At 46.4% G+C, this 144,179-nt stretch overlaps 2 protein-coding genes across 2 annotated transcripts; one reads left to right on the forward strand and one right to left on the reverse strand.

Annotated features, from left to right (window-relative positions):
• Positions 1-24,586: 24,586 nt before the first annotated feature.
• Positions 24,587-59,510, reverse strand: LOC307142983 (NACHT, LRR and PYD domains-containing protein 1 homolog). The gene is made up of 13 exons (XM_079844221.1): positions 59,466-59,510; positions 59,111-59,198; positions 50,550-50,575; positions 50,145-50,255; positions 48,754-48,789; positions 47,002-48,637; positions 46,175-46,252; positions 46,040-46,081; positions 38,280-38,360; positions 37,692-37,979; positions 31,622-31,708; positions 30,232-30,312; positions 24,587-24,732 (listed from the first exon to the last, which is right to left on the reverse strand). Exons 3-13 carry the CDS (start codon positions 50,572-50,574, stop codon positions 24,696-24,698), a joined length of 2,502 nt encoding a protein of 833 aa, XP_079700347.1. The 5' UTR covers position 50,575; positions 59,111-59,198; positions 59,466-59,510; the 3' UTR covers positions 24,587-24,695.
• Positions 59,511-60,275: 765 nt separating this feature from the next.
• Positions 60,276-109,614, forward strand: LOC307142746 (NACHT, LRR and PYD domains-containing protein 1 homolog). Its single transcript, XM_079843818.1, has 13 exons — positions 60,276-60,315; positions 60,475-60,603; positions 68,635-68,660; positions 68,947-69,057; positions 69,625-69,660; positions 69,779-71,411; positions 90,507-90,584; positions 90,678-90,719; positions 91,251-91,322; positions 97,716-97,985; positions 98,257-98,343; positions 98,741-98,809; positions 108,692-109,614. The coding sequence occupies exons 3-12, from the start codon at positions 68,636-68,638 to the stop codon at positions 98,805-98,807; spliced, it is 2,421 nt and encodes an 806-aa protein (XP_079699944.1). The 5' UTR covers positions 60,276-60,315; positions 60,475-60,603; position 68,635; the 3' UTR covers positions 98,808-98,809; positions 108,692-109,614.
• Positions 109,615-144,179: the final 34,565 nt, after the last annotated feature.

Below are 144,179 nucleotides of genomic sequence, written 5' to 3' on the forward strand. Positions count from 1 at the left end.
GAGTTTAGAGACCGCAGTAGACGTGATGGAGTATAATATGTTAAGAGCTCCCTCAAGTATTGGGGAGCTAAACCATTTAGTGCTTTGTAAGTAATAAGTAAGATTTAAAAATGTATGCGATGTTTAATAGGCAGCCAGTGCAGTGTTGACAGAACTGGGCTAATGTGGTCATACTTCCTGGTTCTAGTAAGAACTCGAGCTGCTGCGTTTTGGACCAGCTGGAGTTTATTTATTAAGCGAGCAGGGCAACCACCCAGTAGAGCATTACAATAATCTAGCCTTGAGGTCATGAACGCATGAACTAACTGTTCAGCATTTTGCATTGAGAGCATGTGCCGTAATTTAGATATATTTTTAAGATGGTAGAAAGCAGTTTTGGAGATGCTAGAAACGTGGCTTTCAAACGAAAGATTGGTATCAAAGACCACACCCAGGTTCCTCACTGACGACGAGGACTTGACAGAACAGCCATCAAGTGTTAGACAGTATTCTAGGCTACTACTTGTGGAGCTTTTTTGTCCAATAATTAAAAATTCAGTTTTTTCTGAATTGAGTTGCAGGAAATTACCAGTCATCCAATGTTTTATATCAGCTATGCATTCCGTTAATCTTGTGAATTGGTAAGTTTCTTCAGGGCGTGAAGAAATATAGAGCTGAGTATAGTCAGCATAACAATGAAAACTTACGCCATGCTTCCTAATGATATCTCCCAGTGGTAGCATGTACAGGGTGAAGAGTAGCGGTCCTAGCACTGAGCCTTGTGGTACTTCATACTGAACTTGCGATCGGTGTGACATATCTTCATTTACTGCTACAAACTGATAACGGTCGCATAGGTATGATTTAAACCATGATAAAGCAATTCCACTAATACCTACATTATTTTTGAGTCTATTCAAAAGAATGTTGTGGTCGATAGTATCAAATGCAGCGCTAAGATCGAGTAACACTAATAGAGAGATACAGCCACGATCGGATGATAAGAGTAAATCATTTGTAACTCTGATGAGAGCAGTCTCAGTGCTATGATACGGTCTAAATCCTGACTGGAAATCCTCACAGATACCATTTCTTTCTAAAAAGGAACATAATTGTGAAGACACTGCCTTTTCAAGTATTTTTGACAGGAAGGGTAGATTTGAGATTGGTCTATAATTGACTAATTCTTTTGGATCAAGTTGCGTTTTTTTAATAAGTGGTTTAATAATAGCCAACTTAAAAGTTTTCGGTACATATCCTAATGACAAAGATGAATTAATTATATTAAGAAGAGGATCTATGACCTCTGGTAGCATCTCTTTTAATAGCCTAGTCAGTATAGGGTCGAGCATACATGTTGTCGATTTTGATGATTTAACGAGTTTAGCCAATTCTTCTCCTATAGCAGTGAATGAGTGTAATTTTTCCTCAGTGACACTACAATGCTCTGTCTGATGTGATACTGTAGTAGACGGCTGCATGGTTAAAAAATTTTTCCTAATATTATCAATCTTACATGTGAAGAAGTTCATAAAGTCATTACTGCTGTGCTGTTTACGATCATCAGAAGTTGAAGCTTTATTTTTGGTTAATTTAGCCACTGTATCGAATAAATACCTTGGGTTGTGTTTGTTTTCTTCCAAGAGAGTTGAGAAATAAGCAGATCTAGCAGTTTTTACGGCCTTTCTGTATGTGATCATGTGCTCTTTCCACGAATTACGAAATACCTCTAATTTTGTTTTCTTCCAGCTGCGCTCCATTTTTCTGGCTGCTGTTTTAAGGGCCAGAGATTGTGAGTGTGTGTGTGTGTGTGTGTGTGTGTGTGTGTGTGTGTGTGTGTGTGTGTGTGTGTGTGTGTGTGTGTGTGTGTGTGTGTGTGTGAGTGTGTGAGTGCGAGTGTGCTCGTTGTACCACGGCGTTGGACTATTTTCTTTAATCTTCTTTAAGCGCAGAGGAGCAACTGTGTCTAAAGTACTGGAAAAGAGAGAGTCAATAGTTTCTGTTGCAACATCGAGTTCTTCTATACTATCTGGGATGCTGAGCAGATGAAACTGATGAGAAAGATTATTTAAAAAGCAATCTTTAGTAGCGGCAGTGATTGTCCTGCCATTTTTGAAGCGAGGGGGCGGCTTTGCAACCTTAGCTAAATTAAGTATACATGATACTAAGTAATGATCTGAGATGTCATCGCTCTGCTGCAGAATTTCAACGGTATCAACATTTATTCCATGTGACAATATTAGGTCTAAAGTATGATTATGGCGATGAGTGGCTCCTGACACGTGTTGCCTAACTCCAATAGAGTTTAGTGTGTCTTTAAATGCTAATCCCAATACGTCTTTTCCGTTGTCTACATGGATATTAAAATCACCAACAATTAGTACTTTATCTACGGCCAGTACTAACTCTGATAGAAAATCAGCAAATTCTTTGATAAAGTCTGTATTATGCCCTGGTGGCCTGTATACAGTAGCTAACACAAATGTTGAACGGGTTTTATCATGTACACTACATAGCGTTACATAAAGCACCAAAACTTCGAAGGAATTATATTTGAAACTAGACTTCTGAGTAATACTGAAGATATTATAATAAATTACAGCAACCCCTCCCCCTTTACCTTTCAGACGCGGCTCATGTTTATAACAATAATCTTGGGGGGTGGACTCATTTAAGGTAATGTAGTCGTCAGGTTTTAGCCAGGTTTCTGTCAAACAGAGCACATCTAGATTATTATCTGTAATAATATCATTAACAATAAGCGCTTTTGTAGTCGGGGAGCCAAAGTCTCAAAAGCTCAATAAAATGGGTTGAACCTGACATGGTCTGCCATACTTTTTATTTGTGTTTTTTCTGTTAACTTTGACCCTAAGAACAAATAATTGGAGGGTCTGCTCTGCCGGAAATATCGCGAAAAAAAATTGTCACCATTTTCATGTATGCACCCTTTATTTTTATCAGAAAAATGTGAAAAATTATTTTTTTCCTCAAATCCTCAGTGGGTTGGGTAGGCTGTCAATAAATGAATTCCAGATACACAGAACACATGTGCTGACAACATCCACTGAAAAAATAACTCTTAAAACACATTTCTACATGATTTTGCATCAATTTAATGCAAAAAATAGGCGTTTTCTCACTTTTTTTCTAATATTTCGATCTTTACTTTATTGGCAATCAACTATTCCCTCAAGTTATGACATCAGTCAATATGCCATTCTTTTCACCAAATAGTATACTCATTCCACAGAAACATTTATAACAATCCAACCAAAATCAATGGATCTGTGATGATTTCGCTACTAGTTGGCGATCAACAAGCTCAGAACCTCAATAGAATTTTAAGCTACTCTCAAAATTATGAAAAATATGCTGGATATTTAGCATCATGGCACACTTATGATCTTAGTAATTTGAATGAGTTTGGAACAGCCAACAAACGGTAACCAACGGTTACCAACGGACTTCGAAGCTGTTCATCATTGTCTGTGGTATGTGACAGGTCTGCCCCAGCATTTTGGGAAAAGAACGGTAGGCCTAATATGGATATTGTATTGGTAATTAACTGAAAGGACCACGCCAGTCTTCAAACAAGTATATTTCTGTTGATTCCTCATCCCAAATGTATCCCTGTAGCAGCAGCAGAATTCATTCTCTACTAGTTTACTTAGCTAGCTTTAGCCGTTTTAGCTCATTTTGGTGGTTTCTTTAAACGGCCATAGGGAATGGGGTATTTTTTTTAAAAAAAGTACGTCTACGACTGCTCCCTGCCGGTCAGCCGCTTCAGGGGGTCGGGAACGAGGCTCGGTTGACACCCGAGGCCAACCTCTAGAGGCTGGTTCCCTTAGCAGATTATCTCGGTGCATGGTTATGCCTTCCGAATATATCTTATATTACCCTCTCCTGAAGTTCAACAGGTTGGTCTGGACTGCAGTGGTCCCAGAGCAGGTTCGGGTAAGGGAACAGAAAGTTCACTCTCTGTTGGTAAAGGAGGCCATAGAACGTGTTCCTCCGCCAGACAGGGAGTCCGGGTTCTACAGCCGGTACTTCATAGTTCCCAAGAAGGATGGGGGGGGGGGGGGGGTTGCATCCAATTTTAGATCTGAGGTACTTGAATCGTTCTCTGAGGAGATTCAGATTTGAGATGCTCACAATTCCAACCATCGTGAGTCAGATCCACGATACTTCCATGTATCCATCCTTCAGGAAGTTCCTGAGGTTTGTTTTCGGGGGCGAAGCATACCATTATCGGGTTCTTTAGTTTGGCCTGGCTTTTCCCCCTCGCATCTTCACCAAGTGCATGGATGCAGCTCTGGCTCCAACTGAGTCTCAGAAGCATCAGTGTACTGAACTACATTGATCGTCCTTGGCCATCTTGGCACATAAATTGCCTTAAAATGCTGGCGGTCTACAAAGCTCTGAGGAGCTTTTTCCCGGACGTCCGCGGCCACCATGTCCTGATATGTCAGTAGTCTCATATCTAATTCATCAAGGGGGTCTGAGGTTGCAGTGGTCAGCCCTTTATGCAGACTGGCACACCAGATCCTCCTGTGGTCCCAAGGGAGACTGTCGAGCGATATATGTCCCCGGGGACCAAAATCAGGGAACAGACATCCTGTCAAGGCAGGGGCTGAGGCCTGGGGAGTAGCGACTTTACCCAGAGGTGGTGAAAGCCATGTGCGTGAGGTTCGGCCCAGTGGAAGTGGATCTGTTCGCGTCTCGAGAGACATCCCACTGCCCTCTGTGGTTTTCTCTCAAGTGCAGACGTGGCTGCTGCGTCTATGCATTTCCCCCGTTCACTCTGCTCCCGGGAGTCTTTGAGCGGGTCTGCCAAGGAGTGATCAGCCTACTTTTAATAGCACCCTGCTGGTCGACCCAGGTATGGTTCTTGAACATCGTAGCACTGCTAGCAGGCCTCCCGTCTCAGGCAGGGGGCACAATATTTCACCCCCGGCCAGAGCTGTGGAACCTTTGGGTCTGGGCCCTGAGGGGTCTGGTCCCTAGAGGCGGGCCTATCGGCAGGTGTAGTTGAGACCTTACTCAGCTCCAGGGCTCCTTCCACGAGGAGATAGTGCAGCATGAAGTGGAATGTGTTTTCCACTTGGTGTAGAGAGTGATAGGTGGACCCAGTCAACTGCCCAGTGGCTTCAGTGCTGGAGTTCGTCCAAGATGGTTTCTCCGCTGGTCTTACCCCATCCACACTTAAGGTGTACGTGGCTTCCATTGCAGCTTTCCACTCGTCTGTAGGTGATGGGCCTCTGGGTAAGCACCATTTGGTTGTACGTTTCCTCCATGGAGCTCGGAGGATGAGGACTGCGACTCAGTCCAGAGTCCCATCATGGGATCTGGCAGTGGTTCTGGAAGGGCCTCTCTGTCAAAGATGTTCATTCAGATAGTCTTCAGAAAATGACCTCTAGCTTATTGAATACTTGTCTGACAAACATGAGCCATAAGTCTAAAGAAACGCTGAAATGTCAGGTTTTAAACACTGTAAACCAAATCAAAAACAAATATTCTGTGTTTATGTAATCCGTTTGAAAGCAGATCGATGTTAGTTGTTCCTGAGCGGCTCATTATAGACTAATGCGACCACGGCCACGAAGCACGCGCTCTATTGAGATTCAAATACTGAGGTGACGCCCACACACACATCAGCTCAAACACATTGTGCACGAGGGCACACTGAAGCTTTCTTTGTTTAAATTAGCTCAAGATTACTGTCAGATGTAAGTAATTACCTTGACAAACTATACATCATTTAAAAGGTCTAAGACTCAAGCTTCCATTTTTGACCTCTGTTTTATTCTCAAAGTCATATAGTGACTGTAATTTGTTAATATGTGTCAGGAGTTATGAATATGAAAACCGTCGGTACCTTCTAATGATTGTAATACGAGCGTCAGCTGCTCTCATTCATAAAAAAAACTCTTCATTCTTCATACTGGCAGCCGGAGGGCGCTCCATGCACATGTAGTCCATATATAGCACGCATGAAGAAGATATCTTCTTCATGCATGATATAAATGGACTACAGGTGCACGAAGCGATCAAGCAGACGCTCCATGCAGCTCATGTCAATAATTCCATGGTGACAATGCGGGCAGATCAGTAGAGCATGCGTGACCAGGGGGAATAGATCCCTCATTTTGATCGCCACTTATGACAGACAGAATGCAGTTTGGGAAAAAGCAAACAAACTTGAAGATGAAGAGATACTACACAAGATTTGTGGTCCTGATGGAAACAAGTGTACTGATGTGATTGCTGAGGTCTTCCGGTACCACAAGGAATGCATGACCAACTACCTGCCAAAGGGTCTTCATTCACAGGGAAGGACTAGTACTGCCACCACTCCATATGATGCTGCACTGAACCAACTCATATCTCAGATAGATCAGCCCTTTTTCAAAGAGCCATATTCTTAGTTACAGCTTTGAGGGATGAATTCTGTAAATACTTGGAAAGCCTTGGAGTTCAGAATGTTACCTCATACAGATGTCAGTCCTTGATTGCCCGCCTTAGAAGGCACAATGAAGTAGGTGGACATTGTAAAATAATGGTTGTTCCACAGAAAGTATGTTCCAGCCTGAATGTTCCAGCAGAAATTAACGTTAGCTCCATGCTCTCAAATTTGAAGGAACTTTAAGGGTTACTTCAGTGATTTAGCATTAAGCTTTGTATCAGTAGAAACCCGGTAGTATATTCAAATTATGGTACTTCCCCCCTCATATCCCCCTGAGACGAGAGAATTATGGATTTTATTTCTGGAAAAAATCCTCAGATGATGCAAATATCTGAGTTGACACCAGATGATACCATAGTCTCTTCCTACAACACTGCAAAGAGAATATGGAAGGACCTCCAGAACCAACGTAAGCAGATCCTGAAGGAAGCAAGAGAAGCCAGAACAGCTCAAGCCAGTGGAAGTCAGCAGATGCCTGGAAGTATGACTGAAGACCCGTCACTGCAGCTAGAGATATCATACCTGGACGCATCCCGAAGAGTGAGCTCTAACCTGTATAACCAACTGGCATGGATGATAACAGATGCAACTCCACAGTTAAGTGAGGACGACCGGGTGAAAGTCAGTCCTAAGCAGCAAGAACAAGTTCTCAACCTTGCCCAAGATGTCTGCCAAGCAGTTGCCAAGATCCCAACACTCTTCCATTGGGAGAACAGGGTTATGTTGAAATTAAAAAGATGCCTAGGCCATGATGTTTAATAATGTGGACATTAACAACCATGTTAAATATCCAGTATGTCTTTCGGAATTTTGAGAGTAGCCTAAAATGCTATTGAGGTTCTGAGCTTGTTGATCGCCAACTAGTAGTGAAATCATCACAGATCCATTGATTTTGGTTGGATTTTTAAAAAAAATTCTGTGGAATGAGTATACTATTAGGTGAAAAGAATGGCATATTGACTGATGTCATAACTTGGGGGAATTGTTTATTGCCAATGAAGTAAAGATGAAAATACTGGAAAAAAATTGAGAAAACGCCTATTTTTTGCATTAAATTGATGCAAAATCATCTAGAAATGTGTTTTAAAAGTTATTTTTTCAGTGGATGTTGTCAGCACATGTGTTCTGTGTATCTGGAATACATTTATTGACAGCCTACCCAACCCACTGAGGATTTGAGGAAAAAAATCATTTTTCAAATTTTTCTGATAAAAAATAAAGGGTGCATACACTAAAATGGCCACAAAAAATATTTGCGATATTCCCGGCAGAGCAGACCCTCCAATTATTGGTTCTTAGGGTCAACGTTAACAGAAAAAACACAAATAAAAAGTATGGCAGACCATGTCAGGTTCAACCCATTTTTGAGACTTTGGCTCCCCGACTATTGGGGAAAGGAATCTAATATTCAGCAACCCAAGCTTTATCAATTTTTCATCTGTATTATATCTTTTGTTTATTTGTTGGACATCAATTAAATTTTTACTGTTGAATGGTTTTGATGTTTTTTTGTATTTACTAATTCGGGGAACAGACACAGTCTCTATATGATAATATCTAGGTGAAAGAGTCTCTATGTGCTGGGATTTATCTGACTCCGGTAACGTGAGACAGCTAGCAGACGGTCGGTTTAGCCAGTTTGTCTGCTTCCTGACCTGGGCCCTAGTGAGTCAAGGTTTAGCTCTAAGACTATGTGCCAAATTACTAGAGAGAAGAGCGGCACCACCCCAAGAGGGATGGATGCCATCCTTCTTCAACAGGTCAGGTCTGCCCCAAAAACTTTTCCAATTGTCTATGAACCCTATGTTATTTTGCAGACACCACTTAGACAACCAGCCATTGAGTGATGATAGTCTGCTAACTATCTCATCACTCCTTTTTACAGGGAGCGGTCCAGAACAAAAAACAGCCTCGGACATCGTACTAGCGAGTTCACACACCTCTTTAATGTTAATTTTGATGATCTCCGACTGGCGAAGTCGAACATCATTAGTGCCGACGTGAATAATAATCTTAGAGAATTTACGATTAGCTTTATCCAGCACTTTTAAATTTGCTTTGATGTCAGGTGCTCTGGCTCCCAGTAAACAAGTGACTATGGTGGCTGGTGTCTCTATCTTCACGTTCCGTGTAATAGAATCGCCAATGACTAGGGCACTTTCAACAGGATACTCAGTGGGTGCTTCACTGAGAGGGGAGAACCTGTTTAATGTTCTAACCGGAACGGAAAAGCGGTTCTTTGGTCTGCGACTATGCTGCCTCACTGTTACCCAGTTTCCCTGCTGTGAGGGCCCTGCAGCCGGAACCGAAGAATGTACAGAGTTCACTAAGCTATTCACATCCAAATCAGTGTCTAAAGCTGTTACATCCTCACTACTCTCAGATAAAGTATGGATGCGTGTTTCTAATTCTGAAATCTTCTCCATCAGCCTAACTATCTCCTTACATTTATCACATGTGAAGCCCTGTTCGCCAGCGGAGAAGCCTATACTGAACATGCGACATGCGGTGCAAGTGATAATGACAGGAGAAGACATGACTTACCGTGTTTGTTGATTAATCCAACTTACCACTTACCACAATTGTTTGCTGGACACAGTTTACTAATCCAAGTTATGGACTCAGAAAAAGGGAAAAGGGAGACCCGGGTGCAGAGATAACAAGCTAACAGGCTAGCGAAATGCTAACGTGTGATGGTGATTTAGATTAAAAGCTAGCGATGTCAAATTTAACGTGATAGGCAATTTTTAAACAATGTATGGTGATGAGTAAGTTATATTTAGCAGTAGAAGAAAGAGGAAATCTCAAAATAAAGATTCAAATTTAAGCAAGGCTCTACAGAGCTACAGACTTGAGCTACAGAGCAACAGACACAGCAGGCAGACAGGAGCAATCGATCAGGCAGGAGCAATGAGCAGGTGTTACTTGTCACTCCACTAGGGCAGTCTCGTCGTCTTGGGCTGCTTTTCGGGGAGTTTCCTTGGCAGATGTATGCGAGGCTGCTACCTGGTCTTCTCCATGTACCTTCGCAAGGTTCTACAAGTTTAATGTTGCTGCTTCCCATGATGTGAGCTCTGCAGTCCTTCTGGAGCAACCCTGATGTTGCAGGTGGGTGGCATTCCTCATGACTGTGTTGATATGTGTCATCCACTAGTGCTTAGCACCGCCTCTGGCGGTCAGGAGGAATGAAACAGAACGCTAGTTACGTCTGTAACTGTGGTTCTGTGAATTCCGGATGACCGCCAGAGTTCCTTGTCATTCGGAATGCGCGAGAAAGCATTCCGAGGCTGGGCACCGAGCTGCTGGGGATTATATCCTCGCGTCTCGGTCTGCGTCATGACGTGACTTTGTTGTTATAATTTTCTCGACCTATCGAGCTGGCGCAGCGATTATCCACTAGTGCTTAGCACCGCCTCTGGCGGTCATCCAGAATTCACAGAACCACAGTTACATACGTAACTAGCGTTTTATGTGGTAAAACCCACTGTTCACCACACAAGGTAAACAGTACAACACAATGATGTACATTTGAGCTATTAATTATGCATCTTTAGCCTAAATTTAGAAGCTGGGGACAGTGGTGTTAGAAGGGGCCCTTGGGGAGCTCTCGAAACCCAGAGTTTGGAGCTCAAAGTCGGCTTGACTCCCGAGATACACCCGGTTATACATATGGGACTTTTGGACAAAACGGTCTATATCTCGGGGAGGGCGGGTCTCAGCGGATCATCGTTGGGGGTGATGAGGGGTCCCTAGGGGCCCTCTTAGACCCCGGAGTCCCGAGCCTCTGGGACCCTTCCTTCCAAAGTGCACCCTTTTCTGTTGGAGAGGGCTCCTCAAGACCGTACTTTGATCCAAGTTTGGTGCCTCTAGGCAGCTTGTTCGTGGAGTTACAGCCATTCAAAGTTCGGAGCCTGGGATATGGGGTGAAATAGGCTGAAAGGGGACAAATGCTGTGGCTGGAAGCGGATGAATTCTCTGAAACTGTTTTTCTGATTTTTAGGAAACATCACATATGGTAAAGTACATCTGCAACTTATTTGACAGGGTCCCTGTACGCAGTCCGTGTACAATGCATTAATGGGTCATATTTCATATTTACAGTGGTTTTATGAGGTAAAAACAACTGTACACCACACAGGGGACACAGTACAACAAACTGATGTGCATTACAGCTATTAATTAACATCTATTAACTATGCATCATAGTGGGACGAAATAGGCCGAAAGGGGACAAATGCGCACTGTGTGGTTGTGCACATTTTAGGCCGAAAGGGGACAAAAACGCATTCCGTGGCTGGAAGCGGATGAATTCTCGGAAACCTTTTGTTTGCTCTTTAGCAAACATCATCACAAATGGTAAAGTACACCTGCAACTTATTCGACAGCGTCCCTGTACGCAGTCTGTGTACAATGCATTAATGGGTCATATTTCATATTTACATATTTTAACAAATACGCACTACGTGGACGTCCCCGCCCACCACGCAACGTCGGCCAATGGCTGGGGTTTGGAGGCAGGACATGGGGCCAAATAGGCCGAAAGGGGACAAATGCGCACTCTGTGTACCAGTCACAACCTATTCTACTTCCTGCTTCGCTACTGTTCGGACGCTCTTCCTTACTGCTCCGCGCTTTGCTCTATCGCTTCTATATTTTACAACTTCAGCAAATCAGCACATTGCTCAAACGACAAAGCTTGACTCCAATGATAAAATTAGAAACTCTGGTGACTGAATTTCTAAACAAAAAGCGGAATATTTCAACCGACCAGCCTCCCACTGCCTTCAGCTTACATTCCGGAGAAGGGAAAACACAGCTGCCTACATTCAAAAGGATAAGAAAATGCCTCTTCTAGAATCTACTTGCTGCACAAACTGCCACAGACTTTTACAAAGGATTGCAGTTCTTGAAACAAAGTTATTTGCGGAACCATCCAACCAGACGAATCACACAGCAGAGCTTCATCATGATCGCCCTCTGCACACTGCCGGTGAGTCCCATAAATGTAGTGCTACTCAACATGTAGAGAAACAAGTAACTGATCAACACACTAATCAATGGAACAAACAGGGAGCAAGACCAAAAGGCACTCGAGACATCAGATTGTCACGAGCATCACATATTGCCGCAGTAGCATGCTCTACCCCAGACACAAGGATTGCAAACACTAGTTTTCTACCACCAAATATACATCTTGAAAACAGATTTGAAGTGCTAATGAATGTGGGTGAGGAATCCCCAAACGTGATAAATGTGACGAACACAGATTGAATCAGCCCGCAGCTAACACTGATGCTAACAGGCGCTCAAGGTCGAGCAGACAGCGGCCCTCAGCTCAGAGCGCAGCCGAGCCCAGGACTCTGATAGTGGGGGACTCAACAATCAGAAACATTAGCAGCAGGGATACAACTACATGCTGCTTTCCACAAGCAACAGTTTCTGATATCAACAGGGAACTTAAGAACATTCTGATGAAACACAAGACTGCAAATCGACTTATCATTCATGTGGGAAAGAACGATATTCAGAGAGAGGAGTCAGAACTTCTAAAGAGGGATTTTAATGAACTTTTTGAAACACTTAGAAAACTGAAAGTTCAGCCGTTCATCAGTGGACCACTTCCAGCAAGAGGAACAAATAGGTTCTCACGGCTACTTGGGCTTAATACATGGCTGCAAAAAACCTGCAACATGAAGTGAGTGAACTTTATCGACAATTTTAATCTCTTCTGGAGTCAGAGACAACTGTTTACATCAAATGGCCTCCACCCAAACAAACTCGGTGCAAGAGTGCTAAAGGACAATATTTATTTTTCCCTTCATCATCCTTCAGCTGTGTGTGCTAACCCACTCAACCTGGATGGCACACACACACCAGTACAGAGTATGGACGATCACAGGACTTCATTTCAGCATCTGAATGAACATGCGGTTGATACACCCCACAAGGACAGTGATAACACCACGCAGCCACAACAACCACTTCTCATGGACACACTCCCAGCTGAACCCCGCCCTCAGAGCTCACCACAGATAGACTGTGACGAATTAGAACTGCTCCAAATGACACAGATCGAGGCACTAAACAGTAACATCTCAGCCCATACTGTGGAGTCTGTGGAGGCACTGGTAAAAATGGGGACCATCAGGGGTGAGACTGGTGAACTTTTACAACTTATATGTGGTATAAGCAATAGGCTGGAAGAAATGTCTATATCACGCCTTGAACCGGACGATAACATATTGCAGTTTCCGGTAACACCAGAGAAACAGCCCCCCTCACCAGACATGTTATTCCGCTCTACAGCATCCCCGCCTCTGAGCTTCACAGAGAAAATGGATTTTGTTTATACTGGAAACAGACAATCATACTCGATCGCTGCGAGCCCCCAGATATCAACCAAAAAGCGTCAAGGCCCACAACCACCAAAGACTGTGGGCCCAGCTCGCTCTGCCCCTCCTCCTGTGAGATTTCTTCGGTCACAATGCCATGGCACACACCCTCCTCCATCTGCACCAAAAACAACTGATACCAGCTCTCAGTGACGTGTTCTGGGTCCTCGCAACGTCAACAGCAATCTTATCAAATGTTTACAAAACAAGCGTGAGCCCAGTGTGCCTTTATCTTTCTCTATTTCTGTTCTGTTACGTGATAGAAAGTCCAAGGCTTTCTCAGGCCGTATGGCAAACCCATCTAATCTGCTGCCTGTTACTTGTCAAACTAAGATTACTATGGGGGAAAAAATTAAAATTAATACTGTTAAGTTAGCACTCTTAAACATCCGTTCACTTAAAAACAAATCATTTCTAGTCAACGACTTAATATCCACAAACAACCTAGATTTTTTGCTTCTAAATGAAACGTGGCTAGAAGACAGCTGCAGTGGCAACAGTCCTCAATGAAACAGCCCCTCCTAACTTTACTTTTATGAGTGTCTGCAGACCAGTCAGAAGGGGTGGGGGGGTTGCAGCTCTATTTAAAGATGTTTATCAATGTAAGCAAGTATCATTTGGTGACTATTTGTCTCTAGAATATCTGGGCATTGTGCTAAAAGGTGCACCACGCATCCTGCTTATCATTATTTATAGGCCTCCGAAATATTCTCCGGCCTTTATTGATGACTTTACAGAGCTGTTATCAGCAATCTCATCTGAGTATGACTGTTTTGCTATTGCTGGGGATTTTAACATTCACATTGACAATGCTGAATCCAGTACAACAAAAGATCTCATGACTGTTCTTAACACTTTTGATTTGACACAACATGTTCACGGACCCACACATGATCGTGGACACACTCTAGATTTACTTATCAGTAAGGGACTAAACATTTCATCAATAGTTATTAAGGATGTAGCACTGTCTGATCATTTCTGTATTTTCTTTGATATATCAATCTCTCCTGCCATTGAAACTAGATCTGTCTCTATCAAAAAGAGATGCTTAAATGAGATCACTAGTGTGCTGTTTATGAAGGCTATATCTCTAACACCAAGCATATCTGCAGACTCTGTTGATTTTCTCCTTGACTCTTTTAACTCAAAAGTTAAGGGTGTAATTGATGATATTGCTCCTGTAAAAGCCAGGAAAAAGAGTGGCAAACAAAAAGCCCCCTGGAGAAACTCAACAGAAGTGCAATTAATGAAAAGACAATGCAGGAAATCGGAACGCATGTGGCGAAAGACAAAACTTGTAGTCCATTATAAGATCTATAAAGACTGTCTTCGTGCTTTCAATGTGGAGCTAGGCAAAGCTAGACAGACCTTCTTTTCAAATATTATAAACAGAAACATAAACAACACACGCACTCTTTTTGCTACTGTAGAGAGACTAACAAACCCCCCGAGTCACATTCCCAGTGAAATGCTCTCAGACAGCAAATGTAGTGAGTTTGCTCTCTTCTTCTCAGAGAAAATCATTAATATCAGAAATGCGATCAGCACATCCTTGAGTTTCTCTGGTGTGAATCAGATCAGACCACAGCCTCAGAAAGTTACTATGACTGATTTCGAAGCAATTGATGGTAAAATTTTAGAAGAAACAGTACAGCACCTTAAAACATCAACCTGCGCCCTTGACACACTCCCCACTTCTTTTTTCAAAAGTGTGTTTAACTGTTTAGAAGCAGATCTCCTAGAAGTGGTAAACGCCTCACTTCTTTCTGGGACTTTTCCAAACTCCCTAAAAACCGCAGTAGTTAAGCCTCTCCTTAAAAAGAGAAATCTGGATAACTCCATACTGAGCAACTACAGACCAATCTCAAATCTCCCCTTCATAGGCAAGATCATTGAAAAAGTTGTTTTCAGTCAGCTGAACAAATTCTTAAGCTCAAACGGATACTTTGACAATTTTCAATCTGGTTTCCGACCGCATCACAGCACAGAGACGGCCCTCATTAAGATAATAAATGATATTCGTATGGAGTCAAAATAGGGCCACATATATCTGCAAAATAACACAATGTTTTGCAAACAAAAAATATGTTTTGCAACAAAAAAAAAGTTTTGCAAAAAAATAATAATAATTTTGCAAAAAAAAATAGAATATTGAGAAAAAAATGCTTTTTTGCAAGTAAAAAAATAGTAATTGCAAAAGAAAAGTTACCACTGAGAGGAAAAATAAAGTTTAGCAAAGTAAAACTTGCAGCATTGACTTTGCAACACCTTTGCGCCGCTCCTTTAAATCCGCGTTTCCGTCATCCGTGCCTCTGCGGCGCAAGCTTTCCTTTGCGCTTCATTTTTCTTTGCGCCTCGCTTTGTGTCCCTGATTTGACGTGGGGGAGGGGTCAAGAGGTTGGGGTGTGTACATGGGTGTGTACAAGGGACGAAGGCGCGTCCTTCTCGTTACGTCAATCAATACAATCTGACTTAAATTTGGCCACTCGCCCTTGAGGCTGAGCAACTGTGCTGATCTCTCGCTGTCTCAATTAATTTGCCCAATCTCATTCACTTTCTATGCAGAGGATGATCCATCGATGTCTAGCATTCTGGTGTAAGGGTTATAAATACCCATGTTGCATGCATGCAGCTCTCAGCTATGTTAACTAACCAAACTACATCAGGAATCATTTCTTGAATCTGTCTGACACATCATCAGTGTTGGGGTAAAGTGTTACAAGTAGAGCTGTCAATTTAACTCATTAATGAAAAAAAAACACATGATTAAAAAAATGTATGCAATTAATCATGCCCAATATATTCTTGTGTTCAAAGACAGTTAGATGATATGCAGCAGAATGACACACAGAGGTCTCGAGATCCATACGGTCTGGGGCTCGCGCTGATGACGTAACGAGAAGGACGCGCCTTCGTCCCTTGTACACACCCATGTACACACCCCAACCTCTTGACCCCTCCCCCACGTCAAATCAGGGACACAAAGCGAGGCGCAAAGAAAAATGAAGCGCAAAGGAAAGCTTGCGCCGCAGAGGCACGGATGACGGAAACGCGGATTTAAAGGAGCGGCGCAAAGGTGTTGCAAAGTCAATGCTGCAAGTTTTACTTTGCTAAACTTTATTTTTCCTCTCAGTGGTAACTTTTCTTTTGCAATTACTATTTTTTTACTTGCAAAAAAGCATTTTTTTCTCAATATTCTATTTTTTTTTGCAAAATTTTTTTTTTTTTTTTGCAAAACTTTTTTTTTTTTTGCAAAACATATTTTTTGTTTGCAAAACATTGTGTTATTTTGCAGATATATGTGGCCCTATTTTGACTCCATATATTCGCCTCAATACAGATACAGGCAAAACATACATTTTGGTACTACTGGACCTCAGTTCTGCATTCGACACTGTTGACCACAAAATACTTCTTGACAGGCTAGAAAATTGGGTTGGGCTTTCTGGAATGGTCCTCAAATGGTTCAGGTCATACTTAGAAGGGAGAGGTTATTATGTGAGTATAGGTGACCATAAGTCTGAGTGGACATCCATGACATGCGGAGTCCCACAAGGGTCAATTCTTGCACCACTCCTATTCAACCTGTACATGCTGCCACTGAGCCAAATAATGAAAAATAACAAAATGGCTTACCACAGCTATGCTGACGACACCCAGATCTACTTAGCCCTATCACCTAATGACTACAGCCCCATTGACTCTCTATGTAAATGCATTGATGAAGTTAACAGTTGGATGTGCCAAAACTTTCTTCAGTTAAACAAAGACAAAACTGAAATTACTACATTTGGAAACAAAGATGAAATTCTCAAGGTGAATGCATATCTTGAGGCTAAAGGCCTGAAATCAAAAAATCAAGTCAGGAATCTTGGTGTGATTTTGGAGTCAGACCTGAGTTTCAATAGTTATGTCAAAGCAATAACTAAATCCGCTAACTATCATCTCAAAAATATATCAAGAATTAGATGCTTTGTTTCCAGGCAAGACTTAGAGAAACTCGTTCATGCTTTTATTACCAGTAGGGTGGACTATTGTAATGGTCTCCTCACCGGCCTTCCCAAAAAGACCATTAGACAGCTGCAGCTCATACAGAACGCTGCTGCCAGGATGCTGAGCAGAACCAGAAAATATGACCATATCACACCAGTCCTCAGGTCTTTACACTGGCTTCCAGTTACATTTAGGATAGATTTTAAAGTGCTATTACTTGTATATAAATCACTCAATGACCTAGGACCTCAATACATTGCAGATATGCTGATTAAATACAAACCCAACAGATCACTCAGATCATCAGGATCAAGTCAATTAGAAATACCAAGGGTTCACTCAAAGCAAGGAGAGTCTGCTTTTAGCTATTATGCCAGCCGTAGCTGGAACCAGCTTCCTGAACAGATCAGATGTGCTCCAACAGTAGCCACTTTCAAATCCAGACTCAAAACACATTTGTTCAGCTGTGCATTTACTGAATGAGCTGTGCCACTGTACGTGCTTTGTCCGAACTGCTTGCATTTTAATTTATATGCTTAAATTTAACCCTGTTTTTATTTTTATTTTTAATTATACTCTTTATTTTTATCTTTCAATATTTTCTTTATTTTTTATTTCTTTTAATTCCTATTATAACTGTAATATTTTTATTTCATTTCTGTGTAAAGCACTTTGAATTGCCACTGTGTATGAAATGTGCTATACAAATAAACTTGCCTTGCCTTGCCTTGCCTTGCCTTGCCTTGCCTTGCCTATTATGCACCCGTCAAATAGGCAGGCGATGGGACTTGGTGCTGCCAGCCCGTGGCCGCAGCCCTAATTGCGCCGGGGGGCAGGGGACCTTTGGGTCAGAGGCCCGGGACCTCCTCCCCTGGGGTCTCTAGGGCGGCCTGGTGGGATGGGGTGCGTCACCCTGCCCCTAAAGAATAATCTAGGGGGGCGGTGCGCAGCGTACACGAACTGCATCCCACCCCGCGTCAGTTATGCAGCTCGTGTACCCAGGTGTAACGGGCCTTCCCTAAAGGGCGCTATCCTGTGGCATGCAGAGGGAATTTGAAAGACAACTGTTTGTCCCGCCCCTCAGATTGAGCCCTGCCAATGGTGAGTTCCCAGACCCAACATCTTGATGTGGGTCTGGCTTGTCAGGCTATCTGTACCCCAACAACCAATCAGAAATGAGACCACTTTGTATTGAAAATAGTAAGTTTACAAATAAGTTTATCAGAAATATGTTATCCAAACAATATTATCCTTGCCAAATGAAAAGAAAATATGTTCTTAAAGATTTCACGGAGGAAGAGGCAAAAAACATAAGGAAGCGATTTTTAGCCTACCCAATCTTTCCTAAGGCCAAAGAAGTGACATTTAAAATATTGAATGACATTTATCCATCAAATTGCTTTTTACATGAGATATTTAATTGGGAAAACAATTCATGTGGATTTTGTGAGAAAGAAATTGAAACAGTAGAACATATTTTCTTTCAATGTGAATTTGTGAATGAGTTTTGGCTTTCATTTCAGAGTTGGATTCAATCTAAAGATATATCGCTACACCCTTTAAATGTGATTTCCATTAAAGTTGGAGTGTTTCTGAGTGATAAAAACTTAGAATTTTTTGATAAACAATATGATGGTCTTAGGTAAATATTTTATCCATAGATGTACATTTTTAAAGATTAAACCCCATTTCATTGGATGGAAGAATGATTTGAAGCTATTTACAAAATCTCTTCAGTGTATAACAGACAGAAATGCCCAGAAAATTATCTCTGCTCTTGACTTGTTTAGATTACTAGAATAAGACCCTCACCCCCTTTTTTATTTTCTATTATTTTTTATTTATTTTCTTTTGTTTGTTTATTTAAATTTAAAAATGCTGTATCAACACGGAATATATATGTATGTCTATTGAAGTATGCCATAAATGTTTGTACTTTAAATCTGTCAAATAAAAAATAAAAATAAAAACTTCTGCTGAGCCCGCACTGGTGTTACACGGCGGACTTCTTCCCAGCAGTCAAAGCGGCATTACGTTGTGAAAGTGCGGACTCAGAGGAAGACCGTGAGGGTTTAGGGTGCCATTTGAGACAGGGCCTTAATAGGGGGAGATTTCGGATTCAGACCCTTGTTCTGATGACGCAGGAGTTGTAACTATGGCATCTGAGAAGGACATTCTTTGTGTTCTTTTAGAGGAATTCTCGGATCCTGATAAAATCAATATAAATACATGTTTATACTCATGGGCGTCGGAAGCAAAAAAAAATGTGGGTGGGTCCTCAGAAATTTTTTACTGGAGTAGATGCCAATTACATTAAGTACAAATATACAGCTTTACTTGGTAAACGTATAGGTCGGAAAGAGACAATTACGTAAATCAATCGCTATTTCATTGAGAGCGATAGTAGTGTAGGGGTAAGACGCACGGCATCTAGTTTTGACACAAATCGACCCGCGGTTCGAGTCCGGCTTTCGCCGAAATCAATCTTCTCCGTTTTCCCATCACATATCAAATCGGAAAGGCATTTATTTTCAATACAAATTAAGAAAATATTAGAAAAGTGGAAATAAAGCGTCTAATATGTGTTTAATAATAAGTGTTTATCGATTAGGATTAGGTAAACAGACATGTGCTGAATGTTAGAGACGATAAAAGTGAGTGGGTCCATTGATCGTAAAAAGTGGGTGGGTCTTGTCCCACCTACATACAATGGTTCCGACGCCCATGTTTATACTGTAAAACACGCTCAATGTTACAGTCACTGCTCCTGCTGTCCAGAATAAAAGAGAACATCCCCATCCCATTTAATTCACTTTTCTATCTCTTGGTAATCAATTTTAATTTAAATCATTTCATTTTTAGTTCTTACTTTTTTAATACCTTGTATGTAAAGCACTTAATTACCATTCTGTCAGGATCACTATCGTCAAAGTGATAGACAATTAGCATATAGTTTAGATTGGCGGTATGGTTCTGTTCTGGGCAAGAACTCCCTGCGCATCCATGCAGTCTAGCATAAGAGCAGAGAGAGCAGTGATAAACCCCCTAAGGGTAAACAGAACTGAAGCACGATGTATTGCAGATAGCATTAATGTCAATATTAAAATGTACAACCTAATTTGGAAATTTCGTCTGGTGCCATCAGATGCCAAATCCTGACTGACGAGTGGAGGAGCTGGTGATGGAGGAGGGTAATTAGCTCCGGAGAGCACGATAACAGCTGATAGTACTGAAGGCGCTTATATGCATGCTGTGATAGGCATCGTATTCCTATAGACTTGGTCGGCATTACAGGGAATGCCCACAAAACGTCATATCCGCCATATGCCGTGGGGCAAAACAATTCATTAGAATGAACGCGTGTAAACCTTGTTATACGCTTTATCTTTACTCTTTGTAATGATTACGATTGATTTTTGCTTGATGCAGTCCCGAAAAGTTGCCATGTGACGTTCTGCACTTCTAGTAGTTAAAAACCCCTGATCTGAAGTTTTATACTGCAAAATAAACAGACGGAGCCATTCATCAATTCTGAAAGCCTGTGCAGTACGTCCATTACAATTAAACATCTGCACTACATGATGATGTATTATTGTAATGATTAAAAAAAGACATTTCATTAATTCCAATGGCAAAAGTTTGTTGAACAAAGCGGCAATAAAGTCATAGTTGTCACAGACTCAATTTATTGTTAAAGCAGTTTTCCACAATGAGCGATCACATATCCACATAAAGCGTGAGGTTATTAATGTACAACACATTCAGAAGTCTTCTTTATTTCATGATGGGAAGGGCTGGGCTGATAGTAACATTATATGTACGACACTTGTACATTTTCTCGTCTAAATGCAGCTGCTCCCTCAAATATTATCTTTTTGATGAAGAGAGTTGCTATAAAAAGTAAATAAAAAACGTTGCTATTGTCAGTAATTCTAATAATATTGTGACACTGACATGTTAACTCCAAATATCAATTACATAGCACAAGACACGTTTAATGATCATTTTAAAACGTTACATGTAATACATACTTTTAATCCATCCAGACTGGATGATTTATGAAGTAGGCATGTCATACCCATATGGGGGTCGGCGGAGCAGGCCGGAGTGTTTTGATGAGAAAATGACACCTAGCCATTGATTCCGTTGGGTTGTTTATCAGTCACAGATACTGTACAGACAATCTGACCCAATATGGCTCAGTTTTTCTATACATCTTATTCTGTCGAGCGGCAAAAGTGATTCTACACAGGCTAAACTGGGTTAACCCCATGCATTTACATTGTGGGCGAATGGACTGTTTTGAACTGCCAGAACTAACGCTACACACTGAAATTTGGTATATTAATAAACTGCAATGAAGATATACACCAATCAGGCATAACATTATGACTAATTTTGCCACTGTTGGTGCTTTGGGCGGTGGACAGGGGTCAGCATGGGCACTGGTCAGCGGCTGTGCCGCCCCATACACAACAAACTGAGATGCTCTGTGTATTCTGGCACCTTTATATCAGAACCAGCATTAACTTCTTGAGCAGTTTGAGCTCCAGTAGCTCGTCTGTTTGATCGGACCACACGGGCATCAATGAGCCTCGGCCGCCCATGACCCTGTGGCCGGTTCTCCACTGGTCCTTCATGACCCTGTGGCCGGTTCTCCACTGGTCCTTCATGACCCTGTGGCTGGTTCTCCACTGGTCCTTCATGACCCTGTGGCCGGTTCTCCACTGGTCCTTCATGACCCTGTGGCCGGTTCTCCACTGGTCCTTCATGACCCTGTGGCCGGTTCTCCACTGGTCCTTCATGACCCTGTGGCCGGTTCTCCACTGGTCCTTCATGACCCTGTGGCCGGTTCTCCACTGGTCCTCCATGACCCTGTGGCCGGTTCTCCACTGGTCCTCCATGACCCTGTGGCCGGTTCTCCACTGGTCCTCCATGACCCTGTGGCCGGTTCTCCACTGGTCCTTCATGACCCTGTGGCCGGTTCTCCACTGGTCCTCCATGACCCTGTGGCCGGTTCTCCACTGGTCCTTCATGACCCTGTGGCCGGTTCTCCACTGGTCCTTCATGACCCTGTGGCCGGTTCTCCACTGGTCCTTCATGACCCTGTGGCCGGTTCTCCACTGGTCCTCCATGACCCTGTGGCCGGTTCTCCACTGGTCCTTCATGACCCTGTGGCCGGTTCTCCACTGGTCCTTCATGACCCTGTGGCCGGTTCTCCACTGGTCCTTCATGACCCTGTGGCCGGTTCTCCACTGTTCCTCCATGACCCTGTGGCCAGTTCTCCACTGGTCCTTCATGACCCTGTGGCCGGTTCTCCACTGGTCCTTCATGACCCTGTGGCCGGTTCTCCACTGGTCCTCCATGACCCTGTGGCCGGTTCTCCACTGGTCCTTCATGACCCTGTGGCCGGTTCTCCACTGGTCCTTCATGACCCTGTGGCCGGTTCTCCACTGGTCCTCCATGACCCTGTGGCCGGTTCTCCACTGGTCCTCCATGACCCTGTGGCCGGTTCTCCACTGGTCCTTCATGACCCTGTGGCCGGTTCTCCACTGGTCCTTCATGACCCTGTGGCCGGTTCTCCACTGGTCCTTCATGACCCTGTGGCCGGTTCTCCACTGGTCCTTCATGACCCTGTGGTCGGTTCTCCACTGGTCCTCCATGACCCTGTGGCCGGTTCTCCACTGGTCCTTCATGACCCTGTGGCCGGTTCTCCACTGGTCCTTCATGACCCTGTGGCCGGTTCTCCACTGGTCCTTCATGACCCTGTGGCCGGTTCTCCACTGGTCCTTCATGACCCTGTGGCCGGTTCTCCACTGGTCCTTCATGACCCTGTGGCCGGTTCTCCACTGGTCCTTCACTTTTGATAGAGACTGGCCACTGTAGACCGGGAACACCCCACAAGAGCTGCAGTTTTGGAGATGCTCTGACCCAGTCGTCTAGCCGTCACAATCTTGTTAAACTCGCTCAAATCCTTACGCTTGCCCATTTTTCCTGCTTCTAACACATCAACTTTGAGGACAAAATGTTCACTTGCTGCCTAATATATCCCACCCACTAACAGGAGCCGTGATGAAGAGATCATCAGTGTTACTCACTGGTCATAATGTTATGCCTGATTGGTGTAAATGGCCGATCACTTAAAAACTTTAGGTTTTTTATTTTAGTACATCAAGTTAAACTAAATAAAAATTAAACATTTTGCCTTAAATAAATAAAGTAAAATACATTATATTTTATGTAAATTAACCTTTAATTTATTTCAAGTAATGAAAATGTCTTAGTTAGTTTAATAACCCTGATCTACATTAAATTATACGGGACTTTTAACAAACATGTATAAAATAATAGTAAATAATGAATGGAGCGCGTGAGACTGACTTATTTTGGGTAGAATCCTTTTAGAAAAATGTAAAAAAAATTATACAAAAGTTGTAACGACCATTTTCGCTCTCAATACATATTTTATAGTGTAAAAGTCTTGGTTAAAACTGATGATTTCTCTGGATTTAAACATTCTAGGAAACATTTGGGATAATGTACACAAGTCAACAAAATATATAACATTAATTTGCACACTTTTTTATTTTCTCCCCTGTAGAGTGGCTCTGATATAATTATAATATATATAATTAAATTTACATAGTTTGACATTACAGTTTATTCTCTTTTCTAAATATTCACTTCTAATCATGAGATTAATGACTGTTCATTTGTTATATTTTATGTTTCTCTTCAGGTTTATACATACAATACATTAATGGGAAACAGATATGAACATTTTGTACACATTTGTAATCATGTTTTACTGTATAAATGGTTCTTTAAACATGATATATCATGGGGGTATTATATATATATATATATATATATATATATATATATATATATATATATATATATATATATATATATATATATATATATATATATATATATATATATATATATATATATATATATATATATATATATACATACACATACACATACACATACACATTAGTGAGCAAACAAAGAGTTAAAATCAGGATATAGGAAAAATGCTTTTATTTCAAAATAATTTTTATGTAAAAATCACATTATAAAACAATACAACAGTTCATGACCCCTTTAAGATAAACTTAACCTCTTAAAATCCCTGTAAAAGTTTCCTAAACGCCTAGAAAAAGTAAATTGATGCTGTTCTTGAAGCGTTTGGAGTGTGTGCAGGTTTTGGGCTCTTCTGAAAGCTGACACTCTAAGGTTTGTTCCTGAACAGTCAGAATCACTGTAAGTCACACTGGTGTTGAGGAACAGAACTCTGAACACACTGAAAAAAAAAGAATACGATCCCGCCAACATTAGTTTAGTAAAGCGACGCCTGCAGATGAATATAGCCGGAGATATTAGCTGGAAAACACAATGGGGTCACAGCAGGAAGCCTTACCAAGTCCAGTTTCACATTTGATAACAGTACCTTTAGAAAATGAGAGTTTTACACGTTTATCTAAGTTTATGTCTAGGCGCTTCCCAACTTGGAGACTTGGAGTCTCCAAATGACCCTTTGTAACCTTTGACACATAAAATGCTGCTGTTCTTGAATGCTTTAATGTACAGTTATAATGTTGGGCTCTAATGAAAGGTCACACTCAGATTTACAAACATTGGTCAATAATTGCTGACACACAGTAACTGAAACATGTACATTATAGTGTATAACAAGTGCTATGGTATTAAAACTCACACTGATATATAATAATAATAATAATATAATATCAAATATATTTGTCTCCGTCCTCCTCTGGCTCTGGGAAGGTGTGGATGGAGCTTCTCTTCAGGGGTCGGTCAGGGCTCTGAGTATACGGCTCTCTGCTGACCGGCTCTCAGTCTTCATCTGATTCAGTGAGGCAAGAGTATAGTCTGGGATATAAAACAACAAAATAAATACAATTACAAAACTTTACACACACACACACACATTTTATATACTTTATTTGATTCCACATTAGAAGTCTATTTCATTAGGAATAAAAAAAAAATTATGATCCAACAGATTAAAACACATCAGCACATTGTTACGGATTACGCAGTTCTAAGGGTACAGGAAACATCGCCTCTTCCAGATGAACATGCTTCCTGTAGTGGCTGAGATTGAGCAGGACTTGGCCAACTGTTTGGCCTGTTTTAGAAATCCCCCCAATGCAAAGTCCACGGATCGCCAGCCTGTGTACACCAGCACAATGAGCTGGCATCTGTACCCAAGGTTCTCAATGGTAGATATCAGTATTTTAGAGCAGTAAGAGTCCTCCATTAACAGGTCAAATGCACAGGACACTTCAAATAGTTTGACTGTTTTGCCATTCTGAGAAATGTTAACAATATCTGGTGTATTAGCAATTCCTAAAAAAGTGTTTGAAGGTGAGTTGAACCATTCAGACTGTTTAATTAATAAAAAGGCGATTTTATATTTAGTTTTCTCTCCCCTGCTGTACCGAACTGTCAGTTTTGTGAACCGTTACACCCCTACAAAGAACACCATTGCAAAGAAATCCAAAGTCACAGGACTGAATGACCAGAGATCTGTTGTTTTATTGCTTAATCCAGATGCTAATGGGTAGATTGCATTGGTCATGATGGAAATGATCCGGACTCAGGTTGAGTCATGCCCTCATTCCATACTGTTTGTGGGCCGAAGAATGTGGAAGATGTGGGCCGCAACTGGGCCAGATGTCATTTGCTCTCTTTAGAATGGGACGTGATTTGTTTTAAAGGTCCCATGACATGGATTTTTTATTATTATTTTATAATGTGTCCTGAGGTGTACTTATATTGTTAGTATGATTTTTACATCATAAAATTTCATAATTTAGAAATAAAAGGCATTTTTTTCTATCTTGATATTAGTCCTCTGCCTGACTGCTCTGATTCAAGGGGCGTGTCTGCAGTGAGACTTCAGTGAAAACTCCCACTGTTGTGATTGGCTGACATCTTTGCATTCGAAATGAGTATTAGATTTTGTGGCGGAGGGGGCGTGGTTTAGCAAGATCTGCACGGAGAGAGAGACGGACTAGGCGCTCATAGACCGGAGAGAGGGAGAGCTGGAGAAAGATTGTTGAGAGTTTTATTGTACTGAGTTGTTGGAGCGCTGTGAGTTTATTTAGTTTGTATCTGAGAGTTCAGAATAAACACGAGTCCCAGTCACCGACCCCTGTCTTCTTCCTCCTCCTTATTCGACCAACTTTGTAACACACGTGGAACCCGTCTTGAATACTTTTTTTACTTTTACAGCTGTCGAGATGAACGAATCATGAAAGTGTGGATTATAGCACTATTTTTAGATCTTTTCCCATCACATGAAAGGCAGTGGTGATGAGCATTGAGTACACAGACAGTCTGGTGATCGCGTGAATGCAGAGATCTCGTCATTGCAACACATTCTCACACAAAATGCTTTCACCACAGCAAACAGCAAACACAGCATCGACAGGAATACAGTCAGAGCTTCGCTGTGCAGCATAACAGCCTCATTCATTATGACGGCAGTTTGGGCAAGAATACACTCGCCACGTGTGATTGACAGCTCCTAACATTATAAAGACAGTGTTCTTTGATCCCTAATCTAGCAGCTAACGTTAATCACAATTTAAATAACACATTTGTTTCGTGCTACTAAGAGAAACAATGTGAAGTTGATCGTTTAGTCACTGGCTTGATTCACTAATGTCACAGCCACATTCTACGTGTATCAAGCTAGCCATAAACAGTAAACAACACACTTATATGCTGACTTGCTTGTCCAAGGTGTGTAGCTGAGCCAAAGAGAGTTGGTACTGATCCAGACTCTGTATTGACCCAAGTTGAGGAAACAGTCGGCTGGGGCTTCGCTGTTCATTTGTACATCCACTGATTCGCTCAAAAGCCATGATGTCTCTCGTGGACACACTAAAATGGCGTGCCCGCGTTCCTACTTCCTAGCTCAGTTTCTCATGGCCGGGAAATATTCTCTGGGCGGGCAAAGCAGAGAAAGGGGAGTTAACATTTTACGTAATAAGGAGGGTGACGTAATAAGGAGAGGGATTCAAGATCAGCCGCTTGAGCTTCCATTTTCTCAAAGGCAGAGAAAGATCGCAAAAGCTCGAATTACACCGACTGAAATTTCTAGAAACTTGGGGACCATATACAGGCTATGGGAACTCATATTAATGTTAAAAAACCTCAGAAAATGAAAATTTCATGTCATGGGACCTTTAACAATATAGATGTGTATTAATTGAATGTTGACTGTAAATGTGAAAGTATTATAGCCTATTGTTTGCCTTTCCATTGCTAATAATATAAAAGCAGACACTATACCTTTTCGCAAACCGACTTTCTTTGTTTAGTAATAATGTGTTAGATATGATAGTTTAACAGAGGCCATGAACTAATGAAGACGGAGAACAACATGAGCGCTGTGTGATCAGGCACTGGCGTTTTCAGCGCCAGCCGTCAAAATAAAAGTCACATCGGCCAATTAGAAAAACTAATTTAACTAGTGCTGGGCAATCGATTCATCACAACCAAAATAAAAGTTCATGTTTGCATAATATATGTGTGTGTACTGTGTATAATTATTATGTATATATAAATACTATGTATAACTACTACTATATATAATACTAGGGATGCAACAATACAGTTAGTCCACGGTTCAATACATACCTCGGTTTTTAACCACGGTTTCGGTTCGGTTCTAATGGCTTGTCACATAAATTTTTGGTTATTTTATTCTTAATCGACAGGAACAGCAAGAGGTTAAGGAGAAAAAAATACTATTTTTTATTGCAATACTCTTTCTTTATTTTACTTAAAAGAATTGAAAAACCTACCTTAAACTTAAAACTTTACTTTAAAAAAAACTTGTATTCCTAGTGTATTGGATAATATAAAATAAATAAATATATATATATAAAGATTTACACTGGCAGCTCAGAGCTGTACAGCAGCATTAAAGTATGAAATTGAATGAATGAATGTCAAAAAATAAAACACTACATAGACTTCACTATAAAATATACATTGATTCTTGGCTACTGTATTAGTTTTTCAGTCAAGAGCAGTGAGTGATTTTCTCTGTCTTTTGTTGTTGTATTAACATTAAAGGGATAGTTCGTTTAAAAATGAAAATTCTGTCATCGAGAAATGAATACAGGTTTGAAACAATATTAGAGTGAGTAAATAATGACATCATTTTAGAGGTGAACTGTCCCTTTAAGGACCGTGTGTTCACTATAGGATGCGCTGCTGTCAATTTAAGACCTCCGTGCATCTAATATACCGACACACGCGATTTTACTTTCACTTTACACATAACCGACTGTGTTTATGTTAACCTTGTGTGTATTTGACAGTATTAGTGCAGTAAGATGACTATTTAGTCCTGTAATCACGTGTTTGACAGCCGTTTAGTGCGCGCGCTTGTAAAAGCGCATGTTAAAACAGTGCACGCGAATGAAACCGGCAAAGCTTTAAAACGCATGCAAATAATGAATTTTTGTGATTCTGAGTAACTACAGTGTTCCGTGAGTATAACTCTACCACTAACGTGATGTGAATGTATGTCGCGTTGTTCAGTATATTGGGATGGAGGCAAATTATAGAATTTGTACATTTGAAAAATAATTAATTAAATGCAAATTGAATAAAACGCAATTCACAAGCGTGTATTGAACCGTGAATGCCGTACAGAACGGTTCAATATTATATTGAGAATTGTGGCATCCCTAATATATATGTATATGTATAAATATAAAAATGTTCTTAAATATATACATGCATGTGTGTGTATTCATATATACATAATCATGGGAGTCGGAAGCAAAAAAAATGTGGGTGGGTCCTCTCCCAGAAACATTTTACTGGAGTAGATGACATTTACATTAAGTACAAATATATCGCCTTGTTCACTAAACGTCTGCTTGGGCCAGCCAAAATTAGGGAAAACAAAGTCCTTTACAGCGGCAGTAGTGTAGTCAAGTTTTGATGCAAAACGACCCGAGGTTCGAATCCGCCTTTTGCCGAACTCACTCTACTCCCTTTTCCCATCACATATCAGAATGGAAAGGCATTTATTTTCAATAAAATAAAAAAAAGACCTGTGGCTTAGCCTCTACGTCGTGGGCTACGCGACGATTTTCATTTATACTTCTGCGTTGTTGTCCGCGTCAATGTGCAATTACACATGCAGACCGCTAGAGGCAGTGTCCAAGGGCATGATGATGGTAACCCACAGTATCAAGGCAAAAGCCGAAGAAGACGCAGCTTGTTTGTGTACATTGTCAGAGTAGCAGCAGCGACCGTTCTTGCAGCTTTAGTTGTGTGATACAAATGAAGCATCTCTAGTTGATTAGTAGAGTTAAATAAGAGGCGATCTGGCGCTGGAACGCGTTTGTGAAATCATGCAGAGCTTGTGGCGCTGTTTTCAGTATCTGTGGCTCGTGCACAGACCAGCGCTTCAATCGATTGCTGTTGCGGAGACTTTATTCATGAAATGCACCCAAATATGTCCCTGTTCTTGATATACAATCACTGATTAAAATCTTTGGTTTTAATGAGAAAATAAATAAAATATGCAATGGTGGATCAGAACCCAGATCCACTGGCACGCTTAACAAATATCCACTACTACCATCAAGAGCTCACACACACTCACAGCGGATCTGTGTATTTATTCACTAACATAAAGAATCTCTGGACTACAAAATAGTGTGTTATAGCAGATGTAAGGATGAAACTATCCTCCCATTTCTGGACACACACTCCTAGCGCAGATTTTTTTTTAAATTTATTGACCTGAGGGAGGGGTTCTGGCAGACCAATCACGGCGCTTGCGGTCCACAGAGAATTGACTCATTGTTACATTTTTGGAGAGGTGCGCGTCAGGGTACGTCATAGGCTACACGCGCAACACACAGCCTATGATGTAGCTACGGCATACACTCAACGCAGAAGTATAAATTGGGCTTTAGTGGTAGGTAAACAGACGTGCTGAATTAGAGACGATAAAAGTGAGTGGGTCCAATATCATTAGTCATAAAAAGATATACATACAATGGTTCCGACGTCCATGTATATAATAATTATACACAGCACACACACATATATTATATTAACACAAACTTTTATTTTGGATGCGATAAATTGTGATGAATCGATTTACAGCCCTAATTAAAATCTAACTAAACACATGCTTTTAAAAGATTGCCATATACACACAAACCTATTCATTCAAATATAACATGTTTCTTTATGCTCATAGAATGGCTCATGAAAGGCCTGTGTGAACACATGCACAAGACTTCACTGAATCTTTACACAAGTGTTTCTGAGGAAATGGACTGCAAGAAAATCAGCAGGTGTGTGTGGAGACGGTCAACTTACGGCAACTCCTCCATGGAAAAGCCCCCGGCATTCAGAGAGATTTTAAGACCAGCTCTCCAACGTTCAGTGTAGTATATACTCCTGTTTGTAGCAAATAACACAGAGATGTGCTGATGTACTTTATGAGGAGTATATTTTACAGTACAGTGTATATATAAATATATATATGTCTCTATAATCATCTTGGATGAGATGGGGTGAGTAAATTATCAGGACATTTTCATTTTGAAGTGAACTAATCCTTAAACTGTTTCATTAAAAGGCACCAGAATACAGGAAATTATGGAAGCTTGTTTTCCGCCACAAAATATATAAAAAAAAGAAAAGATAATGGCAACTTTTTACTCAGAATTACCTTTTTATTTTTTTATTCTGTGGCAGAAACAAGCTTCCATAGGAAATAGCATCTACTCCGGTAAAAACATTTTTGGGGGAGGACACACACACAGACACACACACACAGAGACACACACAGACACACACTCACAGACACACACACACAGACACACACTCACAGACACACACACACACACACACACACACACACACACACACACACAGAGACACACACTCACAGACAGACATACACACACACACACACACACACACTCACTCACAGACACACACACACACACACGCACACACACACACACACACACACACACAGAGACAGACACACACACACACACACACACACACACACACACACACACACACACACACACACACACACACACACACACACACACACACACACACACACACACACACACACACTCACACACACTCACAGTCCCCACATTTTTGTGAAATGTGGGGACATTCCATAGGCGTAATGGTTTTTATACCGTACAAACCGTATTTTCTATCCCCTTACACTGCCCCTGCCCCTAAACCTACCCATCACACACACACACACACTGCCCCTGCCCCTAAACCTACCCATCACACACACACACACACACACTGCCCCTGCCCCTAAACCTACCCATCACAGGAGACTGTGCAGTTTACTTTCTGTGAAAAAAAACTCATTCTGTGATTTATAAGCATTTTTAAAAGTGAGGACATGGGGAACGTCCTCATATTTCACCCTCTTTTTGTAATACCCATGTCATTATACACATTTGTGTCCTGATATTTCACAAAAACATGCCCACACACACACACACACTTTTGTTTTTTGCTTCTGCTTCTGATGCCCATGGACTAAATGATGTTTCACAGATGCTTTTATATCTTCTGCTTTTGTATGTCAGTGGGAAATCAAACAATATCAAATATATTAATATTACATCATGATTAACTGATCGCTGTTCCTCTAAATTATGAGCAAACATATCAAATAAAACTGAGATGAGATATTTATAAACCTTAAAGCAATACTAACCCTTCAATTGTCAGTTCACAGTCTGGCCTTGTGTGTGACTTCTGCAAAAGCCCAAGTCCATCCTCTGGTACATCTTCACACTCTATCCTACAGTATGAACATATTCACACATTTATACAGTCAACTCATGTTTGCATTGTTTACACTGTATTAACATTTACAGTGCATTCTGTGCAATATCTTGTGTGACAGAATTCTGTTCCACTGTGTAATATTGCACTTATGAATGGACATAAATCTGATGAGGGCCCATGTATTTCTGACCAGTCCTTTGTTTAGTTAAAGTCATTTCTTCTTTGTTCCCTTTCGTTCAGTCACTACGACGTAACGTTAGTGACTAACGAATGGGGGTTTCGCTTAGAAGCCTATCAACTTCGAGTTTAGAGAAAACGCCCAATGGCGTGCCAATGCCATGGGGCATGCGGAATTTGCATACGTAACTCCGCCTCACCGCGTGAGTATATAAGGAAGTACGTGGCAATATCGCATTATGTTCTGCTTTCAGAGCCAAGAGTACCTACCTCTTCACTCCTACAGCCTTCTGAGACTCTGTCAGCTTCTTCGAGACGAGCAGCTTTCCAGTCGGTGTTGGTGTAACGGCGCGTTCCAGTGATCGCATACTTCCTGCCTGCTGATCTGCGCAGTGGTCCGTTTGACAGCTGGTGTGTGTTTCCCTGGGCGCTTTCGGCATCGACTGCGAGGCTTTCCTCTCACAAAAAGAGCTTTTTCAAGACGGCTCGCCCGTGCACTTCCGGGTGCGATCGATTTTCCGCTGCTGTCTATGGACGCATTCACTGCTCGAGCGTGTTTGGGCTTCAGCACGTTCGGGCAGTGTTTGCGGATGTGTCCCGTTTCCATTGCGGGGGCGTGACCATCGCGATGTCGCGGTCGAGACTCAATGATCTCCGTGAGGAGAGAGAGTCCCCTCTGCCACACCCCAATCTACCGTCCCCGAGTGAGATGGTACTTTGGCTGGTGGCCAGGGTGACCTGAGGGCGGTGCTGTGGTATTAAGAACCCCGACGTTCATTCCTCGGGCCACGCCCCCCTCTTATACATCGCTCCCGCGAGTGTTGGATTGAATCTACGGCCCGTCTTTGACGCCCCGTTCGTTCAGTTCACGCTCCGGATAGCAGTGAGATGTCGATCGCCGCATCCCAAGGTGGGCTGGAGTCCTTTGGGGATGACGATTAGGTTGTGCTCCGCCTCCGGGTGTGTCAGCACTGCCTGATCTGACCTAAAGTTGACAGCCATGTTATCTCGGGCAGCCGCGAGTCTCGCGCTGGTGTGGAACTCCGCCCAGTCGCGGGTGCTCGTGGTTGCGCGATTGGTTTTTGGGGGCGGCACCCGACAGTTGTTGGGCCCTGCCCCCAATGCCTTTCGCTCCCGGGGTGCATGAGGAGATCACGCGGTCCCGGAAGTCCCCGTGCTTCCCGCGACCGTTTGGTGGCCTCCTCCGCCTTCTCTGCCCTTGATGGGGCCGCGGCCTAGGGTACACTGGGGCCCCCTCCCCCCCACTGTTGAACTCTCTGTTGCGCACTACGGTGTCCACAGAGGGCTTTGACGTGGCGTGGTGTGGCTGTCCTAAGCACCCTCCCAAAGCCTGTTGGCTCGTCTACTTCGGTGGCGTGGTCCCGCAGAGCTACGGGCAGGCCGCCGCCCCTTTGCACATGCACAAGGGTGGAGCCGACCCAGGGCTCTTCATTGAGCTGCGTGCCGCAACTGACCCCGCCCCCGGGCGGTGAAGGTGGCCACACGCTCCCTGGGTCGGGCGATGTCCACAGCTGTGGTCCGGGAGAACACCTGGCCTTACCTGGTGATGTGGAGAACGTTGAGCGGGCCCGCCTCCTCAACTCACCCATATCCCAGGCTGGCCTCTTCGGCGACGCGGCTGAGAACTGCGCCCAACAGTTCTCGGCCGCCCCAGATCAGACTGAGGCTGTAACACGTACTGGGATGGTAGCAGGGCCTCTCCTTCCCCCGGTGGAGGGCCGGGGGAAAATCCTTCCGCTGCTGGCCCCCGGGCTAGCAGCGCTTGGGAAGAACTCATGTTCCTGTCTCTGAGGACCCAGAGACCGGTGATGACAGTGCGCTCCACCCTCGGGTCTCGCCACTCGCATCCCTCTCTGTCGCCAGCCCCCTGGCAGAGCAGACCCCAGTGGAACGTGCGTCCTTCCCTGGTCTCCTCTGTCAGGACGCAGCCGTTAACCGACCCCGGGACGCCCAACAGCCTCCCTTATCCGGGCCGGTAACGCTGCCTCGCTGCCCCACCCTGGGTACGTCTGCCGTCCGTATGACCCCGTTGGTGCAGTCTCTGGAAGCATGGCTTCAGCTTCCGGGGCTGTCCCGCTGGGTTGCGCGGACCGTCAGGCTCGGCTACGCGATTCAGTTCGCGCAGGCTCCTCCCCGTTACAGGGGAGTCCGCTATACCGTGACCGGGGCCATGCCCCCGTCATGCGTGCGGAGATTGCCACCCTACTGGCGAAGGGTGCGATCGAGCCTGTCCCTCCGGCCGAAATGAAGTCGGGGTTCTACAGCCCCTACTTCGTTGTACCCAGGAAAACCGGTGGGTTACGACCAATCCTGGACCTTCGCATCTTGAACCGATCCCTTCACCGGCTTCCGTTCAAGATGTTGACTGCGAAACGCCTTTCGAATGCGTTCGTCCTCACGATTGGTTTGCAGCGATCGACCTGAAGGACGCCTACTTCCATGTCTCCATCCTTCCTCGACACAGACCGTTCCTACGGTTTACTTTCGAGGGGCGGGCATATCAGTACGCGGTTCTCCCATTCGGGCTATCTCTGTCCCCTCGCGTCTTCACGAAGATTGCCGAGGCAGCCCTTGCGCCCCTTCGGCAGCACGGGGTCCGCATCCTGAACTACCTCGACGACTGGCTCATACTGGGCCACTCTCGAGAGCAGGTTTGCGGACACAGAGATCTGGTTCTCCACCACTTAGCCCGTCTGGGCCTTCGGGTCAACTGGGAAAAGAGCATACTTTGCCCCGTGCAGAGGATCTCTTTTTTCGGTATGGAGATAGACTCGGTCGCCATGTAGGCGCAGCTTACGAGCGAGCGCGCGCAGTCTCTGCTGGCTTGCCTCCGTCAAATCGAGAGCAAGAGTGCGGTTCCACTGAAACTATTTCAGAGGCTCCTGGGGCATATGGCATCTGCAGCCGCGGTAACGCCGCTCGGATTGCTTCATATGAGACCGCTTCAGCACTGGCTTTGCGATCGAGTCCCGAGATGGGCATGGCTGTCTGGCACGCCCCGGATCCAAGTGACTCGGGCCTGCTTACAGACGCTCACCCCGTGGTCGAACCTCAGTTTTCTACGGGCCGGTGTGCCCTTAGAACGAGTTTCCAGGCATGTTGTCGTATCGACGGATGCCTCTGCCACGGGCTGGGGTGCCATGTGCAATGGACAAGCAGCCGCGGGCTCCTGGACAGGACCCCAGCGCCTCCTGCATGTCAATTGCCTCGAGTTGCTGGCAGTACGGTTCGCCCTGCACCGCTTCCGAGCGCTGCTGAAGGGTCAACATGTGCTTGTCCGGTCAGACAACACGGCCGTAGTAGCGTACATCAACCACCAGGGCGGTCTACGCTCCCGCCGTATGTCTCAACCCGCCCGCCATCTCGTTTTATGGAGTCAGAAGCGCCTGAGGTCCCTTCGTGCTGTCCATATTCCGGGGGTCCTGAACCACGCAGCCGACGAGCTCTCGCGGTTTCAGCCTCTCCCGGGAGAATGGAGACTCCATCCCCAGACGGTCCAGCTGATTTGGGAACAGTTCGGCGACGCACAGGTAGATCTGTTTGCCTCCCACGACTCTTCCCACTGCACCCTGTTCTTTTCCCTGACCGAGGGCACGCTCGGCACGGATGCACTGGCGCACAGCTGGCCGCGGGGCCTACGCAAATATGCGTTCCCCCCAGTGAGCCTACTCGCACAGCTCCTGTGCAAGATCAGGGAGGACAAGGAGCAGGTCCTTTTGGTCGCCCCGTACTGGCACGGCCGGACCTGGTTCCCCGAACTCATACTCCTTGCGACAGCCCCTCCCTGGCCTATTCCTCTGAGACCGGACCTCCTTACTCAGAGACGGGGCACCCTATGGCACCCGCGTCCCGACCTCTGGAACCTCCACGTGTGGCTCCTAGACGGGACGCGGCAGGTTTGAGTGGCCTGCCACCTACGGTGGTCGCCACCATCACTTCCGCTAGGGCAGAGTCCACTCGGCATGCCTATGCGTTGAAGTGGAACCTCTTCGTCACCTGGTGCTCTTCCCGCCAGAAGACCCCTGGAAATGCCCGATCGGGTCCGTGCTTGAGTTTCTCCAAGAGGGGTTGGAGCGTGGGCTGTCTCCCTCCACCCTCAAAGTTTATGTGGCCGCTATATCTGCCCGCCACGATCTCTTGGAGAACAAAAAGGTAAGTCAGCACGACCTGATCATCAGGTTCCTGAGGGGGGCGAGGAGACTGAATCCTCCTCGCTCTCCTCTCGTACCCTCTTGGGATCTCTCAGTAGTTTTAAGTGCTCTGCAGAGGCCTCCCTTTGAGCCTTTGCGGTCGGTTGATATTAAGTTCCTGTCGATGAAGACGGCTCTGCTGACCGCGTTGGCCTCTCTTAAGAGGGTCGGGGACCTGCAGGCTTTTTCGGTTGACGAAGCGTGCCTGGAATTCGGGCCGGCTAACTCTCACGTGATCCTGAGACCCCGGCCTGGATACGTGCCCAAGGTTCCCACCACTCCCTTCAGAGATCAGGTAGTGAACCTGCAAGCGCTGCCTTGGAGGAGGCAGACCCAGCCTTGGCATTGCTCTGTCCAGTACGCGCCCTCCGCGCCTACGTAGACATGACGCAGTGTTTCAGGACCTCAGACCAGCTCTTTGTCTGTTATGGTGGAGAGCGGAAGGGAAGTGCTCTCTCAAAGCAAAGGTTGTCTCACTGGATAGTGGACACCATTGTTTTGGCTTACCAGCAGCAAGGTCGACCATGTCCCCTTGGTGTGAGGGCACACTTCACTCGGAGTGTGGCCTCCTCTTGGGCTCTAGCGCATGGCGCCTCGCTGACAGACATCTGCAGAGCTGCAGGCTGGGCGACACCCAACTCATTCGGGTGTCTTCGCTTGCTCGCCACTCCCCTCCTCGGACTGGATACGTGCGATGTTTCCTCAGGTGAGCTCCCCCGAGAGCCCTGAGCTCCTCCAGCACTGCTTACGCCGATACCTGTGTCTGCCCTCTAGCGAGCCCAGACCCTCGTCTCCGGCCAGGTGCCCCGTGTGCATGGTTCCCCTCCGGCGACCCCCACACGAGTATTTCACCGTAAGTCTCCGCAGTGAGCGGGTTTCTTCCCTTGGCGTGTACCCGCCAACCCTAGGGTTAAAAATCCACCTTAGGCTGGTACCCTAGAGATCTCCATATGCAGCCCCTAGCCGGCTCATATATGTCTCTTAAGTCCTCCCCACGGGTAGGCATCCTTGGCATTCCCTCACTGGGATATGCTTCCCAGTGTACCTTGGTATTCCTGTGATAACTGGGAGTCCTTCGTCCGTACTAGTCTTACGACAGGGTACTCACACTTACGCAGGGCACTGGAAGACAGCTGAGTGGCGGGATTATATTGGGACCCCCATTCGTTAGTCACTTATGTTACGTCGTAGTGACTGAACGAAAGGGAACGTCTCGGTTACGGATGTAACCCTCGTTCCCTGAGGAGGGAACGGAGACGTAACGTCCCGTTGCCACATCAGCTGTGCTACCTGGAACGCAGGAGTTCAGTCTTGGCTCCTCAAGCAGGTAACATAATGCGATATTGCCACGTACTTCCTTATATACTCACGCGGTGAGGCGGAGTTACGTATGCAAATTCCGCATGCCCCATGGCATTGGCACGCCATTAGGCGTTTTCTCTAAACTCGAAGTTGATAGGCTTCTAAGCGAAACCCCCATTCGTTAGTCACTAACGTTACGTCTCCGTTCCCTCCTCAGGGAACGAGGGTTACATCCGTAACCGAGACGTTACCTTAGCATGAGATAATATGTGCATGCACGAGTGATTTCATGAGATCATGTCGTACCTGAGTTCTCTTAGACTGGGGCAGTTTTCACTGAAACAGATCATTTGAGTAACACAACGTTCAGTCAGAGTCAACCCACTCAGCTCCATCATCTTCAGTCCAGGCACAGATTGGAGGGAAAATATTGGCATATCTCCGTCCTCATCATCAATTCCTCCGTCCTCCTCATTATCTTTCCAAGCTTCAATTTCTTGAAAGATGTTTGTCCAGTCAAAGTGATTTATACTGGACTGTGGAAAGGTGACAGTGACTTCCCTCATATTGGTTTCACCTGTATCTATATGGACGCTAAAAAGCAATTAAGGACAGAGTTAGTAGTTTATATCACAATTCTCTGGAAGCAGCTATTATTGCATCATTTCCAGTAAAAAAAAAAATAGCAAGATTAATTGAGCAACTTAATACATAATTTATATGCATTTAATTACATATAATATTATATGATATATGATATATAATAATAATAATAATAATAATAATAATAATAATAATAATAATAATATAATATAGGCCTGATATTTGTAATTTATATTTAAATGTAGAATCATGAAAGTTTAAATTATGCTTGAAAAGGGGATTTCTCTTTACCTGGACAGATCTTCACTGATTGACAGATAAACTGATGTATTATTGCTTCTCAATCCCTGTTCTCTAAATCTCACATACCTTCTGCAAAGACAAACACAGAAAAGCTAAAATATAAAAGTCGAAAACAAACATTGAAGGGTTTTGTGCATGTGAGTCTGGTATAATAAAGACATGACCTCTATGAGTTAGTGTTCATTTAATCTTCTTTTGTTTATTTATTTTAGTTTAGTTATAGTCAATGAAAACTGCAAAATGGTTAAACTGATAATCAGAATGTATTGATCTTATAGTCATGATTACTGATAATGACTGCTGTCCTTTGAGAGATTTTTGTTTACACTGAATCAGAATTATTGCACTTTTACCCGAGCACCAATCAAGAGAATGGCATTATTTTACCCTATAGTTTCCTGATTTATAATATATCTCTACAATAAAACACACCTCAAATGTTAGCCTTCATTTATATTTTGAACAAAACCTCATTTACAGCTTGAGAGAGAAAAAAATTGGGGTTACTTGACTGTAACCCTGTCCCCTGATAAAGCGGAACAAGATGCTGCATAAGCTTATGCAAATGGGAAGTGTCTCGACACGACCAGCTGTGAAAATAGTGTGAAATCACGTCAATGAAATTGACCCGGAGGTATTTATAGCCTCGGCCGGAGACGTCACAGGTGAAAGGAACCTTAGGCAGGTAGTCAGGGTGGGGATGCAAAATCACTTTCACCAAGCCTGGGGCAAAGTCTAAGCAGGATGGCGATATTGACAGAACCTGCATATCCCCAATTATCTTAAGAGAAGTTATAGCCATAAGAAAAAACATCTTTAGAGTCAGAAGTTTGTCAGACGCTGATTCTAGAGGTTCAAAGGGGGTCTTGACCAGACCCTCAAGGACTATAGCTAAGTCCCATGAAGGGATCTTGGTTCTTAAAGGTGGCCTCAACCGCCTCACCACACTAATGAAGCGAGCGAGCAGAGGATGCCTCCTGAGCATGCCACCCCATCCACCAGGGCGTGGCAAGCCGAAAGAGCGGCCACATAAACCCTTAGAGTGGAGGGACAGGTGCCTGATGACAATTTTTCTTGCAGAAATCCAGAACTGAAGCAACCTGGCAGTTGACTGAATCTACATTATGTGTCGCACACCACTTTTCAAAGACACCCCATTTATTGGCATAAACTTGAGTGGAGGAAGCCTTAGCACTTAGGATGGTCTCAATAACTGCAGGCGAAAGCCCAGTGTCCCTCAGTTGGTGCCTTTCAGGGGCCAAATATGAAGGTTCCACAGGTCGGGCCTGGGATGGAATATCGTGCCCTCTGCCTGAGACATATGGTCCCTCCTCGCCAGAATCGCCTAAGGCGAGCCTGTTCGGCCAACACGGTGCTATCAATAAGAGGCAAGACCCTTGTTGGCGAACCCTGGCTATAACTCCTGGGAGCAGAGCAACTGGAGGGAAGGCATACAGGCGCATCTTGGGCCATGTATGAGCCATCGCATCCAGACCCAGAGGAGCTGGGTCACTCTGAGAGAAGTACGGGTGACATTGCGCTGTCTGATAAGAGGCAAAGAGGATCACTTCCACTCTGTAAAATCTGGTCCAGATCTGCTTGACTACTTCTGGGTGGAGTTTCCATTCCCCCGTCTGTAATTTCTGTCTGGACAATAAATCTGCTCCCACATTCAGCTGCCCCGGAATGTACAACCCCAAATCAGAAAAAGTTGGGACAGTATGAAAAACGCAAAAAAAAAAAAAAAGAAGTGATTTCTAAATTTACTCATTTCATTGCAGACAATATGAACACAAAATATTTCATGTTTTGTCTAGTCAACTTCATGTCATTTGTAAATATGCATCCTTTCCTGTCATTCAGACCTGCAACACAATTAAAAAAACGTTGGGACAATAAAGCATTTACCACTTTGTAATGTTGCCATTCCTTTTCACAACACTTAAAAGACGTTTAGGGACTGAAGACACCAAGTGATGAAGTGTTTCAGGTGTAATTTTGTCCCATTCTTCCTGCAAACAAGTCTTAAGGTGGGCAACAGTTCGGGGTCTTCGTTGTCGCATTTTGCGCTTCAAAATGCGCCACACATTCTCTATTGGAGACAGGTCGGGACTGCAGGCAGGCCAGTCAAGTACCCGTACCCTCTTCGTCCGCAGCCAGGACTTTGTAATGTGTGCAGAATGTGGTTTTGCATTGTCTTGTTGAAATATGCATGGACGTCCCTGGAAAAGATGTTTTCTTGAAGGCAGCATATAATGCTCCAAAATCTCTATGTACTTTTCAGCATTAATGGTGCCTTCACAGAAGTGGAAGTTACCTTTGCCAAGGGCACTGACACAACCACATACCATGACAGACCCTGGCTTTTGGACTTGTTGCTGGAAACAGTCTGGATGATCCTTTTCTTCTTTGGTCCGGAGCACATGGCGTCCATTCCTCCCAAAAAATACCTGAAATACTGATTAATCTGACCACAGTACACATTTCCACTGTGTGATGGTCCATCCCAGATGCCTCCAAGCCCAGAGAAGTCGACGGCACTTCCGGACACTGTTAACATAGGGCTTCCTTTTGGCACAGTACAGTTTTAACTGGCATTTGTGGATGTAACTACGTATTGTGGTACTTGACAAAGGTTTGCCAAAGTAGTTCTGAGCCCATGTGGTGATATCGCTTATAGATGAATGACGATTCTTGATGCAGTGCCGCCTGAGGGATCGGAGATCACGGTTGTTCAGCTTAGGCTTGCGCCCTTGTCCTTTATGCACTGAAATTCCTCCAGATTCGTTGAATCTTTTAATTATGTTATGCACTGTTGAATGTGAAATATCCAAATCTCTTCCTATCTTTCTTTGAGGAACATAGTTTTTAAACATTTCAATAATTTTCTCACGTATTTGTTGGCAAACTGGCGATCCTCGGCCCATCTATGATCCTAAAGGATTAGACCTTTCTTGGATGCTGCTTTTGTACCAAATCATAATTACAATCACCTGTTGACATCACCTGTTTCAAATCACATCATTATTTAACCATTTTACCTCATTACTAGCCCTAAATTGCTCCTGTCCCAACTTTTTTTTTAAATGTGTTGCAGGTCTGAATGACAGGAAAGGATGCATATTTACAAATGACATGAAGTTGACCAGACAAAACATGAAATATTTTGTGTTCATATTGTCTGCAATGAAATACAAGTCAAAGTAAATTTAGAAATCACTTCTTTTTTTTTATTTGCGTTTTCCATACTGTCCCAACTTTTTCTGATTTGGGGTTATACACTGCTCTGAGTGAAAGGAGCTTGTCCTGGGACAAGAGAAAAATCTGTCTCGCTATCCTGTTCAGATCGCGTGAGCGCAGACCTCCCTAATGATTTATATATGAGACTGTTGTTGTGTTGTCCACCCACACTAGGACATTACAGCCCCTCAATTGGGGTAGAAAGTATTTCAGGGCCCGAAATACAGCCATCAACTCGAGGCAGTTGATGTGCCAATCGAGCTGATGACCTTCCCATTCCCCTTGGGCTGGACGGCACCCCAGCCCGTCAGGGAAGCATCCGCCGTTAGCAGTTTGTGACGACAAGGTACGCCTAGAGTTGGACCCAAGGCAAGGAACTGGGGTCTGAGCCACATAGTTAGTGTACGAAGCCCACGGCGCGTCACTTTTATTAGCCTCTGGGGGTTGGCCCTTGGATGAAACCCCCTGGCTCTGAGCCACAACTGAAACGGTCTCATGTGCAACAGCCCCATAGGGATCACCGTGGATGCTGATGCCATGAAACCTAACAATCTTTGACACCAATGAAACGTGAGATTCTGACCTAGCCTGACTTTTCCCAGGGTATATAGAATGGTCCCAACCCGAGAGGGAGACAGTTGTGCCCGCATCGCAATCAAATCCCAAACCACCCCTAAATAAGTCGTTTTCTGGACCGAAGAAAGAACGCTTTTCTTGGCCCGAGAGAAACCAGATGAGCTAGCACGTTGTCTCTGTGCTGAAGCGCCATCTCTCGCGTTTGAGCTAGTATTAGCCAATCGTCGATATAATTCAAAATGCGAATGCCCTGGAGTCGCAATGGAGCCAGTGCTGCATCCATGCATTTTGTGTATGTGCGGGGTGATAAAGCTAGGCCGAATGGAAGAACCCGAAATTGGTAGGCTTCGCCCCCGAAAGCGAACCTCAGGAACTTCCTGTGTTGTGGCAGTATTTCTATGTGAAAATACGCGTCCTTCAGATCGATAGTGACGAACCAATCGCGATGTTGGATTTGCGACACAACCATCTTTACGTTTAACATCTTGAACTTGAGTGCTTTGACTGAACGGTTTAAGCCTCGAAGATCTAGGATTGGACGCAACCCCCCATCCTTCTTGGGAACCAGGAAAAATCTGTTGTAATAGCCTGACTCTCTCTCTGGAAGAGGAACATATTCTATGGCCCCTTTGCTCAGAAGAGTTTGCAGATCTTGTGACAGTACGTGCGCTGATCCTGGTCTCACGGAAGTGGAGACCACGCCGTTGAAACCCGGAAGGCGCAGAATAAACTTGATTCTGTATCCGTTCTTTACTGTGTTTAACACCCATGCAGAAATGCCAGGCAGAAGTTTCCACGCTGCCAGGCTTTCTGATAGTGGTATTAATTTGAATACTTCCTGTTGAGGGGATGTTAGATGTCCCGTGTCCTGGATGGTAGCAGGATTTAGACACGGGACATTTAACATTTAGCTGGAAACCGATGCCCCCCGAATCGCGAGGTGGCGGAGGTGGAGAGGTTTCATGAGGGTAGCGAGACGGGGTGAGCAGGTGTTTTATGACGCGCCCCGTCCCGCAGGGGGCTACCCCACCAGACTGGGCGCAAGACCATCAGGACTTCTTCTTTTTATTAAAAATAGTCCTGAGGTCTGCCCTGGGAGGCTGCTTAATGCTGCGAGCCGGTCCCCAATCTTTACGAGGGGGAGCGTGGTTCGCAACACTTTGCTTTTTAGCCTCCCTTGAAGGACCTGGGAGAGGTTGGGTGGCTGACAACCCCTCCCCTTGAGTGCGGCGAGGAAGGAACTGCGTGAACGCTTCCTCATGTTTTTATGCTTCTCTAAATTTGGTGACAACAGAGTCAACTGCGCCACCAAATAAGCCTGTGGGGGAGATTGGAGAATCTAACAAAAACACTCTGTCTTTGTCTTTAATTCCTGATAGATTCAGCCACAGATGCCTCTCCGTGCTCACCAAAGCAGACATAGAACGGCCAATGGCACGGGCCGTTTGCTTGGTGGCACGAAGAGAGAGGTTTCTTTAACGAAGATGCCGAACCAGACGAGAGATAGCTCGCGAGCGTCTCTTCAACCTGCGGCATCTCCGTATACCTGCATGTATGCACCCATGATAGTCGAAAAAGTCGACGTCGAGGGCACAAAAACACGCGAAGTATATGGTTTACTCCATGACTTAGTTACAGGGTTCCCACTCTTTAATGAACACCAGATTCAAGGACTTTCATGGACTTTTTAAAGCATCTTTTATTTTAAATCAAGCACAATAAATACGCCAATATATCAAATACCTACTGTACCTGTGTCTATCATTAATGCAGTAACGCTAAGGCATATACTGACAACTAAAATACAATTTCTAATGAATAAAAATTTCCAATTTTACAAAATCCAATGAGGAAAGAGGCTGGTGTACAAGATGCAGTTTGCAGCTCTTATTCCTGCTTTTAACATTTATTTCACACTAGTTTTAGTTTTCTTTTTTATAAATCATTACTTAATTAAAACATCAAAATATAGAGATAATATTGTATACTTGAATTTTCCAATTAAATGAAAAGATATGGACAAGTTAATAGTTAGGCATTAAAAATATGCAAAATTATTAAAAAAAATATATGCAAAAATATATTTTAAAAATCAGTTTGAAGGCTTTTAAGACCTGCACATATATTATATTTAACGTATATAATCGCTGTCGTTATAATGGCCCATTTCAAATGTTTACGTGCTTTTCTTCTTTTTATTTTTTGAGCGGTGGTGAAATATTGCTCTTGTAAATACTTTCCAGCATTTCAGCAATGAAAGTCTAGATTTTTAAAATGCATCCAAATTACAGCAAAGCGCAACCGTACGGTGGCCTGCAGTGGTCAAAAAGGATATAAACAGTGAATTTTGAAGTGGTCTCATCTTGAAAACTCAGAGATGTGGATTCGGATGGCAATTAAATTACCACACGTCCTTGGTGTTTGTCTGAAACAGGAGGTAATTCGGCCGGGGATTTTTACGCGGGTGGTGGGAGAAAAACACTGACATTCTGGACTCAGGCGGCAATAAAATCACTGACTAGCCCCTGTGTTGAAAATATGAAAATACCTTACGACCCAATGAGAAACAATTACCATCCGAATAGGGCTTTTGACAGTAGATGGCGCTTATGGAACAGCAGAAATATATTGAAATAGCTTCCTCCAATAACGCTGTTTTGTTCTGGCTTTGGCTGCGCATGAAGGCCAATTTTTGTAATAGCACCATGCTACTCTAACAAAATGCAGTTCATGCTTAATTCAAGCACTTTCAAGGACCTGTTTGTTTTCAAGTACTTTCCAGGCCTTGAATCCATGTGTCTGAAATTCAAGAACTTTCAAGTACTTTCAAGAAGTGTGGGAACCCTGTAGTTAGTTCGTCATGGAGGTCCTCAAAGAAGGGGAGAGAACGCAACATCAGTCTCTCCCCTTCTCTGCCACCGGACAGAAACCGATCCTCAAGCTTTCTGCGTTTGCCGATCTCTTGTTCACGGGACCAGTCAATCTGCAACCTGGCCACCGCGCGAGTAACCACTTCCAATAATTTCTCAACGGATTTATTATTGTGCAAGGAACGCTCGGAAAGTGGCTGCTCGAAGTCCGCAGACCCAAGAGATAAATCATCCTCGTCCCGTGCGCGAGCCGAAGAGGCACCAGAGTGCGCTTGGGGATCGCAAGGGGAGAGATGTGGATCTGGTAAACGAGCAGTCGAAAGGGACAGACCCGTCTCCTGCTCGTCAGCCAAATCCATCCTAGAACCCCACGACTGTAATGTGGGTGCGGGCTGAAAGAAGCCAAGCCGAGCGCGGAGCATCTTCACTGTGAACAGTTCACAATGCTGGCACTCGCCTGACTCCAATGCAGCAACCGCGTGCTCTTCCCCCAAACACACAAAGCAGTAATCGTGTGTGTCCACATCTGCTATCGGGTGAGAGCATGGAGCCACACAACGCTTCTGCTCACTCCTTCTCTTTTAACTGATATTTCTTTTGGCTTGAACTCTTTTCACTTATTTCACCAGAGAGAAATTCTGCACTGTACCAGTTGAAAACTAACTCCTGACAAAAGATCTCGAGTTGAGTTTTTAAAGAGAAAGAGACATTTTTGAGAGAGATTTTTTTTTTTTTACTTCCAGAGACTTTGCAACACACCACACACAGAATTGGTCTGAAAACAAAGAGACCTGATGGCTCCAGCTGAAGCTCATCTATTTATAGCCTCGTGCAGCAGGTGCGCCAGTGACGTCACTGGCCGAGGCTATAAGTACCTCCGGGTCAATTTCATTGACGTGTTTTCACACTATTTTCACAGCTTATCGTGTCAAGACACTTCCCATTTGCATAAGCTTATGCAGCATTGAGTGTAGCTTTTGAAAGGGAACTGGTGCTTCATTCGTCACGGACACTGCAAATGATGAAAATCTCCAAAGATTAAATTATGCATTTTTTCTTTACCTGAGATATTCATGCTTATTCACAGGTCCCACGATTGTAACTCTGCAAAGGCATAAAGAGAAAAACAGTCTCTGAGATATAAAAGTGAGAGACAGAAACCAGTGAAAGAGTATTGTGTGTGTGAGCCTACATTACCTCTGTGAGCTCAGTGTCCGTCCTCTCAAGACAGCATGAATTACAGCAGCCATATCAGAATATGATTCTGCGTCCAGCCTTTAAAATCAAATATAACCAGTTATGAAGACTATATTTCATGTTGATTTATAGATCAGAGCAGGTGTGAGGCAGTCAGCTAGAGTTAAAGTATTCGTTCACTTCAAAATGAACATTTCCTGATAGTTTCCTCACTCCATCTCATCCAAGATGTTCATGTCTTTCTTTCTTAAGTGGAAAATAAATGAAGCAACCTTCAACCGTTGGTTCCCATTGAAGTCCATTATTTGCAGAAAAATTCTGGAATGTTTTCCTCAAAAATCTTCATTTCCTTTCCACTGAAGAAAGAAAGACATGAACATCTTGGATGAGATGGGATGAGGAAATTAATCATTAAACTCAGTTATTGGCACCTCTGGTAACAATTACATATTTGTTTTGTCAAAGCACTTAAAATCATGTCCTGAGAGCGGCCCATTCTCTCACTAATGTGTGTAGAAGCGTCTGCAGGCCTAGTGCTTGATTTATACACCTGTGGCCATGAAGGGATTGAACACCTGAACTCAGTGATTTGGAGGGGCGTCCCAATACTTTTGGCAATATAGTGTAGTAACACACTCCATTTTAAAATGTGAGCCTGTTTATGCAACCCCCCCCCCCCCCCTTAAGTTTCCTTTTATTGGTTTCAAGATCTGACATGATTTTACTTACTTGAACTTTTTTTTTTTTAAACTGCAATTTTTAAAGGGATTTGTTTACTTTTTATACCTTTTTTTTTAATTCACTGAGGGTTTGTTTTGGATACTTACTCTAATTTCTCAAACTTGTGGAGTACAGGCAGGATCATAGCCAGTTTTTCAGATGTTATATCGCATTCATGGAGACTCAGTTTTTTCATGCTCTGACAGCACTGACCGCAGTACAGCAGCGCCCAGCAGTCTATTCTTCTTAGAGGTGTAGACTTAACCGAAAATTCACTCTTTACGTTCAGAACTTCTTTCACAAATCTTTCTTCATGGAGCTCAAAGAGATGATGAAGAGTCTCGAGAGAATCCCTGCGTTTGGAGAGCCAGAATTTCAGAATGTTCTGTGCGTTTGGATGAACACACACACCGTGTTTCCTCTTAAGTGTGTGCCTAACGTCCTTATTAATTAGACCGAAAAGAAACTTCACCACAGCTGCAAATTGTGCCTTCAAACACACGTTTGTGAATTTCTCCTCAAACTCCATTTCATCCAGTGAGACGTAATACAGAGCAGTGAAGAACTCCTGAAAGCTGAGATGCATGAAACTGAACATCATCTCCTGGTGGACTCTCCTCTTAAAGAGGAACTTACTCAGGAACGGACTGCCAGCAGGGTCTGCAACCGTTCTATTAACCATCTCCTCATCCAACAAGACTTGCTGTTCCAGCATCCCTTTCTCTGCCAGCTGACCCAGACTCCTCAGCAGGGCCGGGACGGACTGACTCAAACCCTGGCAGTGATGCTCCAGTAGAGTGGACACAAAGTCAGCGTAGATGGAGGTCGTGGTTTCAAGGCCGCTTGTTAAATCTGAACCGTCATTGGATCTCTCTCGCATAACCGTGCAGATGATCCAGCAGATAACAGGGATGGAGCAGGCGGTGATGAGGGTTTCATTTGCCGTCACATACTCATAAGCCTTCCTGAAGAATTCCTCATTCCGGAAGAATCTCTGGAAGTACTTCTCAACCCCTTCACTTGAAAACCCCATGATCTCAGTGAATCTCTGAGGTGCTTTGAGCAGTTTACTCAGTGTGTCTGTAGCTGTAGATCTGGTGGTGACCAGCAGGAAGGACTCTGGCAGGATTCGACCCCTCAAAAGGGCACAAAGAGTGACCTCAGGTGGGGCTCTTTTATTCAGGTCAGTGTGTGGAGACTTGGGATGATCGTCCTGAGTGAGTCTCAGCTCGTCAAATCCGTCAACGATGAAAAGCATCTTCTCTGGCGTCTCCTGTAACACCTGTGAGATCTGATCTGATGTTAAACTGCAGCTGTAGCTCAAGATCTCCTCCAAACTCTTTTCTCCAGACATGCAATTTATTTCCTTACACTTTAAGTGGAACACGATATTGAACCGCTGTTTGTAGAGGTCACCAGATGCCCAGTCCATCATGATCTTCTGCACAGTGAAGGATTTCCCGTTCCCAGAGTTCCCCTGCAGTATAACAGCTCTAGGGCTGATGCTATCTGGATTATTTGGATCGAACAGACGGTTCAGATGGACAGATTGATCACTGCTCCTGGAGCTGGAGCGGATGTCTTCATCTCTCTCTGTCTGATCTTTGTGTTTCTGAATGATCAGCGGCTGTGTGAAGCGCTCAGACAGCAGCACCTGTTCACCAGGCAGTGAGTTATACTCTCTCACATACTGATACTCACTGCAGATCAGCTCCTTATATTTGTCAATCACTGAGCTGATATCTGTAGAAATTATCAATGCACAGAGTTAGTGGATTTTAGACATTCTGATGAGTAAGAAATGTCAGACCAGGAGGTAAATACTAAGGTAACATATTACTATAAAATCCATCATTCACCTGAGGTTTGTGTTTGTGTGCGATGCCCAGAAACACCTGGAGAACATTAGAGACACTTAATATTGGAAAATGCACACATTTCATATATGCATGTCCGGTCAACATTTTGAAAGAAGTCTCTCATGCTCACCAAGACTGCATTTGATCAAATATACAGAAAAAAAACTGTAATATTGTGAAATATTATTGAAATCTAAAGTAGTGGATTTCTATTTTAAAGGGTTAGTTTCTGCCAGTCTCATGTTAATCTTGAGTATCTAGAGTAGCATTGCACACACATATACACTATACGTTGGTGTGGTTCACATTATATGCACTTACGCGCCGATTGCCAACAAAACACACACATTTGATCAGTTTCACTCCCGCCTGCGGTTCCCACTCATGATCGGGAACAAACACACACACACTCGCAGAACTCCGGAAACACAAACTGCATCCCCTGTTCCCTTAACGCTGGGTTATTTGGGAAGCTGAACACGGTGATCTTTCCCTCCCTCACACACACACACACACACACTTCTTTAGTGACATTGTCGATCCCGTGTCTAAAAACACAACGCCAGCACCGCCGACGGCTCCCGTAACCCGAACGAAGCTCGATGAAGAAAAATGATGAATCGATGATCTGGCTTAAAAAAAAAAACTTTCCGGAACTTTGTATTTGACACAGAAATACTCCATCACACGTCCAACTTGTGTTTTGAAGCGTTGTCCATGTTTATCATGAATCAACTCTTTAACTGTAAATAAGGCAGAATGCAGGAAATAACATTTCAAATAACAGGACCCCCCCCTTAATATACTTATGTAATTAATTTAATGGCCCCACTTTATATTAGGTGGCCTTAAGTACTATGAACTTACATCAAAAAATAAGTACAATGTACTTACTGTGTTCAAATTGTATTGCAAAACACTTATATTGATATTGAGGTGGGATACGGGTAGGGTTAGGGTTACAAATGTATCTACAGAAATTAATTACAGATGTAATTACATGCAGGAATTTTTTAAAATGTAAATACATGTTTTTACATTGTACGTACACAATAAGTGCATTGTATCAAATTATTAATTAAAATGTTAGTACATAATAGTTAAGGCCACCTAATATAAAGTGGGTCTAATTTAATATACTTAAATATCATTATTATTAATTTATGATTTGTGAAGGATCATGTGACACTGAAGACTGGAATGATGATGACAAATTCATCTCAGGAATAAATTAGATTTCAAGGTATATTTATTTTATTTTAAATTGTAATTAAATTTCACAATATTACTGTTTTCTGTATTTTTGACTAAATAAATGTAGCCTTGGTGAGCAGAAGACACTTCTGAAAACATAAAAATAGTAATATTTCTAAACTTTTGAACTTTTTTACCAGGTGCATTATGTGTGATGTGGACATCGCCTGTTATTATATTGTTAGAGAGTACAGGTGCGGTCACATGACCTCCACTCTGAGCTGTGGCGCTGACATTTAGCCCAGCGTCTAAAAATGACAAGAGGAAGAAAAATTGACAATATAACACAATTTGATGGACCATGAATATGTTTCTGCTGTGTTTCTAGGCTAAAATATCATCAAATTCACCACTGACTTAGTATTCACAAATTATAGAAGCCTAACTTGCGGAGCAGAGAAAAACTTTACATAACAAAACTAAAACTTAACAAGGTGATGAAGAACATACTAACATACTGTAGGTTCATTAGCCATTGTCTGGTTAAGTCATGTTACAACTAAAATTTATAAGTTGTTATTAAAAAAACAAGTTTGACATACTGTCAAGACTTGGGTCCCGGCTCATTCTGTGCAAGAAAAGAAATACAACAGTTAGACAATAAAACAGGAATATTTACATGTTTACAATATTTACAATATTTACATGAACTAGAATGTCCTGAGCTCTTGATCACTTGGAATCCACTATGGAGTTGATTTATAGAAACAAATTCCCTTTACAAAATTGTTTAATGCAGCATTCTATATGTATATAGTTGTGTTTGGGTTGTTTTAATTTTTTTTAAGAATAATTAAAATATCATAGAGTGGTTTGTGGTGGTGTCAATTAAACGTGATATACAGTGACGTCACAATTGTGTTGCATTGTGGTATATGAAGCTGCCTGAAGTGTTCAAATGCAAAAGTGTTTCTGAAACTTTTGGCTTTCCATAGTATGGGCACCACCAGATTATTGTAACCGTGTGTACTTTGTACGAACAGATTGCACATGTGCATTTAAATTTTTGGCAATATTTACATGCACTGAAAAAAGATTTACGCATTTTTTGCATGCATATTTTTTAAGTAGATTTCACGTATAGAATAAAGAAAAACTCTACTTAACTAAGTTAAATAAAATGAACAAAGAAAATAAGTATCTGTAACTTAAAAGGTTGAGTAATTTCTACTTCTAGTTGAAGTTTCCTTTGCAATACATTTTAATCAAGAAATATAACATTGAATTAAACCACACTTTTAAAGTGCATGCTTTACATAGAAATATCTATGTAAATAACACACCAGATATTGTGTAGACATCATATCTACATAACAGAAGTAACGCGGCACCTGAACACAGAAACTCAATACTTGGCACACAACACACACACGATAACACTCGATAGAGCAGTTTTGAGTATGAATGTGTCATTTCGAGTAGAAAATTAGTTAGCAAGTTACTAAACCTAACAACAAAAGCAATGATAAAACAGTGTAAATACAGCTGGAAAACAGAGAACAATCATCCTCCTTAATTATTCAAACCCCAGTGCATGATGGGAACACCAGTATCAGAAAAGTTGAGTAGTCTTATTTCATTTTATAACGTTGATATTTACACTTTAATTTCTACAAGTAATAATACAGAATTTACTTTTTTAATTCTTGCCTGAACTAACTTTTTCATATAGAAATTACATTAGTTTTTTCTGTAGGATTAACTGTAGTATTAATAAAATCATTTTTATCAGTGTGGTTTGTGAGTCGAGGCGAGAGATTGCTCAAAACTGCACATGCGTCGAACGCTTGTGTGCGCGTACGAGTCAAAAGAAGTATAGTTCCCTTTCGTTCAGTCACTCCAAGTGACGTCAGTGACTGACGAATGGGGGTTTCGCTTCGAAGCCTATCAACTTCGAGATGTAAAAAAGCACCCAATGGCGATGAAATGCCATGGGCATGCGGAATTTGCATAGCGTAACTCCGCCCCACCTCGTGGGTATATAAGGAATGTTTTTGCTTCGGAGCCAAGAGCATCTCTTCACTCCTGCAAGCCTGAAGTCTGACTTCTCTCTTCAGTTCTTCGAGACGAGCGGTTCTCCAGGGTGTTGGTGTGACGGCACGTTCCAGCGTTCTCACATTGCCTGCCTGCTGATCTGTGCAGTGATCTGCAACAGCTGTGTTGCAGATCCCTGGGCGCTTCAGCACTGCAGAGTTTCCTCTCACAAAAAGAGATTGCGCTTGGCACGTCTTTTTAAAGACGGTTCGCCCGTGCACTTCCGGATGCGATCGATCTCCATTGCCGTCTTATGGGCACAATCACTGCTTGACATGTTTGGGCAACACCCTCAGGCAATGTTTGTAGATGTCTCATATTCCCTCCGCGGGAACGTGACTCAATGACCTCTGTAAAGGAGAGAGAGTCCCCTCTGTCACACCCTAACTTACCATCTCCGAGAGAGGTGGTACTTTGGCTGAAGATTAAAGAACCCCGAAGATCATTCCTCGGGCCACACCCCCCTCTCGCACACCGCTACCTGCGAGTGCTTGGACTGAAGCGGCGGGACCATCTGTTGACGCCCCGTTCGATTTGTTCACACTCCAGATACCAACTCGATCGCCACATCTCAAGGTGGGCTAGAGTCCTTTGGGGATGAAGATTCGACTGTGCTCCGCCTTCGGGCGTGCCAGCACTGCTCGGGTCCGACCCAGAGTTGACAGCCATGTTATCTCGGGCAGCCGTGAGCCTTGGGCTGGTGTGGAACTCTCCACCTTTCACGAGCGCTCGCGTTTGGACGATTGGATTTTGGGGGCGGCACCCGGCAGCTGTCGGGCCCCGCTCCCAATGCCTTTCGCTACCAAGATGCATGAGGAGTTCATGCGGTCCTGGAAGTCCTTGTGTCTTCCCGTAACCGTTCAGTGGCCTCCTCCGCCGTCTCTGCCCTCGATGAGTCCGCGGCCTAGGGGTACACTGGGGTCCCCCCTGTTGGACACTGTGGTGTCCACGGAGTGCTTCAATGTGGCGTGGCTATCCTAAGCACCCCTCCGAAGCCTGTGGGCTCTCGTCTGCTTCGGTGGCAAAGTCCTGCAGAGCTATGGGCCAGGCCGCCGCCCCTTTGCAAATGCACAAGGGTAGAGCCGACCCAGGGCTCTTCAATGAGCTGCGTGCCGCCACCGATCCCGCTCTCCAGGCAATGAAGGTGACCACACGCTACCTGGGTTGGGCGATGTCCATAGCTGTGGTCCGGGAGAGACATCTGGCCTTACCTGTTCAATGTCGGAAAGGCTGAGTGGGCCCGCCTCCTCAGCTCTCCCTCTTTGGCGGCGCGGTCGAGGACTGCGCCCAACAGTTCTCGGCCGCCCAGAAGCAGACTGAGGCCATTAAACACGTACTGCCCCGGCTCAGTCGCCTCAGCCTGTTCCCCACTGAGGCCGCCCTCCTGTGGCTCCACCCCTCCCGCCCGGCCCCAGCAGCAGCCTTCACCCGGGCCACGCCGTGGAGGTGGTTGCAGGAAGGCGTCCCAGCTCCAGCCCCGCAGCCTGCCTAACGTCAGGCAAAGCGGCGCTCTTGACGCAGACAACTCAGAGGTGGGTTCCAGTTCTTTCCAGGAGATGGTAGCAGGGATCTCTTTCTCTCAATCGCTTTTCTGGAAAGAACTCGTATCCCCATCTCTGAGCTCCCAGAGACCACGGATGGCAGTGTGCGACGCCCAAGGGCCTCACCACTCTCGTCCCGCTCTATCACCAGCCCCCCATCGGACGAGATCCCCGTGGAACGCTAGTCCTTCCCTGGTCTCCTCTGTCAGGGCGTGAAATTCAACCCCGCCCACACTTTGGGACACTCCCTCGCCTCCCTATGTCTGGGCCGGTCATCCCGCTTCGGTGCCCCATCGTGGGTACGTCTGTTGCTCGCACAGCCACTGGTTCAGTTTTGGGAGTCTAGCTTCAGCTTCCCAGACTGACCAGCTGGTTCTACCACAGGCTCGTCTATGCGATTCAGTTTGCACGATCTCCTCCCCGCTCTCGGGGAGTACGCTTACCATGGTGGGTGGCAACGCCCTGTCATATGCAGAGTTCGTCACCCTACTGGCGAAGGGTGCGGTCGAGGTACTCTCATTTGCCCGCTTTTCCCCGACCCAGACTGTCCCCGCGGTCTGCCTTCAGACAGCCGGCACTCCAGTACGCGGCTCTCCCATCCGGGTAGCCCTGTCACTTCGTGGCTTCACAGAAGCCGTCGAGGCAGCCCCTGCACCACCTAGGTGCATGGTGTTCATATCCTGGACTATCTTGGTGACTGGCTAATTAACTCACTCTTGAGACCAGGTTTGCGGACACAGGAACCTAGTGCTCCGGCACCTCACCTGTTTGGGCCTTCGGATCAATCGCCATGTACATGCAGTGCGAGCGCGTGCACTGTTGATGCTGACTTACCTCCGTCTAATCGAGGGTAAGCGTGCGGTTCCACTGAAGTAATTTCAGAGGCTCCTAGGGCATATGGCATCCGTAGCCACAGTAAAACCGCTCAGACTGCTTCATATGAGACCACTTCAGCACTGGCCTTGCGATCGAGTCCTGAGATGGGCATGGCAACAGGGCACGCTCCGGGTCCCATTGACTCAGGCCTGCCATCATTCCTTCACCACGTGTGAACCTCACTTTTCTATGGGAAGAGCTCCCTTAGAACGAGTTTCTGGGCATATTGTTGTTTTATAGAATGCCTCTGTCACGGGCTGAGGTGCCATGCACAATTGACTTGCTCTCGCGGGCTCCTGGCAAGGACCCCAGCACCTAGGGCTGTCGATTGCCTCGAGCTGCTGACCGTACGCCTTGCCCTGCACGGCTTCTAGCCCAGCTCTAGGTTGGACGTGCACTGGTCCATGCAGACAATACGGCCTCAGTAGCTTACATCAAACCGTCATGGTGACCTATGCTCCCGCCGTATGTCGCAACTCGCCCGCCATCTCCTCCTATGGAGTAAGAAGCATCTGAAGTCCCTTCATGCCATTCACGTCCTGGGAGGTCTGAACCGTGCAGCCGACGAGCTGTCTAAAGACTCCATCCCCAGATGGTTCAGCTGATTTGGGAACATCTCGGCGCAGGTTGACCTGTTGCCTCCCACAACTCTTCCTACTGCTGCCTGTTTTACTCCCTGTCCGAGGGCACCCTCGGCATGGACGCTCTGGCGCACAGCTGGCTGCGGGGCCTCCGCAAATATGCATTTTCCCCAGTGAGCCTTCTTGCACACACACTGTGCAAGATCAGGGAGGCCAAGGAGCGGGTCCTTTTTGGTCGCCCCCTCCCTGGTCGATCCCTCTGAGGAAGGCCTCCTTTCTCAGAGACAGGGCACCCATTGGCACCCACGTCCCGATCTCCAGATCCTCCACGTGTGGCTCCTGAACGGGTCCCGGCAGGTTTGAGTACCCTACCACCTCAGGTGGTGGCTTCCATCACTTCTGCTAGGGCCTTGTCTACCAGACACACCTATCGGGTCTATGCTCCCGTTTTTGCAGGAAGGGTTGGAACGAAGAATGTCTCCTTCCACCCTGAAAGTCTATGTGGCCACTATCTCATCCTACCACAAACTTGTTGAGACAAAGTGGTAAGTCAGCGCGACCTGGTCATCAGGTCCCCCCCCTCATACCCTCTTAGGATCTCGCAGTGATCTTATCTGCCCTGTGAGAGCTCCCTTTGAGCCTTTGCGATCAGTTGAGCTGTCAATGAAGACGGCGCTTCTGATCGTACTGGCCCCCGTCAAGAGGGTAGGGGACCTGCAGGTATTTTCGGTTGATGAAGCATGCCTGGAATTCGGGCCGGCCAATTCTCATGTCATCCTGAGACCCCGGCCTGGATGTGTGCCCAAGGTTCTCACCACTCCCTTCAGGGACTAGGTGATGAGCCTGCAAGCGATGCCTTGGAGAAGGCAGACCCAGCCTTGGCACTGCTCTGTCCAGAATGCGCCCTCCGCGCTTACGTAAGACAGGACGCAGTGTTTCAGGACCTCAGACCAGCTCTTTGTCTGTTATGGTGGGAAGCTGAAGGGAAGAGTAAGCCTCTTTCCACTGTAAGCCTCCTTGAGCATGTGTCTTTCCTCTGGCAAGCCATTGCCACTCCTGGGGTGTAAAAATCTTCCTCCTTCGGCGGGTTACCCCAGAGTTCTTCCATATACAGCCCCCTCGGGGGTCATATGTGTATCCTTAAGTCCCCCCTTAGGGCAGGCACGTGGAATATGCTTCCCAGTGTACCTTGGTATTCCTGTGTTAAGTTGGAGTCCTTCGTCCGTTCCCTCCTCAGGGAACGAGGGTTACATACGTAACCGAGACGTTTCGGCTTAAAGACGGGGCGAAGCCAAAACATGAATACTTCTGTACATGTGATTTTCTTTCGTTTTTTATTATTTAATACATTTGCAAATATTTCAAACAAACCTCTTTCACGTTGTCATTATGGTGTATTGTTTGTAGAATTGAGGAAAATAATTAATTGAATCCATTTGGGAATAAGGCTGTAACATAACAAAATGTGTAAGAAGTGAAGTGCTGAGTACTTCCCGGATGCTCTGTAGTGCAGGACTGATATACAGCAAACATTTGGGGTGTGTCTCATTCAGTTCCCTCGCTCCCGAATAAGTATATCGTGTACACAATTTCGGCCACTGGTAAGGGCAGTAAAAGACGCTGGCTCACTACACATCGGGACACTAATGACTCTATTCAGGACCGGTTCTACGGGGGTGCTAAGCACCCTCAAACACAAGCAAAAGCACCCTCAGTTGATACTGTAATAATATTGGCGAAACAGATTTGGCAGATTTGAAAATTTGTGTCCGAGCTCTGGAGAGCACCAAATGCATTTACAGCATGTTTTTGCAGCGGTGAGTAATGCGCCAATCACAGATATAATTGTTGATCTCTTGAACGCGATCAGAATCTCACCGCTCAAAACGGCAGAGTTTTATTCAGTTAATGCAGGCTCGCGAAACCTCTCATTAACAAACAAAGTCAAGACACGATGTAAGTAGGAGATTTATTGTTGACAACTTCATTTTTATAACTGAACTTTGTGAGACCGCAATGAACTGACAAAGCAACAGCATTTTAGTGATTGTAGCGATCTTGGCTAACTTTCGAGGCTACTGACAACTAAATATAAATGCCACTCTGCATGAGACAGAAATATCTTCCCGAGTCCCAGAATACAGGTTTGGCCTCTGTAGAGGAGTTTATATTTTAGAGAATTTCTCTGACAACATACACAGTTTTAAGTCTGCATAATCTTATGAAATATAAGACATTCTTATGAAAATATTACTTTTTACATCACACATTGTCCCAAAACACATTAATCTGCCAATTTGATACAGTGTATAGATGCATTGCCTAGAATGTGAATGGCATTTATGGCCATGTTTACACACATATTGCATAAAGTAAAATGGTATATATAATTATTCTGTATCTTTGATAACATTGAGAATCATCTTTGTACAAAGTTTGGATAAAAAAAAAACTTGAAGCATAAAAATGTACTGGTGAATGGAAAAAAAATCCCATTGTTTGTCTATTCATGTCTTTTAATTTTTCTCAACAAATGGGTTCTGGTGTCCTCTACAGAGCAGAGGATATAGCATATAACATAGGAATTAAAAAAATCTATTTGTTTTCTAAATTCACAAAACTTTATTTTCTGGTTCTCAGGAAGATGACATGTTAAAATACTAGTGACGCATTAAAGCAATGTAAAGGCAGTGTAAAGCGATGTAAAGATACTAATGGATTAATAGACAATTTGTAGCAAAATATTTCTAATTAAAGTGATGAGTTTTAATCTGCACTTTACTAGAGCACCCTCAGTGATTTGATTCTGGAACTGGGCCTGACTCTGTGTGTCGCTATCGGTCATTATGTGTAGTGAGTTGGCTCATGGGATTTGAGTTTCGCGCTTCAGAGCTTCTGTTAAGGGAGCATAGTGAGCATTGATGCACCCTGGGTTTTGCGGTGCATTGTGGGACTTTTTAGGGAGCAAACATTTCAGTGCACTGGAAGGATTCTGTGATTGAAACAGCCCTTAAAATGGCCGACTCCCTGATCAGTGCCCTGACTAGTGAACTAGGAGCTGATTGAGACGCACCCTTGTGTTATAGATATGGGAATCATTTAATATGTGTCAGAAGTGAAAGCAATGACACATCAGTAGGGGAGAACCGGGGCGAAAGTAACACGGGACAAAAGTAACAACGCGATTTTCTCCGAGCCCTGAATACATTTGCATTTCAAGCTATGACAGCACGTTCAGCATACAACCCTTGACGGATCTGCCAAATATCATGTGATTCCGCCATCGTTTCCCGCGGTTAGGTCCGAAATGCAGTTTTCAAGTACGGCAAGTAAATTAATGAAGCGGTACTTTTTTTTCTAATTACAAGTTGTGTTTCTTGTTTTATGTGTCACAGTAATGATCAATCTACGGGTTATTTAGTGCTGTTACACACCCTGAAGGTTTGTCTTTTCAGAGTTTTTCAGTATAAAAGTAAATCGTTTTTAAATGTCAGGGCTTCCTGTCGGGACGAAAGTAACACTTGTTGTAATTTAATTTTTATATTGTTCATACTGTTGAAGAAAAAACATATCAAATAGATTGACATTGCAAATAAAAAAGATTCTAAACAATTCAAGTTTGTACTGTCATATTACATTTGAAACATTTGATGAACTTTAACATATAAAATGAAAATGTAATTTAATATTTTTTTTGCAAAGATAAAGGACAAAATATGTTTACAGTTACATATTAACAAGGTCATAGTCAGGTATGTTTAATAAAAACAAGAGTAGCACCAAAAAATCTAGCTTGTATTGTTGTGTTACTTTTGACCCACCTGTGTGTTACTTTCGTCCCACCTGAAGTATGTGCAGCTTATGTTCAAAGTGAAATTATACTGTAGTCGTTCTACATTTGTACAAAATACCACCTGCTATTGATAGACCACACTTGTGAGTTATTGGCCACAGCAAAAATATATCTCGGTCTAAAACATTATCTTTTAAGATTACGATTTTCTGAAAAATGGTACTTTCGTCCCTGCTCTCCCCTACCATAAGCACATTTTAAGAGACATTTGTTCTGACCTTTATAGTGGTGTGACCGCTCTTAACTCTGTGTTGTGAGTGGAGGATGAGACACCGGGAACAGGAATCACTCATGTCAGGTTTTATTCTGCATCAAAAAAAAGAAACAAACAAGCTGGAATCTGTGGCCTTCTGTCACAATTTTAGCTGTCAGTGAAAGACATTATTTTAGCCACAAAATTAGCTCACTCAAGCTAATGAATCCTCTCTGAAAATACATCTTGTTTACATCACTCACACAAACTTCACACATGTTTTAATAACAATAAAGTGCATTTAGGAACGAAATGACATATTTTATTTAAAAAAAAAAACTCATATAAAACTGTTTACACGGAGCTTCAGCACAGCTCACCTCTTTCTCTCTCTCTCTCTTCAGTCGCTTTACCTGAGCCGAAGGAGAGCAGGCGAAACCGGAACACGAGTCTTAAAGGAGCCACGCACCTTATTTAACAAAACACCAAATCACTGAAAAATGAACATATAACTATAGAAACATGACATCCCAAATAAAATAAACCAATATTAAAAGAATAAATGACATTTTTAAAGAATAATTTTCAGAATACAAAACAATTATATAAATGTAAAATAATTGATAAATTGAGAGATTTTTATATATTTATTTAATTATTTATTTATTTTAACGAGAGAAAACGTATCTCAAACCACCGTTTCCAGGAACGTTCAACCCGGAAACCGTAACGAAACGTTGCGCACCTGTTTAAGCTTGAGCGTGACCAATGATTCTCTTGATTCGCATGTTTCATTTACAAAAGAGATCCAACATAAACCAAATATCCTGGACCTGCAGAACTCCACGTTTTAGGGAAGATCAGGTAACATTTGACCTTTGTTCTTATAAGTGCTACCACTGTACAGATGTAATGTTTTTCTTGTTTAGCGTCTGTAGCAGGTGTAATATTATATTTATTTAAGTTAACTCAAAATCTCTCCATTTATCAATTATTTTACATTATAATTGTTTTGTATTCTGAAAATTGTTCTTTTAATATTTAATTTAATTTATTCTTTTAATATTGGTTTATTTTATTTGGGATGTCATGTTTCTATTGTTATATGTTCATTTTTCAGTGATTTGGTGTTTTGTTAAATAAGGTGCGTGGCTCCTTTAAGACTCGTGTTCCGGTTTCGCTTGCTCTCCTCCTTCGGCTCCAGTAAAGCGACTGAAGAGAGAGAGAGAGGTGAGCTGTGCTGAAGCTCCGTATACAAAGTTTTATATGAGTTTAGTTTAACTAAAATATGCAATTTAGTTCTTAAATGCACTTTAATATTATTAAAACATGTATGAAGTTTGTGTGAGTGATGTAAAGTGTGGCTAAAATAATGTGTTTCACTGACAGGCAAAACTGTGAAATAAGGCCACAGATTCCAGCTGGTTTGTTTCTTCTTTTTATGATTCCTGTTGCCCGGTTGTCGTTCATCCTCCACTCACACAACACAGAGTTAAGAGCGGTCACACGTCTATAAAGGTAATAACAAATGTCTCTTAAATGGTACTGATGTTTCATTGCTTTCACTTCTAAAACATATGAAATGATTCCCATATCTTAAAAGGTTTGCATTTTTCATTGTATTTTCTAAATTCTCTAATTGTAGTTGTCGAGGTCTTTGCTGAATATCAGTCCTGCACATACAGAGCATCGGGAGATTCTTACAGCCTTATTCCAAAATTGATTAAATTCATTATTTTCCTCAATTGTAATAACAACACCCCATAATGACAGACTGAAAGAAGTTTGTTTGAAATATTTTCAAATTTATAAAAAATAAAAAACTCACATGTAGGGCCTACACAAGTATTCAGGTTTCTACTTCGCCCCGTCTTTAAAGGTGAACTATGTAGGATTTTTTCAGTAAAATATCCAAACACCACTAGGCCAGTGTTATATGTTTTGTTCAGTTGAGTACTTACAACCAAATGTTTCCAACTATTTGTAAATCGAGAGAAAATTGCTGTTTTATCCAAGTAACTGGGACGTGTGAGGGCGTGGCCTGTCGATGACATCATATCTGCGTTCCCCTCGGTTTGTGGTTTTATTCTGCAGAAGCGCTTTCCTCTCACTGCAGTGTGAACAAGTGTCATAGCAGCCGCTGAGAGAACGCACAGAGTAACGCCATCCCATCATCAACACACTCAGACGTGTCTAATATGATCAACAGAGCTGCGTTACCTCACACTCATGAGCGGAAGTGGCGCCGGCGACTGTGTCCCGTCCAGTGCTTGAAGAGGAAAAAATAAAGTACCGGTACTTACCAGAGGGGGCGGGGCTTTGTTGTGGGTGTGGTTATGGGGGATTGTTTAGTCAATAATTCAAGAAGGTCCATATTTTAAAGCTCTTTCTAACCTTAAAAGTAACATATACACTAACCTAAAGGATTATTAGGAACACCTGTTCAATTTCTCATTAATGCAATTATCTAATCAACCAATCACATGGCAGTTGCTTCAATGCATTTAGGGGTGTGGTCCTGGTCAAGACAATCTCCTGAACTCCAAACTGAATGTCAGAATGGGAAAGAAAGGTGATTTAAGCAATTTTGAGCGTGGCATGGTTGTAGGGATGAAACGATTACCGGTTTCACGATAAACCACGGTAAAATTTAGTGACGGTTAGTAATATCGTATAAAATTTAATTATCATTAAAACCGCATGTTATTATCATGATTTTAAAACTCGCGGTAAATCTTGTCCAGTCAGCCTCAGTCTGTTGCGCGCACTGCTGTTTTCTGAATGAGAAGAAATGGCAGAAGCAGTGACAGCGCCGGGAGATTTTTCAGACTTCTAAAAGGACCAAATCTGAGGCGTTGTCATATTTTGGCTTTTACAAAAGTCCTGAGGGAAACTTAATCTAAGATGGTCACCCTGTCTGCAGAACATGCCAGAATAAAGTCGCTGTAATAGAGGGAAACACTTCAAAACTACAAACGCAAGGCAAGTGGACTTTGACCTGAATACCAAAACTACGTCTGGGAAATAATAACGTGAAGCGAACGAACAAGTTCAGACAAGACTAAGGTGACATTTAAGGGATAATAATCAGGGCATGACATTAACAACCGCCATTTGCGGGTGTAAGTTAACGTTATTTCGGCTGCACACTAGCCACTCTGCTGTTGAACTTATTATAGTCTTCTCAAAAGCCATCTGTTATAATCGCGTTGCGCATTATAACCACTCACACTTTATATTGAGTTTATGAATGCAATGTCTCATAATCAGAGGCGTTCAGATTATCCGGAATTTTGTTCAGAGCGCGCGCCGCTCACACGCTGAAATCTACACTAAAAGCAGATGTGTGTGTGATGTACGCAAGAGATTCACTCATCATACAGAGGTTGACTGTTTTTGTTCTATTTCAGCAGCGAAAATAGTTTCAAACAAACACAGCAGAACCACAGCGCATTTGATGTGACTGGCATAAAGTTGGCGAATTTAGGGACCGTCTCTAAAGTTACACACAACATTGGTAACGTTATACACGTTTGAAACTTTAATAGCATTTGAAGAGAATGAAAGTCATAAAACTGGCTGTAAAGTGATCATCTAGGTGTCAGGTATGATGCAGTAATTTTGATATTTAATAAAATAAACTGTCAAATCATATGGAAATCAGAGGTGTCAAAAGTATTCGCTTTCATTACTCAAGTAGAAGTATAGATACTGGGGTTTAAAAAGACTTCTGTAGAAGTTGAAGTATCAACTCAAGCTTTTTACTCAAGTAAAAGTGTAAAAGTACTGGTTTCAAAACTACTTAAAGTATAAAAGTAAAAGTAATGTAAAGGGGAAAAAATTCCATTAAAGGGGTAGTTCACCCAAAAATGTTTGTAACCAAGCAGATTATATGCAACCATTGACTGCCATAGTATTTTCCCCTACTATGGCAGTCAATGGTTGCTCTATCTGCTTGGTTACAAACATTCTTCAAAATATCTTCAGAACAGAGAAACTCATACAGGTTTGGAACAACTTGAGGGTGAGTAAATGATGACAGAATTTTAATTTTTGGGTGAATTATCCCTTTAAGGACAAAAGACTAGGCCGCGCCACAGTGCATACCCCACCTCCTCAAAAAAAAAATTTTCTAAAGGCCATAATGACTATAATGTTATATTAAGAAGTTAAAGTTGAACATTTTTAGATGCACTTGGCTACGCATTTCAGCCACATATATTCCCATTAAAAATGAACGTATTTTAGGACAATGCAAATACATTAAAGAACCATATCCTACTGAGCATTAACGTGTTTCATGGAGCGGAAGATTTGATGACTAGTTGCCTATAAATATTGTAAAGGTGCAAAAGGTCAAAATTCAGAGGCATGTTATCAATAACCATTTTTTGAATGTGTGATCAGTGTGGCCAGATTGGGTCAAAGATTTCCAGCCCAAAAACCTCACCAAATGTACATTTATATTCAAAAAAATGGTTATTGATAACATGTCTGGTTATTGATAACAATTTTGACTTTTTGCACCTTTACAATGGGCTACTTATAGGCAACTAGTCACAAAAAAAACTTTAACTGCCAAAATAATGTATTATTTTATTGCCATACCAATCAATGTTGATAAGTAAGTTACCATTTTATCTCCTTAAAACATAACATTGATGATTAAAAAAATAAATCCCAGTAAAACGGATCAAATATGACTATATGTCCACGTAGAAACTGTCAAAACGGCTATCCGTCAGAAAAACACATACATAATTTAATTTTCAATGTCAACAGTAAGAAGCCAATTTACGTGCAAAAAGTGCCCAATATAGAGATTGGAAAAAGCAATGTAATAAACACGCATTTCACACGTTAATGGATACACCACTGCCAAAATGCGTAATTCATTGATACTGTGTACAATAATCTGCCAACAAAAAATTACAACAATGCGCTTACCTTTGTGTTGCACTTAACTTTGACAAAACTACAGTATATCTTTCGTGAAGTACATGGCACATGCACTTAGCACAGTTAAAACGGATTAATCGTTGATTTTAACATCTTTCATTTTCAGCAGCTGTCGGGGTTGCTAGTTGCAGATGTCCTGAGTGTATATATGATGATGAACAGGAGTCACGGTTATATTTATAAAGAGTCTTCGAGTCACAGGTGTAATTCACGTTTGAGAGTTGAGTCACTCTCCCACTTTTTACTGTAGATACAATTTACTGTATATTTATGCCACTGGCATAGCGATCACTGGAATATACAGCTACGAGTTATCGCGCTAAAACCTCGGCTAAAGTCATGAATGTGCACGTCTGCCTGCTGATCGCTGATTGGCTGAAAGTGCGTGCTCGTCGGCGAGAACCCGCCCTATCTGGCAACATGGTGTGTGATTTGTGCAGGTGCAGGCGTGATTGATTGCCTACAACCCAATAGGGTGTCGGAATGGTTTGTGTTTATCCTTCTCATCCAACCACAATCAAATTCACTCTGTCCGGATGGAGCGATTTATCTGGATAGTTTTTTTTTTTTATGACAAGCCGGAATGAAAACATGCCGATATGGAATAGGAGTAACGAGGCTATTTTTAAAATGTAAGGAGTAGAAAGTACAGATAATTGCTTGAAAATGTAAGGAGTAGAAGTAAAAAGTAGGCTGAAAAATAATTACTCCAGTAAAGTATAGATACTCAAAATTTCTACTTAAGTAAGGTAACAAAGTATTTGTACTTCGTTACTTGACACCTCTGATGGAAATATGGATATGCATTATTTCTCTAGGATACTGTTTGGGCTCTTACACAAAACATGCTAGATTTAAATGCATCATTGCTGAACACTGATGAGAATATTGCTTGAGAATATATTTACAGAGATAATATTAGAGATTATATTTACGAGAAATTATTATTATTTATGCGTTGCTATTGACGACGGCCATTATAAGGAAGAAAATCCCACAGAATCTTGCTTAAAAAAGTGCATAGAGCTGCTTTAGTTTGTTTGTTGATTTTCAAATATAAAACTTGAACAAAACCGTGATAATATTGATAACCGTGATAATTTGGGTCACTATAATCGTGATGTTAAATTTCCATACCGTTTCATCCCTACATGGTTGTTGGTGCCAGACGGGCTGGTCTGAGTATTTCACAATCTGCTCAGTTACTGGGATTTTCACGCACAACCATTTCTAGGGTTTACAAAGAATGGTGTGAAAAGGGAAAAGCATCCAGTATGCGGCAGTCATGAGGGTGAAAATGCCTTGTTGATGCTAGAGGTCAGAGGAGAATGGGCCGACTGATTCAAGCTGATAGAAGAGCAACTTTGACTGAAATAACCACTCGTTACAACCGAGGTCTGCAGCAAAGCATTTTTGAAGCCACAACACGCACAACCTTGAGGTGGATGGGCTACAACAGCAGAAGACCCCACCGGGTACCACTCATCTCCACTACAAATAGGAAAAAGAGGCTACAATTTGCACAAGCTCACCAAAACTGGACAGTTGAAGACTGGAAAAATGCTGCCTGGTCTGATGAGTCTGGATTTCTGTTGAGACATTCAGATGGTAGAGTCAGAATTTGGTGTAAACAGAATGAGAACATCGATCCATCATGCCTTGTTTCCACTGTGCAGGCTGGTGGTGGTGGTGTAATGGTGTGGGTGATGTTTTCTTGGCACACTTTAGGCCCCTTAGTGCCAATTGGGCATTGTTTAAATGCCACGGCCTACCTGAGCATTGTTTCTGACCATGTCCATCCCTTTATGAGCACCATGTCCCCATCCTCTGATGGCTACTTCCAGCAGGATAATGCACCATGTCATAAAGCTCCAATAATTTCAAATTGGTTTCTTGAACATGTCAATGAGTTCACTGGACTAAAACTGCCGCCACAGTCACCAGATCTCAACCCAATAGAGCATCTTTGGGATGTGGTGGAACGGGAGCTTCGTGCCCTGGATGTGCATCCCACAAATCTCCATCAACTGCAAGATGCAATCCTATCAATATGGGCCAACATTTCTAAAGAATGCTTTCAGCACCTTGTTGAATCAATGCCACATAGAATTAAGGCAGTTCTGAAGGAGAAAGAGGGTCAAACACAGAATTAGTGTGTGTTCCTAATAATCCTTTCGGTGAGTGTAGTTCTTGTAATTGTTTAACTATAGCATTTATTACAATAAGGGTTTATTTACAAAGCAAGACCATTGACAGCACCTCATTACCACGCAGGCCAATGTTAACTTTTTTTCTTTCTTTTTTCTTTTTTCTAATCAAATAACAACACAGTTAGAAACTATAGCTACAACATGCCACATGTTTAATATACATCTTTAGTGAAAAATCTATTCCCTTAACTGATTATCTATTATAAATTCTACAACATTGTTAAAAGCGCTATATAAATAAAGTTGACTTGACAACTAGTCAAAATTTACCATAGTAAATACAACAGAACGTGATAAACTTTAGTAAATCTGGCCATCAGGAGTTTAAAAAGATTGCAGGATGATGCTTCCCCTCTTCTCATCAGTCATTTTAGTGGCTGTTTTACAACCCCAAATCAGAAAAAGTTGGGACAGTATGGAAAACGCAAAAAAAAAAAAAAGAAGTGATTTCTAAATTTACTTTGACTTGTATTTCATTGCAGACAATATGAACAAAAAATATTTCATGTTTTGTCTGGTCAACTTCATGTCATTTGTAAATATGCATCCTTTCCTGTCATTCAGACCTGCAACACATTTCAAAAAAAGTTGGGACAGTAAAGCATTTACCACTTTGTAATGTTGTCATTCCTTTTCACAACACTTAAAAGACGTTTAGGGACTGAAGACACCAAGTGATGAAGTGTTTCAGCTGTAATTTTGTCCCATTCTTCCTGCAAACAAGTCTTAAGGTGGGCAACAGTACGGGGTCTTCGCTGTCAATATTCTATTGGAGACAGGTCGGGACTGCAGGCAGGCCAGTCAAGTATCCGTACCCTCTTCCTCCGCAGCCAGGACTTTGTAATGTGTGCAGAATGTGGTTTTGCATTGTCTTGTTGAAATATGCATGGACGTCCCTGGAAAAGATGTCTTCTTGAAGGCAGCATATTATGCTCCAAAATCTCTATGTACTTTTCAGCATTAATGGTGCCTTCACAGAAGTGCAAGTTACCTTTGCCAAGGGCACTGACACAACCCCATACCATGACAGACCCTGGCTTTTGGACTTGTTGCTGGTAACAGTCTGGATGATCCTTTTCTTCTTTGGTCCGGAGCACACAGCGTCCATTCCTCCCAAAAAATACCTCAAATACTGATTCATCTGACCACAGTACACGTTTCCACTGTGTGATGGTCCATCCCAGATGCCTCCGAGCCCAGAGAAGTCGACGGCGCTTCTGGACACTGTTAACATAGGGCTTCCTTTTGGCACAGTACAGTTTTAACTGGCATTTGTGGATGTAACTACGTATTGTGGTACTTGACAAAGGTTTGCCAAAGTAGTCCTGAGCCCATGTGGTGATATCGCTTATAGATGAATGACGATTCTTGATGCAGTGCCGCCTGAGGGATCGGAGATCACGGTTGTTCAGCTTAGGCTTGCGCCCTTGTTCTTTACGCACTGAAATTCCTCCAGATTCCTTGAATCTTTTAATTATGTTATGCACTGTTGAATGTGAAATATCCAAATCTCTTCCTATATTTCTTTGAGGAACATTGTTTTCAAACATTTCAATAATTTTCTCACGTATTTGTTGGCAAACTGGCGATCCTCGGCCCATCTTTGCTCCTAAAGGATTAGACCTTTCTTGGATGCTGCTTTTGTACCAAATCATAATTACAATCACCTGTTGACATCACCTGTTTCAAATCACATCATTATTTAACCATTTTACCTCATTACTAGCACTAATTTGCTCCTGTCCCAACTTTTTTTGAAATGTGTTGCAGGTCTGAATGACAGGAAAGGATGCATATTTACAAATGACATGAAGTTGACCAGACAAAACATGAAATATTTTGTGTTCATATTGTCTGCAATGAAATACAAGTCAAAGTAAATTTAGAAATCACTTCTTTTTTTTTTTTTTGCGTTTTCCAGACTGTCCCAACTTTTTCTGATTTGGGGTTGTGGCTTATGTTGGACTTTCTCCGTAGTGTTTTCAATAGAATTCTCAATAGAATTCAAATGGGACGCACATTTTATCATCAGCGTCACATAGGAACGGCTCGTGCAAATCTTTGTTTATTCTCGGCATGTCATCGCAGTCTTGCGTGTGAGAGCGAGACCCCATTTCGATTGGTGTTGTGCCAAGCGGATGAAGCGCGCGTGCAGTCAGCGGACGCTCGCACTGCGGAGCCAGGCGAAAGTATAAACAAGGCTTAACACTTTTGGAGCGCGATGGTGAATGCACTACAGTGATTCACGTGCCACTTAATTAAACATCTGGGCGTCCGTAATACAGGCGAGAAGTAGCGGTACACAAGAAAAGGTGCCCCCCCCCTCAATGTAAATATTCCTGTTTTATTGTCTAATTGTTGTATTTCTTTTCTTGCACAGAATGAGCCGGGACCCGAGTCGTGACAGTATGTCAAACTTGTTGTTTTAATAAAAAAATATAAATTTTAGTTGTAACATGACTTAACCAGACAATGGCTAATGAATCTACAGTATGTTAGTGTATTATTTATCACTTTCTTAAGTTTTAGTTTCGTTATGTAAAGTTTTTCTCTGCTCCTCAAGTTAGGCTTCTATCATTTGTGAATACTAAGTCAGTGGTGAATTTGATTATATTTTATCCTAGAAACACAGCAGAAACATATTTATGGTCAATCAAATTGTGTTATATTGTCTACATTTTTTCATTTTTAGACGCTGGACCGTATGTCAGAGCCACAGCTCAGAGTGGAGGTCATGTGATCACACCTGTATTCTCTAACAGTACAATAACAGGCGATGTCCACATCACACATAATGCACTTGGTAAGTAATATATTTTTATACACACACAGTAGCGGTCAAAATTTAAGAAATATTACTATTTTTAGTGTTTTTGAAGTGTCTTATGTTCACCAAGGTTGCATTTATTCAGTAAAAAATACAGAAAACTAGAAAACCATTGTGAAATATTATTACAATTGAACATTTATTCCTGTGATCAAAGCTGAATTTATTATAATTTTCCAGTCTTCAGTGTCACATGATCCTTCACAAATCATTCTCATATGAGGATTTATTATCAATATTGGAAACAATATTTTTTTTATAACCTGTTACATTTTTCAGGATTCTTTGATGAATGAAATATTAAAAAGAACAACATTTATTCAAAATATTTCATACTCAAGCAGAAACTAACAATTTAAAATAAAAAGCCACTATTATATATTGTAATCATATTTCACAATATTACAGTTTTTTTTCTGTATATTTGATCAAATGCAGTCTTGGTGAGCAGGATAGATTTCTTTTCAAAAATGTTGACCGGTACTGTATGCATATATGAAATGTGTAAATTTTTCAATATTAATTGTCTCTAATGTTCTCCAGGTGTTTCTGGGCATCGCACACAAACTCAAACCTCAGGTGACTGATGGATTTAATAGTAATATGTTACCTTAATATTTACCTCCTGGTCTGACATTTCTTACTAATCAGAATGTCTAAAATCAACCAACTCTTTGTGCATTGATCATTTCTACAGATATCAGCTCAGTGATTGACAAATATAAGGAGCTGATCTGCAGTGAGTATCAGTATGTGAGCGAGTATAACTCACTGCCTGGTGAACAGGTGCTGCTGTCTGAGCGCTTCACACAGCCGCTGATCATTCAGAGACACAGAGATCAGAAAGAGAGAGAAGAAGACATCCGCTCCAGCTCCAGGAGCAGTGATCAATCTGTCCATCTGAACCGTCTGTTCGATCCAGATAACCACAGAATCAGCCCTAGAGCTGTTATACTGCAGGGGAACTCTGGGAACGGGAAATCCTTCACTGTGCAGAAGATCATGATGGACTGGGCATCTGGTGACCTCTACAAACAGCGGTTCAATATCGTGTTCCACTTAAAGTGTAAGGAAATAAATCGCATGTCTGGAGAAAAGAGTTTGGAGGAGATCTTGAGCTACAGCTGCAGTTTAACATCAGATCAGATCTCACAGGTTTTACAGGAGACGCCAGAGAAGATGCTTTTCATCGTTGACGGATTTGACGAGCTCAGACTCCCTCAGGACGATCATCCCAAGTCTCCACACACTGACCTGAATAAAAGAGCCCCACCTGAGGTCAATCTTTGTGCCCTTTTGAGGGGTCGAATCCTGCCAGAGTCCTTCCTGCTGGTCACCACCAGATCTACAGCTACAGACACACTGAGTAAACTCCTCAAAGCACCTCAGAGATTCACTGAGATCATGGGGTTTTCAAGTGAAGGGGTTGAGAAGTACTTCCAGGGATTCTTCCGGAATGAGGAATTCTTCAGGAAGGCTTATGAGTATGTGAAGGCAAATGAAACCCTCATCACCGCCTGCTCCATCCCTGTTATCTGCTGGATCATCTGCACGGTTATGCGAGAGAGATTCAGTGATGGTTCAGATTTAACAAGCGGCCTTGAAACCACGACCTCCATCTACGCTGACTTTATGTCCACTCTACTGGAGCATCACTGCCAGGGTTTGAGTCAGTCCGTCCCGGCCCTGCTGAGGAGTCTGGGTCAGCTGGCAGAGAAAGGGATGCTGGAACAGCAAGTCTTGTTGGATGAGAAGATGGTTAATGAAACGGTTGCAGACCCTGCTGGCAGTCCGTTCCTGAGTAAGTTCCTCTTTAAGAGGAGAGTCCACCAGGAGATGATGTTCAGTTTCATGCATCTCAGCTTTCAGGAGTTCTTCACTGCTCTGTATTACGTCTCACTGGATGAAAAGGAGTTTAAGGAGAAATTCACAAACGTGTGTTTGAAGGGACATTTTGTAGCTGTGGTGAAATTTCTTTTCGGTCTAATGAATGAGGAAGCTAAACACACACTTAAGAGGAAACAGGGTGTGTGTGTTCATCCAAACACACAGAACATTCTGAAAGACTGGCTCTTCCAACGCAGGGATTCTCTCGAGACTCTTCATCATCTCTTTGAGCTCCATGAAGAAAGCTTTGTGAAAGAAGTTCTGAACGAAAAGAGTGAAGTTTCGTTTCGGTTTAGACCTTTAAGAAGAATAGACTGCTGGGCGCTGCTGTACTGCGGTCAGTGCTGTCAGAGCATGAAAAAACTGATTCTCTTTGGATGCGATTTAACATCTGAAAAACTGGCTATGATCCTGCCTGTACTCCACAAGTTTGAGGAATTAAAGTAAGTATCCTAAACAAACCCTCAGTGAACTCAAAAAGTATGTATAAAAAGTCGACAAATCTCTTTCTACAAAAAAAATTGCAGCTTTTTGAGATGTAAAAAAATTCACGCAAGTAAAATCATGTCAGCTCTTTTCCATCTTTAATTGTGATGTTGAAGTCGGGCCACTCAACATTTGCGTATACCCTCTTGTTTTGTTGCTTTGAAAGTCCATAATCTACTGTCATGTTAGCTTCCCCTTTAACTGTGTGTCCAATGCTGTTGGGTAAACTCGCGATTCTTTGTTGTAATTGGTGCATTAGCACTTCTATTATTCTACCTTTTCCCGCCCATCATCACAATGCATGTTCGCACTGCAGCGAGAGAACCATTCAATGAGGCTCTGTGTTTTTGAGTAGTGTATTGATCGCAGTTCTCTCACTACAGTGGACACAGCGTAAGAAATATGGTGGTGAGTGAATTAGGCTTTTAATTAATTATATGCATGATGTGGTCAGAGCTTTTAATTGTTTATTTAATTGTAGCGCTCTCCAAAATTGTGATAAGATTTCCATAAGCATTTCCTATCATGACGGATGATAAAATGTGCAACACATTTGAATTATATTAAGATTTTACCACTTTAAAATGCTATGGAGAAAATCAAACATGAACAGCCACGTGAACTAAAAAGGCAGAGAAAATGCTTCGGTTACTTACGTAACCTCGGTTCCCTGAGAAGAGGTAACGAGTATTGCGTTTGCTAAACGCTATGGGGGAATTTCCTTTCCTCGAGAATTTGAAGCAAATTTTTGCAGGAAGCGGCTGCGTGCTGATTAGCTGTGCTGCTGCAACTGCAGGAACCTATGGCGAGACCGCTGGGCGGGGAGGACCAATCAGGTCCCTCTAACATTCCCGCCTCAGGGGGCAGCAGAATTTGCATAGCCAGGGGTATAAAAGACCCTGTCTCGCCAGGTTAGTCAGGTTAATCGACTGAAGCGACTCCCTGAGCAAGCGTAAGCATGGCAAGCAACGCAATACTTGTTCCCTCTTCTCAGGGAACCGAAGTTACGCAAGTAACTGAAGCATTCCCTTTCGAGAGTACTCTCGTATTGCGTTTGCTAAATGCTATGGGGGACCAATGCAAAACGCTGTGCTCGCTTAACGGCTCTGATAGCCTAGAGACACCAAGCAACAGAGATAGCCAAACATACCCCAGGACCGACCTAAGTGGGCCCGTAGATACGGTATTCATGGGGAAGCCCCTAAACATTAAGCCAGACCTGAGTCGGTATGAAATATGTGTATATTTATCTATATAGACCAGGCAGAGTCGGGTTATAATTTGGTATAATGAAAAGACCAGACAAGTCAAATCATATAAGGAAGTGTATGCTTATGACCTTACACAAGTACTTTAACCCAGACCGGAATATTCAGGCCATAAGGAGTTAATATGTGTTTATATAGCGAGAAGCGCAGTCTGTAAGGCAGGGACATCCAAATTATAAAACCTGATAAAAGTGGACGGGGAGGCCCAGCCTGCCGCCACACAGATACCGTTCAGTGAAATGCCACTGGACCATGCCTATGAAGAAGGTCCTCTAGTAGAATGAGCTAAAAGCCTATAGGGCAGCTGAGATTTTTAGACTCGTAAGCCAGAGAGATAGCGTCCACTACCCATCGTGACAAAGTCTGCTTTGTGACCGCGCACCTGTAGGTGCGGCCGCCAAAGCACATAAAGAGCTGTTCAGATTGTCTGTAAGCGCCGGAACGCTCTACATACAGTCAGGTCCATAAATATTGGGACATCGACACAATTCTAATCTTTTTGGCTCTATACACCACCACAATGGATTTGAAATCAAACAAACAAGATGTGCTTTAACTGCAGACTGTTAGCTTTAATTTGAGGGTATTTACATCCAAATCAGGTGAACGATGTAGGAATTACAATAGTTTGTATATGTGCCTCCCATTTTTTATGGGACCAAAAGTAATGGGACAATTGCCTGCTCAGTTGTTCCATGGCCAGGTGTGTGTTATTCCCTCATTATCCCATATACAAGTAGCAGATAAAAGGTTCAGAGTTCATTTCAAGTGTGTTATTTGCATTTGGCAGTCCTTCCAGAAAAATGCTTCTTTTTTTTGTGATTGTTGCGGGCAAAAATCCTTGATTATGCGGCACGTTTTCTTAAAAAATGCGATGAAAAATGCGGGATATTTATGCAATTTTATGCGATAAAATTGTGGGAACTTGCAAAAACTGCGGTTTGATGAGAGAGAAAAAAAGCACTACATCACAGAAAGTGCTGGAATATTTAAGTTCTCATCTTGTTTTATTGAAGACCTTAATAATGGCTCAAATTTACAAAACATTTAGTCAATCAAGTTCTGTAGCTTTACAAAAGGAATATGCTACAACTTCTTAAAAAATTAATAAATAACTTCCTGTTTTACAGATGTCGCTATACAAAACAGACATTTGAGTGCTTCCAATGCACAAAGTGCAATCTCTTAAAGGGTTAGTTCACCTAAAAATGAAAATTCTGTCATTAATGACTTCCCTTTATGTTGTTGGACACAAATTAAGATATTTTAGTTGAATTCCGATGGCTCAGAAAGGCCTCCATTGGCACAATGTACACTCTCAAGACCCATAAAAGGAAGCCTACTAAAGACGTCGTTACAAAGTCCATCTCACTACAGTGGTTCTACAATAACTTTATGAAGCGACGATAATAGTTATTGTGTGCAAAAAAAACTAAATAACGACTTATATAGTGATGACTGATTTCAAAACACAGCATCATGATGCTATGAATCATCGAGTCGATTCATGATTCGGATCGCGTGTCAAACTGCTGAAATACGTGACTTTGGCGATCCAACCCGCTGAATCGACTCATTGATTCATAACGCTTCAAACCGCTGAATCAACTCATTGATTCATAACGCTTCAAACCGCTGAATCGACTCATTGATTCATAACGCTTCAAAGCTTCATACTGTGTTTTGAAATCAGTCAGCACACAGGGAAACTGCTTTGCTCTTTTGCTGTTATTTTTGTTGGCCAATGGGAGTTTGTGCTTCATCATGGTTTCACCGGTATCTATGGTTTCTCCACGGGGTTTGAAGCTTTTCGATGACGTTCGCGTCGGGTAATCACGTCACTTCAAAACGTACCCATGGCAATAGGCGGAAATGGCGGCTCTTGTGTGAAGTAAACGAAAAATTTTCAACTTTCTGCTAATATATATGAATTTTTTTGCAACGAAAATGCGGGGATTATGAAATCATGATAGCCCCGCATATTTTGCACGCGGAAATAGGCAATTTATGCGGCGAAAGTGCGGCGTATTTGAAAAAGACGCTGACGAGAGCTCGGGAGACTTGTCACACCCCCCCCCCCCCCTAAGCGTCGCTCTGGTCCTGTAACGATAATTAGACACATACATTGGAGAACATAGGGGTGGGCGGGGAGTGCGCCCTGACAGACCTGCGTAAGCCGACCACAGCCTGGAGAGTCCGTCTGCGTTGGAGTTGGCCGTCCCGGCCCGATGTACCACCGTAAAGTGGAAGTCCTGGAGCGCCAGGAACCACCGCGTCACCCTGGCGTTGGTGTCCTTGGCTCGGGCCATCCACTGCAGCGGGGCGTGGTCGGTCATCAGGGTGAAGCGGCGTCCCAGCAGGTAGTAGCGGAGCTCCAGGACTGCCCACTTTATGGCCAGGGCTTCCCTCTCCACCGCCGCATACCTGGTTTCGGCTGGGGTCAGCTTACGGCTGATGTACGTGACCGGATGCTCTTCACCTTCGCGGACCTGGGAAAGGACCGCCCCCAGGCCCGTGTCCGAGGCATCCGTCTGCAGCAGGAAGGGGCAGTTGAAGTCGGGCGCCCGCAAGACCGGCTCCGTGGTCAGGGCGGTCTTGATCCTCCGGAAGGTCCTGTCCAGGCTGCTGTCCCACTGCACCTTCTCCGGCTGCCCCTTCCTGGTCAGGTCTGTCAGGGGAGATGCTAGGGTGGAGAAGTCGGGGATAAAACAGCGATAGTACCCCGCCAACCCCAAAAAGGCTCGTACCTGGGTTTTGGTCTCCGGGCGGGGCGTCGACAGGATGGCGTCTATCTTCTTCTGCTGGGGCTGGATCAGTCCTCTACCCACCCGGAAACCCAGGTACTGAGCCTCGGCGAGGGCGAGATGGCATTTCCGGGGGTTGGCGGTTAGCCCAGCCCGCCGGAGTTCCAGGAGCACCCTCCGCAACCGCTCCAGGTGGTCCTGCCAGGTCTCGGAGTGGATGACTACGTCGTCGAGGTATGCTGCCGCGTACGCTTGGTGGGGACGTAGAAGAATGTCCATCATCCTCTGGAACGTAGCGGGGGCCCCGTGCAGGCCGAAGGGGAGGACTCGGTATTGCCAGTGCCCACTGGGTGAGGAGAACGCCGTCTTCTCCTTGGCGGAGTTGGTGAGGGGAACTTGCCAGTAGCCTTTTGTTAGGTCGAGCGTCGAAATATACCGAGCCCTCCCCAGGCGCTCCAGCAGCTCGTCCACTCGGGGCATCGGGTAGCCATCGAACTCCGAGACCTCGTTGAGCCGGCGAAAGTCATTACAGAAGCGGAGGGTGCCATCCGGCTTCGGGACCATGACGATGGGGCTGGACCAGGCGCTGTGTGATGGCTCGATTACCCCCGACTTCAGCATCTCACGACCTCGTCCTCGATGGCCTGTCTCCGAGCCTCGGGGACCCGGTAGGGCCGCTGCCCCACAATGACGCCAGGTGGTGTGCGGATGTCGTGCTGGATGACTTTGGTCTGCCCGGGACGTGTGGAGAACACATCAGAGAACTGACGGACCAGATGATCCAGCTCCGTCTTCTGGGGGGCCGACAGCTGTGTTCCCACGTCCACGACCGGGGGCTCGACAGAGGCCAGTGCGCTGAGTTGGTCTCTGGTCCCCACCCACCTCTTCAACAGGTTAATATGATATAGCTGCTCTTCACGCCTCCGGCCTGGCTGGCGCAGCCGGTAGTTGACAGGACCCACTCGCTCTATGACCGTGAATGGACCCTGCCAGGTCGCCAGAAATTTGCAGGCGGAGGTGGGGACCAACACCATGACCCTGTCGCCGGGCTGGAACTCGCGGGGTTGAGCCGCCCGGTCGTACAGCTGCCGTTGGCTCTGCTGGGCCTTCGTCAGGTGTTCCCGGACTAATGGCATGACCCTCTCGATCCGCTCACGCATTTCCCTCACGTGTTCGATGGCGGAGCGGAGAGGTGCCGGCTGCTGCTGTTCCCAGGCTTCCCGGGCCACATCCAGGAGCCCCCGTGGCTGGCGGCCGAAGAGTAGCTCGAAGGGGGTGAAACCCAAGGAGGCTTGGGGAACTTCGCGGACTCCGAAGAGGACGTATGGAAGCATCAGGTCCCAGTCTCGCTTATCTTCGGAGGCCACTCGCCGGAGCATCTGCTTGAGGGTTTGATTGAAGCGCTCTACTAAGCCGTCTGTCTGCGGATGGTACACTGTGGTCCGGATCTGCTTCACCTTCAGCAGCCGGCAGAGGTCAGCCATTAGCCGGGACATGAAGGGAGTTCCTTGGTCCGTCAGTATCTCCGCTGGGATGCCGACTCGGGTGCAGAGGAGGAAGAGTTCCTTGGCGATGTTTTTGGCCGTTGCTTTCCGTAGGGGAAGTGCCTCTGGATACCTGGTGGCGTAGTCGACAATCACCAGGATGTGTTCATGTCCACGGGCAGACTTCGGCAACGGCCCCACCAGGTCCATTCCAATTCGCTCGAAAGGTACCCCGATGATGGGCAGCGGTATGAGCGGACTGGGGGGAGGTGCTCGTGGCGCGGTCCTCTGGCAGGTGGGACAGGCTTGGCAGAACCGCTTCACTTCTCCATCCAAGCCCGGCCAGTGGAAACGGTCCCGGATGCGCTGGATGGTGTTGGCGGTTCCCAGGTGGCCGGCCATCGGATGGCTGTGGGCCAGCTCCATGACCATTTCCACGTTTGGTTTGGGAACCACGAGCAGTTCTTTTACCTCCCCCCTTCGCTGGGCGACACAGTACAACAGGCCGTTCCTGACGACGAAGTGCGGGAGAGGATGGGGTGCTGGTTGGTGCTCGTGGCCATCCACTGTCCGGACCTGCGACCAGCAATGCTTGAGCCGGTCATCTTCCAGCTGGGCCTTTGCGAACGAGCCCCCTCCCTGGACCTGTTGGAAGACATCAAAGAACACGTCAGTAACCGGGGAGGGGGACTCACCATCTCTCCCGCTGTCTGTCGCCAGGAGGGCGGTGTTGTGGCTCCTCTTCCGGCGGCGACGACTATGGGGGCGGCTCCCGGCCCGGCTGGCTGGCTGCGTGGTGGCCCGAAGAAGCTCCTCGAACCCCGGCCAGTCCCGCCCAAGAAGCACAGGAACCGGAAGATCTTTCAACACGCCAACCTCCACTGGCCAGGCGCCAGGGCCCGCTGATATTGTCACTCGGCGGGCCGGAACATGACGAGTGTCGCCGTGAACGCAGGTAATCGGGAGCTGTGCTTTGATGGCCTTCTGCGGTGGGAGGACGGTGGCTTGGACGAGACTGACCGAGCTCCCGGAATCCAAGAGGGCCAGGACCGACCGTCCATTCACTTTTACCTCCGCTCGCGGAGCCTCGCGGGGTGGGTCCTGATGCAGGCTGCAACCAGCCAACCATGCGCGTGCTGGCGGGGCCGGTTCCTCCGTGGGCATTGGTTCGTCCACGGGGCCGGGAGCCGCTGGCCTGTGTACTGGTCGCGGGGTACCTTCCGGCGTGCGTCGCTCCTGGACCACCCTCCGAGGGAAGGACGGCGCTCGCTCCCCAGGCTCGCGGTGCATCGCCGCCTCCGCCAACTCGATGGCTTCAACGAGCTCGGCGATGGTTGCCGGATTTGTCATTCCCACCGCCCGCCGACAGTTCTGCGGCTTGGGCGCGGGCTGGGCGTCGAGGCTTGAACTCCCACTCATGGAACAGCTGGGCTGCGGAGATGGCGGATAGCCCAAGACGTCCGAGGATTTCTTTCTTAAGTTCATCATAATTATCAGCCGACTCAGCGGGAAGAGAAAAGTACGCTCTTTGAGCCTCACCAGACAATAGGGGTCCCAGGACCCGCGCCCACTCACTTCGTTCCCAGCTTTCCCGAACTGCCGTGGTCTCGAACATCTGCAAATATAGTTCAACATCATCTTGTGAGGTCAGTTTTGGCAGTAGTTGGGTTGCTCGGACACGCGGATCAGGAAGCAGAACGTGATGGGCGGCGGAGAGGCGGAGGGCGGCGAATTCTTCTTCTATGGTGGCTTGACGGGCTACCAGGTGCTCAGTGATCTGCTGCTGACGTGCACTCACTTCCGTTAAGCGTTTGAGCAGGTCTTCCATGACGGGGAGAAGCGCCGCCCTACTTCCGGGTTCCGTGAGTGACTGGGGAAACAGAAAAAAAACAAAACAAAATGAAAGTCCGGGGATGGTTGGTGATTCTTCACACTCTTGCCCGCATTCTCCACCACTGTGGCAGGGTGAAGAATCACGCAACACAGTGCTAAGTGAAAAGCCCCCGGAGGGTGGGTTTATTGTGAGCAGGTGAACAAACAGTGAGGTGAAGTCTTTGGTGCGCGGTGCTTCCTTCTTCCCGGTGGTGCAGTGGTGACTCGCGGTGACGTCAGAGGGTCTGGGTGGCCGGAGTGTCACAGGCTGCTGTCTGAGAGAGAGAGAAAGGTTAGTGCGCTGCTTCATGGAGTGTTCGTGCTCAGACTGGTGTTCCCATGTGCGGTGCTTTATGTCGTGTGGTGATCGCCTGCAGCTGTGCCAATCCGGTCCGTGCTGAGTGCTGGCAGGTGATCGGTGTTTGTTGCCAGGGCGACGCTGACGAGAGCTCGGGAGACTTGTCACAATATCAAATTAAAGCTAAAAGTCTGCAGTTAAAGCAGATCTTGGTCGTTTCATTTCAAATCCATTGTGGTGGTGTATAGAGCCAAAAAGATGAGAATTGTGTCGATGTCCCAATATTTATGGATCTGACTGTATACTCTCAGCGCTCTAACGGGGCAGCAAATTTGCATCCTTCTCGTCTTGCGACGAAGGAAGTGCTGAAAGTGAATGACCTGTGCTCTGAACGGAGTAGAGAGCACTTGGGTACATATCCATGTCTTGGTTTGAGGACGACTTAAAAGTCGTTTGGCCCAAATTCCAGACAGGAAGCGTTCACAAGCGCATGCAGAACACCCACTCGCTTGACTGATGCGAGTGTCAGCAGAAAAGCGGTCTTGAGTGAAAAGAGCTTTATGCTCACAGAATGAAGAGGCTCGAATGAGGAGCCTTTCACGGCATCGAGGATCGTGGACAGGTCCCATATAGGGACTGAAAGGGGGCGAGGTGGGTGAAGCCTTCTAGCCCCTCTGAGAAAGCGCACAATCAGGTTCGCTTTTTTCCCAGTGATTGTCCAGTCACTTGAATGTGATATGCTGCTATGGCAGCCACATAAACTTTGAGCATGGAGGGGGAACGACCCGCGTCCAATAGCTCTTGTAAGAAGGTGAGCACCTCTGATATTTCACAAGTATGTGGGATCAGACTTCGTGCTTTACACCAGTCAGAAAAAAAAACTGACCATTTGCCTGAGTAGAGCCGCCTGGTCGCGGGAGCTCTAGCTTCAGAAATAGTGTTTAACACACTTTCAGAGAGGTTCTCTTGTACCCATTGATGGGGCAGATATGGAGTGCCCATATAGTGGGACGAGGATGCCAGATCTGCCTTTTTGCCTGCATGAGGAGGTCTCTCCTCAGCGGAATTGGCCATGGGACTGTGTCTGACATCTGACTCAGCTGTGAGAACCATAGCTGATTTCTCCAGAGCAGGGCTATTAAAAGCACAGCGCATTTGCTCTCCCTGATCCTCTCGATGACCTGGGGTAACATTGAGATAGGCTGGGCCAGTTGTGGGCCAGCAAGTCCTCATGCTTGGAGAAATATATTGGGCAATGAGCATTGTTTTCTGAGGCGAAAAAATCTATCTTTGCCTTGCCAAACATGCTCCCAATTATCTGAATCGTTTGTGGGTGCAGAGACCATTCCACTGGGGAAATGTTGCTTCTGGACAGCATGTCCGGACCCTGATTCAGAATGCCTGGCACATGAGCCGCTCTCAGCGAGCTCAGATTGCACTTTGCCCATATAAGGAGTTATTTCGCCATCGTGTGCAGACCGAGAGATCTCATGCTGCCTTAGCGATTTATATAGGCTACCACTGACATGTTGTCCGTTCGGATCAGGACGTGGTGGTGTTCATGTATGGAAGGAAAGCTCTCAGTGATAGTATGACCGCTTTCATCTCCAGACAGTTTGTGTGAAGGCTCTTTTCCGAGTCTGACCAGAGACCGGAGATTGGCCTGCCCTCGTGAAGGGCTCCACAACCTAGGTTGGATGCATCTGTCGAGATAACTTTCCACTTCGTAACAATGTCCAAACTCACGCCCGTCTGATACTAGATGGGACTTTTCCAAGGAGCCAGAGCTAATATGCAGCTGTGGTCGACCTTGATTCGTAATTGGCCCGAAAGCCATACGTGAGCTGGAATGCGGCAATTCAGCCAGCGCTGAAGGGGGCGCATTTGTAACAGACCCAGTCTGAGAACTGGTGCCGCCAAGGCCATGAGACCTAACATCCTCTGAAAACATTTGAGAGGAGTGTATACACCGGTCTTGAAAGAGGCTGCTCGACTCTGAACAGAGAGCGCGCGCTGTGACGCCAGTCATGCGCTCATCTGCAGTGAGTTTAACACTGTTCCCAGAACGGAACGTTCTGTGTGGGAGACAATGAGCTCCTTGCCACATTGATCCTGAGACCCAAGCATTTCAAATGGTTGAGAAGCCAAGATCTGTGGGTTAGCAACTGATCTCTGACTGCGCTACTATGAGCCAATCGTCAAGATAGTTGAGAATTTGCATTCCCCGTAGTCTCAGCGGGGTTAATGCTGCGTCCATGCACTTCGTAACCTTGCGGGGCGCCAGAGATAGGCCAAAGGGTAGCACTTTGTATTGTAAGGCTTTCCCCTTGAAGGCGAATCACAAGAATGGCCTGTGATGAGGGGCTATTTGGATATGGAAATAAGCATCCTCTCGATCTACAGTGAAAAACCAATCTCCCGGGCGAAAGTGCGCGAGGATTTGTTTCATTTTTTTAACATTCTGAACAGGCGCTTCATGAGGGCTTAGTTCAGATGTCTGATATCTAGAATGGGTCAGAGACCAAGTAGCGACTGTAAAAGCCTGACTCGCTCTGTGAGGGGTGCACGGTTTCCACCGCTCCCTTTATTAACAGTTTTGATATTTCGGTTTGAAGCACGTGACTCATGACGCTTCTCACTGTTGTCTCTACCACGGTGCGAAAGCACGGTGGTCTGCGAGCGAACTGTAGCGAGTAACCTTGTTTTATTATGTTCAACACCCATGTCGAAATGCCGGGAATACCTGTTAGCCCGGTTGCATTGTGCTAGTGGCACTGTGAGAGGCGGCGTGCACTGAATGGCGGTGGCGCGTTTATTTGAGTCGCCGTGGAAGTGGCGTTTACCAAGGAGATTGTGTTTGTGTACAGGAGAGCGCATTTGTTCACGGGCTCGTTGACTGTGGGAATAATGTTTCCAGTCGCCTGAGTGCAGGGGGGCCGGGGAACACAGAATAGCGGGCAAACGCTTTATTTGGGTCGCTGGGGAGATGGTGCTTGTGTACAGGCGAGCGCGTTTGTTTACGGGCTCGTTGACTGTGGGAATAATGTTTCCAGCTGCCTGAGTGCAGGGAGCTGGGGAACATAGGGAAATGCTTGAGTGTAGGGGTATAACTTTGATGTTGGCACACTGCCTACAGATGAACTCGTAACAATGTGAGGATAGTGTTTATGTTAGGCGGCGCCTCACCTTGCAGACTGTAAAGTGGACGCATTCCTTGCGTGTGTGTGGTGGCGCACACTGTGTAGTGGGTGCAACTTACATTAGAGTACTCACGGCGTAAGCCGGTGAGCGAGTCCACAGAGATAAACGTGTAACAGCGTTAGTGTGCAACCGAGCATGTTTGACCACAGGCTAGTTAATTGCAATATTACATCTCCAGTCACCTGAACTAAAGGAACTGGGAGAATTTAAGGAAGTCCAGGTGGTATGGAAGCCATTTCACATGCCGTTATGCTTTAGTCTAGACCGTGGCGGATTTATGAGTGATTTTGTGGCGCTGAATTAACAGTGCTTATGCAGGAGTGCACACTATGTAGTGGACACATTACCTACAGTGTTGAACCACTCCAGCCGCCTGAATAGAGGGGACTGGGAGAAGTGATATAGTGAAAAAGGGCGCAGGCTAGGCAGCCATATTACGACACCGTTAAGCTCTAGACAGAGAGCGCGTGCTATGACGTAGGTCGCGCTCTAGTCAGCGAACGCACTGCCATAACGCAGCCATTTTAAAACTCCCTTGGCAGCGAGAACGGCTGTGACGTAAGCCGCGTTCTCGATATATCCAGCAGCCTGAGTTCGCTCGTCTACTCTAGCATTCTCTGTCCACGGCTATTCTCAGAGCGGCGGGAGCGAGAGAAGAGGAAGAGTAGAAAAGAGGAAGAGTGAGGAGAGCTTAGGCTTGAGTTCGCTCGTCTTCTGTCCGCGGCGCTTCTTCAGCGCGGCAGGAGTATAGCTTTCTCTGTCCGTGGCCATTTTCAGAGCGGCGGGAGTGAGAAAAGAGGAAGAGTGAGGAGAGCTTATGCTTGAGTTCGCTCGTCTTCGCTGTCCGCGGTGCTTCATCAGCGCGGCGGAAGCAAGAGAAGAGGGAGAGTGAGGAGAGCTCCGTGCGGTGGGAGTATAGCATTCTCTGTCCGCGGCGCTTTATCAGCACGGCGGAAGCGAGAGAAGAGAGTGAGGAGAGCTCCGTGTGTCCGCGGCGCTAATTAGCACACCGGAAGCATAGCATTCTCAGCGCGGCGGACGTGAGAGAAGAGGGATAGAGAGGAGAGCTCCGTACGTTCGCGGCGCTTCTAGCGCGGCACGCTTAGTAAGCTCTTAGAAGTGCCGTTGCAGCGGCAACACACACACAGACATAGACACAGTAATAAAGGATATTTAACGCTGGGTGGCGCAGCTGGAACAGCAGGCGGCTGAAGGCGGACACCAGGCGGGAATCCGGCGTCCTCAGGGCTGCAGGAAGTTCCGCTGGTTGCGTTTCGACGGCAGGCTTCAATCCACATGCAGACTTTTGGGGACTTTATCTTATTCGCCGTATCCCCCAGAGTTAGATAAGTCCATACATACCATTTTCATCTCTGTGCGTGCCATAACTCTGTCAGACGCATCCACCGCTAGCCTAGCTTAGCACAAAGACTGCAGGTAAATGGCTCCAGCTAGCCTACTGCTCAATAATTGTCAAAATATCGCCAAATTTTCCTATTTACATGTTGTGATGTGTATAGTTACATTGTGTACTAAGACCGACGGAAAATGAAAAGTTGTGATTTTCTAGACCGATATGACTAGGAACTATACTCTCATTCCTGCGTAAGGATCAAGGAACTTTGAGCCGTACCATGAGTGTAGCAGCGCAATTATATTATGCAGCACCTGATGATAGACCCCAGCGCTCTGTGCAAGCAGATTGTCACGTTGTGCGTCGGACCCTGTCCGAATGATGGCCAGACTTTACTGATGTTTCATGGAGTTTATTGAAACCGTTTGATCTCCAAAAAATCACCGTAAGAGCTGAACAAATAAAGCAAAGAAGTGCGCATTAACACCTCGTACACAAACTCTCTCTCTTCATAGCATTATCATTAACATACAGCAAAATACACAAAAATACTCATTACAGATGACAGTAAACTAGAACATACACAAACATACACTTGTTCATTTCATTAGTTTTGTCGACTACGACTGAAGCATGGTGTTGTGACGCTTCCCCTCATGTGTATGTTGATGGGCGTGCGTTTGAGCCAGCGTGGAATGAAAAACAAAGGACCAGCGAGAGACTTACGCACACCCATAGCGGTAAACTTGAGGAACGCCCACCAGAACACACCCTTGTTTTCACTTATTTTGGATTAGCCCAACCCACTGGAGAAGAGAGACAGATTGAAGTACCGGTAGGCTAGTTTACTGTATTTTATTTATTTAATTGTGTGAGGGTTTTTTCTGCTCTTGATCTGGCTTGTTTAATAAATATTCCTTTTTTATTAAAGTGGATATACCTTTTGTGTTTAAGAGTAAAAGCTTTAAGTTAATAGTCTATTCATGTCTCAGCCGCGAAGCTGAGCTGATCTTATGCTCGAGCTGCACAGAGCGGCTGAAATAATAGTGTCTGTCAGTTATTATAATACATATGACAAAAACAGTTGTCTAAATTATGTTGCATATTCCTCAAAAGTTCTTGTGATGATATCACTAGTTGACAACAGAGTACTATATTTTGGAAATCATAGGCGTTCACAGGTGTTCGATCACTTCATGGCCACAGGTGTATAAATCATACCTGCATACGCTTCTACACACATTAGTGAAAGAATGGGCTGCTCTCAGGAGCTCAGAGAACTCAAGCGTGGTAGTGTGATAGGTGGCCACCTGTGCAATAAGTCCATTCGGGAAATTTCCTCACTACTAAATATAGCAAAGTGTGGGATGCAGTGGGGTAAAGCATGCCGCCACTGGACTCTAGAGCAATGGAGACGTGTTCTCTGGAGTAACCAATCACACTTCTCTGTCTGGCAATCCCATGGACGAGTCTGGGTTTGGTGGTTGCCAGGAGAACGGGACGTGCCTGACTGCATTGTGCCAAGTGTAAAGTTTGAGGAAAGGGGGTTATGGGGTGGGGTTGTTTTTCTAGGGTTGGGCTTGGCCCCTTAGTTCCAGTGAAAGGAACTCTTAATGCTTCACCAAGATATTTTGGACAATTGCATGCTCCCAACTTTGTGGGACCAGTTTGGGGACGGCCCCTTCCTGTCCCAGCATGACTGCGCTCCAGTGCACAAAGTGTTGGTCCATAAAGACATGGATGAGCGAGTTTGGTGTGGAGGAACTGGACTGGCCTGCACAGAGTCCTGACCTCAACCCGATAGAACACCTTTGGGCTGAATTAGAGCGGAGACTGAGAGCCAGGCCTTCTCGTCCAACATCAGTGCCTGACCTCACAAATGCGCTTCTAGAAAAATTGCCAAAAATTCCCATAAACACACTCCTAAACCTTGTGGAAAGATTTTCCAGAAGAGTTAAAGCTGTTAGAGCTGCAAAGGGTGGGCGACTCCATATTAAACCCTACGGATTAAGAATGGGATGTCATTAAAGTTCATGTGCATGTAAAGGCAGGCGTCTCACAACTTTTGGCAATATAGTGTATGTTTAAAATTAACCAATAACATTCAAAATCTTACTGAATAGCATGGGCGTCAGAAGCACAAAAAAATTGTGGGTGGGTCCTTCCACAGAAATTGTTTTACTGGAGTAGATGCCATTTACTGTAATTTGGTGCCTTTTAATTAAACAATTGCTTTTATAGCCCAAAACGGTTACCAAATACCTGGCACAAAATTAACACCGCAACAAAAGTCTAGTATGAGATGGTGGTCCAGTGGGTTAAACCATGGAACTGACACACAGAAGGTTGCTGGTTCGATCCCAGCGGTCCTTGAGCAAGGCACTTTACTCCATGTTGCTCCAGGGGGATTGTCCCTGTAATTAGGGCACTGTAAGTCGCTTTGGACAAAACGTCCTTCCTCTACCAAGCAGAAGAGGAATGTCATATTTCAGCATTATAATATCCTCAAATACAAATCTAAGTCAACAAATGAACAGCTTCAGAAATAGAAAAACTGAGTTTTAGAAATGCCCAATAAGAGCCCAGACCTAAATCCAATCTAAAAAAAAACTGGAATAGAATGACTAGAAGAGGGTTGTACACAGGAGATCAAAAATATGATCTGAACCTCTTTTGCAAGGGAATAATTGACAAATCAAGTTGTGCTAAGTTGACAGACTCTTACTCATAAAGACTGTCTGCTGTATTAAAAGATAAATGTGTTTCTAACAAGTGTGAGTGTGCACACTTTTACAATCAGGTGTTTAAGACTTTTATATTTGTTAGTTTTTCCTTAAAATGTTCTTTTTGTTTGTTACTTGAATGTTGTTGTTTGTTTCAATAGTGCATCAAAGGTGGAAAAAGATCTAACATGATTTTAAGTGCTTTAACAAAAAAAAAACAATCTGTAATTGTTACAGGGGGTGTAGACTTTTATACCCACTGTGATCAGTTGAGGTTATTGGCACCTCTGGTAGATCAAAGATGGCTGTGAAAATAAATCTGCATTGTTTATCATTTTGATCTTTCATTAAAAAACATCGCAAAAATCTGACCTTTCATTGAAGTAAAAGAATTGAAAGTGGGGGAAATCTCATTATGAAATAAATGCTTTTCTCCAAAATACTTTGGATACAATTATTGAGTCTTGGGGTCAGAAAGACTAAAATAATGACCAAACAGCTCCTACATCAGCTCATGGTGTTCGGGAGGTTTTGAAGAACAATCCTCCTCGCTCATCCAGAAACAAACTCCAGCATATTCAGCTCAGACACGACTGGAGCTTCAGACGGACCTGCTTCTGTGGTCACATGACACTAAAACAAGAGCTTTTTGGCAGAAAACACACCAGATGGGATATAAAGACCCCATGCCCTCGGTTAAATACACGGCTGGATCTTTAATGCTGAAGCCTATTTTTTTGTTGGAGGTCCTGGACTTCTTGTTCAGACACATGGCATCATGGATTCTAGCAAACACAGCAGATAAAACATCAAAATCAACACAGAAATGTGTGACTGAGCACAGAATGAAGGCCGTCTCAGTCCCTGAGCTGAACCCTATAGAGCAGTGGTTCTCAAATGGGGGTACGCGTACCCCTGGGGGTACGTGAAGGCACTCCAGGGGGTACGTGAGATTTTAATATATAGCCTACATATATTTTAAAAAGCAGCATCCATGCAAAAATCCTTTAAAAATAATTATCTAATAAATATTTCAGGAAAATATAAGTATAAGTTCACAAAATGAGTTTTATATTCATTAGGCTATTCAATTTCATTATCCTAAAAATCCAGAGTCTCCCCCATACCAGGATGGTTTGACCCAACCTGTCATATGCCGCCTGGCATCACCTGTGTCAATCACTTGGATCAACGATAGGGTGACCAGACATCCCCGTTTCCCGGGGACAATCCCGGTTTTTAATGTTCTGTCCCCGACTGGAGTTGTCCCTGGAAATGTCCCCGTTTTACAGCTCGTTACCAACAAACCGCAGATATATTGGAAAAAAGCGCCCAACCAACATACAGCTGCTACACTGACTCTACTTGGTCGAGCGCGTGCGCCGCTACTACTTCATGAAGAACGCACCGAGTCGAGCGCCATTATCGTCAAATATCAAAATAAACCTTGTTGTCGCTTTCAAGGTAGTAACATACTAACTATTCGTTTTTAATTTAAAGTAATATTGTATGTGCTTTATAACAGAGCCTCAACAAGGTGCGGAATTGTTTTGTCCCCAAAAGTTATACACTTGCAACCAATACATGTGCAGAATACATATACTTTCTGCTTAAAATAATCCTAAAATGCTAAATAACAAGACCAGTTAAGGACAGTAAGAATTATTTTCAAGCATAAACGTAAAACTTTTGAAGTAAAAAAAGTAATTTATATAGTATAAACTTAAATACAATTATAAAATGTTACAATATTTTTTGAATAGTTTTATTTATCATATTTATGTTTTATTTTTGTAATGTGTTATTGTTAAGTCGTTACAATATGGTTTTTTTATTAAATCCAGACCAAAAATCCTAATAATCAAACTAAATCATAATACTTAATGTTAATAATAATATACTAATATAATAGGACTCCACAACAACAACAAAAACATTCAAAAATGTATTGTCCCTGTTTTTTAATTAAAATATAATAACAAACAAGATTTGAGTGATATTTTGACCACTCAAATAGGAAATGTCCCCGGTTTCCATTTCAGAAATATGGTCAGTTTTCACTACATTAGTTTGAATCACTACATTTTAGTGATAACAAATATTTGCAATAAATTTAGTCATGGATTATTATCATTTTAAATGTTCAAAATAGTTTTTTTTTTCCACATTTTGGAATTTTGTGTGTTTATCTGTTCCAAAGTTTAATAAATCAGACACTGATGGCACAGTGCTCTATTTTAAGTCTTTTTTTTTTCGAACCAAAAATGCTTTGCGCTGGTTGCGGGGTACTTGGCTGAAAAAATATTTCACAGGGGGTACATCACTGAAAAAAGGTTGAGAACAACTGCTATAGAGAACTGAAGAGAAGAGCTGGAATCTGAAGGGTCTGAGAGATTCTGTGTGGAGGAATGATCTCTGATCTCCAAACTCATCAGGCATTACAGGAGAAAACTAACAGCAAACAGTGTTTAATTAAAGGTGCCAATAATTATGGCCAACGTGTTTTGGAGAAAAGCATTTATTTTTGAGATTTACCCCACTTTCAATTCTTTTACTTCAATGAAAAGTTTTATTTTTGTGAATATTTTTTATATTTTTTAATGAAAGATCAAAAGGATAAACAATTCAGATTTATCTGCACAGCCATCTTTGATCATATTTACCAGAGGTGCCAATAACTCTGACTGTGACTGTACCTTCCCACTTTTACCATTTTCAACCGATATCAGATAAAAAGCTGTTAAAGGATTAGTTCACTTCAAAATGAACATCTCCTGATGATTTCCTCACCCATTGCAGTTTCAAAGGAAGGGCTTCAGAGGCTCTGCACGATCCCAGACGAGGAATAGGGTCTGATTAGTCTTCACATGAGCGCTTGGGCCGTAGGGTAGAGCGGCTCAACCTAACACTTTTTGACTTTCTCAGTTTGTGTAAATCCACTTGGGCTTCAGAGTATTTATTTTTCCCACATTAATTTCACACGTCTAGTACAATTATGTGGTTTTGTTTCATTAATACAGTGTTTACTTTTGTCTTGATTTACCCAAAAGAATGGAAGTGAAATGTGACAACATGCCCCATAGGTGGAGTTCATTATAACATGAGCTTATGACCGATTAAAATATAATACAATTATTAACTTTTTCAAATAAAATGAAATTTTTTAATCACTCAAAATAAACTAATATTTGAGTTTGACAACAAACACACCTCAAAACACAGCAATACAGCATAGATCAAAACATAATGATAATTAATAACTTCTGAACATTGACTCTCAGTCTTTATTCACCCTTTTCTCATGGTTTCGCAATAGAATTCATAAAAGTATAGAATATATTATCATATTTCTAATATGGGGCTCATTGTGACATGCCCCGCCTGCTCCACTCGGATTAACCCCGGCTCGTGTCTTCTACTGTCAGATCAGCATTAAAGAACATCTCAACTGATAAATAACAGATAGAAGATTACAATAATATCAGATGTGTCTTTTTTTAAATAAACACAAAAAACAGAGATGAAAAATTAATTCAAAGTAAGAAATTTATGGTTAAATAAATGTTCAGTGATATCTTCCAAAGATTATTTTAATTTTGACACATTTGTTTTCTCTAAATAATGTTGATATGGCAACGAGTAAATACACTAAGTTTGGTCATCCTGGCATGTGTGGAAAGTGTTAAACCATGTGTGTTACAACTGACCCGCGTTAGGTTGTGCCCGCTCTCCCTACTTCTGCCTACGTCACGTGACCTTTCTGACGCGATTACGCAATCCATGGCCATTGCAGAGCAGCACAAGATGAGCAGTTTAGGTTAAAACGTGTATAAATGTTTATTTGGACCTTCAACCGTTGGTTCCCATTGAAGTCCATTATGAGGAGAAAAATCCTGGAATGTTTTCCTCAAAAAACTTAATTTCTTTTCCACTGAAGAAAGAAACACATGAACATCTTGGATGAGATGGGGTGAGAAAATCATCAGGAAATGTTCATTTTGAAGTGAACTAATCTTTTAACTCTAGCTTTGACTGCCTCACACCTGCTCTGATCTATAAAATCAACATGAAACATAGTCTTCATAACTGCTTATATTTTATTTTAAAGGTTGGACACAGAATCATATTCTGATGTGGTTACTATAATTCATGCTGTCTTGAGAGGACGGACACTGAGCTCACAGAGGTAATGTAGACTCACACACACAATGCTCTTTCACTGGTTTCAGTTTCTCACTTTTATATCTCAGAGACTGTTTTTCTCTTTATGCCTTTTCAGTGTTAACATCGAGCCATCTCTGTTTATCCCTGAACTTCACAGGTAAAGAAAAATGCATAATGTAATCTTTGGAGATTCTCCTCATTTGCAGTGTCAGTGACAAATGAAGCACCAGTTTTCTCTCTCAAGCTGTAAATGAGGTTTTGTTCAAAATATAAATGAAGGCTAACATTTGAGGTGTGTTTTAATGTAGAGAGATATTATCAATCAGGAAACTATTGGGTAAAATAATGCCATTCTCTTGATTCGTGCTCGAGTAAAAGTGCAATAATTCTGATTGAATGTAAACAGAAATCTCTCAAAGGACAGCAGTCATTATCAATAATCATGATTATAAGATCAATACATTCTGATTATCAGTTTAACCATTTTGCAGTTTTCATTGACTGTAGCTAAACTAAAATCCCCAGACTAAAGAATAAAACTCGACTAAATAAAGAAATAAAAGGCAGATTAAATGAACAATAACTCATAGAGGTCATTTCTTTATTATACCAGACTCACATGCACAAATCCCTTCAATGTTTGTTTTTAACTTTTATATTTTTGTTTTTTCTGTGTCTGTCTTTGCAGAGAAGACCTTGACTTTGATAAATTGATCAGATATATATCAGTGAATCTGTCAATCAGTAAAGAACTGTCCAGGTAAAGAAATATCCCCTTTTCAAGCATAACAATTTAAACTTTCATGATTCTACATTTAAATATCATAGATGCAAACTCCTCACCTTTAGGTGAGAATTCACCTTTTTGAGATCAAAATAGGTCACCTGCGAGATTTGCGTAGATCAGATGAGAAAAAGTGTTTTGGGGAGGGCGGGGGGTCCGTTCAGGCTGATCTTTTTTTTTCTCGTTTTGTGAAGTGACATTACAGTAATAAAAAAATAAACATAAAAAATGAAAATAAATGTGTCAAAGAAAAACGGGCAAGGTTGAGACATGCAGCAAAACAAAGGAAGCGGGCCCTTGAAATTCTGATGGCTAAACATCACAAGAAATAGGGTTTAACTTATTTAAGCTAAGATGATTTCCAACATACATTTTATCTGGTTAATGTCATCTTGTTTTTGTTTAGTTTATATATTCAGCTCCCACATCTATTGAATCCTTGTTTGAGTGTTTTATAAAGGGTTGTTTTGCCCTACATAAAACACAACAACTTTTTCACCTCTTACCTGTTAGAATTAGTTTTCAGGCAGATGCAAAGATACTTAATAGTGTCTAGAAATGAGCATGAAAAGGGCTGGGCAAATTAACGGGGGCGATTCATTTTTTCAGTTTAATGCATTCATAATATTTAACGCAATTAACGCAGCGTCCGTTTTTATATCCATTTTTGCCCAGCATTACATTATATGATCATGCTCTTATTCATGTAAATGCTTTTAAACAATCTAAGCGCGACAAGACACAAGAGAACACGCTGTATGTCAATGTCCTGTCTGTCAGTGCATCTCATGTCAGCTAATCGAGGGACACTCTGACACACACACACACACACACTCGACGCTAAGACAGACTCGCATCAGTCTTGTGCTCACATTGAGTTCTCTTTTGCTCTTGAATAAACAATAACAGCAACACAGAGAATTTTGCCAAAACGCCAGTATTGTTGAGTATTCTCATATTAGGAGTCGTAAATTGGTTAAATAACGTCTTAAATGAACTTAAAGAGTTTAAAGAACTTAAATGAGGAAATGAGATGCGCGGGACAGCATGTCAGATCTGTGTCATGTTCGGCAGCAGCCGATCTTAAAGTGACAGCAGCACTAATGATGCCTGTCATTAATGTTCATCAAACATCAACGGGAACAGAGAAAACGTCTTGGTTACGTATGTAACCCTCGTTTCCTGAAGGAGGGAATGGAGACGTACGTCGGACCTGACCGTTTCCGGGGAACACAACTGGAGACAATAGACGCACGTATCCGGCCCAGAGGGTGGGAGTGGCATTGCAAGCCGACACTTAGAACGGGCACTTAACGCTACTGGCCCCTGGGGAGGCTATTGAATCTAGCGAACGTGTTAAGTGTCGCCCAGCCCGCAGCTCTACATATATCTGTCAGTGAGGCGCCTTGAGCCAGCGCCCAGGAGGAAGCTACACTCCTTGTCGAGTGTGCTCGCAACCCGAACGGGCAAGGCACGTCTTGGGACTGGTAAGTCAAGACAATAGCATCCACTATCCAGTGGGCTAACCTCTGCTTGGAGACAGCCTTTCCCTTCTGCTGGCCTCCGTAACAGACGAAGAGTTGCTCTGAGGTCCGAAAGCTTTGAGTCCGGTCAACGTAAGCGCGAAGAGCGCGGACGGGACATAACAAAGCTAGGGCTGGGTCTGCCTCCTCCGAAGGTTCACTACCTGGTCCCGGAAGGGAGTGGTAGGAACCTTGGGCACGTATCCAGGCCGGGGTCTCAGGACAACGTGAGAGTTGTCCGGCCCGAATTCTAGGCACGATTCGTTTACCGAAAGTGCATGCAGGTCCCCTACCCTCTTGATGGAGGCCAATGCCGTCAGAAGCACTGTCTTCATTGACAGGATTTTAAGCTCGACAGACTGCAAAGGCTCAAAGGGAGGGCTCTGAAGTGCTCTGAGCACTAGAGCCAAGTCCCAAGAGGGTAACGAGTTTGGACGAGGAGGATTTAGGATTTTGGGGGAAACGCATACTTGCGCATGTCCCGGGGCCAGCTGTGCGCCAGTGCATCCGTGCCGAGGGTGCCCCCGATCAGGGAATAGTACCACTGGAAATGGGTTGAGTCCGGAGAGGCAAACAGGTCTACCTGTGCGGCTCCGAAGAGGTCCCATATCAGCTGGATCACCTGGGGATGGAGTCTGGTTGGAGTCTGTCCGGTTGAGCGCACATGGGATCTGAATGGCACGAAGTGACCTCAGATGCTTCTGACTCCAAAGGAGGAGGTGGCGGGCGAGTTGGAACATGCAACGGGAGCGTAGACCACCCTGACGGTTGATGTACGCAACGGCCGCAATGTTGTCGGTACGGACTAGTACATGCTTGCCACATAGCGGCCCCTTGAGGCAGCGCAGTGCCAAGTGTACTGCTAACAACTCGAGGCAATTGATATGCCAATGCAATTGAGGTCCCATCCACAGACCTGAAACTGCATGCCCGTTGTACGTGGCCCCCCAGCCCGTGGAGGAGGCATCCGTGAAGAGCACAGCATGCCTGGACACTTGTTCTAAGGGCACCCCGGCCCGGAGAAACGAAGCGTCGGACCACGGGCTGAAAGTTTGGCGGCAGTAAGGAGTCACTGGGACCCGGTACTGGCCGCTCTGCCATGCCCACCTCGGAAGCGGTCTCATATGAAGCAATCCGAGCAGCATTACCGCGGCTGCAGATGCCATATGCCCCAGGAGCCTCTGAAAAAATTTCAGTGGGACCGCTTTTGAACGAATTCAAGCATTTCAACACCGACCGGACCTGCTCTTCCATGAGGCGCGCAGTCTGGCTAACTGAATCCAGCTCCATACCGAGATAAGAGATCCTCTGTGTGGGACAGAGTTTGCTCTTCTCTCGGTTGACCCGAAGGCCCAACAGGCTGAGGTGACTGAGCACCATGTCCATGTCCCTGTGTTCGCACAACTGCTCCTGAAACTGGGCGAGTATGAGCCAGTCATCGAGATAGTTGAGGATGCGAACGGCGCGTTCTCTGAGCGGAACAATGGCTGCCTCTGCGACTTTCGTGAAGATGCGAGGCGACAGGGACAGCCCGAAGGGCAGGACTTTGTACTGATATGCCTTCCCCTCAACGCAAAGCTTAGGAATGGTCTGTGTCGAGGAAGGATAGAGACATGAAAGTACGCATCCTTCAGGTCGATCGCGAACCAATCTTGGGGATGGATGCATTCAAAAATGCTTTTCTGCGTTAGCATCCGGAACAGGAGCTTGTGCAGGGCCCGATTCAGGACACGCAGGTCCAAGATTAGCTGTAACCCACCACCTTTCTTGGGTACAATGAAGTAGGGGCTGTAGAACCCCGCCTTCATATCGGCTGGAGGAACATTAGGACATCAGTAGGAACAGTAGGACATCGATCTCTGACCGCAAGACCTGAGCCGGCCCCAAGTGTTGTCTGAGTATTCCAGGGTGGGGCAGAGTGTGGGTGAGAAGGCCGGAGGCGTTCTTGGTGCCCACACTGCTGCCCCCTGGCGAGGGGAGGGGAGGAAAGACAAGGCCCGGAGGCATCGCACACTGCCAACCTGGCCCTCTTGGGGCCCTGGGAGAGAGGAAACTGCTCTTTTATTGAAAATGTGGGCAGAGATGTTTCGATACCAGTCGGGGCCCCCCGGTCCTCCTCCGGGGGGTGGGGGAGGGGTGCGGACACCATCTCCCTGAGAGCAGCTCCTGTTCTCCCTGGGCTGCCCATCTCAGGGCCGCTTGCCCTTGCACTTGCCTGCCGACTTAGCTGGGCCCTGAGTGGTTTGGGCGCCACCCTTACGTCCGGCACCCTGCTTCCCCGATGGAGGCTGCTGCTTGGGTTTCGCAGGGGCGGAGGCGGACACAGGGGGACGCCCTCTGCAACGAGCAGGCGGAGGTGCTGCCGGCGACGACTGGGGACGACTGGGTGAAGGCAGCAGCGGATCGTCGGGGCAGGATATTTTTGATGGCCTACGTCTGCTTCTGGGCCACCGAGAACTTCTGGGGCGAAGCTCTCGATGGCGTCGCCGAAGAGGCCGGCCTGACAGACAGGGGCGTTGAGAAACCGGACCTTGTCAGAATCCCGCATGTCTGCCAGGTTCAGCCACAGGTGGCGTTCCTGGACCACTAAGGTGACATCGCCTGACCCAGAGAGCTTGCATTGACTTTCGTCGCCCAGAGAGCGAGGTCCGTCGCCGCACGCAGTTCCTGCATAACGCCCTGGTCAGAACTACCCTTGTGCAATTCCTTAAGCGCATTGGCCTGGTGGACCTGCAGGAGCGCCATGGCATGCAGAGATGATGCGGCTTCCCCACAGGTGGTGTAAGCCTTGCCCGTTAGTGCGGACGAGAACTTACACACCTGGGAGGGGAGACGCGGGGCACCCCGCCAGTCCGCAGCGGTCTTGGGACACAGCTGCATCGCCACAGACCGCTCGACTGGGGGGATTCCCACATAACCCTTCGCCGCACCATCATCGAGGGTAGTGAGGACGGAGGAGTCAGTCGATCGGTTTCGAGCGTTGTAAGGCACTGTCCACGACTTTGTGATCTCCTGATGCACTTCCAGAATGAATGGCACTGGGGTGGGGTGCTGAGAACCAGCACGGGCCGTCCAGAGATACCAATCATCCCGGGAAAGCATAGCTGTAAGCTCTAGGTCGGACTTGGGCAACGCTGTCACACCCGAAGGGGGCAGGGCAGCCGAATCTTTATCCTCAGAGCCCATTAGCTCGTCCACCAATGCTGCAACCAACATCATATCCTCAGCCGGAGCCCCGAAAGTAACGACTGGAACCCCTCAAGAGGGGCCAGCGCTCTCTTCTGGAAACTCCACCGGCGCAGCGGAGGGGGGAGGGGCCCGAGGAGCCGTTTGACCCGTCGGGGATGCCCTCACAGTAACCCCTCAGGTCGCCACCAAAGTTATCAGCCAAAGTAGCAGCCCTCTGCTTTGCAGCAGGAGGGCCAATAGATCGGGGGATACGCAATGACACTCCACCCCTTTCGAGGTATTGGAGTCTGGACCGTAGAACTGCGATGGTCATGTTCCCGCAGTGGGAACATGAGTCATCCACGAACGCTGCCTCAGCGTGCTGAACACCCAAACACGTGAGACAACTAACGTGACCGTCAACTGGGGACAGAAACCGACCGCATCCAGAAACACACGGTTTGAATGACATCTTGAAAAAGACACAGGGTCAAACCGTGTTGCTCTTTCAGAAAGGAAACTGCTCTTTTTATGTGCTGAAGCACTCAGTGAGCACAAAAACGGAAAACGCCCAGCGATCCCAACTCCGTCACACCCGCACTGGAAGCAGCAGTCGTTCCTCTCACGAGACTCGTAGTCACCCTCTTCGTAGAAACAGGAAACATTCACTGTTCGGCTCCGAAGTATAAAGTAATGATCAAGCATTCCACTTCCTTATTTATACCCGCACCGCAGGGAGGAGCTTGGAATGCGTGGATCTCATGCCAATCTCCATTGGCTCGTTTTTAACACACTCAAAGTAGATTGGTCTCTGAGATCAGATCCCAATTCGTCGGTCAGTTCCGACGTACGTCAAACGTCGAACGCTTTAATGATGATTAATCTATATTTAATTTATTATTTATGCAGTTCTGAAAGGTGATTGATAACTATTACATTTCTGTATATGTCCAACAGGGAAGGCCATGGGTAAATATAACATTTATTATAATGGGTTTATGTAAAGATTGTTTTAAGTTCACTTAAATTAAAAGTAGTTTTTTTTAAAGCCTAATAAATGTTGAAATTGGGAGCTTTCAGTTATACTGTAATGTAACGTCATTAATGTTTTATAGAGACATTAGTATCAGTGATTCTGGCCTTCATTCATAAAAACATGCCATTACAACACATATTTAAAATATGCTGTCTTTAAATTGTTCTACATTCATTTGGAGAGTAACTGAAATTAATACAATATCAAAATATTAAAAACGTCAAAAATATTAAAAACTTGCGATTAATCGTGATTAATTACAGAAAAAAATGCTATTAATCAGTTCACAGATTCCCAGCACTAAACTATATTTAAAAGTTTCCTGACCTCGGAGAATGTTTTCTCTATCCACGCAATGTTCTCACCTTTTTTATCCCCCACCCGTTTGCACCCCTGAAATATAAAATTACATATATTAGGCCTATATTATATTATTATTATTACATATCATATATCATATAATATTATAGGTAATTAAATACATATAAATTAAGTTTTAAACTGCTCAATTAATCTCGCTTTTTTTTACTGGTAATGATATTCAATTTTTTTTTTTTTTTTTTTACTGAAAATGATGCAATAATAGCTGGTGCCAGAGAATTGTGATATAAACTACTAACTCTGTCCTTGATTGCTTTTTAGCGTCCGTATATGTATAGGCAGAATCAGTGTGAGTGAAGTCACTGTCACGTTTCCACAGTCCAGTATAATTAACTTTGACTGGACAAACGTCTTTCAAGAAATTCAAGCTTGGAAAGAAATTGATGATGAGAACAGAGATATGCCAATATTTCCCCTCCAATCTTTGCCTGGACTGAAGAAGATGGAGCTGAGTGTGTGGAGTCTGACTGAGTGTCGTGTTACTCAAATGATCTCTTTCGGTGAAAACTGCCCCAGTCTAAGAGAACTCAGGTACGACATGATCTCATGAAATCACTTGTGCATGCACATATTATCTCATGCTAAGGTAACAAAGAAGAAATGACTTTAACTAAACAAAGGACTGGTCAGAAATACATGGGCCCTCATCAGATGTATGTCAATTCATAAGTGCAATATTACACAGTAGAAAATAATTCTGTCACTCAAGATATTGCACAGAATAAACTGTAAATGTTAATACAGTGTAAACAATGCAAACATGAGTTGACTGTATAAATTTGTGAATATGTTCATACTGTAGGATAAAGTGTGAAGATGTACCAGAGGATGGACTCAGGCTTTTGCAGAAGTCACACACAAGGCCAGACTGTGAACTGACAATTGATTGGTTAGTATTGCTTTAAGGTTTATAAATATCTCATCTCAGTTTTATTTGATATGTTTGCTCCTAATTTAGAGGAACAGCAATCAGTTAATCATGATGTAATATTAATATATTTGATATTGTTCGATTTCCCACTGACAAAAGTCACAAATACAGTATCCTGTCCCCTATCTTTAAACCTACCCCTCACAGAATAATTCTGTGTAATTTATAAGCTTGGTTCCTCGTGGACAACAAAACAAGCTCAAACTTTTCTGGTATTACTACCTTTGGACACACACACACACACACACACACACACACACACACACACACACACACACACACACACACACACATATACTGTAAATATACTCCTCATAAAATACATCAGCGCATCTCTGTTATTTGCTACAAACAGGATAAAGTACTCCACCCATCTGAAAATCTCTCTGACTGCTGGTGGCTTTTCCATGGAGAAGTTGTGACCGTAAGTTGACCGTCTCCACTCACACCTGCTGATTTTCTTGCAGTCCATTTCCTCAGAAACACTTGTGTAAAGATTCAGTGAAGTCTTGTGCATGTGTTCACACGGGCCTTTCATGAGCCATTCTATGAGCATAAAGAAACATTTTATATTTGAATGAATAGGGTTCCCTTTCGAAAGGGAACTCGCGCTGCGTCAGTTAGGCGCTACGGGGAACGCCTCCGGCGTGACAGGTGCCTGAAATCACAATCAAAACGCGTCAATCCTATTGACCGGCGACAGCCTCTGACGTCATCTAGGCGCAACCAGGAAGTATAAAAGGGCGCCTTGCCAACATGACAGTATCTCTTCGTCTTCAGTGACTGTTTTTGCCTGTATCCTGGAGCGTCAAAGCAAGAATACCAAGCTATAAAGTGTACGAAGAAGCAGCGTCACTTCCGCAGGTGCGCAGAGCCGTGTACCAGGTACCTTACACCTGATGACACTCACACGCTCTGTGTATACTGTCTGGGGGAAGAGCACGCACGGGAGGTTCTCGAGGGAGCCTCCTGTGCGAACTGCGAGCGTTTTCCGTTGAAAACGCTCCGCTCTCGTTTGGCTCTCTTCTCGAGGGGAGAGAGTTCAGCAGCTGGGAGCGGCCCCGCTCACGCTGAGGCCGAGCGGCGGCTTCAATCTTGGGGCTCCGAGCTGGATCTGGCTCGTCGTCTGGAGACTGGTGTAGTGCTTGCAGACAACGAGCCAGATCGCGAGGGGCAGACTTCGGAGGCGGAGCGAAGTTCCTCCTCCTCGTCTGTGGCTCTTCCAGTGGAGCAGAGGATGGTTGAGGAGTCAAGTGAAGTGTTCGAGGCTGAGGCTTCTCAACCACCTTGTCCCATGTATGGGGAGCTGGTGGAGGTTATGGAGCGCGCCGTGGGCAGATTGCAGCTGCCTTGGCGGCGCGCTAGGAGAGATGACGTTCGTCTGAGCAGACTGGATGACCGTTATCTCCCCGCCCGTGACCAGCCAGCCGTTTTTTCCTGATCTCCATTATGAGACCGCGAGAGGATGGAAGAAGCCCTATTCAGCCCGGATCCACCGGCGTCAGCGGGCTAATTTTGCTGACGTCGAGGGATTACCGGAAGCTGGATATGTGTCGCTGCCGCCCGTTGACGAGACGTTCGCGAACTACCTCGCTTCCGGGCGGCCGTCGACACTAAGGGCTCCCACCCTGCCGTCAGATCCCCTTAGGACAACATCACGTCTGAACGGCAGGGCATACATGTCGGCGGGTCATGCCGGGGCGGCTTTACACACGATGGGAGTATTACAAGCCTACCAGGCAGATCTGCTGAGGGACCTCGACCAGGGGGAGGGACTAATCCCTGACGCGGTGGCCGAGTTGCGCCGCACCACGGATCTCTCTCTTAGGGCCACCAAACAAACAGCTTTCGCCATCGGTCGTTCGATGGCGGCTATGGTGGCCACGGAGAGACATCTGTGGTTGAACCTGGCGGACATCGCGGGGAAAGAGAGGGCCTTTCTCCTCGATGCCCCGGTCTCGCCCTCTGAACTGTTCGGCACCTCCGTTGAGGCGGTGGTGGATAGGTTCAGGGAGGCGAGGGCGCGCTCGGCAGCAGTCGGGTGTCCCTGGCCCGTCCCAGTCTGAGGGCCGGAGACAGGAACAGAGAGCCAGTGTTGCCTCTCGAGCGACCCCACGGAGGACTACGGCGCAGAGGAGGCGGGACACCCGCTACAAAAAGAGGAAGGAAGCTGGAGCTGGCAACCGGGACCAGCATAGGCAGCGGACTCCGCCCCCGAGGGGACGCAGGTGAACGCTGCCTCTTCCCTTCCTCTGGTTTTCCCCGGGCGCTTTTACATCAGGCCGGTGGGCCCATGATGAGCAGAAAATGTAAGAATTCTGACGGCCCGCCTGGCTTGGTTGTGAGAGCGCCCCCCTCAGGATGGCGGGCGGATACTAGCCTATGGCTGGCTGGAAGCACCGCTGGGAGCGATTGGTGAGTCCCCCTCTCTGAGGGTGAAACACTTCAAACTATGTTTTTCAGAACTCCTACACCTTCGCTCGCCTGAGAGGTTTTCTGGGGAAATTTGGATCGCCGCTGGATCGTCGCAGGGCCTGCAGCTCCCCGTGAGTAAGCTAAGAACGATCTTCTTTGCAACATTATGTGGTTGTATGTGTGAACACTTCGCTTTCTGCTAGTAGAGTTTGCTGGCTCTCCGTGCTATGTTTTCCCCACTATGTGGGTAACTGAATCGCGCTCTCGCCCGAGGGCTTGTAGCGTAGGGGGCGAGCTGTGTTTTTCCTAGCGTAAAGTGAAAAGTAGCTGAAGACCGGGTACGCGCTAATGCACGAGCTGTAGTGAGATCTGCGCCCAGCTCTGCGGGGCTTTGGGAAAAGGGTTTTTGGGGCCTCATTGTGTAATATTAGAGGTGATAATATTTCTCTCCCGGGCCCTGAGTAGATCTAGTGCGGACTAATGTCGCACCACTTGGCCTAGGCTTTGTCAAGGATGGGGGCGTTCCCTTCTGTTGAAGTTGGTCGCCTCTAGCCTGTCCTTTTATATAAGAACATGGCGTTGTTGGTGCATCCTTGTTTCAGCCTCCTCTGTTACAGAGTCGTCCGGCCAAGGCCCGCCCCCCTTCTCTGCGTTCTGGGGTCACAAGTAATGCAGACAAGGTGGTGCAGGAGACAGCGACTTCGCCATTGGTCGTGGGGTGGAACTAAGCGTCTTTTCGCCGGTTTGCGATTAGACTTTATCTGCAGTGTCCGCCTTTCGGAGCTTGGTGGCCGCCATCTGCTGGTGGCCCCCGGCCTCTTCCTGGAGGACGGTACGGCCGGTGGATTTCACATTTCTGTGATATTGTTCCCTTGCTTTATGTCTCTGCTTCACTTCCTTTAGGGCCCGGGTCGAGAGGGACATCGGGTAACCTTCTGCTAATGCGGTTCCGGTTGGATGCTCCCCTGAGGCCCGAGCATTGCCAATGGCTGACGCCCTCGCACTTATGGTTGGCCGCTGCATGGAAAGTAGGAAGCCGCCCCGATGCAGGTGACGTAAGTTGTACTCCCCTCGCTTTAGAGGGTCTTTGTCTAAGCACTTCCGCTGAGTACACTGCTGTTGGCAATGTGATTAGGTCCGTGTTTGTAGGCCCTGCCCAAGAGACTGCGCCGTCCTGGGGGCCCTAGGACACGGCGAAGCAGGTTGTCCCTAGCTGCCTCTGGGATGGAGCCAGCCCCAGGTGCGGGCATAGGAGCCAGCTGCCTTTGAGTGGCCAGCTTGGACGGTCTGGGCAGTAGGACTTCAGGACAGGTAGTAGGCGCTAACCGGCCTCCTTGCAGGAAAGTCCCGACACCGTGGCCCACGAGTGGGCCTCGGAGGCTTTTCTCCACTGGTGTCGACGTCAGCAGTGACCCGTCGTCTGGCCCTGGGGATGAGTCCCCAGGTGTTAACTGGATTTCCAGGCCTTCGTCAGCAGTAGACAGCTGCCGTCAAAAAAGCAGGTAGCAGCAGCCAGCCTTCTTAAAGTCTCGGCAGGACCCTTGGAGTCTGCAGACCCCCTATTCGGGGGGGGGGGGTAGGTCCTGCCAGGCCTCCCTGAGGGGTAGGCTCCTGGTCTGGGTTACCTTCGCTCAGGAGCTAGGCCCTGTTCGGCCTCCCTGAGAGCCTGCTGTGGTCAGCAGGCGCTGCCTGGTCTCCCCCGAGGGTGCACCATAGGCATCAAGTCCCTCGACGGCTGGTACGAGCTGCTAAATAGGTGGTAGGCCCTGCCGGGCCTCCCTATGGGCCTGCTGTGGGGAAGCAGGCTCACTCGACCTCCTCTGCGGATGGCGTTCCTGGGCCCCAGTCACTGGATGACTAGCCCGAGTGCTAGTGGGTAGTAGGCCTCATCCGGCCTCCCTGAGTGACCTCCCTGGAGGCAAACTCCCTGTGCCCAGCCACTGTGGCGGTGAGCACGAAGTGCTATGAGTAGCACCTTCTGCTATCAGGTGGTAGGCACGGATGGCCTCCCTGACGACGAGCTCACGGTTCCCGGTCGCTGTGGCAATGAGCATGAAGTGCTACGAGTAGCACGTTCTGCTTTCAGTTGGTAGGCACTGTCGCCTCCCTGAGGGCGAGCTCCCGGTTCCCAGTCGCTGTAGTAATGAGCGTGAAGTGCTACGAGTAGCACGTTCTGCTTTCAGTTGGTAGGCACCGTCGCCTCCCTGAGGGCGAGCTCCCGGTTCCCAGTCGCTGAGAAAGCGGGTGAGACGGTTAGCGAAGCGCTACGGACGGCATGTTCTGCTACTAGGTAGAGGCATTGCACCTCCCTGGAATCGTTCCCTGGTCCCCAGTTTCGGTAACAGAGCATAGCATGGGCTGCGATCAGGCAAAGCTGCACAGGCTTCCCTGAGGGGATTTGCTTGGAGTAGTAGGCCCACGTGTCCTCCTCTAAGGGCACGCTCTGGTCTCGTAGTTTTCTGGAGGGTTCCAGTCACTGAGCAGAGGCCGGCTCCCCGGCCGCTGTGGTGAGCATGAAGTGCCGTGAGCGGCACATTCTGCTATCAGTGGGTAGGCATGGTACCTCCCTGAGAGCGAGCTCCCGGTCCCCAGCCGCTGTGGTGAGCCTGAAGTGCTATGAGTAGCACGTTCAGCTAGGCTGTGAGTGCCCGATGTCTTGCAGTTGGTAGGCCTGCTTGGCCTCCCTGATGAAGCGAGTCCCTGGTCTTCCCAGCTACCTCGAGGGCTAGCACGACTGCGATCAGGTATCAGGCCCGTTTGGCCTTCCTGAGGACGAGCGCTGCTGTTGGATGCGCAAGTGGTCTATCAGGTTACCAGGTGGAGGCCTCTCTCGGCCTCCCTGGGGGACGAGTTCCCCAGGTGAGAACACATAACTGGCTTTACGCTGGCAGCTAGTGGCTACCCGCTATCAGGCGCCGGTCTCTGGCCGTTTGCGAGACCTGGAGGCGGTGTTCTTACCCTAGCATGACGAGGTGTCACTGCGCATAGATGATGTCAGAGGCTGTCGCCGGTCAATAGGATTGACGCGTTTTGATTGTGATTTCAGGCACCTGTCACGCCGGAGGTGTTCCCCGTAGCGTCAAACTGACGCAGCGTCTCGTTCCCTGTTCTCAGGGAACAATGGTTACATTCGTAACCTGAGACGTTTTGTGTATATATGGCAATCTTTTAAAAGCATGTGTTTAGTTAGATTTTAATTAGGGCTGTCAATCGATTCATCACACACTTATCGTGAAACTAAGCATATGGCATACACATTCCTAAACACATTCATTTTGTCATCATTTGCTATATCCAGCAAAGCAAACAATCAGACTGAAGGAAGATTCTCTCAAAACTATATTTTCTGCAGCTTCAAGATCATTGGAGACTCCAAAAGGACACCAAATAAGTAAGGGATAATCCACGGCTAGCCATGCATTAAAGGATTTTAATGCAAGACATAGAGGCGAAGAACCACCCGACACGAAGCGAACCGCTTATACCTTGGATATTTGCCAAGTTAAAAACAAAGCTGTAACGTCTTGATTGCGTATGTTACCCTCGTTCCCTGAAAGAGGGAACGGAGACGCCACATTGGAGTACCGACGAATAGGAATCTTGCTCGCGAGAGCCAATCTACTTAGAGTGTAACTAAACAAGCCAATGCACATTGGCATGCAATGATTGCACAAGGTGCTCATGCCACGCCTTGCGGGGATAAATGAGACTTAGGTGATTGCATCAAATCAGCCTTTTGCTGGGGAGCCGAGTAGGTAGACTGGCACCCCAGCAGGGTACACAGGACATGGCGACGGGATGTGGTGTCTCCATTCCCTCCTTCAGGGAACGAGGGTTACATACGTAACCGAGACGTTCCCATTCAGTCAGTCACTCTCGACGCCATGTCGCAATACCGACGAATAGGAATCCCTACCAAAGCGCCATGGCCTCTGCCCCCTTCCAGTGCCCTGTGTGAGCCACCTGAGCTCTCTTACCTGATGAGATGGGGCTCACACCGGGAAGTCCATCACTGCTGTTCCACATGACCCGCTCAGTGTTTTATTGGATAACACCTGGAAAGCGTGCCCTAGTGAAGGGGACGCTGCGGAGCCCACATCATACCCCGAAGGAGTTATGTGGAGTACAATGCTGAGCCGTAGCCCGCAACGGAGAGAGGGGGCTCAGTCCCACTGACGGGAAGGCTCTCCCAAGGGAAAGACACGGGCTTCCCGTAGGAGCGACCGTGGAAAGATATATGGGATTCCCGCAGGGTCACTCATATAACCCCAGCCCAATACCGGTTCTCAAGGATTCAGCGGCAAGGGGCCTGATGCCAGACGCTCCACCACATCCAGCACAGAGGGTGATGGAGGACTCACAGAGTTTGCTTCTGGAGAATATAAGCGCCATAGTGCAGGAAGCCGACAAGAACCGGAGCCTCTCAGTGCTTCTACCGGTTTGATATAGAATTTATAGCTATAGAATCTAGCAAACTTCTGCTGGCCTCCGTGACAGACAAAGAGCTAATCTGAGGTCCTAAAGCTTTGAGTTTTATCCACATAGATCCGCAGAGCTCGGACGGGACAGAGCAAAGCTAGGGCTGGGTCTGCCTCCTCTGGGGGCAGCGCTTGCAGGTTCACCAACTAGTCCCTGAAGGGAGTGGTAGGAACCTTGGGCACATAGCCAGGCTGGGGTCTCAGTACCACGTGGGTGTCACCCGGCCCGAACTCTAGGAACGGTTCGTCGACCGAAAATGCCTACAGGTCCCCTACCCTCTTGATGGAGGCCAGTGCAGCCAACAGCAAAGTCTTCATAGACAGAATCTTTAGCTTCTCTGACTGCAAAGGCTCAAATGGGGCATTCTGAAGTGCTCGAAGCACCAGAGAAAGATCCCAAGAGGGTATGGAGGATTTAACCGTCTCACCCCCTGAGGAGCCTGACGACCAGGTTGTGCCTCCCAACCATCTTCCCAACACGTTTCACTTCAAGGCGTAAGCCTGTCTTGTAAACGGTGCTCGTGCCGAAATTATGGTGTTACTACCATATGGTGTTAAAACCTCCGCGTCCCGTCCATGGGAAAGACATGAAGCTTCCACAGGTCTGGACGCAGGTGCCACAGGGTGCAGAAGGTCCTTCCTCAGAGGAATTGGCCAAGGAGGGGCTGTCACGAGGAGCATAAGTTCTGGGAACCAGGTCCGGTTGGACCAGTACGGCGCCACCAACAGGACCTGCTCCTCGTCCTCCCTGACCTTGCACAGTGTCTGTGCAAGTAGTCTCACTGGGGGAAACGCCCTGGGGCCAGCTGTGCTCAAGGGCATCCGTGCCGAGTGTACCCTCGGTCAGCGAATATAACCACTGGCAGTGGGACGTTTCTGGGGAGGCAAACAGGTCGACCTGTGCCACCCTGAACTGTCTCCAAATCAGCTGAACCACCTGGGGGTGGAGTCGGCATTCCCCTGGGAGAGCAGCTTGTGACAGCTCGTTGGCCACATGGTTACACACACCAGGGACATGAATGGCAAGTAAACGAGGCAACTTCAGACACTTCTGACTCCAGAGGAGGAGATGGCGGGCGAGTTGTGACATGCCACAGGAGCGCAGACCACCTTGCCGGTTGATATACGCAATGGTCAAAGTGTTGTCCGTGTGGACCAGTACATCTTTGCCCCTTAACAGCCTTTTGAGGCGGCTCAGAGCAAGATGCACTGCTAGCAACTCGAGGCAGTTGATGTGCCAATGCAGGTGCGGGCCCGTCCAAACCCCTGACACTGCCCTGTGTACGTGGCTCCCCAGCCTATGGCAGAAGCATCTGTGTGCCTGGACACCTGTTCCAAGGGCACTCCGGCTCGAAGGAACGAGGGGTCTGACCTTGGATGGAAGGATTAGCGGCAGGCCAGTGTGACGCTCACCCGGTGAGTGCCACGTTGCCACGCCCATCTTGGGACTTGGCCGTGTAGCCAAGTCTCATATGAAGCAGGCCAAGCTGTTTTACTGGCGCTGCGGCTGCCATATGCCCAGGAGTCTCTGAAAATGTTTCAGTGGGACCGCCATCCTGCCTTGAAACGTGTTCAGGCACTTCAGCATCAAATGGACATGCTTCTCTGTGAGGTGCACTGTCCGTTCGACTGAATCGAACTCCATACCGAGAAAAGAGATCCTCTGCACGAAGGCGAGTTTGCTCTTTTCCCAGTTGACCCGAAGACCCAACTGGCTGAGGTGCTGAGCACCAGGTCCCTGTGTTCGCACAACTGATCCCTGGACTTTGTTAAAATGAGCCAGTCATCGAGATAGTTGAGGATGCGAACGCCCTGTTCTCTCATGGGCACAAGGGTCCTCTCCGGGACTTTTGTGAAGCCACGGGGAGACAGGGACAGCCCGAAGGGCAGGACTTTGTACTGACATGCTCGACCCTTGAACGGAAAGCGTAGAAACGGCCTGTGTCGAGGAAGAATCGTGGCATGAAGGTAAGCGTCCTTCAGGTCGATCGCTGCAAACCAATCTTGGGGACAGATGCATTCGAAAATGCGTTTCTGCGTGAGCATCTTGAATGGTAGCTTGTGAAGGCTCCGATTCAGAACTTGCAGGTCCAAGATTGGCCGTAACCAACCAGTTTGCAGAGCCGACCAAGCGCTGGGTTGCCGTCACAACCCACGCTACAGTCTTGGAACTTAATGGCACACGGCATGCAGAGAAGCAAGAGGTTCGTGCTGGATTCCCTGACGGCAACTCTTTCTGATCTCCGCGGTCTCCCAGAGTGTCGAGCAGACCCGCGGCTGTGCTTTTACACACGAGCGGCGGCTGGCCAACAACAAAGGGGACTCAAGCTTCCCAAAGAAAAATAAATCGCGACCGACGTGGTCATGTTCTCATTAGAAAACGTGAACCACCCACGAACACCGTCTCAGCATGCATACGCCCAGACATGTGAAACAGTGTTTGTGGCTCTCAGTGAGAACAGGAAACAACCGCATCCAGAAACACACAGATAGAATGTCATCTTTAAAAAGACGCAAGCTCCATCTGTGTAGCTCTTTTAGGGAAACTGCTCTCTGTGGTGCTGAAGAACACAGGGGAATAGTCGCGGCGATACAGACAGGGAAAAAGTGCAGCCTGTCATGCACGCTCTCTCTCTTATAGAAGGCGATCTCTTACCAGCTATGAAAATGGCTTTCCAGCGCACTTAACAGCGCACCAAACCAGCACAGAGAACAGCCTTTTGTTTTTGCTCAAAAAAAAAAAATAGTAAAAGAAAGAGAGAAAAATCAACCTCGCTGCAGTGCCGTCACTCCAACACCAAACGAGGAGAGGTCCACAGAAGAGCTTTACTCATTATAATGTTAACACACGCTTTGTAGAGAGTGATTTCAGGACAAACAATTCACCACTCGGCTCCAAAGCAAAATGCTGATTTGATGCAATCACCTGTCTCATTTATACCCGCACGGCGTGGCATGAACACCTGGTGCAATCATTGCATGCCAATGCACATTGGCTCGTTTAGTTACACTCGAAGTAGATTGGCTGTCACGAGCGAGATTCCTTTTCGTCGGCACTCCGACATGGCGTCAAGTGACCGACTGAATGGGAACTGATGTTTTTACAGTGTAATTTTTTAACAGACGAGTTAAAACGGGTTATTTTCTTAAGTTGTGGCTCGTTAGTTCTAGCACTCCATCCACTTGAAATAAAGTAGCCTTCGGATTGTTTTTATTTGAACGAATTATCACATTTATTTAAATTCATTATTAAAAGAGAGAGACAGAACTGAAAGACATAATTTACATCATTTATGTAAAGGGCGTTTGATTTAGTGTTTGCACATTCATTTTTAACACTGGGTTGACACAAGTGTGTGTGTGTGTGTAAAGTTTTTTTTAAATATATTTATTTAGTTGTTTTTATATCACAGACTCCTCTGACAGTGAATCAGATGAAGACTGAGAGCCGGTCAGCAGAGAGCCGTATACTCAGAGCCCTGACCGACCCCTGAAGAGAAGCTCCATCCACACCTTCCCAGAGCCAGAGGAGGACGGAGACAAATGTACAATATGCAAATAGTTTTTATATTATATATTATTATATATCAGTGTAAGTTCTAATACCATAGCACTTGTTTATACACTTATTACACTAGAATGTATGTTTCAGTTACTATGTGTCAGCAATTATTGACAAAATGATAGTAAATCTGGATTAGGGATAGAATAGCTCTGAGTGTAACCTTTCATTAGAGCCCAACATTATGACTGTACATTAAAGCATTCAAGAACAGCAGCATTTTATGTGTCAAATGTTACAAAGGGTCATTTGGAGACTCCAAGTGGCTTTTTTTGGGAAGCGCCGAGGCATGAACTTAGATAAATGTGTAAAACGCTCATTTTCTAAAGGTATTGTTATCAAATGTGAAATTGGACTTGGTAAGGCTTCCTGCTGTGATCCCATTGTGTTTTCCAGCTAATATCTCCAGCTATTTTCATCTGCAGGCGTCGCTTTACTAAACTAATGTTGGCGGGATTGTATGTTTTATTTTTTCAGTGTGTTCAAAGTTCTGTTCCTCAACACCAGTGTGACTTACAGTGATTCTGACTGTTCAGGAACAAACCTTAGAGTGTCACCTTTCAGAAGAGCCCAAAACCTGCATACACTCCAAACGCTTCAAGAACAGCATCAATTTACTCTGGCTATGCCTTTTTCTAGGCGTTTAGGAAACTTTTACAGGGATTTTAAGAGGTTAAGTTTATCTTAAAGGGGTCATGAACTGTTTTATTGTTTTATAATGTGATTTTTACATCAACAATTATTTTGAAATAAAAGCATTTTTCCTATACCCTGATTTTAACTCTTTGTTTGCTCACTAATATATATATAAATACCCCCATGATATATCATGATACCAGAAATCATCAGTTTTAACCAGGACACGGAAGACTTTTACACTATAAAATATGTATAGAGCACAAAAATGGTCGTTACAACTTTTGTATAAAGATTTTCATATTTTTCTAAAAGGATTCTCACGCGCTCCATTCATTATTTATTATTCTTTTATACATGTTTGTTAAAAGTCCTGTATCATTTAATGTAGATCAGGGTTATTAAACTAACTAAGACATTTTCATTACATTAAAGGTTAATTAACATAAAATATAATGTATTTTACTTTATTTATTTAAGGCAAAAATGTTTCATTTTTATTTTATTTACTTGATGTACTAAAATAAAAAAAGTTTTTGAATGATCGGCCATTTACACCAATCAGGCATAACATTATGACCAGTGAGTAACACTGATAATCTTTTCATCACGGCTCCTGTTAGTGGGTGGGATATATTAGGCAGCAAGTGAACATTTTGTCCTCAGAGTTGATGTGTTAGAAGCAGGAAAAATGGCAAGCGTAAGGATTTGAGCGAGTTTAACAAGGGCCAGATTGTGACGGCTAGACGACTGGGTCAGAGCATCTCCAAAACGGCAGCTCTTGTGGGGTGTTCCCGGTCTACAGTGGTCAGTCTCTATCAAAAGTGCTCCAAGGAAGGACCAGTGGAGAACCGGCCACAGGGTCATGAAGGACCAGTGGAGAACCGGCCACAGGGTCATGGAGGACCAGTGGAGAACCGGCCACAGGGTCATGAAGGACCAGTGGAGAACCGGCCACAGGGTCATGAAGGACCAGTGGAGAACCGGCCACAGGGTCATGGAGGACCAGTGGAGAACCAGCCACAGGGTCATGAAGGACCAGTGGAGAACCGGCCACAGGGTCATGGAGGACCAGTGGAGAACCAGCCACAGGGTCATGGAGGACCAGTGGAGAACCGGCCACAGGGTCATGGAGGACCAGTGGAGAACCAGCCACAGGGTCATGGAGGACCAGTGGAGAACCGGCCACAGGGTCATGAAGGACCAGTGGAGAACCGGCCACAGGGTCATGGAGGACCAGTGGAGAACCGGCCACAGGGTCATGGAGGACCAGTGGAGAACCGGCCACAGGGTCATGGAGGACCAGTGGAGAACCGGCCACAGGGTCATGAAGGACCAGTGGAGAACCGGCCACAGGGTCATGGAGGACCAGTGGAGAACCGGCCACAGGGTCATGAAGGACCAGTGGAGAACCGGCCACAGGGTCATGGAGGACCAGTGGAGAACCGGCCACAGGGTCATGGAGGACCAGTGGAGAACCGGCCACAGGGTCATGGAGGACCAGTGGAGAACCGGCCACAGGGTCATGAAGGACCAGTGGAGAACCGGCCACAGGGTCATGAAGGACCAGTGGAGAACCGGCCACAGGGTCATGGGCGGCCAAGGCTCATTGATGCCCGTGTGGAGCGAAGGCTGGCCCGTGTGGTCCGATCAAACAGACGAGCTACTGGAGCTCAAAATGCTCAAGAAGTTAATGCTGGTTCTGATAGAAAGGGCTCAGAATACACAGAGCATCTCAATTTGTTGTGTATGGGGCGGCACAGCCGCTGACCAGTCAGGGTGCCCATGCTGACCCCTGACCCCGCCCAAAGCACCAACAGTGGCACGTGAGCATCAGAACTGGACCACGGAGCAATGGAAGAAGGTGGCCTGGGCTGATGATCATGTGTTCTTCTACATCACGTGGATGGCCGGGTGTGTGTGCGTGGCTTACCTGGGGAACACATGGCACCAGGTGCACTATGGGAAGAAAGCGTGGCGGCGGAGGCAGTGATGCTTTGGGCAATGTTCTGCTGGGAAACCTTGGGTCCTCCATCATGTGGATGTGACTTTGACACGTCCACCTACCTAAGCATTGTTGAGACCATGTCCAGCCTTTCATGGAAACGGTTTTCCCTGGTGGCTGTGGCTCTTTCAGCAGATAATGCTCCGCCACAAAGCACAAATGCTTCAGGAATGCTTTGAGGAGCACAACAAGTTTAAGGTGTTGACTTGGCCTCCAAATTCCCCAGATCTCAATCCAATCGAGCATCTGTGGGATGAGCTGAATAAACAAGTCAGATCCATGGAGGCCCCGCCTCGCAACTTACAGGACTTAAAGGTTCTGCTGCTAACATCTTTGTGCCAGATAGCACAGCACACCTTCAAGAGTCTAGTGGAGTCCATGCCTCAACGGGTCACAATATTAGGTCATAATGTTATGCCTGATCAGTGTATATGGATAGGATTCCTAAATGAAGGCCATAATACTAATGTTTCCCACTGGATGGAGCCACAGGATAACACATCTCTTCCACATCTCAGTTTGTGTATGGCTCAATAGATTGACTTGTATTAAACTGCATTGTGTCATTTATCTTCTATGTCGTTTCCCACAATGCTTCAGTACCAAGACTGTGAAACAGCCAACAGGAAAAAGAATAAAAGGCATGACTTGCATTGCATCAGCTATAGCCAAGTTAGCCAACTCCATTTGAAGATATAAGATCACTCGACTGCGGCTGAGAGGGATGGATTTGATAATGTCTCTACAAACTTAAATACTAACGGGTCACTCTGTGTCAAATCAACCAAATCTGGCAGACTTCCCCGGCTCAAATGTTTGATTTTGTTAGGATTTTTTCTAAAGAAAGCATAAATACGCTAGTATGAAAGTAAAAACATAAATAAAAAGTGAAATGTCCATTCATTAGCAAGACTGTGGCGCACCTTTATTGTGTTTAGCAGAAGAGAGAAAGTCATACAGGTTTGGGAAGACACGAGGGGAGGAAAAGATGACAGAACTTACTTTACGGCATCCATGCTCAAAATCAGTGTTTGACTGTCAAGGGTTTTTAAATGCAATACTATTTTAACTGTATTTGCAGCACATAATAATATCCATCCATCATTATTTGCATATGTCCTATTTTATTAATTCATTTATTTACTCATTTAAGACCAGCGAAACATTCTCAGGTGAACTCGTGGCCGGTTGGGCTGGATTGATTGGTAGCTTTATTTTAAAGGCCTATGATTGGTTGTTTCCTGATGGTAATTCCTGACAGGTGATCTAATGTCAAGGGAATATTTGAAAGTGTTCTGGAAAATTTAACTAAACTAAATTAAAAGGTCAAATGTTTAATCACGTCAGAGTCTTCTTCTTCTTCTTCTTCTTCTTCTTCTTCTTCTTCTTCTTCTTCTTCTTCTTCTTCTTCTTCTTCTTCTTCTTCTAAGAGGTAAACAGAGAAGAGTAAACTTTAATCCGTCCTTGTGTCAGAGAATCTTCACAAAGGCTGATTTTCAGATATGACCTGAGATTGTTTGTCTGATTTTAACTCACACATGACTTGCCCTTCCTTGTACAACAATTCCTGCAGGCGGAAGCTATTTGTGCTCTGCACCTTTAGGGCTTCTACACTTCTGGACGGCCTCAAGTTCAAGTTCAACTGGTTTCTCACGTGTGTATAGTTTCGGGTCTTTCAGTTTCAGATCAAGCTCCTTCAGTTCCAGCACTGTCTGCCTGAAGAAAAGCAGTCGAGGACAAACCTTCAGCGCTGATGTTTGGGGTTTCATTTACAAAAGAGATCCAACATAAACCAAATATCCTGGACCTGTAGAACTCCACGTTTTAGGGAAGATCAGGTAACATTTGAACTTTGTTCTTATTAGTGCTACCACTGTACAGATGTAATGCTTTTCATGTTTTGCGTCTGTAACAAATGTCTCTTAAAATGTGCTTATGGTACTGATGTGTCATTGCTTTCACTTCTGACACATATTAAATGATCCCCATATCTTAAAAGCACAAGTGTTTGCTATATATCAGTCCTGAGTATTTCGGTTTTGGCTTCGCCCGGTCTTTAAGCTAGGGTTGCCACCCGTCCCGTAAAATACGGAATCGTCCCGTATTTACAAGCAAAATGACGCGTTCTGTATCAAACCAATACGGGACGCGATTTGTCCCGTATTTTACATAGGTCCACACATAGTTCAATAAACACATACGGATTTAGCAGTGTGGAGAATACTGATCGCAAATATACAGAAATCAATTTCACAATAAGTAGTACAGAGCTCATTTGTGCGTGATTGCAGGCTTTGTTGCCATAGCGGCGGAATCTCGAGAACATGCGCTGTGCCAGAGTGTGCCTGTAAACTTGCGCGTTTTTTTAAAAACATGTCGAGCTCGCGTCGCGTCCACCGTTTGAACGCAAGAGGATCTCCAGATATAGAACTGAATTTATATCAAAAAGGTATCAATGGGTCTGTCCAGTAACTCATGATGAACCTCAGGCTAACTGCACACTTTATGAGAAGCATTTCAGTTGCTCAGACTGACTGACTTAAAGCAACAGCGGTGAAAGACACATCTGTGCTTCTAAAGGTAGGCCTATAGTTTTTTAATGGATAATATATTAATATAATATTCCAATACATTATCAGAGCTTGGCAGACAGAATTATAATTTTTTAGACAGGTTAATTAATAGATTATAGCCTAATAAATGTTATTATTAATTTATAATTTAGCTAGGCTATATTAATCATACATAATAAATAATCCTGTCATATAAAGTTTATGACATTTAAAAAATATTTAGATAAAAATGGGACAAATAATTACACGATAATATAGTCATAATTTAAGTAAATTATTCAAAGAAAATAAACATTTTTAAAATTCAAAAAAGAGATTAGGCCTACTGGTTCAGAATGACTGCTTAAAGGGACAATTCACCCAAAAATGAAAATTCTGTCATCATTTATTCACCCTCAAGATGTTCCAAACATGTATACATTTCTTTGTTATGTTGAACACATAGGAAGATTACAACCCTAGGCACAGCGCATGTTCTCGAGACTCCGCCGCTATGGCAACAAAGCCTGCAATCACGCACAAATGAGCTCTGTACTACTTATTGTGAAATTGATTTCTTTATATTTGCGATCAGTATTCTCCACACTGCTAAATGCGTATGTGTTCATTTAACTATGTGTGGACCTATGTAAAATACGGGACAAATCGCGTTCCGTATCAAACCAATAAGTCATTTTGCTTGTAAATACGGGACGATTCCGTATTTTACAGGACAGGTGGCAACCCTACTTTAAGCCGAAACTATACTTTGCTTTTTTACGTGTGCGCAGTTGAGTGCACATCCTTGCAAAGTATAGCCTACTTCTTTTGACTCGTAAGGCGTACACAAGCATTTGACGCATGCACAATTTTGAACAATCTCTCGCAACGACTGCCAAAAAATTAAATGTGCAATCTGTGCGTACAAAGGACGCGCAGTTACAAAAATCTGGCTGTGCCCATACTATGGAAAGCCAAAAGTTGTCAACAGTAAGTAAAATATGCGTATTTCATGTGTATTTAATGTGTATTTCAAAGGTTAAATACGTTTTGTTTTTTTCACATGCAAACAACAGGTATTTAACGTGTGAAATACTTGTTGTTGACATGTTAAAATTCTGATGTTTTTTAACCTTTTGGTTTTCCATAGCGTTGAGTAAGCCCTCGGGTACGCATAAAGAGTTAAATATACTTTGGCTTTATATGTTGTGTTCCACTCCACTTTTATACACACACTTGTGAACTTCCCTAGGCAATTCCCCTCGGGGGAATCCCCGCCGCATGTGCGCTCCACTTCATGAAGTGGACGATAGAAGTTTATACTTCATGTGTACACTTCAAGCAGCTTCATATACCACAATGCAACACGATTGTGATGTCTCCGCATATAACATTTAATTTACCCCACCACAAACAACTCTATGATATGTTAATATTTTTTTAAATATTTAAAACAACCCAAACACGCGGGACCGGAGTCTGTGCTGTAGTGACCGCGGGATCGGAATTTGTGCAGTAGTGACCTCGGGATCGGAGTCTATGCAGTAGTGACCTCGGGATCGGAGTCTCAGGATTGGAGTCTGCAGAGTAGTGACTGCGGGATCGGAGTCTGCGCAGTAGTGACCTTGGGATCGGAGTCTGCGCAGTAGTGACCTCGGGATCGGAGTCTGCGCAGTAGTGACCTCGGGATCGGAATCTGTGCAGTAGTGACCTCGGGATCGGAGTCTGCAGAGTAGTGACAGCGGAATCGGAGTCTGCGCAGTAGTGACCTCGGGATCGGAGTCTGCGCAGTGGTGACTGCGGGATCGGAGTCTGTGCAGTAGTGACCTCGGGATTGGAGTCTATGCTTTAGTGACCTCAGGATCGGAGTCTGCGCAGTAGTGACCTCGGGATCGGAGTCTGCGGAGTAGTGACCGCGGGATCGGAGTCTGAGCAGTAGTGACCTCGGGATCGGAGTCTGTGCAGTAGTGACCTCAGGATCGGAGTCTGCGCAGTAGTGACCTCGGGATCGGAGTCTGTGCAGTAGTGACCTCGGGATCGGAGTCTTTGCAGTAGTGACCTCGGGATCGGAGTCTATGCAGTAGTGACCTCGGGATCGGAGTCTGTGCAGTAGTGACCTCGGGATCGGAGTCTGCGGAGTAGTGACCACGGGATTGGAGTCTGAGCAGTAGTGACCGCGGGATTGGAGTCTGAGCAGTAGTGACCTCGGGATCGGAGTCTGAGCAGTAGTGACCTCGGGATTGGAGTCTGAGCAGTAGTGACCTCGGGATTGGTGTCTGAGCAGTAGTGACCTCGGGATTGGAGTCTGAGCAGTAGTGACCTCGGGATTGGAGTCTGAGCAGTAGTGACCTCGGGATTGGAGTCTGAGCAGTAGTGACCTCGGATTCGGAGTCTGAGCAGTAGTGACCTCGGGATCGGAGTCTTTGCAGTAGTGACCTCGGGATCGGAGTCTATGCAGTAGTGACCTCGGGATCGGAGTCTGTGCAGTAGTGACCTCGGGATCGGAGTCTGCGGAGTAGTGACCACGGGATTGGAGTCTGAGCAGTAGTGACCGCGGGATTGGAGTCTGAGCAGTAGTGACCTCGGGATCGGAGTCTGAGCAGTAGTGACCTCGGGATTGGAGTCTGAGCAGTAGTGACCTCGGGATTGGTGTCTGAGCAGTAGTGACCTCGGGATTGGAGTCTGAGCAGTAGTGACCTCGGGATTGGAGTCTGAGCAGTAGTGACCTCGGGATTGGAGTCTGTGCAGTAGTGACCTCGGGATCGGAGTCTGCAGAGTAGTGACCGCGGGATTGGAGTCTGAGCAGTAGTGACCTCGGGATCGGAGTCTGAGCAGTAGTGACCTCGGGATCGGAGTCTGAGCAGTAGTGACCTCGGGATCGGAGTCTGAGCAGTAGTGACCTCGGGATCAGAGTCTGAGCAGTAGTGACCTCGGGATCGGAGTCTGAGCAGTAGTGACCTCGGGATCGGAGTCTGCGCAGTAGTGACCTCGGGATCGGAGTCTGCGCAGTATTGACCTCGGGATCGGAGTCTGTGCAGTAGTGACCTCGGGATCGGAGTCTGTGCAGTAGTGACCGCGGGACCGGAGTCTATGCAGTAGTGACCTCGGGATCGGAGTCTGCGCAGTAGTGACCTCGGGATCGGAGTCTGTGCAGTAGTGACCTCTGGATCGGAGTCTGTGCAGTAGTGACCTCGGGACCAGAGTCTGTGCAGTAGTGACCTCGGGACCGGAGTCTGTGCAGTAGTGACCATAGGACCGGAGTATGAGCAGTAGTGACCACGGGACCGGAGTCTGTGAAGTAGTGACCTCGGGATCTGAGTCTGTGCAGTAGTGACCTCGGGATTGGAGTCTGTGCAGTAGTGACCTCGGGATCGGAGTCTGTGCAGTAGTGACCTCGGGATCGGAGTCTATGCTGTAGTGACCTCGGGATCGGTGTCTGTGCAGTAGTGACCGCGGGACTGGAGTCTATGCAGTAGTGACCTCGGGATCGGAGTCTGCGCAGTAGTGACCTCGGGATCGGAGTCTGTGCAGTAGTGACCTCGGGATCGGAGTCTGTGCAGTAGTGACCTCGGGATCGGAGTCTGTGCAGTAGTGACCTCGGGACCGGAGTCTTTGCAGTAGTGACCATAAGACCGGAGTCTGAGCAGTAGTGACCTCGGGATCGGAGTCTGCGCAGTAGTGACCTCGGGATCGGAGTCTGTGCAGTAGTGACCTCGGGATCGGAGTCTGTGCAGTAGTGACCGCGGGACCGGAGTCTATGCAGTAGTGACCTCGGGATCGGAGTCTGCGCAGTAGTGACCTCGGGATCGGAGTCTGTGCAGTAGTGACCTCTGGATCGGAGTCTGTGCAGTAGTGACCTCGGGACCGGAGTCTGTGCAGTAGTGACCTCGGGACCGGAGTCTGTGCAGTAGTGACCATAGGACCGGAGTATGAGCAGTAGTGACCACGGGACCGGAGTCTGTGAAGTAGTGACCTCGGGATCTGAGTCTGTGCAGTAGTGACCTCGGGATCGGAGTCTGTGCAGTAGTGACCTCGGGATCGGAGTCTGTGCAGTAGTGACCTCGGGATCGGAGTCTATGCTGTAGTGACCTCGGGATCGGTGTCTGTGCAGTGGTGACCGCGGGACCGGAGTCTATGCAGTAGTGACCTCGGGATCGGAGTCTGCGCAGTAGTGACCTCGGGATCGGAGTCTGTGCAGTAGTGACCTCGGGATCGGAGTCTGTGCAGTAGTGACCTCGGGACCGGAGTCTGTGCAGTAGTGACCTCGGGATCGGAGTCTGTGCAGTAGTGACCTCGGGATCGGAGTCTGTGCAGTAGTGACCTCGGGATCGGAGTCTGTGCAGTAGTGACCTCGGGACCGGAGTCTGTGCAGTAGTGACCTCGGGATCGGAGTCTGTGCAGTAGTGACCTCGGGATCGGAGTCTGTGCAGTAGTGACCGCGGGACCGGAGTCTATGCAGTAGTGACCTCGGGATCGGAGTCTGCGCAGTAGTGACCTCGGGATCGGAGTCTGTGCAGTAGTGACCTCTGGATCGGAGTCTGTGCAGTAGTGACCTCGGGACCGGAGTCTGTGCAGTAGTGACCTCGGGACCGGAGTCTGTGCAGTAGTGACCATAGGACCGGAGTATGAGCAGTAGTGACCACGGGACCGGAGTCTGTGAAGTAGTGACCTCGGGATCTGAGTCTGTGCAGTAGTGACCTCGGGATCGGAGTCTGTGCAGTAGTGACCTCGGGATCGGAGTCTGTGCAGTAGTGACCTCGGGATCGGAGTCTATGCTGTAGTGACCTCGGGATCGGTGTCTGTGCAGTAGTGACCGCGGGACTGGAGTCTATGCAGTAGTGACCTCGGGATCGGAGTCTGCGCAGTAGTGACCTCGGGATCGGAGTCTGTGCAGTAGTGACCTCGGGATCGGAGTCTGTGCAGTAGTGACCTCGGGATCGGAGTCTGTGCAGTAGTGACCTCGGGACCGGAGTCTTTGCAGTAGTGACCATAAGACCGGAGTCTGAGCAGTAGTGACCTCGGGATCGGAGTCTGTGCAGTAGTGACCTCGGGATCGGAGTCTGTGCAGTAGTGACCGCGGGACCGGAGTCTATGCAGTAGTGACCTCGGGATCGGAGTCTGCGCAGTAGTGACCTCGGGATCGGAGTCTGTGCAGTAGTGACCTCTGGATTGGAGTCTGTGCAGTAGTGACCTCGGGACCGGAGTCTGTGCAGTAGTGACCTCGGGACCGGAGTCTGTGCAGTAGTGACCATAGGACCGGAGTATGAGCAGTAGTGACCACGGGACCGGAGTCTGTGAAGTAGTGACCTCGGGATCTGAGTCTGTGCAGTAGTGACCTCGGGATCGGAGTCTGTGCAGTAGTGACCTCGGGATCGGAGTCTGTGCAGTAGTGACCTCGGGATCGGAGTCTATGCTGTAGTGACCTCGGGATCGGTGTCTGTGCAGTGGTGACCGCGGGACCGGAGTCTATGCAGTAGTGACCTCGGGATCGGAGTCTGCGCAGTAGTGACCTCGGGATCGGAGTCTGTGCAGTAGTGACCTCGGGATCGGAGTCTGTGCAGTAGTGACCTCGGGATCGGAGTCTGTGCAGTAGTGACCTCGGGACCGGAGTCTGTGCAGTAGTGACCTCGGGATCGGAGTCTGCGCAGTAGTGACCATAAGACCAGAGTCTGAGCAGTAGTGACCACGGGACCGGAGTCTGTGCAGTAGTGACCTCGGGATCTGAGTCTGTGCAGTAGTGACCTCGGGATCGGAGTCTGTGCAGTAGTGACCTCTGGATTGGAGTCTGTGCAGTAGTGACCTCGGGACCGGTGTCTGTGCAGTAGTGACCTCGGGACCGGAGTCTGTGCAGTAGTGACCATAGGACCGGAGTATGAGCAGTAGTGACCACGGGACCGGAGTCTGTGAAGTAGTGACCTCGGGATCTGAGTCTGTGCAGTAGTGACCTCGGGATCGGAGTCTGTGCAGTAGTGACCTCGGGATCGGAGTCTGTGCAGTAGTGACCTCGGGATCGGAGTCTATGCTGTAGTGACCTCGGGATCGGTGTCTGTGCAGTGGTGACCGCGGGACCGGAGTCTATGCAGTAGTGACCTCGGGATCGGAGTCTGCGCAGTAGTGACCTCGGGATCGGAGTCTGTGCAGTAGTGACCTCGGGATCGGAGTCTGTGCAGTAGTGACCTCGGGATCGGAGTCTGTGCAGTAGTGACCTCGGGACCGGAGTCTGTGCAGTAGTGACCTCGGGATCGGAGTCTGCGCAGTAGTGACCATAAGACCAGAGTCTGAGCAGTAGTGACCACGGGACCGGAGTCTGTGCAGTAGTGACCTCGGGATCTGAGTCTGTGCAGTAGTGACCTCGGGATCGGAGTCTGTGCAGTAGTGACCTCGGGATCAGAGTCTGCGCAGTAGTGACCTCGGGATCAGAGTCTGCGCAGTAGTGACCTCAGGATGGCTTAATTGAGAGACTGGATAGTTGCAGCTAAGTGCAAACAAAACTCACATAGGCGATCTCACGTTTCACATGGGGTTGTATTGTCAGCGTTGTTCCCACGCACACATGCGACGCTTGCTCACAGCTCGCGCTCCATCTATGGACTGCCCACAGCCACTCATCAGCGAGTGCGTTCCACCTTAAAGGAGCAGTGCCTAATTCTACTCGTTACAAGCCCTTACTGGAATTTTGTACTCTCGTTGCAGTTCTTTGTGTGTGTGTGTGTCTGTGTGTCGGTATATTATAGAGTGTAGAGTAAAAAAATGCTGACCACATTTAAGATTTTTCTTTTATTTATTCATTTTATTTATATTGTCAATGTAATTTATTTATAAGGTTTGGCATGCTGACCAGAAAGATTTTTTTTTATTCTATTTTTGTTTATTGACAAACATTATCTTTAAAGCACTTTAACTTTTCATTTGCAGTCAGCAGAGCCAAATGTTATATCACTACAGTTCTAGATTTTACTATATATATTTATTTTATATATTCTATTTATATTAATAATATTCTACTCTACCTCAATTTTTAAAATTGTTCACCTGTTTGGGAAGTGTTTGTTTTGACAATAAAGGATAGTTAACCCACTATTACAGTAACTGTCTGTTTTCTACATCTTTCACTCAGGAGCAAAAATATGTCTTTAAACTTTAAAGAAATAAAGATTTGACATTTATCGTGATAATTATCGATATCGACTGATATGGAAAATTATATTGTGATATTTTTTTTGGGCCATATCGCTCAGCCCTACCCAGTGGTACCACCCACTGCAACTGTCACATTGAATCTGAAAGAGATATCACAAGAAGAAATCCTAAAGTCAGATTACTGAAAATTATCTTTATGTAAATCATATATTCGCTGTTAAATTTACCCATGTGTCCATTTTGCCCTTTGCATGCAAATCTGTATTGCCACAAGCCAGGAACAAGTCATTCAACTCTTCTGTGGTAGCAAATTAATCAAGATAATATTATTCATATGGCCATGACAATCTACACCAAATTTAAAGCAAAAATAGACCTGATTCTTTTAGCAGGCGTTGGCAAATGGCTTCTCGCATCAGTGCAATGTATGTTTCCTTGCATGCAAAATTAAGTTCTCCCCCTGTTAAAATGGCTTCTGCAAACTGAACAGTTTAGTGAATTCAATGAGAAAAAACCCCACTAATATATAAAACACACACACACACACACATATGTATATATATATATATATATATATATATATATATATATATATATATATATATATATATATATATATATATATATATATATATATATATATATATATATATATATATATATATTTGTTTCCCATTTGTTCAGGTTTAATAGTTGTTTCAATGCTCTGGATTCACAGAATGATAGCTAAAAAAGAAAAGTTTAAGTCTCACAAGATACAAATGCCCACACGGGAGTAACTGAAATGAATGTAGACTCATGTCAAATTATTACGTTTACTTCTGTATCATACTTTACTGTGAATGTCAATGTGTGTAACGTTAATCATTCATGTTTGTAATCAAGACAAACGCACAGAATGAAAAAAACGTTGCAAGCAATAAAGTGTTGAACAATAACAGTTGTACTAATGTTAGTTCGTCGCTGAAACCTGATTACCTTTTCTCAATAATTGTTTTCTCAGTAATCCTAAAACGTGTGGAGAAAGGAGATTTGAGAAGTGGCAAAAATTTTCAGTTTCAAGCGCGGCACGCATGCGGACAAATCTTATGAATATTCATGTAGGCTCCGCCCAGTGAAACCGAAAATCCCAGAAACCGAAAATCTCGTAACACCGGTTCCCTTTCGAGGGAACTCGCACTGCATCAGAACGACGAATTTTGGGGACACTCCCTAAGCAACAGCGTATCTGAAATCTGAATGAAACCATGCCAATCCTGATTGGTGTTGCGTCATGACGTAGCTATGACGGCATACCTGGAAGATACAAAAGGGGAGCCAGTGCATAGTAACGGCAGTTATCGCTCTTCAGCATTGCGCTCTTTGTGAAACTGTCTGTCTATTTATTGTTGTACGTCTCAAAAAGTGAAAGTGTGTGTGAGAATGGCGACTGATGTGTCCCCGTTATATGTCGGGCTCGGACACACACTCGCTTTGTGTGCAGTGTTTGGGTGTCGAGCATGCTCGGGCGGCACTCGAGGATCTCTGTGATCATTGTGAGCGGCTCACACTCAGACTCTTGCGCTCTCGGCTGGCCGTGTTCGATGAGCCCTCTGGTTCTGGACCCGCAGTCGCTGAGGCGGCTCGGCGTCGCAGATCCTGGGGCTCACAGCGGGATCTGTCAGATAGGTTTGGGACTGCCGAGGCACTTTCCCACTCCTCATCTGACGATTCCGAGATTCTCCCTTCCCGTGTAGAAGCCCGCGCTGCGGCTTCTTCCCCCGGGGTGGAGAATCCGGTGTTCATTCTCTCCGGTTCCGAGGACCCGGATGAGGTGGACATCGAGGCGGGCGGTGAAGCACCATATGAGTCGCCACTTCACCCACCCGCTCAGGAGGAGCTGGTTGAGGTATTGACCCGTGCGGTGGCCAAGCTTAAAATTGATTGGCCACAAGAAAGTGAGGAAATCCAGCCACCAAGCAGGCTGGATGACCGCTTTCTTACACGCCGGGCTCAAGCACCTCGCCGGGGCTTGCCTTTTTTCCCGGACTTGCACAATGAGTTGTGCAAGTCTTGGAAAAAGCCGTATTCAGCGCGTGTTTCCAATCCCCCAGTGTTGGACTATTCCAACGTTCTTGGGGCACGTCAGGCTGGGTACGGGACGATGCCGCGGGTGGAAGATGCTCTCGCAAGCTATCTTTCCCCCGAATCGGCGTCGTCGCTTAAAGCCCCGGTACTGCCCACCAAGCCCTGTAGGGACACCTCAGCCTTGGTGGGCAGAGCTTATATGGCGGCTGGGCGGGCTGGTAGTTCTCTACATACTTTGTCCATCTTGCAGGCCTACCAGGCCGACCTCCTCAAAGAGTTAGACGAGGGTGAGGGTCCCTCTCCGGAGGATGTGCTGGAGCTCCGGAAGGCTGCTGACCTGTCTCTCCGCATCACCAAGGAGACGGCCCGTGCTGTGGGCCGCTCCATGGCTTCTTTGGTGACTGTGGAGAGACATTTGTGGCTAAATCTATCGGGATGAAGGAGAAGGATAAAACCTTTCTCCTAGACTCCCCGATCTCGCCTTCTGGCCTGTTCGGTGACGCCGTTAACACCGTCGTCGACAGGTTCCGGGAGGCGAGGAAGCAGTCAGCGGCCTTCCGCCAGTACCTCCCTCGTCACTCTAAGGGGAAGGCTGCCTCCAGCGGGCAGCCTCAGCCATCCACCATCTCCTCGCACCGGCAGGTGCAAAAGCAGAGCGTCGCCTCTCGAGCCCCTCCTCCTGGAGCTTGGCAACAGAGGCGGCGCTCGCACCAGCAGGCTTCCACACCTATGGGCGATTTAAGAAACGTCCTTCAGGCTAGGAAGGCTGCTGGGAAGAAGTCCTAGCTTCGGCTGGACTTCAAAGAGTGGTCCCCCCCGTGCGGGAGCAACCGAGGTTGCTTCCTCCACGGCGCTCTCGGGAAATCGATGTGGTAATCCCGCCGTCACAGACGCTTCGGGCCACATCGATTTCCCGCGGACGTTCGCTGCACCAGCTGCCTCCGGAAGGACCTGCGGCAGCTAACGCGTCCGCACACCGAAAATCGTTCAACTGCTCCCTGCCGGTCAGCCGCTTCAGGGGGTTGGGAACGAGGCTCGGTTGACACCTGAGGCCAGCCTCGAGAGGCTGGTTCCCTTAGTAGATTACCTCGGCGCATGGAAATGCCTTCCGAGTATTTCTACGTGGGTCCTGCGTACTGTAGAAAAGGGTTACAGACTGCAGTTCGGTCATCCTCCACAGAAATTCTGTGGAGTGACGTGGACTGTAGTGGTACCAGAGCGGGTTCGGGTAATGGAACAAGAAGTAAAATCCTTGCTAGTAAAGGAGGCCATAGAATGTGTTCCTCCGCCAGAGAGGGAGTCCGGGTTCTACAGCCGGTACTTCATAGTTCCAAAGAAGGATGGAGGGTTGCGTCCTATTCTAGATCTGAGGCATTTGAATCGATCTCTGAGGAGGTTCAGGTTCAAAATGCTCACCATTCGCACCATCCTGAGTCAGATCCAGTCCGAGGACTGGTTCGTCACGATAGATCTGAAGGACGCATACTTCCATATATCCATCCTTCCGTGTCACAGGAAGTTCTTGAGGTTCGCTTTCGGGGGCGAGGCGTACCAATATCGAGTGCTTCCCTTCGGTCTAGCTCTTTCCCCACGCACGTTCACAAAGTGCATGGATACAGCTCTGGCTCCAATGAGACTCCAGGGCATCCGTGTGCTGAATTATATCGACGATTGGCTCATTCTGGCCCAGTCGTACGATTTGGCAGTTCGGCATCGAGATGTCGTTCTAGCCCACATAAAGTGCTTGGGGCTGAGACTCAACACCAAGAAGAGTGTGTTGACGCCGTCCCAGAGAACGACGTTCCTGGGAATCGTGTGGGATTCGACGTCGATGCGGGCACAATTGTCTCCCGCGCGAGTCGAGACCACACAGGCGATGGTCTCAGGTTTAAGGCTAGGCCACAGCATCACTGTCAAGCACTTCCAGAAGGTGCTGGGTCACATGTCAGCAGCGTCCAACGTGATACCTTTTGGCCTGCTGCACATGAGACCCCTACAGTGGTGGCTGAAAACCAAGGGGTTTTCCCCCAGAGGGAATCCATTCCGTATGATCAGGGTAACGCTCGCATGCCTTTGTTCCCTAGTCATATGGAAGAAACCTTGGTTTCTATCCCAGGGGCCAGTGTTGGGGGCGTCCTGTTGCCGGAAATCCGTTTCAACAGGCGCCTCCCTCACTGGTTGGGGCGCGGTCATGGACGGCCGCTTTGCGAGGGGCCCGTGGGAGGGCCGTCATTCCTCCTGGCACATAAATTGCCTGGAGATGATGGCGGTCTACAAGGCTCTCAGGAGCTTTCTCCCGGACCTCTGCGGTCACCATGTCCTGGTACGGACAGACAATACGGCTGTCGTAGCGTACCTCAACCGGCAGGTGGGTCTGAGGTCGCGCCCTCTATGCAGACTGGCACATCAGATCCTCCTGTGGGCCCAAGGGAAGCTGTTGTCCATCAGGGCAATGTATGTCCCGGGGGTCCAAAATCAGGGAGCAGACATCCTGTCGAGGCAGGGGCTGAGGCCCGGGGAGTGGCGACTCCACGCAGAGGTGGTGGAGGCCATGTGCGAGAGGTTCAGCCCAGTGGAAGTGGTTTTATTCGCGTCTCGAGAGACGACCCACTGTCCACTGTGGTTTTCTCTCACGCATCCGGCCCCACTGGGGCTGGATGCCATGGTGCAGACGTGGCCGAGGCTGCGTCTGTACGCATTTCCCCCGATCGCTCTGCTCCCGGGAGTCCTGGAGCGGATCCATCGACAAGGCGCCAGCCTGCTTCTGGTGGCGCCACATTGGCCGACTCGAGTTTGGTTCTCAGACATCATATCTCTGCTAGCGGGTCAGCCGTGGGAGATTCCTCTGAGGAGGGATCTCCTGTCTCAGGCAGGGGGCACAATATTTCACCCCCGGCCAGAGATGTGGAACCTTTGGGTCTGGCCCCTGAGGGGGCCAGATACCTAGAGGCTGGCCTGCCGGCGGATGTGGTTGAGACCTTGCTCAGTTCCAGGGCTCCGTCTACAAGGAGACTGTACAGCCTCAAGTGGAATGTATTTTCCACTTGGTGTAGAGAGCGTGAGGTGGACCCAGTTAACTGCCCAGTGGCTTCAGTGCTGGAGTTCCTCCAAGATCGCTTCTCTGCAGGGCTTCTAAGTTGGCCTTTTCCTTAGCTATCACTTCTCTGAGGAGAGTGGGGGACCTTCAGGCCTTGGCGCTTACGCCGACTTGCCTGGAGTTTGCCCCTGGCGGAGTAAAGGCCATCTTACATCCTAGGGCGGGCTATGTGCCCAAGGTACCATCAAGTGTGGTCAGGCCTTTGGTTCTTTATGCATTTCATCCTCCGCCTCACATGACGGCGGAAGAAGAAGGGAGACTTCGTCTACTCTGCCCAGTCAGAGCCCTTAAAGTATACGTGGAGAAGTCTGCACAGTGGAAGAGATCTGAGCAGCTATTAGTGTGTTTTGGTTCATCTAAGAAGGGGCTGCCTGCGTCAACCCAGACTGTCAGTAACTGGATTGTCCAGGCAATAGCCACGTAATCTGCCTTCACCTATGGCCGTGAGGGCTCATTCCACCAGGGACATGGCCTCCTCGGTGGCCCTCCTTTCTGGGGTCCCCTTGCAGGACATTTGTGAGGCGGCCGGGTGGGCTACCCCTCACACTTTCATCAGATTTTATAGTCTGCACCTCCCTGCGACGCTTGGTGCTAGGGTGCTCCAGTCCTAGCTGTGCCCGGTCTCCGGCTTCACACTAGGGCAGGCGCTACCCTCGGTGTGGCCTAGTGGGTACTCGTTCCCCAAATTCGTCGTTCCGATGCAGTGCGAGTTCCCTCGAAAGGGAACGGCTCGGGTTATGTATATAACCCTTGTTCCCTGAGAAAGGGAACGAGCACTGCATCTCGTCGCCACACCTCGGCACGCCTGGAGCGCATGCTTCATCGCGATTACTGCCGTTACTATGCACTGGCTCCCCTTTTGTATCTTCCGGGTATGCCGTCATAGCTACGTCATGACGCAACACCAATCAAGATTGGCATGGTTTCATTCAGACTTCAGATACGCTGTTGCTTAGGGAGTGTCCCCAAAATTCGTCGTTCCGATGCAGTGCTCGTTCCCTTTCTCAGGGAACAAGGGTTATATACATAACCCGAGCCGTTTTGCCTGCTGTCCTTCGGCTCCGGTAAAGCGACTGAAGAGAGAGAGGTGAGCTGTGCTGAAGCTCCGTATACAAAGTTTTATATGAGTTTTGTTTAACTAAAATATGCAATTTCGTTCTTAAATGCACTTTAATATTATTAAAACATGTATGAAGTTTGTGTGAGTGATGTAAAGTGTGGCTAAATTAATGTGTTTCACTGACAGGCAAAACTGTGAAATAAAGCCACAGATTCCAGCTGGTTTGTTTCTTCTTTTTATGATTCCTGTTGCCCGGTTGTCGTTCATCCTCCACTCACACAACACAGAGTTAAGAGCGGTCACACGTCTATAAAGGTAATAACAAATGTCTCTTAAATGGTACTGATGTGTCATTGCTTTCACTTCTGAAACATATGAAATGATTCCCATATCTTAAAAGGTTTGCATTTTTCATTGTATTTTCTAAATTCTCTAATTGTAGTTGTCGAGGTCTTTGCTGAATATCAGTCCTGCACATACAGTGCATCCGGAGAGTAGCTACTCAGCGCTTCACTTCTTACAGCCTTATTCCAAAATGGATTAAATTCATTATTTTCCTCAATTGTAATAACAACACCCCATAATGACTGAGTGAAAGAAGTTTGTTTGAAATATTTGCAAATTTATAAAAAAATAAAAAACTCACATGTAGGGCCTACACAAGTATTCAGGTTTCTACTTTGCCCCGTCTTTAAAGGTGCACTATGTAGGATTTTTTCAGTAAAATATCCAAACACCACTAGGCCAGTGTTATATATTTTGTTCAGTTGAGTACTTACAACCAAATGTTTCCAACTATTTGTAAATCGAGAGAAAATTGCTGTTTTATCCAAGTAACTGGGACGTGTGAGGGCGTGGCCTGTCGATGACATCATATCTGTGTTAGTTTGCGGTTTTATTCTGCAGAAGCGCTTTCCTCTCACTACAGTGTGAACAAGTGTCATAGCAGCCGCCGAGAGAACGCACAGAGTAACGCCATCCCATCATCAACACACTCAGACGTGTCTAAAATGATCAACAGAGCTGCGTTACCTCACACTCATGAGCGGAAGTGGCGCCGGCAACTGTGTCCCATCCATTGCTTGAAGAGGAAAAAATAAAGTCCCGGTACTTACCAGAGGGGGCGGGGCTTTGTTGTGGGTGTGGTTATGGGGGATTGTTTAGTAAATAATTCAAGAAGGTCCATATTTTAAAGCTCTTTCTAACCTTAAAAGTAACATATAGTTATTGTAATTGTTTAACTATAGCATTTATTACAATAAGGGTTTATTTACAAAGCAAGACCATTGACGGCACCTCATTACCACGCAGGCCAAGGTTAACCTTTTTTTCTTTCTTTTTTTCTAATCAAATAACAACACAGTTATAAACTATAGCTACAACATGCCACAGGTGTAATATACATCTTTAGTGAAAAATGTATTCCCCTAACTGATTATCTATTATAAATTCTACAACTAGTCAAAATTTACCACAGTAAATACAACAGAACGTGATAAACTCTAGTAAATCTGGTCATCAGAGGTGGAAAGTAACGAATTACATTTACTCGCGTTACTGTAGTAACACATTTACTCGCGTTAGTAGTTTTTCTGTGTACTTATACTTTTTCAAGTAGTTTTAAAAATCTGTAATTTTACTTTTACTTAAGTATGTTTAGTTTGAAGTATTGTACTTCGCTACATTTTAAACCACATCCGTTACTGAGTAAAAATAAATAATACAAAGGGGGGAAAAACGCGATCCGGAAACGACTGCATTGAATTGAAGGGCGGGAGAATGAACACGCAAAAATCACAAAAAGATGGAGACAGACGGACAAGACAGACGTCAGACCCAGCTGAAAGCGAAACACCGTGAACCCCTGGATAGTATGGAAAAACTTTGGATGTAGACAAAAAATTGCCGGGTGTTGTCCTGGAGGATATCAAATTAGCAAAAAAATGTTGATGCAAAGGAGGAAACACATAGAACATGTTCGGGAACGCCATCCCTCTGTGCAGATAAAGGTACGTTTATAACTTAAGGGCGAATGTTTTCTGTGATGCAGAGGGAATCCCGGAATTACAGTATAACGCAGATGTCACGTAAAACACGCAAACTGATGGATGAATGAATACATCGACAGTAGAGCTGTACAATAAATCAAATCGCGTCTGTAAATATTAAAGCTCAAAACACTGCTATATGAATATATGATCTGCTTGTTCTGTCTCTGTGTGAATGAGCAGCTCCGTTTCATCTACTAGCCTACATACTTAAGTAGCCTACGCGATGCTTGTGGTGTTTAACGTCTCAAAAAACATATTTGGGCATGAACATACAGTATGAACATTTCCAGAGCTGATCTGAGACCCCCTAATGAACATTTTTCATCATTTTATTTGATTAAAAGCCATTATTAAATACACTCTGAAACAGATCTTCCCTGAAATAATAGGTCCTCACTAAAACCCGTCAAAATAAACGGTTTATCTAGATGAAATTGTGACAGAATTATATTACTATTGTGGGCCTATAGAATACTTTACAAAATAATAATAATAATAATAATAACAACAATAATAATATTACATAATTTAAACATTATTTAAGAATATATTTTTAAATCCATGGTTTAATTTGGTAAAACAGCAGCGCTTTGCCCAAAAAAATTAAAGGATAAGTATTTGATTACTACCATTTTGGTAATGTATTTGTATTAAATCATAAAAAGAAAAATGTATTAGGACTCTTTTATTCTTAAAGTTGTTAATCTAATTCATAATATATTATTTAGTTCATTAGACATGTTTTATTGAAATTTTAATTAAAAAAAAAAATTGTTTCAAGTTTGTAATAATAAAGCATTTGTTCAACCAAAAGCAAAAAATCAGTTTTATTTAATTTAATGCCATTTTAACTGGTGATAATAATAACCATAATTTAATAATACAGTTTATTTATTAAATAATTAATACCGTGATGCTGTGAAACTGTTTTCATATCGTGAAAATCGATACTCGGTTACTTAACGTAACCTCGGTTCTCTCTAGAAGAGGGAACGAGTATTGCGTAAGTTCCTTACGCTACGGGAAAGTATTCTTTCTTCGAGATTTCTGAAAAACCCAAAATTATCCTTAATTTTGTAACATTGTCAACGCAGTGCGGCAGCCTGGCAGACCATAGCAGGCTATTCCAGCGTGATATTGGCTGCTCTGCTGGCAACTGCAGCAGCCTATCGGTGAGCCCGCGTGACGTGGCGACCAATGAGGGCGCTTCGCGCCCACCTGGCTTCATTTGCCTACAGGTGGGGCGTGGCCACGTGTATATAAGCAGGGCTCACGGGCTGCATATTCGGTTTTCGTAGTTCTGAAGCGTAAAAGCCCGCGGGGCGCACGGCAAGGAACGCAATACTCGTTCCCTCTTCTAGAGAGAACCGAGGTTACGTTAAGTAACCGAGTATCGTTCTCTTACGAGAGGTTCTCTCGTATTGCGTAAGTTCCTTACGCTACGGGAACATATTGTCAACGCCGTGCGCGCCTCGCATACAGCATATGTATCCCAGGGAACCGGGGACCATAACACTGCTCGGGCAGGGTGGCCGGTAAAGGAAACGGGCCACCACATATACGGACACTTCGTTTGAACTGACGGGTGGTTACAACGGGTGGTTACAACACCCTGCCTTATGAATGAGGGAACGGCACCTGCCGGTCGCCTTCAAATTCACCACACCTTGTCTCATGAATGAGGGAACGGCAAGGCCGGTCGCCTTCAAATTCACAATATCTTGTCATATGAGTGAGGTAACGGCACCGCCGGTCACCTTCAAACTCACAATAGCTCTTTTCGTAAATGAGGGAACGGTACCGCCGGTCTCCTTCAAATTTACATAAGCCTTGTACCGAACTTACTACCAGTATGTGAGCTATGTCTGCGCAGAATCACCGGGCAGAACCAACAGCCTTATTGAACTGATAACACTTTCGCCTGTAAGGCAGGAACTTCCAGATTGTAAAATCTCACGAACGTAGACGGGGAGGCCCAGCCTGCCGCCACGCAAATATCGTGGATGGAAATCCCTCTGGCCCAAGCCCACGAAGAGGCCATGCCTCTGGTGGAATGTGCTCTGACACCTAGCGGGCACTGCAGGTGTTTGGAAGCGTATGCAGTTGCAATCGCGTCCACTATCCACCTGGACAGGGTCTGTTTCGAGGAGGCGAGACCTTTAGCACGCCCTCCAAACGAAACAAATAGCTGCTCAGAACGCCTGAAGGCGGCGGAGCGTGTGACATAAACCCTCAATGCCCTGACAGGGCAGAGGATATTGCCACCGTCCCCCTCGTCGGATGCTGGCAGAGCCGAGAGGGAGATAATCTGCGCCCTGAAAGGAGTGCCGATCGCTTTGGGGACATAACCATGCCTCGGTCTGAGAATGACCTTAGAGTCATTAGGACCGAACTCCATACACGTCGGGCTCACTGAGAGCGCGTGTAGATCCCCCACGCGTTTCACTGAAGCCAGAGCTATCAGGAACGCGGTTTTTAGCGAAAGGAACCTTGGTTCCACAGTCTCGAGCGGTTCAAAGGGATGAGCCTTCATGGCCTCTAGGACCAAGGCCAGATCCCAAATAGGAACCGATGGGAGCCGCGGGGGATTCATCCGTCTAGCTCCTCTGAGGAAACGGATGATGAGCTCGTTCCTTCCTAGCGTGCTGCCTAGCGTCGTCTGGGCGAACGCTGCTATAGCCGCTACATACACTTTGAGCGTGGAAGGGGACCTGCCCAGTTCCAAGAGCTCCTGGAGGAAGGAGAGCACCCGCTGGACCCCACATTGCTGCGGTTCCAATCCCTTGGAAGCACACCACTCAGTGAACACCGACCACTTAGAACTATATAACCGCCTCGTCGAGGGGGCTCTAGAGTGTGAGATCGTGTTCATAACCCCTTCGGGCAGGTCAACGGGTATCCGTTGGTCACCCATACATGCAGAGACCATCGCTCTGGATGGGGATGCCAAACTGACCCTCCTGCTTGAGAGAGGAGGTCTGCTCTCAGCGGAACTGGCCAGGGGGGTGAGTGCGACAGCTTCACCAGCTCTGGGTACCAAATCTGGTTCTCCCAGCGCGGCGCTATAAGGAGCACCGGGCGGCGCGTTTCCCTGATTTTCGCTATAACCTGGGTCAATAGGGAAATCGGCGGGAAAGCATACAGCGGGAGGCTGGGCCAAAGTTGGGACAGCGCATCCTCGCTTTTGGACAAGAACGTCGAGCAGCGGGCGTTCTCTTTTGTTGCAAAGAGGTCGAGCTCCGCTCTGCCGAATAGGCGCCATACCAGCTGGACTGTCTGGGGGTGCAGGGACCATTCTCCTGGGAGAATGAGGCCCCTGGACAGCTTGTCCGGGCCCACGTTGAGGTGGCCCGGAACGTGCGCCGCTCTCAGCGAGCGCAGCGAGGTGGAGGCGTCCAACCCGAGGTGGAGGCGTCCGTCGAGATGACTTTGCGGTGTGAGATGGCTCCCATTGTTACTCCCCGCTGGTACCAGTCGGCTACTAACCAGGGCTCTAGGGCTGCAACACAGCCCTGAGTCACTCTGATCCTGAAACCTCCGGCAGCCCAGGCTCTGTGAGGCACTCGGGCGTTTAACCAGCGTTGCAGCGGGCGCATGCGCATTAAGCCCAGCTGGAGCACAGCTGCAGCTGAGGCCATACGTCCCAGCATCCTCTGAAAAAGCTTGAGAGGTGCGATTTTGCCCGGCCGGAAGTACGCAGCCATGCGCCGAACTTGGCGCGTGCGTTGTGGTGACAGGCGGGCAGACATAGCCACAGTGTCCAGATTCAAACCCAGAAATGAGGTTGATTGCGTGGGCACTAATGAGCTCTTGGTCCAGTTGACCGTGAGCCCCAGGCTGTCCAAATGGCTGAGCAGCATTGCCCTGTGGGCGAGGAGCTCGGCCTCTGACTGCGCCAGGATGAGCCAGTCGTCCAAGTAGTTCAATATTCGCATCCCCCGGTTTCTCAGGGGAGCGAGGGCCGCGTCCATGCACTTCGTAAATGTACGGGGTGCTAGTGACAGGCCGAACGGAAGGACGGTGTATTGATAAGCCTGGCCGTCGAAGGCGAATCGTAAGAATGGCCTGTGACGCGGCGTTATCTTGATTTGAAAATATGCGTCTTTCAAATCTAGGGAAATTAGCCAGTCTCTCGGGCGAATATGCGCGAGGATCTGCTTGGTAGTAAGCATCTTGAACGATCTCCTCAAAAGAGCTTTGTTCAGACGCCTCAGATCCAGAATCGGTCTGAGCGACCCGTCCCTTTTTGGCACGAGAAAATATCGGCTGTAAAAGCCTGACTCGCTCATAGAATGGGGAACCGGTTCTATAGCCCCTTTGCACAGCAGCGTGGCTATCTCCGCTCGAAGTAGATGTGCTACTTCTTCGCTCACTCTCGTCTCTATACGCGCACAGAAGCGCGGAGGGCGGCGAGCGAACTGCAGAGTGTAGCCGTGCTTCACTGTTCTCAGCACCCATTCTGATACACCTGGAATGGCTTCCCACGCTTTCGCGTGTGCCAAACGGGACAGAACGGCCTCTGGGCTCGAAACGCCGCATTTCACGGGTTTGACGGCCCGTATAAGAGGGGCGGGCGCGGTGCGCGCGCTCTCTGTGCTGTGGGCCAGCCGCTCGCTTTCGGTGGCTGGCCGCCTTACACACTGTGTCTCTACCGCTTTGAGCGGGGAATGTCTTGTGTGTGGCCCTACACTCATCGCTTCGGCCACCTTGGGCGGAAAACAAATGGTGTGTGGCGCGGCGCGTAGCGCCTGAGGCATAATGTTCGCGAAAATGTGTGAGCGCGTTTGAGCGGGCACAACTCTTACGCGTGGAACATGACCGGTTAAGAGTGGCTGTGTGACAGCGCGTGTGGTGGCTAGGCGTGGACGCAGACAAGCGGACACGTGACCTAACTCTAGCACTCGAGCGGCCGGAGGCCGCTTTATGTGAGTGGGGGACACGGGGTTTATAGTGCTTATGTGCAGGGGTGAACACAGAAAAGTGGGCACATTTACTGCATTTGAAACACATACGGCGTGAGCCGTGCAACCAGAAATAATGCAACTTTTGTGATTTCTCTGGTTCGCCGTAAAAACGGCGGTCGTTGACAGGCGAGAGGGCGTTTTTGCCGGCTCGTTGGCTGCGTGAAATTCCTCTGCAGCAGCCACAGTGGTGGGGGCTGACAGGAAAAAGAGTTTTGACGGTGGTCCGGCCGCAGCGGGACTTAACCGTCGTTTCTTGCCTCTGGCTAGGAGGGCTTTGGAGGCTCGGACTTCAGCACGATCCTAGGCCGGGGGCCCCGAGGGGGAGGCGGCTTACCGTGGCTGGAAGAGCGCGATCTGGGGCGGCCGCTCGGTCTTCGCTGAGACGAAGGGGGCCGCGCTGGGCGCTGCGCGGAGCTCGGTGCTGGCTGGTCGCGAGGACGGCGAGCAACGGAGCTACTGCTGGCGCCTGGGCGTCGAGGCAGGAAGAGGTTCATGGCCTGCGTCGTCTTCTGTACTTCGGAGAAACGGTCGACGATCCCCTTGACCGCTGGTCCGAAGAGCCCAGATGGAGAGAGCGGGGCGTTTAAGAAGGCCGCGCGCTCTGTTTCTCGCATGTCCGCGAGCGTGAGCCAGAGGTGGCGCTCAGCTACCGTGAGGGAGGCCATAGAGCGTCCGAGGGCCTGTGCTGCGGTCTTGGTAGCGCGGAGGGAGAGATCCGTCGCGCTTCGCAAATCCGTGATCAGCTCAGCGTCACAGCTCCTCTCGTCCAGATCACGGAGGAGATTGGCTTGGAGGATTTGCAGCACGGCCATAGAGTGCAGAGCAGACGCAGCTTGACCGGAGGCAGCGAAAGCGCGGCCGATCAGCGATGACGTCACTCTGCAGGCCTTAGACGGGAGGGCAGCCTTTGAGCGCCAACCAGAAGGCGGGCAAAGGTGCGCTGCGACCGCCTCTTCCACCGGAGGGATAGCGTTGTAGCCTTTCTCAGCCGCGCCGTCAACTTGTGAGAGCGTCGAAGAAGCCTGAGACGAGACCCTCGCGGAGAATGGCGCGTTCCAGGACTTCGCGAGCTCCTCGTGAAGCTCTGGCAGAAAGGGTGCAGTCCTGGCGGTGGGCGCACGGCGGCGACTGTTCAGGAAGCATCCGTCGAGCCGATTCGGCGCTGCCACCTTAGGCGGGGCCCATTCGAGGCCTAGCTGCTCGACAGCCCGGGTGAGAAGGCGCAACAGTTCGGCGTCCTCACCCGCTCGAGAGCGTCCGGAGGCTCGGACTGAAGAGGTCGCGGAAGACCATTCCTCGCTGTCGGAAGCCATGATGGAGCAGCTGTCGGCGCGTTCCGCGGCCGCATCCGCCTCATCCCCAGAGGCGGCAACAGAAATGGCGGCCTGGGGTGGGGGCGGGGAAGGCGAGAGTGAAGCGGGCGGGAAGGGTTCCGGCGAGCTTCTCTCGGCAAACTCCGGAGTCCGCTGCGAGCGGCGCTTTTTCCTGCCATCATGTCATCTTCGAACTGATCGAGTCGAGCCCGCAGGGTCGACATCGTTAGTTCTTCGCACTCCGGGCATCCGCCGGCGAGAAGTGCGGCGGCGGCGTGATCACGGCCCAGGCAGAGAGCGCAGATCACATGGCGGTCCCCGGAACTGAGCTGCGCGTGACACGAGCCGCAGGTGGAACGAGACATTTTTAGAAAAACGCTCGGCTCTTTTTGTGAAAGTGTGACGCAGCGGCGACAACACTGAGCAATAAAAGGATATAAAGCTGCCGGATAGCAGAGCAGGCACGGATGGCTGAAGGTGGCGCGATGCTGCCGGCTTCTTCAGGCGCTGTCCTCTGCTTGCTCGTCTGCACGTTCAACGGCGGCGGGTTCCAGATCCAGCGATGCGAAGGGCTTCGCTGAAGAAAAGAAAATCGAATATGCAGCCCGTGAGCCCTGCTTATATACACGTGGCCACACCCCACCTGTAGGCAAATGAAGCCAGGTGGGCGCGAAGCGCCCTCATTGGTCGCCACGTCACGCGGGCTCACCGATAGGCTGCTGCAGTTGCCAGCAGAGCAGCCAATAGCACGCTGGAATAGCCTGCTATGGTCTGCCAGGCTGCCGCACTGCGTTGACAATGTTACAAAATTAAGGATAATTTTGGGTTTTTCAGAAATCTCGAAGAAAGAATACTTTCCCGTAGCGTAAGGAACTTACGCAATTCGAGAGAACCTCTCGTAAGAGAACTCATTCTATTACAACCCTACACGGGAGATTCCCCCACCCCGCTGTTCAAAAAAGTAACTCAGTATATTTTAAATGAACTACTTTTTACTTTTACTTGAGTACATTTTTAGACAAGTACTTTTTCTTCTACTTAAGTAAAATTTCATTGAAGTAATAGTACTTTTACTAGAGTAGAATATTTTGTTACTCTTTCCACCTCTGCTTCAGGAGTAAAAAGATTGAAGAATGATGCTTCCCCTCTTCTCATCAGTCATTTTAGAGGCTGTTTTAGCTCATGTTGGACTTTCTTCGTAATGTTACTACATTCTCAATAGAATTCAAATGGGACGCACATTTTATCATCAGCGTCGCATAGGAACGGCTCGTGCAAATCTTTGTTTATTCTCGGCATGTCATCGCGGTCTTGCGTGTTGAGAGCGAGACCCCATTTCGATTGGTGTTGTGCCAAGCGGACGAAGCGCGCGTGCAGTCAGCGGACGCTCGCACTGCGAAGCCAGGCGAAAGTATAAACAAGGCTTAACACTTTTGGAGTGTGATGGTGAATGCACTTCAGTGATTCACGTGCCACTTAATTAAACATCTGGGCGTCCGTAATACAGGCGAGAAGTAGCGGTACGGTACACAAGAAAAGGTGCAGGTACACTTAAGAGTGAAATGTAGAGGTACCGCCCCACATCGAGCACTGGTCCCATCATAATAAAAGTCCCGCAACCCATAACCCATGTTTTTCCAATCTTCTACCCTTGAGCATAGCTGTCAACATTGAACATTGAAAATAAGGGAGATTTCCCGGAATCCATCCACAAAATAAGGGATTTTTTTTTACACGATTCTTACCCACAAACTTTAAAAAAAGCACTAATCATTAACAGTCTAAAGAGTTTATAACTACACAATATATTTTGATTTTGGCCATCAGCGTCCTGATCCATCATCGCACATCACACTCATCTAGGGTGACCAGACGTCCCGAAAAATTCGGGACCGTCCCGAAATCTAAACTGTTGTCCCGAATCCCGAATCTGGCCCTAATTGTCCCCGAAAATTATGCTTAAGCAAAATCTTGAGTAGTTATTGTCTGATAAACATTAAAAACTGTCTGTGGAGGTTGAGTCGTCCTGCAACCAGCCCCCGCCGGCTGCTCATTGGCTACAGCATCTTTTTTCTAAGTAAAAAAAAAATACTGGCTAGCCGCTAGGCGCGAATTTAGATATGCATTGATAAGCTAATTTCATTCATTCCGTTGGCATGGCTGGTGTAGCTTACCGGAACCCCAACGCGCTGCTAAAAAGCAAAAACGCCTCTGCAGGTACCGGGAGGAGTGGGTGGGGTATTCATGGATTGCCACAGCCTTATTATAGGCTACGCAGTCTAATATCATAGAAGCCCCCCATCCCGTCACCCCAGACCAATAACATTAAACAGACAGCAGTAAAGGCTACTGCCCCTTTAAGACCTAATGCATGGATATGCGTCGTCTTTCTCGACCGTATAAAGTTCACTTAAGGTATATACAGACTATGTCTGCTAGAATACTCATCAAGATGGACATGTTGACATACTTTTTGCGTGAGTTTGTCCGTTCAAGAGCAAGACTTAAAAGAGAACTCAATATTTGCGTGCTGTGAGACGTGTGCACTTCTCATTCGCGTCTTCTGGCACTAAACCCGGGTGATGACGGCGACAATGACTGGTCATATTCGAACATACGGCATGCAATGAACAAAGTTTACAAAGAGAGAATTATTTGAAAAATTTGAACACAAAAAAAATATTTTAAGGACTTTTACACGGCACCCCTGCTCTCGTCAGACGGCACCCGGTTGGGAAACACTGGCCTAAGCTACTGTCTGTGTACTGCCACCTGCTGGACTGGAGGTCTAGCAACCCAAGTGCAAGCTACTTCACAGACACAGATAGTTGCGTGTTCTGAGTTAACACAATCAGAGCGTAAAAATATGGGATATTTTACGGGAAAATACTCAAACGGGAAGACACCGGGAAAAGATCTAAAATAAGTGAGAAACCCGGAAAAAACGGGAGGGTTGACAGCTATGCCCTTGAAAGTGCACTGGAACAGCAGTCAAACCCGTGACTTCCCACCCGTGAACTCGTACTAGATCGATGTACTCCCAGTTAGGAGTTCTGACATCACAACAATGGCAGTCCCTACGGATGCGGTGTTTATGGAATAATTACCTAAAATAAACGGTATAACAGCTTCTCTTGCCTTATGCGCGTTTTTTTTTAATTCTCTGTTTCCCTCAAACAAGCAAGGAGTAAACACACGATGATAGAAATGATTGTAAATGAGCATAAGCCCCGTGCGGCCCGCCATCTAGCTACCACAATTCCTTGCACTCAGGCAGTTTGGCGCGACTTTGCCTGTAACGCTAGAAGTGTTCGAACGATATATATCGGGCCGATATTTATAGTTCATACACTGCCCCTTCCACTAGCAGTGCTGGGATCTTCTCTTCAAGAAAACGATACATTTTAAACTTTCAAAGCATCTTTTAACTGTTTGACTTAGTTGAAATATTGCTATACACTTTGAAAGTGGAAACACGTTGCTCTATATGTACTTGCAACTTTAGCTAAGCAAGTTTGTACGTCAAAATGGAAAACGCAAATGCTGAATGCCTCGTCTATAAAACTGCTTGCCATTGTATTTAGGGAGCTGCAGATAGCTCAGTTGTTGGCTATTCGTATGCATACGGTAACTTAGCTGTTACCAACACTGGTCATAGGATTAAGTAATGCCGATGTTGTTCCGTGGTATTTGTGGGAGTTTTATTCAGTGACCACCTGGCTGAGGTTTAGACACGTGTGTGTGTGTGTCTCTCCAGTGTTTCCCAAACCACACATAGACTACATAATGGCGATGCGCCACAGAATCAACACCGGCCACGACAGATTGCATTTCCTGACAGCAACCAAAGCAAATTTTTACCGTAGAAACTGACTGTGCTGCGCTTGTGACAGGTCGCACTCGCATGTGTTGCTGAGAGAAAGTGCAGAGAACGCGCGTGTGCACTCACCGTCTTGCTCCCCCTCCCTCGCACATATTAATCAGGATATTAATCAAAATCAACTGAGAATTGACACAATGGTAAAAGGTCGGAAGACCGAAGTTTCATGTGGAGCATTGGGAGTTCCCTTTCGTTCAGTCACTACGACGTAACGTTAGTGAGTAACGAATGGGGGTTTCGCTTAGAAGCCTATCAACTTCGAGTTTAGAGAAAACGCCCAATGGCGTGCCAATGCCATGGGCATGCGGAATTTGCATACGTAACTCCGCCTCACTGCGTGAGTATATTAGGAAGTACGAGGCAATATCGCATTATGTTTCTGCTTTCGGAGCCAAGAGTACCTACCTCTTCACTCCTACAGCCTTCTGAGACTCTGTCAGCTTCTTCGAGACGAGCAGCTTTCCAGTCGGTGTTGGTGTGACGGCGCGTTCCAGTGATCGCATACTTCCTGCCTGCTGATCTGTGCAGTGGTCCGCCTGACAGCTGGTGTGTGTTTCCCTGGGCGCTTCGGCATCGACTGCAAAGTTTCCTCTCACAAAAGAGCTTGCACGTGACACGTCCTTTTCAGGATGTTTCGTCCGTGCACTTCTGGGTGCGGTAGATCGCTTTTTTCTTTTGACGGGCACGAGCGCTGTGTGACGTGTTTGGGCTTTCAGCACGCTCAGGCAGTGCTTGTGGATGACTCATGTTCCCTCTGCGGGAACCTGGCCATCTCGGTGCTTCGATCGAGACTCCGTGAGTTCCGTGCTGATGCCGGAACGAGAGTCCCCTCCGCCCCCCCCCCCCCCCCCCCCCCCAATCGGCGGCCTCCTCTGGAGGCGGCACTTTGGCTGGTGACCAGGGTGATCTGAGGGTGACGGTGTGGAATAAAGCTCCGACGCTAGTTCCTCGGCCCACACCCCCCTCTCATGCACCTGACCCGGTCCGTGCTCAGGCGTCTACATCGGGGCCGGCTCCTGCTGTCCCGACTGTGGCGTTTGGCGCGGCGGAAGAGGAAGTGATGTCTATCGCCGCATCACAAGGTGGGCTGGAGTCATCTGAGGATGATGATTCGGCTGTGCTGCCACCTTCGGGTGCGCCAGCATTGCCCGAGTCGGACCCAGAATTGACAGCCATGCTGTCTCGGGCCGCCGCAGCGCTTGGACTGGAGTGGAACCCTCCGCCTCAGCCCGAGCGTTCGCGGTTGGATGATTGGTTTTTGGGGGCGGCGCGTCCGGACACCCGTCCGGCCGCTCCTCCAATACCTTTCTTCCCCGAGGTGCATGAAGAGGTCGCGCGTTCCTGGAAGTCCCCGTTGTCTTCCCGTGAACGTTTGGCGAACTCTTCCGCCTTCACCTCCCTCGATGGAGCCGCGGCTCATGGGTACACTGGGGTCCCCCCAGTCGAACGTTCTGTTGCGATGCAACTGTGTCCACAGCGCGCTTCGTCCTGGCGTGGTGACCCAAAGCACCCCTCCAAAGCCTGTAGGTTTTCGTCATCCCTGGTGGCGAAGTCCTATAGAGCTGCGGGGCAGGCCGCCGCTTCTTTGCATACCATGGCAACTCTTCAGGCTTACCAAGCCAAGTTGCTGTGTGATATGCACGAGAGAGGGGCTGATCCAGGACTCAGCAATGAGTTGCGTGCCGCCACCGACTTCGCTCTCCGGGCGACGAAGGTGACCGCACGCTCCCTGGGTCAGGTGATGTCCACAAATGTGGTCCAGGAGAGACACCTATGGCTCAACCTGTCTGATATGCGTGACGCTGAGCGAACCCGTTTCCTCAACGCCCCCATATCACAGGATGGGCTATTCGGCGGAGCGGTCGAGAGCTTCGCCCAACAGTTCTCGGCCGCTCAGAAGCAGACTGAGGCGATAAAACACATCCTGCCCCGGCGGTCAGCTGCTGCCTCCACCCAACCGCCCGCGCAGGTGCCTCAGCCCGCTCGCCGCCGAGGGCGCCCTCCTGCGGCTCCCTCTACCTCTGCGCCACCCAAGCAGCAGCCTCCACCCGGGCCGCGCAGAGGCAGCCGCAGGAAGGCGTCCCAGTCCGCTCCAGCCCCGCAGCCCGCGAAGAAACGCCAGGCTAAGCGGCGCTCCTGATGCGGACGGCTCAGGGATGGGCAGTTCTTTCCAGGAGACGGCGGCAGGGCCGCTCCTTCCCCCGGTGGAGGGCCGGGGGAGAATCTTTTGTTCAGCTGCTGGCCCCCGGGTCAGCAGCACCCTAATGTGGTTAAAGAAAGAACTGACAACCCCATCCCTGAGCCCCCAGAGATCGGTGAAGGCAGTGCGCGCCACCCTCGGGTCTCGCCACTCTCGTCCCGCTCTGTCGCCAGCCCCCTGGCAGAGCAGACCCCAGTGGAACGCGAGTCCTTCCCTGGTCTCCTCTGTCAGGGCGCAGCCGTTAACCGTGCCCCGACCCCGGGACGCCCAACAGCCTCCCCTGTCCGGGCCGGTAACGCTGCCTCGCTGCCCCACCCTGGGTACGTCTGCCGTCCGTATGACCCCGTTGGTGCAGTCTCTGGAAGCCTGGCTTCAGCTTCCGGGGCTGTCCCGCTGGGTTGCCCGGACCGTCAGGCTCGGCTACGCGATTCAGTTCGCGCAGGCTCCTCCCCGTTACAGGGGAGTCCGCTATACCGTGACCGGGGCCCATGCCCCCGTCATGCGTGCGGAGATTGCCACTCTACTGGCGAAGGGTGCGATCGAGCCTGTCCCTCCAGCCGAAATGAGGTCGGGGTTCTACAGCCCCTACTTCATTGTACCCAAGAAAACCGGTGGGTTACGGCCAATCCTGGACCTTCGCATCTTGAACCGATCCCTTCACCGGCTTCCGTTCAAGATGTTGACTGCGAAACGCCTTTTCGAATGCGTTCGTCCTCACGATTGGTTTGCAGCGATCGACCTGAAGGACGCCTACTTCCATGTCTCCATCCTTCCTCGACACAGACCGTTCCTACGGTTTGCTTTCGAGGGGCGGGCATACCAGTACGCGGTTCTCCCTTTCGGGCTATCTCTGTCCCCTCGCGTCTTCACGAAGATCGCCGAGGCAGCCCTTGCGCCCCTTCGGCAGCACGGGGTTCGCATCCTGAACTACCTCGACGACTGGCTCATACTGGGCCACTCTCGAGAGCAGGTTTGCGGACACAGAGATCTGGTTCTCCACCACTTAGCCCGTCTGGGCCTTCGGGTCAACTGGGAAAAGAGCAAACTTTGCCCCATGCAGAGGATCTCTTTTCTCGGTATGGAGATCGACTCGGTCGCCATGTACGCGCAGCTTTCGAGCGAGCGCGCGCAGTCTCTGCTGACTTGCCTCCGTCAAATCGAGAGCAAGAGTGCGGTTCCACTGAAACTATTTCAGAGGCTCCTGGGGCATATGGCATCTGCAGCCGCGGTAACGCCGCTCGGATTGCTTCATATGAGACCGCTTCAGCACTGGCTTCGCGATCGAGTCCCGAGATGGGCATGGCAGTCTGGCACGCTCCGGATCCAAGTAACTCGGGCCTGCCTACAGACGCTCACCCCGTGGTCGAACCTCAGTTTTCTCCGGGCCGGTGTGCCCTTAGAACGAGTGTCCAGGCATGTTGTCGTATCGACGGATGCCTCTGCCACGGGCTGGGGTGCCATGTGCAATGGACAAGCAGCCGCGGGCTCCTGGACAGGACCCCAGCGCCTCCTGCATGTCAATTGCCTCGAGTTGCTGGCAGTACGTTTCGCCCTGCACCGCTTCCGAGCGCTGCTGAAGGACCAACATGTACTTGTCCGGACAGACAACACGGCCGTAGTAGCGTACATCAACCACCAGGGCGGTCTACGCTCCCGCCGTATGTCTCAACTCGCCCGCCATCTCATTTTATGGAGTCAGAAGCGCCTGAGGCCCCTTCGTGCTGTCCATATTCCGGGAGTCCTGAACCATGCAGCCGACGAGCTCTCGCGGTTTCAGCCCCTCCCGTGAGAATGGAGACTCCATCCCCGGACGGTTCAGCTGATTTGGGAACAGTTCGGCGACGCACAGGTAGATCTGTTTGCCTCCCACGACTCTTCCCACTGCAGCCTGTATTATTCCCTGACCGAGGGCACGCTCGGCACGGATGCACTGGCGCACAGCTGGCCGCGGGGCCTACGCCTTCCCCCCAGTGAGCCTACTCGCACAGCTCCTGTGCAAGATCAGGGAGGACAAGGAGCAGGTCCTTTTGGTCGCCCCGCACTGGCACGGCCGGACCTGGTTCCCCGAACTCGTACTCCTTGCGACAGCCCCTCCCTGGCCTATTCCTCTGAGACCGGACCTCCTTACTCAGAGACGGGGCACCCTTTGGCACCCACGTCCCGACCTCTGGAGCCTCCACGTGTGGCTCCTAGACGGGACGCGGCAGGTTTGAGTGGCCTACCACCTACGGTGGTCGCCACCATCACTTCCGCTAGGGCAGAGTCCACTCGGCATGCCTATGCGTTGAAGTGGAACCTCTTCGTCACCTGGTGCTCTTCCCGCCAAGAAGACCCCTGGAAATGCCCGATCGGGTCCGTGCTTGAGTTCCTCCAA

This window comes from Gobio gobio, assembly GCF_949357685.1.
Source record: "Gobio gobio genome assembly, chromosome: 19".
Lineage (NCBI taxonomy): Eukaryota > Metazoa > Chordata > Actinopteri > Cypriniformes > Gobionidae > Gobio > Gobio gobio.

Excerpts from the sequence above, each read along its gene's own strand:
- LOC307142983 (XM_079844221.1), bottom strand. The coding sequence starts at position 50,574 with ATGAGCCGGGACCCAAGTCTTGACA. Across the intron at positions 46,082-46,174 it reads CGGACACTGAGCTCACAGAG|AGTTACAATCGTGGGACCTG; the intron begins GTAATGTAGGCT and ends ATGCCTTTGCAG. Across the intron at positions 31,709-37,691 it reads CCCAGTCTAAGAGAACTCAG|GATAGAGTGTGAAGATGTAC; the intron begins GTACGACATGAT and ends TTCATACTGTAG.
- LOC307142746 (XM_079843818.1), top strand. The coding sequence starts at position 68,636 with ATGAGCCGGGACCCGAGTCGTGACA. Across the intron at positions 90,720-91,250 it reads TTTATCCCTGAACTTCACAG|AGAAGACCTTGACTTTGATA; the intron begins GTAAAGAAAAAT and ends CTGTCTTTGCAG. Across the intron at positions 98,344-98,740 it reads TGTGAACTGACAATTGATTG|GATAAAGTACTCCACCCATC; the intron begins GTTAGTATTGCT and ends TGCTACAAACAG.